This window comes from Panthera pardus, unplaced genomic scaffold (genome assembly GCF_024362965.1).
Source record: "Panthera pardus isolate Hobbes unplaced genomic scaffold, ASM2436296v1 HiC_scaffold_8, whole genome shotgun sequence".
In the NCBI taxonomy this organism is placed as follows: Eukaryota; Metazoa; Chordata; class Mammalia; order Carnivora; family Felidae; genus Panthera; species Panthera pardus.
Genome location: NW_026527013.1, coordinates 8,119,016 through 8,235,583, shown reverse-complemented (window position 1 = coordinate 8,235,583; position 116,568 = coordinate 8,119,016). Strand labels below are relative to the sequence as shown.

The 116,568-nt window shown below is 53.1% G+C and overlaps 6 protein-coding genes and 2 long non-coding RNA genes across 17 annotated transcripts; 4 read left to right on the top strand and 4 right to left on the bottom strand.

Moving 5' to 3' along the window:
* Positions 1–8,830: 8,830 nt before the first annotated feature.
* ILF3 (interleukin enhancer binding factor 3) lies at positions 8,831–37,307 on the bottom strand. 4 transcript variants are annotated; one of them, XM_019427724.2, is made up of 20 exons: positions 37,126–37,306; positions 25,194–25,292; positions 24,586–24,815; positions 24,250–24,427; positions 21,737–21,884; positions 20,208–20,299; positions 19,724–19,819; positions 18,937–19,048; positions 18,418–18,515; positions 17,738–17,849; positions 17,519–17,629; positions 17,006–17,205; positions 16,418–16,585; positions 15,836–15,973; positions 15,573–15,749; positions 15,321–15,474; positions 15,113–15,166; positions 11,348–11,713; positions 10,122–10,250; positions 8,831–9,508 (listed from the first exon to the last, which is right to left on the bottom strand). In XM_019427724.2, the coding sequence occupies exons 2-20, from the start codon at positions 25,194–25,196 to the stop codon at positions 9,372–9,374; spliced, it is 2,703 nt and encodes a 900-aa protein (XP_019283269.1). In that variant the 5' UTR covers positions 25,197–25,292; positions 37,126–37,306; the 3' UTR covers positions 8,831–9,371. The 4 variants fall into 4 exon arrangements, with proteins under 4 accessions (XP_019283269.1, XP_019283272.1, XP_053752728.1 ...); XM_019427727.2 differs by having other exon boundaries at positions 15,836–15,961; XM_053896753.1 differs by lacking the exons at positions 8,831–9,508; positions 10,122–10,250; positions 11,348–11,713 and adding an exon at positions 12,981–14,662 and having other exon boundaries at positions 37,126–37,307.
* Positions 37,308–48,956: 11,649 nt separating this feature from the next.
* SLC44A2 (solute carrier family 44 member 2) lies at positions 48,957–74,781 on the bottom strand. 3 transcript variants are annotated; one of them, XM_019427730.2, is made up of 22 exons: positions 60,810–60,986; positions 60,210–60,258; positions 58,328–58,401; positions 58,113–58,197; positions 57,476–57,560; positions 57,174–57,284; positions 57,031–57,091; positions 56,820–56,943; positions 56,616–56,699; positions 56,413–56,525; positions 54,667–54,798; positions 54,472–54,571; positions 54,296–54,388; positions 54,019–54,103; positions 53,151–53,413; positions 52,971–53,065; positions 52,234–52,337; positions 52,042–52,115; positions 51,882–51,952; positions 51,617–51,705; positions 50,453–50,537; positions 48,957–49,616 (listed from the first exon to the last, which is right to left on the bottom strand). In XM_019427730.2, the coding sequence occupies exons 1-22, from the start codon at positions 60,844–60,846 to the stop codon at positions 49,510–49,512; spliced, it is 2,121 nt and encodes a 706-aa protein (XP_019283275.1). In that variant the 5' UTR covers positions 60,847–60,986; the 3' UTR covers positions 48,957–49,509. The 3 variants fall into 3 exon arrangements, with proteins under 3 accessions (XP_019283275.1, XP_019283274.1, XP_019283273.1); XM_019427729.2 differs by lacking the exons at positions 48,957–49,616; positions 60,810–60,986 and adding exons at positions 49,639–50,013; positions 74,644–74,781; XM_019427728.2 differs by lacking the exon at positions 48,957–49,616 and adding an exon at positions 49,639–50,013 and having other exon boundaries at positions 60,810–60,991.
* On the top strand, positions 64,468–69,898 carry LOC128775500 (uncharacterized). The gene is made up of 2 exons (XR_008420206.1): positions 64,468–64,628; positions 69,733–69,898. It is a non-coding gene; the product is annotated as an uncharacterized LOC128775500 (long non-coding RNA).
* An 8,337-nt stretch (positions 74,782–83,118) lies between the features above and the next one.
* Positions 83,119–92,072, top strand: AP1M2 (adaptor related protein complex 1 subunit mu 2). Of its 3 annotated transcripts, none has more exons than XM_053896777.1 (12): positions 83,119–83,226; positions 84,393–84,549; positions 84,779–84,846; positions 86,284–86,414; positions 86,503–86,650; positions 86,753–86,879; positions 87,558–87,700; positions 87,782–87,853; positions 89,682–89,840; positions 90,639–90,764; positions 91,164–91,239; positions 91,665–92,072. In XM_053896777.1, the coding sequence occupies exons 1-12, from the start codon at positions 83,185–83,187 to the stop codon at positions 91,685–91,687; spliced, it is 1,272 nt and encodes a 423-aa protein (XP_053752752.1). In that variant the 5' UTR covers positions 83,119–83,184; the 3' UTR covers positions 91,688–92,072. The 3 variants fall into 3 exon arrangements, with proteins under 3 accessions (XP_053752752.1, XP_019283278.1, XP_053752753.1); XM_019427733.2 differs by having other exon boundaries at positions 87,552–87,700; XM_053896778.1 differs by lacking the exons at positions 84,393–84,549; positions 84,779–84,846 and having other exon boundaries at positions 83,143–83,226; positions 87,552–87,700.
* Positions 83,128–93,404, bottom strand: LOC109254102 (uncharacterized). The gene is made up of 3 exons (XR_002074649.2): positions 93,205–93,404; positions 92,622–92,744; positions 83,128–83,239 (listed from the first exon to the last, which is right to left on the bottom strand). It is a non-coding gene; the product is annotated as an uncharacterized LOC109254102 (long non-coding RNA).
* Positions 93,405–93,456: 52 nt separating this feature from the next.
* CDKN2D (cyclin dependent kinase inhibitor 2D) lies at positions 93,457–95,997 on the top strand. The gene is made up of 3 exons (XM_019427732.2): positions 93,457–93,584; positions 93,857–94,012; positions 95,045–95,997. The coding sequence occupies exons 2-3, from the start codon at positions 93,872–93,874 to the stop codon at positions 95,402–95,404; spliced, it is 501 nt and encodes a 166-aa protein (XP_019283277.1). The 5' UTR covers positions 93,457–93,584; positions 93,857–93,871; the 3' UTR covers positions 95,405–95,997.
* Positions 95,998–96,443: 446 nt separating this feature from the next.
* Positions 96,444–105,082, top strand: KRI1 (KRI1 homolog). 3 transcript variants are annotated; one of them, XM_019427735.2, is made up of 19 exons: positions 96,444–96,577; positions 96,690–96,763; positions 97,528–97,633; positions 98,000–98,108; positions 98,369–98,423; positions 98,503–98,549; positions 98,845–98,941; positions 99,030–99,107; positions 99,374–99,504; positions 100,052–100,178; positions 100,286–100,381; positions 100,471–100,641; positions 101,691–101,766; positions 101,886–101,977; positions 102,057–102,183; positions 102,270–102,400; positions 103,308–103,372; positions 103,497–103,595; positions 104,194–105,082. In XM_019427735.2, the coding sequence occupies exons 1-19, from the start codon at positions 96,484–96,486 to the stop codon at positions 104,531–104,533; spliced, it is 2,115 nt and encodes a 704-aa protein (XP_019283280.2). In that variant the 5' UTR covers positions 96,444–96,483; the 3' UTR covers positions 104,534–105,082. The 3 variants fall into 3 exon arrangements, with proteins under 3 accessions (XP_019283280.2, XP_019283279.2, XP_053752748.1); XM_019427734.2 differs by having other exon boundaries at positions 98,500–98,549; positions 101,889–101,977; XM_053896773.1 differs by having other exon boundaries at positions 98,500–98,549.
* ATG4D (autophagy related 4D cysteine peptidase) lies at positions 104,732–111,770 on the bottom strand. Its single transcript, XM_019427736.2, has 10 exons — positions 111,155–111,770; positions 110,526–110,609; positions 110,271–110,444; positions 109,698–109,974; positions 109,559–109,623; positions 107,278–107,408; positions 106,315–106,393; positions 106,162–106,238; positions 105,959–106,078; positions 104,732–105,291 (listed from the first exon to the last, which is right to left on the bottom strand). The coding sequence occupies exons 1-10, from the start codon at positions 111,384–111,386 to the stop codon at positions 105,109–105,111; spliced, it is 1,422 nt and encodes a 473-aa protein (XP_019283281.2). The 5' UTR covers positions 111,387–111,770; the 3' UTR covers positions 104,732–105,108.
* Positions 111,771–116,568: the final 4,798 nt, after the last annotated feature.

Genomic DNA, 116,568 nt, shown 5'->3' with positions numbered 1-116,568 from the left:
GGCTCAGAGCCTGGAGCCTGCTTCCGATTCTGTGTCTCCCTCTCTGTCTGCCCCACCCCCGTTCATGCTCTGTCTCTCTCCGTCTCAAAAATAAACGTAAAAAAAAAAATTAAAAAAAAAGACAGAGATTGGGTGTAGAGATTACTTTAAAAGAATAATTAATAACTAAATAAAATAGATAATATATAACCACATAGTTTAAAAAATATGGATAAAATGTGTACCGTGAATTACTACGTTTCCCACTCCTGTCCCCTGTCAAAACAGTTCTTATCCCTTAATATTAAGTAACGTTTGGTATTTATTCATTCTTGTCTATACTCACATTTATCAGCATATATTAGCAGATATGTATTTTCTTACTGTTGCTGTTGTTTTCATTGATTCACTTAGATATACTAATGGAGGGTTTTTTCTTAATCTTCTAGAAGCTTTAATACTTCAACACTTTTTCAAAGTTTATTTATTTTGAGAGACAGAGAGAGAGAGAGAGAGAGAGAGAGAAAGTGTGCAAGCTGGGTAGGGGAAGAGACAGACGGAGAGAGAATCCCAAGCAAGCTCCACGCTGTCAGTGCAGAGCCTGACACGGGACTCAAACTTCAAACAGTGAGATCATGACCTGAGTTGAAATCAAGAGTCAGACGCTTAATCGACTGAGACACCCAGGCACCCTGTGTTTTTGCTGTTATACATGGCCCTGCTGTGGGTGGCTCAGTCGGTTAAGCATCTGACTTTGGCTCAGGTCATGATCTCACCCTTCATGAGTTTGAGCCCCATATCGGGCTCTGTGCTGACAGCTCAGAGTCTGGAGCCTGCTTCAGATTCTGTGTCTCCCTCTCTCTCTGCCCCTCTCCCGCTCATGCTCTGTCTCTCTCGCTCTCAAAAATAAATAAAAAATTTTTTTTTTTAAATTTCAGAATGTGGGGCCCCCAGGTGGCTCAGTCGGTTAAGCATCTGACACTTGATTTCAACTCAGGTCATGATCTCTGTGCTGACACTGTGGAGCATGCTTGGGATTCTATGCCTCTCCCCTCCTCACGCTCTCTCTGTCTCAAAGTAAATACATAAACTTAAAATTTTTTTTCAGAAAGCATAAAAAGGCTTTATCAGATCCTTGTATCCTTTTAGTGTTTCTTCCTGCAAACTGAAGCAAATATAAAGTTAAATACTGGTAGGGCGCCTAGCTGGCTCAGTTGCTGGAGCATGAGACTTTTGATCTTGGGGTCAAGAGTTTGAGCCTCGCGTTGGGTGTGGTGCCTACTTAAGAACATAAATACGCTATTTTAAAAAATAAAGTTAAATGCATATATTTATCCCTTTTTACATGAAAGGAGACCCTTGGTAGTTACACTTGGGGGAGGCACCTTGCTTTTCGTCTACACCCTGGAGGCCATCCCATGTCAGTACATATTCTCCTTGTTCTTTTTTTTTTTTTTTTTAACTTTTTAAAATGTTTATTCTTGAGAGAGAGACACACAGAGCGTAAGTGGGGGAGGGCAGAGAGAGACAGAGAGAGAGAGAGAATCCAAAGTAGGCTCCAGGCTCTGAGCTGTCAGCACAGAGCCCAATGCGGGCTCGAACTCACGAACCACGAGATCATGGCCTGAGCCGAAGTTGGAGCTTACCCGACTGAGCCACCCAGGTGCCCCCCCCTTTTTTTAATGTTTATTTATTTTTGAGAGAAAGAGTGGGGGAGGGGCAGAGAGAGAGGGAGACAGAGGATCCAAAGTGGGGTCTGCCCTAACAGCACAGAGCCCGACGCGGGGCTCGAACTCACATACCGCAAGATCATGACCGACCACCAACGTCTTATGGAGTCTCCTGTTTCTTCTCACTTGAGTGATGAGTAATCTCCTGCTTCTACAAACAAGGCGGCAACAAATAATCTTGCATTTAAGTCATTTCACGTGGCAGCGGGTACAACTTCGGGAAGAATTTCCAGCATCCAGATGACGGGGCCGAAGAGTATAAGATCCTACCAGATGCCCTCCGTAGGCTTGTGACATGTGCTCCTGCACCAGCAGACAGTACCTGGGCGTGCCCGTTCCCCTACAGTTTTTCTGACACAATTCCACCTGCCCCCTCGTCAGGAGAATCCAGTGCTCAGGCCCTGACCGCGTACTTCTGCCGTGGGTACAGCTGCTCCTTCTGCTGCTTCCTGGTCTTCGGGTGTGATGTCATGTGTCTTCTGGGGCCCCAGACCCAGGGGCTTGTGCTTCTTACCCTTGTAGAATTCCCTGAGGTTCTCTTCCTGAGTCTGGCTGATGATGGCGAGAACACGGGCAATTGAGTTGCCAATAACTCTGGCAGCACGAGGCACCGCTGCCACTAAGGGAAAGAGCCATCCTCCTGATCTTTGTTTTAATTATTTTTTTTTAGTTCCCTCAAATAATAATAATATGATGATGATTTTTTAAGAGCCAACACTGTCAACACCGTTGGAGAAGGTTCTCATGGGTGCCAGTTTTCTGGTAAGCCCCATAATGTCATCACTTCTCACAGTGCGGTGAGGTGGGTACCATTATCATTCCCATTTTATGAATGAAGAAACCGAGGCAGAGACATTTACTGACTTGCTCATGGTCACATGAGTAGTAATCAAGGAACAGGAATTGAAACGGTAGTTTTGTCTGAGCTCTGTAAAGCCACCCTCTTAGACAGCTTCTCTTCCTGAAGGAGAAGGGAGTATTAGGGATTGGAGCATAGAGCAGGGGGGAAAAGGTTACAAATAGGAATCTTGGAGGGGGGATTCAGGCATCCCCACTCATTAGTCAGGTGGCTTTGGTAAGGTGATGCCACTCTCTAAGCACCACTTTCTTCCTTTTTAAATTGGGACAGAGGGCCATTATGATGGGATACAGGGGCCAGCACACTGTTAAGTGCTCAAATACACACATGAATATACATGTAATAAACATTATGAAGTGTCCACTCTGTGTCAGACTCTGTTTTCACTGCTGGCCAACACAACAGTGAACTAGGAGACAAAAATCCATGCCCCGGATATGCAAACAAGAAAAATAAGTAAAAGATGTATCTCAGATGGTGATAAGTGCTAGGAAATAGAGAAGAGGAGGAAAGGGTTGGGAGGTGACTATTTTTTTTTTTTTTTATGAGTCATCTCTGTGCCTAATGTGGGGCTCAAACTCAAGATCCCAAGATCAAAAGTCATATGTTCTACTGACTCAACCAGCCAGGAGCTCCTGGGAGGTGACTATTTTAAGTAGCCTGGTCAGGACCAGAATCACTGAGTGAGATGTGAGTTAATGCCTGGAGAGGAGGGAGGAGCCATGAAAAGATCATGAGGGGCGCCTGCTGGCTCAGTTGGTGGAGAGTGCTCTTGATCTCGGGGTTGTGATTTCAAGTCCCACGTTGGGTGTAGAAATTACTTAAAATCTAAAAAAAAAAAAAAAAAAGAAGAAGAAGAAGAAGAAAAGAAAAAGTCTCAGAGCATTTCAGGCAGTGGGAACAGTGAGGGCAAAGGCCCTGAGGTGGGGGAATGTGTCTGGATTGTTTGCAGTGCAGCGGTGAGGTCAGCGTGGCTGGAGGGAGTGAGGGTGGCTGGAGGGAGATGAAGGTGAGAGGGTCACAGCTCCAGGTTCTGCAAGGCCTCTGGTTTGCAATTAGCTTTCCTCTGAGGTAGATGGGAGGGTGGGCTTTTTCGGCGGAGGGTGGAGTGAAGCAAGCTCTATTACCAAGAGGTAAACTGGGGTGTGGAGGTGGGCGCTGCTTAGATTTATTTACATCTGCTTACAGGTTTCAGCGCGGCTCAGCAAGGAAGACTGGGGGGCGCCAGAAGGCCGCCACTATTTGAGAGGCGCTGGGAGCGCGGCTTCAGAACGCTGGACAGCGCCACGCGCGTTGCCGGGATACCAGGGAAGCTACGGCGGGCGCTCAGGGCGGAGCTTTGGGAAAGCGTCCTTTTTCCAGTCTCTAGCTGCGAGCGCCCGGCGGGAGACACCTCTGGGGCGTAGTCATGGGCCGAGCCTGCAACAGCGTCCAATTGGAAGTTTGCGGTCTCCCTCACAAGGGCGCGGTGTCTTAGGGCGGTGACTGCAGACTGTATAATACTTTTTGTTCCAAACGGGGCCTATTGAATGGGCATAAGAGGGGCGAGCGGTGTGCACCCGGCGGACCTAAGGGCAAATAAGCGGTTTGGTAAAGGACGTGCTCGCGGGGGCCAGAGTGGGCCGGCTTCTGCGCCCCTTGCCCAGGTTCGAGACGTGGCTGGCGGGGGTTCTCAGCAGATCTAACTTCCCCTTTCCTGGGATCGCCACAGCTGCCCAGGGGAGCCTCCAAAAACGGGAATTAGGTAGTTGGCCTTAAGAAGCTGGTACTGAGGAGCGCCTCGGTGGCTCAAGTCGGTTAAGCGCCCTACTCTTGATCTCACCTCAGGTCTGGATCTCAGGCTAGTGGGTTCAAGCCCCCAACTTTGGCTCCGCAGAAGGCGTGAAGGCTTCTTAAAACACGCCCCCCCCAAAACCTCAAACAGTGGTTACTTAAGTCTTGGGACCCTGAAGAGCAGGAGTCGTGAGATTTTGGGGCACAGAGTGGGGAATGCAGAGCCTCTGGAAAGAGGAGTAAGGGGGGGTTGAATACCTCTGTCGTTGAAATAGGCTACTTGGAGCCTGGTGTTGGTGGTTGTCCTAGGAGGACAGAGTTTGTTTTCTCTGGTTTATCCAGCCAGGGATGATGGCTATCTTTCCATGACATTCTCACTGCGACAGCCCGGTGCCAAGTAGGCTAAGCTTAGCTGCCAGCTTCTTGGGACATGCTGGGAAGGGCATGGGTCCAGGACGTACGACCCCCAGAGAACGACTTCCATGGTGGCACCTTAGACTTTTCTGTTTGTCTCCCAGTAACGGTAACAGAGTAGGGACCCTCGACTTCCTGTGGCCCGAGGCAACGCAATGCCCCTCTCTGGGCCAGTCTGCTCTGTCTGGAACTTGCAGTCATTACCCCTTGCGGGTCTAGAGAGCTTTCCTCACCTAGTCCAATAGACTCTATCACCTAAACCACCCTGAACCTCAGCCCCGACGTTCCAGAATTCAATCAAGCCTCTTTGCTGGTTACCTGACCTCCATTCTCACCTCTCCCACACACCTGTTCTTTGCCCAACAAAGGGCTGTTCTGAAGCATGACTGAGCCTGGGTTCTTCCCAGCTCAGAATCTTTCCATGCATGGTTCCCCCCTGCCCTCAGGATAAAGGTCTGAATTCCACTGCTTGGCTGTCGAGGCCTTGTACTGGTTGCCCCCCGCTGACATCTCCATCTTGCAACCCCACACTTCCCATCTTGCAACAAGAATGCTTCGCTCACCTGACTTCAGCTCTCTGAAGTCCTCTCTCACCACCCAGCTGAACTTCTGTGCACGGTGTTCCTCTGCATGGCATAAACTGTGCTCACCCGCCCTAATATACCTGGTTCCATTTAACTGTCCTGTCTCAAAACACAGGTCTTTCCCAGCACTCCCTGCACCAGCTAGGACAGGGCCCTCTTGGTACCAGGAGCCACAGGAGAGCAGGGTCCAGGTTCATATTCCCAGCACCTTGCAAAGGACTGATATCCAAGCAACTCTGCTATATTCTCAGCACCCATTACCGGACCCATACATAAGCAATACCCAATAAATACATGTGCAGTGAATGCAACAATGAACACATGAAGTTTGTTTATTCTGGGATGGGTTAGAATGAGCATCCAGGCCAAGGCTTGCTGGTGGGTGGCCCAAGATTGTGTCCAGAAGTCTCAGGAGAGGCCTGCAAAGGGCACAGACAGTGTGGGACGGAACAGGCCATGCTGACCACACAAGAATGGTCAGTGGTCAGAGGAACAGTGCATGTTTCCCTGCCAGAGTGGAGGCAGCTGGGTGTTGACTTCCAGGTGAGACTGGACCCCACTCCAGAGGGACAACCAGGACCCTAGTGATTCTGCTCAATGCAGAAAGGTGGAAATACTGGATGTGCCCCACTACTGCTTAGAGGGCCCCTTTGGTCCTAGGTCTCAACCACCCCACACCTCCCCGTGGGATCATCTGAAAATCCCTGCAAAGCTCTGCCCCGTGACGTCACCTCAGCCCACCACACACGGCCAGCTGTTCCCTCAGTAGAGGTCTTTCTCCTTTCCTCCCTCCAAAAGCATCCTGAGCCCTCTGGGGCGGTGTCCAGTCCCAGGTCCCTGACACTCATGGTCTATCCACCAAATAACCCTATCCTGATCAACTTGCTAAGCTTGTGGGCCCACTGGCTCTTCCTGCTGATGCTCCTGGTGACCTCCACTGGTGACTGAAAGACGCGTGTCACCATCCTCTCTGGCAGCATGCGGACCGAAGCATCTCTCTGTTGCCTACCGTGTCCCTGGCTGAGGAGGACCCAGAGAAGCATCTGAGAACCTCCTCCAGGCTGGCTTCCTGGGCTTGGAGGGCAGCAGGCTGGAAAGGATTCGATCAGCTTTCAATGGGGGACAGGCCAGCACCCAGGTCTTCTCCATGCTCATGGTGTCAGCCACACCTTCCTGAACCCAGCTCCCTGGGGTGGCAGTCCTGAGGGCTGAGATACTGTTCCTGATCGGCTGCACCACAATGCCATTAGCACCAATGAAGTCCCCAAGCAGTTGGGATGCCAAGGCACGTGTGCTCATGAGCTGTCGCTTCAGGACAGGCACTGGCCATGCTGACCGTGGCGATCCTGGCTGTGGTCAACAAACTCCCAGGGCTGTTCCAGCAGCATGGGATGAAGTCTTCACCCAACGCTTTTGCAGGCTGTTGAATACTGTTCTCCCAAAAACATACGTCCAACTCCTAAGTGCCAATACCTATGAATGTGAAAGATCTTGGGATGTGCTCACCCACGATTAGGGTGGACCTGAAATCCAATGATTGGTGTCCTTGTAAGAAGGAGATCTGAGACCTAAGAGGCTCTCAGGGAGGTCATGTGAAGGTGGAGGCAGAGACTGGAGGAATGCAGTCACAAGCCAAGGAATGCCCAGAAGTCACCAGAAGCTAGATGAAACAAGGAAAGATCCTGCTTCTCAGATACTGCTTTCTTCTTGGCAACGAAAGTCTCTCAGATCAGTAACACTTGTCCTGGCTTTGGGAGCACTCAGGCCAGGCCCAGGGACTCAGACGAGCATCCCTCAGCGACCAGCAACCTGGAGATCTGCCGTTTTTCACAAGAAGAACATGGCACCAAGTAACAGCTCCCTGAGGTCTCCACATCAAGGTGGCCTGGGAGTTTTCTCCAATGCCTTCGAGATTCTTACCCTTGTGAAGGGTCTACATTCAGAAACTTCAACGTGGTGGTGGTCACTGCTTGGGAAACTGATGGCGAGGAAACCTGAGCTGAGAATACAGGCCCATAGCTTGAAGGCATCTGGAGGTGGGGCGGGGGGACATTCTTCCCCGTGGGTTCCGGAGTGGTGCAGGTCCTAGGTCCTAGGTCTCCACCCACAGCCTGGATCTTCTCATTTCAACACAGGGTCCCAATGATCTCCTTTTCCCAGCCCCTGGAGGTGTCCAGGAGAGATGGGTCATGGACATATCATATCCCATCGAAGTCTGGGTTGGGACCCATCCCTAAGGCCTGTCTCTCGTCTCTATTAGTGCACATGCACACACACATCCAGTGTACTGCAGGCCACCTTGGTGCTTGCACTGTGGACTGCCTCTTGGGTGGGCATCACACCATCCCTCCCTCTCCCCACGCTGGACCACTGGTATCTGGGTCCTCCTCTGCTCCAGCAGAAGGCCAAATTCTTCCCATGTTTTTTTTCTTTTTAAGTGCACAACACCTTTCTTCCACCTCTTCAAGGCGAATCTTCATCCTTTGAAGGCACACTGGATTTTCTGCCTCAGCTGAGGAGTTCTGAATCGAGAATGGTTTGCTCTTCTCCCCAGGGCTATGGTTCATCAAGCACAGGAGGCCAAGGACTGCCTGCAGTTCAGAATTCGAATGATGCCTGGTCTGAGGGATAGCAGAGAGATGGGAAGAGGAGAAGGGTCCCTGCAGACGTGCAGCCCAGACTCACTGGAGAGGCTCTTCCCAGACAGAGTCGAAGCCTGGGCAAAGGCAAGGACAGCGCCGCCCCCGCCCACCCCCTGGGGCAGGGCCAGAGTGGGGAAGGGCTGCTCTCAGGGCAGGTTTCTCCACCTCCACGTGGCTGACCCTTAAGCAGAGTGGTCAGTAGCATCCTTGGCCCCCGCCCACTAGGTGACAAACATCCCCCAGTGCAAAACTGGTGTGATTGAGACGCACCACTGCACCACTCCAGGGAAACCCGTTAGAACAGGGCTGGGCGGCTAGAAAGAACCCCGCCTACACACTCGGAACCTCTGGGCGGGGGGCAGCACCACGAGGCTGCAGCTGTTGGGGACACAAAACCACACCATCCAGACAGAGAAGGTTCCAGGCTGGGCTTCCCAGATCTTGGGGTGCTTTAGCCAGATTCAACTGGCCTTTTGCAAGTTGGGTTACACGTACCAAACCTACGTAGGTTCCACTCCGCAGTGGCATGAAACTGTACTTAAAGCTACGCCAGAATTCGCGGGGCAAGAAAGCAGGCATCTGACTTGTGGGAGCAAACCCCTAACAGGAGCGTAGGCCACTCTGCAGACCACCTGGAGCCCCCCGGGACACTGACAAAACAAGATCCCGTGTTACCGGGTTGCTGGCCCTGGCCAACCTTGGAGTGAAGGCATCGAGAGGCCTGGAACTGGACCCTTGGGTGACGAGGGACTGTCCTGCCACCCCCGCCCCGCATTCCCATGCTGGGAACAGTGGGGGAACCTGCCCATCACACTGCTGGTGGGTCAGACACCCAGGCCTACGACGGGCGCAGAGTTTTCTTTTTCTTTATTTGTCTACATTCAGCTTAATTCAGATGTACTGCCTGAATGATCCAGACATACAAAAAAAACCCCACTCTTTCCCACTGGTTTTTAAAATAAAATCTTCACTTATAAAACTGAAACACTAAAGCATTAAAATACAGAAAGCTCGTTTAACTCACTTCACAAAAGCATTAACAGATGATGTATCCCTTCTGGAGCTATTTAAAGACAAACTGAGTTAACGCTAACACCAATTGTAAATAGACAGAGGGATACTTAACTGTAAGAACTCAAACTCTACTCAGACAAAGTTGTAATGGCAACTAACAAACCATCGAAGACACGGAAGTCCCAAACACAGCTAAATAAGGGTCACAGGACGGGTCACGGGAGTGACCAGCTGCACCGCACAACACAGCAATGTGGACAGGTTGGGGCGAGGGGGCCTGGAGGGGCCAGCTGACATGTTAACTGTGATGCATAAAACTGAATCTTACGACGAGGGGGAAGTGCAGAAGGTACAAATCTTCACCCCTCGGGGGGCTTTATCTATACTGGTAGTTCATGCTGTGGTCTGCGTTTCTGCCGTAGCCGCCCTGTGAGGACTGGTAGGAGCTGGGAGGGCCGCTGTAATTCTGGCCGGACCCGGGGGAGTTGTAGTTGGACTGTGACGAGTAGCCTCCTAGGGAAGAGAGGGGTGGGTTAGAGCCAAGGGGCGCGGGGCTTGCCCCGCAGTCAGAGCTCCGGACCACGGCCAACAAACACCCGAGCCGCGTGTGCCCACGTGGTGTCCGCGGGTGAGGCCACGGGGCGGGGGGAGGGGGTGTGCAGGCACTGCCTTTCCTGTGCTGTCTGGTCGTCACCACCACCCTGTGATGTGGACCCACGGACCCCGGTTTGTCAGGGGTGCGGGTGGGCCCGTATGGACAGCAGCAGTGGGAGCTGTATCTGGGGGCTGCCTGAACACAAGGCCGAGCCCAAAGCCCCTGGCCGGAGGGCACACACCAGACTGGGCCTCAGCCCTGTCAGCGTTTTTCCACACAGGTGCCGGCGTCTTAAGAGCGGGGCGGCATCTGGATGTCTGCTTCTGAAAAGCCGAGAAGCTGGAGGTGTGCCCGCAGCCATGTGCCCACATCTCCGTCTCCTTGTCCCCTCCCCACCCCACACGGAAGCCAGATGGCACGTGCCGCCGCAGCCCTGCCTACGGTGCCCGCCTGCCCACGCCGGGTGTACGATACCCCTCACCGCCGGACCTCCCCCGAGCCGTGCTGTGCCACCTGCCGATCCAGGCCCACCTTGTTTGCCTTGGTATGAGGAGCCGCCCCCAGAACCTCCGCCGTAGCCCCCGTGTGACCCTGGGTTGTAGGACGACCCGCCTGAGCCGTAGCTGTTCCCGCCGCTCCGGCCTCCACTACCACTGTAGTCTGGGGGAGAGAAGACAGTGCAGTTAAGGGGCCTCGGTGAAGACACAGCTGGGGTGGTCTGGGATCCTTGTGGCCCCGGAAGGGGCAGGCCCCAGGCTGAGACCACGGGCCTTTGCGTATCCCCCTCGTCCTGGCTGCTTAAATCTGGCACATGTCAGTTCAACTGAGGAGTGCTAGGGACTGGCCGGAGCACTGCAAGGTCCCCGTGCCCTGGGGCGGCCCGGTCACCAAGTTCTGAGGCCCGGTTCCACGCTGTCTTCCCACCCGCTCCTCCAACCCAAGCTTCCCCCCACCTCGGGAAGCACACAGCAGCTTCTCCTCCCACCCACCTGTCACCAGGCACCCAGTGCCCTCCGCCCACACACAGAACAGCTTCTTTAAAGTCCCTGCCCCACCCTGGGGGGGGTGCCTGGGAGGCTCACTCAGTTAAGCGTCCCACTCTTGATTTCAACTCAGGTCATGACCTCATGGTTCATGAGATCAAGCCCCACGTGGAGCTCTACGCTAACAGTATGGAGCCTGCTTGGGATTCTCGCTCTGTACCTCTCCCGCTTGCGCACTCTCTCGCTCTCTCAAAAAACACACATTTAAGGTCCCTGGCCTTCTCGCTGACCAACGTCCCTTTACAGGAAACAAGTGCACATCTACGCTTTCCTACTCCGCCGCCAGCGCAGCTGCAGCCTGCTGGGTTTGTGCATGAGGTGGAGGGAGAGGTGGAGTGGAGAAGTAGCTCACGCGCCCTCAGGGGCCTGATACAACACTGTCCCCCGAGCCCCGGAGGTCACTTCACGGCAGCCGGACCAGACCCAGACTCCACCCTTGTGCCCCAGCCTCAACCCACAGGCCTCCTTGGCATAGGAGCCTCCGCTAGGCCTGCCTTCGGAGGAGGAGATGGACGGGAAGGGAAAGGCACGGATCTGGGCCAAGGGAACCCTGCCTCCAGGGTTTCCCTACAGCCCACCCGACAGCCAGCACCGCCCGGCTTCCTTCCAGTCCCTCGGCAAGAGGTCAGGGCAATGCTGAGCTTCCGCCACTCCACGGGATGCGCCGCTGGCCTGGACCCCGGCCAGGCCTCGGGGCCCTGGAAGCCAACTCACTGAATTTGCTCTCGTAGCTGTAGTCTGATCCGCCCCCGCCCCCGGGGGAGCTGTAGGAGTTTGAGTAGGAGGAGTAGTTGCCTTGTCCATGATTATAGCCCTTCTGCTTTCCCTGTGGGGGGCCGTAGTTGCTGTACTGGCCCTGGTTGTAGGACTGCTGCTGGCCTTGGTGGGACTGGTAGCCTGAGCCGTACGAGGGCTTCTGCTGGCCCCCGTGGGGCTGCTTCTTCCCAGCGTGTTTCGGGGGCACTGGTGAGTTGTAGTTGTCGCCTTGGTAGTAGGAGCCGTAGCCAGAGGAGCCACCACCGCCCCCGCCGCCGCCACCACCGGCGTTCCCAGAATGCCCTCCGTTGCTGTAGAACTGACCTAAACAGGAAGGCAGCGGGTCAGGCAGAGGATGGGGGAGCCGGGGGAGGGGAAAGACAGGGAAGGTCGTGGCTGTGGGTCCTGAAGGCTGACCCGCAAGCCCACTGCCCAGGCCAGGGCAGAGGAATGGAGGTGGGAGGGCGAGGAGCAGTGGCTCCGGTCCTTAAAGCAGCCTGGTTTGGACTGGTCCAGCCTTCAGCTCCACTCACCCATCAGCTGATGACAACAATGGATCTTTGCCAAGCAGCGGCAGGACAGCACGCCAACAGCAGCTTTTGCAGCGGATGTCAACATTACAATGAGATGAGATCCGAGCGCGAGATGACATTCACGACTGTTACCCAGATGTCCCCAACGGTGACAGGGAAAAAAGCAAAGCCCCAGAGAAGCAGCCGGCCACCCCCACCTCCCCCCCGCTGTGCTGGGAAGAGGCTCTGCAGTCACAGGCCTGGGTGACCCCCAGACATTTAACGAGGCCCCTAAACCTGGTTTCATTCCTGGAAGAACTAGTCTGACATGGTTGTTGGGAGGAACAAACGGAGACTTGGCCAAATGACCTGGGGCGTCTCTCTGGTGTGACTCGTGCAAACGTGGGGGAAAGGAGACTGGCTACAAAGTCAGGATCAGAACATCCAGGCTGGGCCTCAAGCTACAGCCTCAGACGGCCCCCCCAGAGGGCCCCTCCTTGTTCCCAGCACAGCTGCCGGGGGCAGGCGGACCGAGCAGGATTGACAAGCGTGCAGGGAGGCCGCCACATTCTCAGACCCTGAAGCTGAGAATGTCACAGTAAGACTCTCCTTTGGTCACCAGGTGTAGATCCCACGAGACAGGTATGTCCACACCCCACCCCCACCAGACACTCGGGTGGGCCGATGGGGGATGGGTGGCCTAAAGTGCGGTGGGAGGAAGGGGAGGCCGGGGCGTGTGGGTGGCTCTTGAGCCCAGCAGGGCAATCCCCAGCGCTCACGTGGGGGCAGTGGAGCTCCTGGCTCCCGGGGCAGGGGTGCCTGCGGGCACACCTTTGTTGGTCGGTGCTGCCCACCTACAGACAGCCTGGTGCCCCTCCACCCCGCACCGTGCCCAGGGTGAGATGGAGGGGGAGGGACACTCCCACACAGCCTAGCCTTCCTTCCCACTTAACATCAAGGGTTCCCCGCCTTTTGGGTAGAGTTCTAATTTGGGAGTCATCACGTGCCTTCCACCCACTGGAGACGTGCACCCCACACTGCCATGTCTTGGATTGTTTGAACAAGAATTTGGATAAAACTGATCTGTGACATCAGTTTGTTTTCTTCAGGCGGCCTCCTCCACCCCTCCACCCGCCCCCATCACAAAGCCAAAACACCAAGAAGGACATGGCCCACGATGCAAGGGAACAAACATGCGGAGGCCTGGCCAGGAGGCTGGAGGACAGGAGGTCCTCTTCAGACTCCCTCTCAGAACCCCGCCACCCCGGCTGCCCCACAGCCTAAACTGAACACCTCCTCGTCCCTCCTCAAGCACAGGAATGAATGAAGACGCCAAGTACTGAGGACTTGTTACTTTAACATGTATTGATTAAAAAAAAAAAAAATAAAGGGGGGGGGGAGAGTAGTTTTCAACGTCATTTCAGGATAACTATTTCCTGGTATAAAAAGACATTATTCTCAAACAATAACTTTCTAAAAAAAAAAATACATCATGCAAAGTTTTAAAAAGTTTCACTGAATGTTTCAAACCTCTGGGAACAAATTGTATAGTAACCATTTTGACCAGTTTTTGCCGAAGAAACGCAAAATCTTGCAAGTCAACTCAAAGACAGGCTTTGCGGCAAAGGCCTGCTGACCAGAGCCCAACCATGCCCTTTCCAAGAAGGACTTCCACTGGGAAATGGGGGTCTCAGCAAAGAATCCCACTGCCTCCGTGTGCCTCTGCACACAGGGAGAAGTCAGAAACTCCAGCCTGCACCCTAAGGTGAGAGGGCAGAAGATTCCAGACCTTCTGGAATCCATCATGGCTGCACACCCAGCAGCACAGGCCCTGCTGAGGCCGGTTCTTCACTGGAGAATTGGGCTACGTATTAAGTCTTTCTGCTTAATTATTTTTAAAGCCCCGTTAAAACAAAACAAAAAACAAACTCTAGAATCCCATGCATTTGCAGCTGTGATTAGGACTTGCAAAATTCCACGTTCTCTCTCCCTCAGAGCCTGTCTGTTTCCTGCACTAATAATGGAAGCACAGTTTTGATACCTTTGAGAGTTCACCTCTAACTAAACCAGCCACGAAATACCGCATTCCCAAACAAGAACCCACCAGAGCATTTACAAAAGGCGGGAGAGGTTAACTTAGCACAATGTACAATTCCCGATGTTCCCCACGTTTTACAAGATTTAAAAAAAAAAAAAAAAAAAAGGAAAAAAAAAAGCCAGTTGCTCTGGATTCAGATGTGATAAAATCGTTTTCATTACTGTCAAAGGCATCAACCAGATTTGGGAATTTGTTAAAATGTTAAAAATTCATACAAAACCTGCTGTAAATTAAGACAAAGGTAGATTAAAATGCGTTATTATCTGTCTCTTAAATAAAGTAATGCTTTCCATAAAAAGCAAAGGTGGGCTTTTGCCTTGATGCTGACCAACGCTGGCTCTAGAATTCTGTGCAATTCTGCACAAAAATGCATTCTCTGAAAATTGTTTTCCACTTATTGTGAACTTCAATATGACCAAGTTCAAAGGCAAATCACGATAAAAACTGCCATTGTCTTAAATTCTGCAGGCTAAGAGTTTCAGACAAGCTGCGGTGACAAGCCACGGTTGAGAAACCCAGTGAAGCACAGGGGCACAGCACGGACACTTTGGGTTTTGGAGTTCGAGAAAATTGGAGTAAAAAGTTGATTTTGTGTGCAATACTTTTAGATGCTCTAGGAAGACCCAAAATCATGATAGCCGTAGCAGTCTGTGAAAAAGTCACCTACAAAAGGGGGAGACAGAGCAGAGAAAAAAAATTAGAATTCTTTTGAAAAATGGCACAGAGCGCCACATTTGAAATTCATGTTTTAGATTTCTCTGCTCCTGTAACCCCCCAGTGAAGGCTCCTTCTCAAGACAAGAGCTGTGCACTGTCAGGAAAAGCATAATCACAGGACTGGTGTTTCGCATGGCTTAAAGCAGAGAAATTTAAAATTCTGACTTTTAAGAAATTTTCAAGTCACACAAATACATGTGTTAACATTTAAAGAACACACTACACTCTTGCAGAATAGGGGCTTGAGGACCGTCTGCCCTAATCACTGGGAAAAGGTGCGAGCCGCTCTTAAATCTCAAGGAGGCTGCTGCTGGTGGGCCGCCCCGTCCTAACTCCGGCGTGGGAGCTCCGCTGTAGCTTCCCCCCAAACCGCAGACAAAGAGAAACACACACTTACTGTAGCCTGCCGTTGCCGAGCTGCCTCCGTACCCATAGCTGCCATATCCGGCGCCTGGAAAGGAACAGACAGGTTACGGGGTGGAAGGCGGGGCTGCCCTGCCCCCGCCTCTCCCAGAGTCTCCCGCCGGTCACCCGATCCCAGGGGACCCACACACTCCCAGGAGCAAGCAGGGCCCATGGGGACGACGCGGGATGAGAGTCCTTACCGGCGTTCATGTAGCCTCCATGGTTGGCGCCACCAAATCCTCTCCCTCTCCCTCGACCTCGGATGTTCCCTCCTCTGCCCCGCCCTCGGAGGTTGGGGGGCGGGGGCACTTCATTATGCATGGGGCCTCCCATGCCAAAGCCAGGGTTATGTGGCTGCACGGGGAAAGAACGGAGACCAGTTACGTTCACCTCACACCCCAACCACGGGTGAGCTCGTGCCACGGCCGGAGACCACAGGGGCAACCGCTTACCTTAGCAGCAAATTTCGGTCCACCTCTCACAGGCACGGGGGCTCTCTTCTTCTTGTTGGCTTCCAGGGCAAGAGGGGCATCGGGGAACAGCTTTTCTAGTGCAGCGAGAGCAGCGTATGCTTTTGCCACCTTTTTGTTTGAGCCAGCACCCTGAAACTTCTGTCCATCCACCTCGACCTGGGAAGAACAGATGTGTGTCGGTGTGGCCCGACGCCACCCTCTCCTGCGGCAGGGGGACTCTCCTGGGGGAGCTGGCCGCTCACCTCCATGACGAAGCGTTTGTCGTGGCTGCCCCCAGTCTCGGAGATGAGCTCGTACTTGAGGCCGCGCCTCTTCTCGTTGAGTTCCATAACAGGGTTCTTGCCGTGCTTGGTCAGGATCGGCCCCTGCTGTTTTACGTTCTCAGGGAAAACAGAAAAGAAAACCAAAAAACTCAGCTAAGGGCTTTCCAGCATGTATAGGAAGGCAGCCACCCCTGAATCATGAAAAGACGCCCTCCACGCTATCTCCCCTGCTATCTCTCACCACCCTCGCCCCCCCGGCCTCTGGGAGTCATCCGAGGGCCTCCCAGCAACGGGACTGCCTCCACCTACGTCCGACTTCTGGGGAATGACTTGACTTTGACCCAGGGCCGCCCCACTGCAGCCCTGGGCACTGGGTCAACATCAGCAGGGCCCTCTTGGTCGTGGCTCAAAGGCTCACGCCCAGCTCCCTGTATAGGCTCCTGGACTGGAAGTTACTCTTTTTGGGGAAAATGAGCAGGACCAGTAACCACCCTGGTTTCACAGGACACAGAACTGCCTGCTGCATCCTGTCGGGCACTCCGGCACCCACCACGTGCTCACCTCGGCAGTGGGATCTGAGGGGAAGGTGGCGCTGGGGGTCGAAGCGGCTTCCACCACAGGTGGAGGGGCCACCACGGCCGGCTTCGCTTCCGTTTCCTCGGCCGAGTCCTCCCCCTTGCTGGAGTCTCTGCCTTCAGCGCCGGTAGGGAGGCCCATGTCCTGTAACACCTGCAGGAGGGACACCCGCAGGGCCCCCAGTTAGGGAGGGCTTAGTACCAGGGCCAACCACGCAGCTCTCCCCCCACTCCCTGGATCCTGAATCAGAAGCTTCTAGGGTGGCATCCAGCAATCCAGAGGGTGTTTTCTCCACTAGCCATCCCGCTCCCTTTCCAGCACGAAACTCTGATGCCCAGCCACATCTGGGGACTCTCTGTCAGCCACAACGACAAAGCTATTCTTCCACGTATGATTTGGCACACATTCAAAAATCGACTCCTCTCAATTTTCACGCACCCTCTCTAAGCCTCACGCTGTCCACACTGGGGGTTTCGAGACCACGTAATGGTTCCGAAGGAGCCCGACACACAGAAGCGCTTCTGTTGTCCTCAGAACGAGCACATGGTGCACAACACTGCTCACCACACTTACCTTAACGGCCACATGAAGCTTGGCAGTCTTTTTGGACGGTCCAGAGGCCTCGAATGAGTTGCCATCTACCTCCACAGACATGGTAAAGATCGGGGCGTGGACTGGACCGGTCTGGGAAACCAGCTTATACTGCAGTCCTGGCTTCAGCTGGTTTAGTCTCATGAGAGCATTCATAGCCTGAGGCGGCTCTGCCTTCTCCTCTAGAGAGAGAACACCAACATCATTCTGGACTATTAGCCAACGCTCAACTGGGCAGGAGGAACCACTGCTGGTGGCCTCCGATGGCACGGCAGCACAGCGGCCCAGCCGCCTGCACAGGCCAAGGCCTCATCTGTGTCGTTCCCGAGTACGTTCACCCCACTTTGCGTTCTACGTCTACGTTACGGTTAGTCATTTCAGAAAAGATCACATCTGAGAAAACTAAAAGCCAAAGCGAGCATCTCGTCACTCTGGGATGACTCTTAATTGAGCCAGATGGAAGATACACTAAGGGCTAGAAGTGAATGCTGGTACCTTTCTTCTGAATCTTCTTCTTCTTTTTGCTGGGAGACTTTTCCTCCCCGTCTTCCTCCATCGGGCGTTTCATGGGTGTAATGGCATAGGTGGTGCTGGGGGGGATTTGAACTGAAGGAAGAGATCACGAGAGAAACAGCTGAGAATCCCTCCTGTGCTCTGCGAGGAGTCCGTGCTGCCGCCGCCCAGCCTGGGGCCCAGGCCCCACGGCACGCTTACCTGTGTAGTCCACTGGGTTTTCATTCTTTGGTTTCTTGGGCATCTTAGAAGGCAGAGGGTCCATACCCAGAACTTTATGGAGCTGGCCAAACGCAGCAAGCCGCAGAGCATGCTGGAGAAGGGGAAGAGGACCTGACTTAGCCGCCCTGTGCTCCTCGCCAAAGTGTGTGCGCTTGCTAATACCTCCTGGAAGGGGTGGGAGCTGAGGGGGTTGCTAAGGGTCTCCCCTACAACAGCAAGGGGTCCCCCAACAGCCAGGGGAAGTCCTGACTGCCAGGGCCCAGCCTTGCTGTGGGGGAAGGCCAGCCTGTGACCACCCCCCTCAACAGGAATACAGGAGACCCCAACCTGGGGACTGGTTGCCACACGGAGCCACGTGGTGGGCCTGCAAGGGAAGGACCCTGGAGCAGTCCACACAGCAAATACATCTCCCCGCTGAACTCGGTGTCCAAAAACAGCACTCGAGCAGGCCGAGGGGATAGGCGACAAGCACGCGTGGCGCCAGGGGAAAGAAGCAGCCCAGATTGGGGCGCCCTGTATCAGGCACGATCCCTTCACCTTCGATCCCCAACCTGAGCCTACGAGTCCAGTGGCTACCCTGAAAATACCCAGTAATGGAACTGGAAGCCAGTGATTACAGACTGGGTAAGGGCTCACGTTGGCAATGGCGATGACTATACCTGCGCACTCTGTGTGATATCTTCCCGTTGCTGTCTGTCTAGATGCCCAATAGCATCAGTGGCTTCTTTTTCACAAGGGTCATAAATGCCAGAACCATCTGAAGGCAGGAAACAAGGAAGATATGCAGAGGATTATCTTTTAGCATCTCGGAAGAGTTGTGTTGGCTGAGGGAACCAGGTGCGTTACCCCCCACGCCCCATCCACACCCAGCTCTGGAAAACACGCTGAGCTCGGTGACCCACTCGGCATCCAGCCCATGAGAGAAATAATCCACGTGTCTCAGAGCAAGGAGCTCGCGTGGGAGTGGGTCACCACTGCCCCGGATCCGCCCTGAGTCACAGCTGCGGAGCCGGCACAGGGCTGGATATGATGGTGCAAGAGGGTAGTCACATGCTTCAGCCCTAGGGGGGACACGGGGCTGCTGCTGCCCTAACCCGGTCAAGGGACCCGCCAGGAAGTGGCCTCAGGGCCTCAGTCCCTGTCCTTTCCCTGCAACTTGCAAAGCACAAGGCCCCAACCTGGCATCACGATGCCCGACGCCAGGCACTCCAGCACTCTCCGCAGGGCCTCGCCGGCACCCATGGGTCTGTTGGCTGTGCCGATGGACTTCTCACAAAGAAGCTCGAGGGGCTGAAAGGCAAGACGGACAGTTAACTCCACTGTCCAGAAGGTGGTCGGCCTGTATCGAGGAGCTGTCACTGTGTGTGTGTTTAGGGGGAGGGGGGGATATCAGAGCACTCCAAGTTCACAGGTTGAGGCTAAACCAAAGACAGGACAACTAGAGCCCAGCTGGGTAACTTTTCCTTAAAGAGATAACCGTTAAATCTTTCAGACTGTAGAAGCCAAGAAGCCAAGACGCGGCCTTTATGTAGGTGCTTGTATTTATTATGTAGCCACTTAAAAATATAAAACCCACTCTCAGCTATGGGCTGTAGACAAACAGGCAGCTGGCCAGACTGGCTTATGGGCCCCAGAGTTTGCTGACCCCTTTCCAAGAGCAGCTACAAAAACGCTTCTTCTTGGAGTAGAGCATATCACGGGAAGTGCTAGCTGGCCAGCCCTCTCCTTAGGCCAAGCTCTGTGCCCACCATGGGGTGGGGCGGGAGGGGGGGGGTTCTGGTCTAGCTCTCATCCCCCACCCAGGGTGTGGCACAAAGTGCCCGCTCAATATATGGCTGGTACAGGGGTGCCTCGGGCACACCCCGAAGCGCCACTCGGGCCCAGTTACCGTAACGTACTACTGGGATATGGGAGAAAGTCTCTGTGCACACGACCCCCAGATGGCCACGGCTACGAGGTCCTTACCCATCCTCTGAGGGGACCCCAGGTGGGCACGCGGGTACACAGGTCCCTCAGGACCCGGATGACAATGACACACGACTTCAGCCCGTTGGCTCTGGCCTAGAGAACAAAGTACAGGCTCTTTACACCAAGGAACCTCCCTCAACACAAGGCAAACATGAAAAACACGAGTCTCAAGGCGCTACTTTGTCAAGGGTAAACGGTGAACGTTCAAGACCATCAAGTGCGTGGTCAGTGGCAACTTCACCAGGTGGACGAGAACAAGGTTACTCTTGGCACAAAGCAGCAGCAGCCCACCTACTCAGTCACAAGCCTCCTCTGGGGGTGTCAAATTTGTCTGTGCGCGCTCCTTTAGCAACTGCACGCCTGCAGGTACTAAGTGCGGCACGGCGATCTTCAACGTTACCGAAACTTTATGGTGGAAGTTAGCCAAGCTAAAACTTAGGAATTCTCTACCAAAAGACAAATAGAAGAACAAAATGCAAACCTGGAACCACTTGGCGTGTCGGAGGGACGCCAAGGCAGCAAGGCATTTCTGCCTGTCCAGAACGTCCGGGGGATCGTTGACTGATAGCGTTTCTATTCATGGATGGAATAAGAAGACAAGGCACAGTTTGACCAAGGGGTTTCTGTCAGGTGGAAAGGGGATGTGGCAGCTTCCTAAAGGGCAGCTGAGGCTCCCAGAATCTCAAGTCCTCTCCACCCTAGACCAGGGAAGGAGAAGCTAGAGTGTGTTTAACTCTGCCCTGAGGAGATCATAAAAATCGGAGGCCCCTCCAAAAAAACAAAAACAAAAACAAAAAACAGTAACAAAAACAAAAGTGGGAAATTACTCTAAAAGGAATAATCCCATGGGGGAGGGGGACAGATAGGTGGATCCTATCTTCTAATAGACAATTACCTTGCTTCCTCCCCATGATCTCCCAATAGATTAGCTATGCTAAAAATTTCAATAGCAAAAAAACACAAAAGCAAAAAAAAAAGACACAAAAAAACCACCAAAAAACAAAAAAACAACAACCCTCCCTCCAAAAAAACAAAAACAAAAAAAGAACCCAAAAATAAAAACAACCAAAATAGGTGGGGGGAGTGGAAATGAACTCCCTCTCTGCTTCCCCCAACGGCCATCCCCTGAGGCATCTGCAGCAAAGGGGACCACCTCCGCCCACCAGGCGGGACTGCCCTAGCCCCAGCCCTTGACAGAGAGAGTCCTGTTGGTCAAAGGTCCAGCGTCCCTAAATCGATAATTGGAACCAGGTATCAGAACCAAAGGTAATCAAATAGCAACAAGGGCGCAGGGTGTGAGCCTCTGCTGCAGCAGAACCGGGGCACTGTCACTGCTGCCAGTTGCGTGTCAGGGATTTGGATAAGGCCTGTTACCTCCACTCTGCGGTGTGAGATCTGTGATTAAAAAACATCCGCACGGAAGAGACGCGTGAGGGGCCCTTGGTGGCCTTTGAACGGCGAGAGCGTTAGAAGTCTCTGAGGTTTTGGTTCGAAAAGCACACGATTGTTGAAAACTTTATCCAAAACTCTGTATCAACTCTTTGCATTTCCATCACGGCAGCTGATAAAAGCAGCCAATGGAAGAGGACAAACCAAGAAGCCCTCGGTTCTGCTGCAACACAAGCTGTTTGCACAACTCCATCGTGATGTTCATGCAGAAACCATCTGGTTGTCTTCCGTAATTTAAAAGCCATAGAATCACCAGGGACACCCTTTTTCAAGGCCAAAGAACGCTCGACAGAAAAACCAAGTTTAACACTGATGAGAACATTCAAGGATTAAGATAAAAATGGTGCAATCCTCTATGAAAAGTGCTACTCACTTTTAGTGCAACCGTTTTGTCAAACTCCCAAGCACTGAAACTGAACGGGAGGTGTGACCTCAGAGTAAAGGTGGTCAAAGCTACACCGATATCCTTTTATCAAAGCAGTCTAAAACTGAATAGCACATTTGGCTGGCGAGGGCACACCAAGTTTCCAAAGTCCTGCTGGCCTTTCTCAGCCTCCCTACCTCCGGCTAATACTTTCTCCATTTCTTCTCTGACAACAGGGGAGGTCAGGTGGATGGTCAGGGACAACGGAGGCTCTTTTGTGTTTTTTATCACAATCGCAGCATCATCGACAGACTGGAGTATTTCGTACTTGTCTTCTGTAACAGCCTACAAAAGAAAACGCAACTTTCAAAACATACTTCTTCCCCAAGGCTGGCAATCAACAGCTGTATCTGTCTCTGCTGGTCAGCACAGCACACATGTCAACTTCTTGGGGTGTGACATGAGAGCAGTGCCTTCACCTAGGGTATCAGGACCTCCCTCTTACTGACTGGGTCTTTAGCCGCTTTCTGTGTACTCCAGAGCGGAGGTCTCTACGCAGAGAAACTTTCACGGGGAGCTTTGCAAAACAAAGCTTTAGGTTCTGGGCCAAGGAGACCAAGGGTACGAATCTTTACTTTGTCGCCGGCTAGTTGTGTAACTTTGGGCACATCACTTAATCTCATTAAGATGTTGCTGTCTAATTTCGAACATGGACTTAGTGACACGACCCACACCAGGAGGCCGCAGGAGGCTTACACGGACACCACACGGAAAGCACAACACCCAGCAGAGCGGGCATCCACCACCCGTATTTCCATACTGAGATGAGCAGCCATCAGTGTGGAAAAAAAAAACTGTGTAGTAAGAGAATTTGTGTCACGTTATGCGTTAAAAAAAAAGCACATATTTGCTGCAAATGCACGTATCTACAAAAGGGTATTACAACACCCTGGCTTCCACTTTCTCCTTTATACTAGTTTATGAGCCCTGATGAAGAGAATTCAAACTTCTATGATTTCTGTTAGGGAAAACATAAAGGAGGAGGACAGATGCACTCTGGAAAACCTAAAATGGGGTTTCTCCACCTCAGCGCTACGGACGCTCTGGGCCAGAGCATTCTGGGCTGTGGGGCCATCCTGTGCACTGCAGGCCATTTGGGCAGACGTCTCCAGCCTCCTCCACCTGGCAGACGCCAGCAGCACCCCACGCCCCACTGCTGGGACAACCCAAATTGTCTCCAGCTCGCTCAATGTCCTCTGTGGGGACCAAACTGCCCCAGTCAGAAAACACTAATCTCAGTCAGTAAAAATACACTTTGTACCTTTCTTTAAAGATTGGCTTTTTACAAAAGGCGTCTTTCTTTTAGAAACATTCACAACAATGTAATTTTCATCAATGAATACGCTTTTTACAGACGCGAGTTAAAATTAACTTAAAAATGACCACTGGAACAGAAAAGTCTCGGGCTTCATTCCCTGAAACAGCCTTCCAGAAGTGTCTGCTGTACTGCACCAGCTCTACTTTTCAATTCTGACCACCATCCGAAACCCCAAATTATCAGTCACAGGCAAAGAAAATGCACGTTTACATATGAAAATGAACAGGGTGTTTCCCCAAAGAATGAGATTTCTTAGTTTTTTCACTTGCTTCTTTTGCTTATCCTGTTGCTAAGTGGGGTGAATGTGTCCCAGGGGGGCAGCATAGGGTGGCGGCACACGGAGGTTCTACAGCCCCAGAACTCACCAACCAGGGATGCTGAGGTCAACTACTCAGCTCCCTGCATCCCAGTCACATCTTCGAATATACTCAGATGATAAAGTCCTGTTTCAAAGGGTTGTTACGAGGACAAAGAAATAACATAAACAGCACATGTGGCCTAGGCTCTGGTGTAGTAAATGTTCCAGAAATGTCAGAAGCGATTATTTATGCAACACTTTTGTAACAAGATGAAGAAGCTGGTCTTATGTTTTCAGTAGGCTCCACACCCAGCGTGGAGCCCAATGTGGGGCTTGAACTCATCACTCTGAGCTGAGATCAAGACCTGAGGTGAGATCAAGAGTCAGAGGCTTGGGGCGCCTGGGTGGCTCAGTCGGTTAAGCGTCCGACTTCGCTCGGGTCATGATCTCACGGTCCGTGAGTTCGAGCCCCGCGTCGGGCTCTGTGCTGACGGCTCGGAGCCTGGAGCCTGTTTCAGATTCTGTGTCTCCCTCTCTGTCTGACCCTCCCCCGTTCATGCTCTGTCTCTCTCTGTCTCAAAAATAAATAAACATTAAAAAAAAAATTAAAAAAAAAAAAAAAAAAAAAAAGAGTCAGAGGCTTAACGGACCGAGCCACCTAGGTGCCCCCAAAAAATTGGTTTTTAAAAAGTTCTCGTGCCCAGTTTTGGATCAGTGGGGAAGAGTTAATAATTGCCCCTTCTATTCAACCATCGACACCCATCGACTCAATTGGCTCCGGACGTAAAGTTCCAGCCCAGCGCAGCCCGGAGCACAGCAGACACGGAGTCTTTCCTAGCTGAAAGAGCTCTGGGCCTATCACATGCAGCCAGGCACTGTCCGTAGAGCCTTAGAGTTCTGTGGCATCCACCCACACGTGCAAGGGTGGGTTTGGAGCCATCTCTTGGTGCACAGCACGAACGGGCCGCTCTTCCCTCGCCCTGCACCCGCAACATGCGCAGTCTGCCCCACCCAGTGGAGACGGTCACACTCACAGCGAGCTGGATGGCCAGGTTGTCGGCCACCTTGTCCAGGAGGGCAGTCGTGGGCTTCTCCTTACATAGCAGCACCAGCTCCAAATCCAAGTCCCCCTTGAGCAGCAGGCCCTTTGCCACGAGGCCAACACGCATCACGCCCCGCAGGGTTCTGGTCATGTGCTCCGTCTTCTGCTCCCTGAGGGACAGACCAAAGGATGCTCGGTGAGGGATTCAGCATAGCCAGAACCCAGAGGCCATGGAGAGGCTGGAGTTTCTTAGAAAAGGAGATGTGCACCCCTACGCTGGCCAGTCTCTCTACGAAAGATCCCCACCGCCCCAAAACCTCAAACTTACCCAGCCCCTTCTTTGGTCTCGTCCTCTGGGGGCACATCCACGTTCTCAGACTCGGCGTGCTCACCGCTTCCTTTCTCTTGCTCATCTATCCAGTCAGACACAGCTTTGAGAGCCCTCTCTGTGTGGGACACCATGTTCTGGACGGCCTCCAGTTCCTCTTGGGTTGGATAAACAGAAGAATGCTTTGCCATCACGTGGCGATCATCATTCACAAAAATTCGCATCGGACGCTGGAAATGTGGAAACTCAGTTAAAAACAATGCAGAGACCACACGAGCGTCCGCTTCTCTTCCAAGCCGCCCAACGCAGAATCAGGCTTCATCATTTGTGTGAAAGTAAACGTAGGGGGACACTCCTGAAGGTGTGGGGAGCAGGACAACTGAATGAAAACGGCTGTTCATTCTCGAGGCAGCTGAGAGGAAGGGGGCACTTCAGGCATTTATATATATATGTATACACACGTACGTATGTGTGTGAATTCAATTACACTGTGCAGCAGTATAATTCAAAAAAGCTAATGAAAAAATAGGAGAATCAAATGCTTTAGGGAAATGCTACATCTTCGAATATGAATAAAGAAATAGTATTTACACTTTTTAAAAACTTACCATTTTTACTTCTTTTTTCTGTAGTGTCTGGAAATCAAATGTTTGCTTATCTTTTCAAACTGTGACAGATTTCCTTGGTGTTATCAATACTTCAACTATCTATAAGATCAGAAAATCATTTTAGTTTCAAGTATTTCATACACGGATGAATTGTAGCAGTCAGATACTGAGTAGGATGAAAGACAGTGGTGCTGCCACGTGAGGGGCCCTGTTAACACAGCAGGACACATCCTTATTTCCAGGTAACCGCTAGTAAGCCGAGGCACAAACTAATTATAAAATGCCCTAAAAATGAAAACAGCTGGTTTCAGAATCCAACTCCACCCACATCTAGAGGGTTTCTATTTCATCTTCCTTCATCTTTTACTTTTTTTAATTTTTTAATGTAAAGTATGCTAGATTTTGTCAAAGTTCATTTATTTATTTTGAAAGAGAGAGAAAGGGAGCACACGTGCACAAGCGGGGGTGGGGGTGGGGGTGGTGGGCAGAGAGATAGGGGGACTGAGGATCCGAACCTGGCTCCTTGCTGACAGCAGAGAGCCCACTGCGGGGCTCAAATCCACAAACTGCAAGATCACAACCCAATCCGAGCTGTACTCAGACACTTAACCAACTGAGCCATCTAGGTGCCCCAGTATGCCCGATTTTTTTAAAGTGTTTATTTATTTTGAAAGGGGGGGGGCAGTCAGTTAAGCACCCGATTTTGGCTCAGGTCATGATCTTGCAGAGTTCATGGGTTCGAGCCCCGCAACAGGCTCTCTGGTGTCAGCATGGCACCTGCTTCAGATCCTCGGTCTCCCTCTCCCTCTGTCTCTCCCTGGCTTGCGGGCAGCACACTCTCCTCCCTCGAAAAATAAATATTACAAAAATATTAAAAAGAGCGAGATCATGAGCGGGATGGGGGGGCAAACAGAGAGGGAATCCCAAGCTGGCTACATGCTGTCGGCGAGGAGCCCAACATAGGACTCGATCCCGCAAACCGCAAGATCACGACCTGAACCAAAATCAAGAGTCAGATGCTCACCTGACTGAGCCACCCAGGCACCCCTAAAGTATGTCACTTTTCACAAATATAAAAAATAAAAGCTTAACACGCCTCCAATAAATGGTAACAATATAAATACTCAGCAAAATCCTGGTGTTCGGAGAAGGAAAAGAGAGGGAAGGAGCTCTGGTCTTTGAGGGTCATGAAGAAATGGAAGGAAAGCAGGGGACTAAGAGCCCCAAAAGGTGTCTGTCAACCAGAAAGGCAAGAACCTTCTGAAACATCAGGTGGATGTGACCACTGCACCACGTGCCCCCCTCCGTGGGTTAAATTTTGAAGAGACCAAGAGAACTCAAGTGCACAACAGGAGTCTTTAGAACAGGCGTAGCTGTAATTACCATTTGGGGCTCTAAATAACATGCTGACGACAACCTACTCATTCCTACTCTGTGCAAACAGTCTGGTCCACACTGACATCTTCCAAGTGAGTGAACAACACAGAAAATCCATCACAGTGATACACAACAGATGAATCCACCCATCCCATCCAACCACAAAACAGCCAGCCCCTTCGATCGAAGCCAGTTACCAGTCAGGGCAGCAGTCTCCACCTTGTGGAAAGGCACACGCTTCAAGGATAAACTTGGACATGACTGGCCAAAACAAGAATTTCCCACAACACTTCAGGACTACCTAACGATCTAATTGCAAATTTGTAGGTTTCCAAGTGGAACTATAAAATCGAAGGGTGGAACGAGAGCTATGCAAGAGGACAAGTGGGGGTCAAGGGCTTCTTTGGGGGGCAGGGGAGGAGCGGAGGCCAGTCTCCACGATGCCCTTGGTAAATCACTCGGTCACCACCAAGTGGGAGCTCCCACACAGACCTGGACTTGAAACCCTGTCCGCCCAGCCGCTAGCCGTGGGCCCTGAAGTTTCCCCTGGACCTGGATGCGGCCCCTGCACCTCCGAAGGGGGGTAAACATGCAACAAGTCAACCTACGGAAAACATGCAGCACAAACGCCACGGACCCTTCAAAATGGCGCCAACTTTCTCTACCAACAGGATCTCTGTTTGCCAGGCTGCTGTGGGGCTAAGTGATGAGTGACGTACAGTAGGAAGTGCCTCCTACATGAAGGAATTATCATTCGTTCAGTGAGGAACGAATGGTATCAAGGTCGCGCTCAAAAAGAATGCTTTACTAATGTTAGATACGTATTTAAGACAAATTGATGGCTGAAAGCACAGGCCTGATATTCGCCCTAAAATACTCCAGTAAGGCAGACAGTGGTGATGGGGAGAAAAATAAAACAAGACGGCAAAATGCTGATAGCTGTCGAAGCTGGGGGATGGGTATGCCTGGATTCATTCACCTCCGAGGTCTGAAAACTTCCGTAACAGTTTTCTTTAACTGCGGAATGTACTTAAGTCCTCCCACAAAAGTACAGCCATGGAAGGTCATCTAAAAATTCAACCGGAGCGCCTGGGTGGCTCAGTCAGCTGAGCGTCCTACTTCAGCTCAGGTCATGATCTCATGGCTCAGTGAGTTCGAGCCCCACGTCAGGCTGTGCTGACAGCTCAGAGCCTGGAGCCTGCTTCAGATTCTGTCTCTTCCTCTTTCTCTCTGCCCCTCCCTCGCTCCCACTCTCTCTCTCTCTCTCTCAAAAATAAACATTAAAAAAAATTTTTTTAACACAAAAATTCAACCAAAGCTCTAGAAACCTAGTTCTTTTTAATTTTTTTATTATTTATTGGTTTAAAAAAATTTTATTTTTGAGAGAGAGACAGAGAGAGACAGAGACAGAGCATGAGCAGGGGAGGGGCAGAGAAAGAGGGAGACACAGAATCTAAAGCAGGCTCCAGGCTCTGAGCTGTCAGCACAGAGCCCGACGTGGGGCTCAACCCCACAAACTGCGAGATCATGACCTGAGCTGAAGTCGGATGCTTAACCGACTAAGCCACCCAGGCACCGTTATTGATTTCTGAGAGAGAGAGAAAGAGAACATGAGCAGGGGAGGGGCAGAGAGAGAATCAGAATCGGAATCGGAATCGGAAGCAGGTTCCCGGCTCTGAGCTGTTGGCACAGAACCCGACACAGGGCCTGAACTCAGGAACCTCGAGATCGTGACCTGAGCCAAAGTCAAACACTTAACCAACTGAGCCACCCAGGCGCTCCCAGAAACTCAGTTCTAAACCAAGAAGCAGACCATTAGAGAGCTCACAGCCTGATGGTAAAATGGCCATGTCGAACGGCCCCCACTCCTGGCCATACCTATGCTGGAACCTCATTGACCTCACAATGACGGCTGGTAGGTTTAAAACCTGATTTATTTACTCAACAAGTACTCAGTGTGCACCTCCATGCTAGAATGGTGACAGGCATGGCAGAAAAATGCCTTGCCCCTCTGGGCCCAGTGGGCGATGCAAGGTAAAGAATCGCCTTCCTTCCAAGCCCAGCCAGGTGCCAGGAGCCGAGGCTTCACTCCACACGGACTATCTCTTCATGCTACACTCCTCCTCCATCACAAAAACATCAAATGCAGAAAACTTACGGTTTCAGGTGGCTGTGACCCTTTTATTTAGGGTTTTGTAGGACCGACAGTGTCTACCTTACTAAAAAGAGCTCCCCAGAGAAATGGTTGGCCTGCACCTAACACAGAAACTGCGTGAGCTGGGGTCATTTGCAGCATCAGAAAGCAAAGAGGCACTCAGACACTAATGCAGGTCATCCAAAGAACAAGGAGCTGACCTGTGAAGGCTCCCACTGGCCACATCTGGGGCAATGGATTACAAAAAACAAAACAAACATAAAATGCTTCCACCTGCACAAAGTTCTAGAACAGGCAAAACCATTCAGCAGCTACATTAGGCAGATGGTGGCAGGCACACCTGGGATGGGCGCTTTCGGGGTGATGATCACGGTCTATATCTTGGTAGGAGTTGGTATATTCAGTGGTCAAAACTACTTGAATGGTAGTCTCAAGACGTGTACGTTACTTCAAAAGAAAAAAAAGGGGGCTGTAAATAAATACTGGACTCTAGTTAATATTCAGATGGAGGACTGTAATTTTTTGCTACTTTGAAATGCATCATAAAAGTAAAGTGGATTAGACGTCAAAGAAACTCGATAAATGCATAAATAAATGTGGACTGAAGGATGACCAGAACAAAGGAAGAGATGTGTGAAACAAAAGTATAGTCAAATGTCAACGGCAGAACCTGAGCTTTATATACAGGTGGCTGTTCACTGTAAAACCATGTCACCTTCGGTATATGTTTGAGAATTTTCATAATGAGATGTTAAAAATAAACAACCTAAGGGGCGCCTGGATGGCTCAGTTGGTTAAGCATCCGACTTTGGCTCAGGTCATGATCTCGCGGTTCGTGAGTTCGGGCTCTGTGCTGACAGCTCAGATCCTGGAGCCTGCCTCGGATTCTGTGTCTCCCTCTCTCTCTCTCAAAAATAAACAAACTTTGAAAAAAATTAAAAAAAAAAAAAAAAAAACTAAAAAAAAAAAAAGAAAAAAACCCTAAATTGATTCAGCACATTAAATGCATGGAAAAGCTTGAGTCTGTAATGATACTTAAAAAAAAAAACAAAAAACCAAAACCTGGGGCGCCTGGGTGGCTCAGTCGGTTAAGCATCCGACTTCAGCTCAGGTCACGATCTCGCAATCTGTGAGTTTGAGCCCCGCGTCGGGCTCTGGGCTGACGGCTCAGAGCCTGGAGCCTGCTTCCGATTCTGTGTCTCCCTCTCTCTCTGCCCCTCCCCCGTTCATGCTCTGTCTCTCTCTGTCTCAAAATGCTCTCTCTCTGTCTCAAAAATAAATAAACATTAAAAAAAAATTAAAAAAAAAAAAAAAAAAAAAAAAAACACCCCAAACCCTACTTTGCCACTAGTGCAGAGGTGTATATCCCAACTTCCTACTCTGAAAATGGTGATTTTCCACAGTGGATGTAGGCAATCGCTGTAAGAACAAATGCCACCTGATAGACACTGGGAGTAGAGAAATCATTCTTGCACCCCTGGGTAAAAAGATGTTGTGACAAAAAACAGAAAAAAACAAACGAAAAATCCAGCCCGTCAAAAGTACCTCAAGGACACGCGTACGCCCCCAAATGCACCCGCTTTCATCGACTGTCCCGCATGTAGGTCTCCATCCGCTGCCTTCACTGTTAAAACTAAGAACGTGGGTGTGCCTCTGTCACAAGTGGCTGCATCTCTTGGTCTTCCTCTGCTCCAAGAGGCAGGCCCCAGAATGAATCCCTGAAGAGACTCACTGGGCTGTGTGGCTGGCCCTGAGCACCCCACCTGGCCCATCTGTGGAACACTCACCCCCAGGCCCTCCTCCCTTAGACCAGACCTTGGTGGTGATGCCTCCTGATTCAGGGGGACAAAGAAAGTAAGAGCACTAATTATGTGAACTAAAACAAATGCTGAAAAACTGGAGACAATGTTCCTTTGCAGGCCAACAAATCTGGCCTCCCTGGTCTCTATGCGAACCCAGACCTGTCATCCAAGCCAGCTTTTCAGAAGCTAACCGCTCTAGTCTTGAATACCAGGGAATCCCTCTCTTTAACAGACAGAGAGGTCTTCTGGGTGAACAGAAACCTCCTTTTCAAGATTTTTAGCAAAGAACACTGTTGGCAAGAGGTCCACAACACCCACCTGCTTGCCTACAGCCAACACTCCACTGGCCCCTGACAACCAAACTTTAAACAGAAGCTGCTCCTGCAACCACCTTTATGATTCAACAGCAAGGCACAAGGAAGCCTGGCTTTTTACCAGTCCAGCTCCTCTGAAAAGAAACCCAAGCGAGGAACAGGTGGAGTGGAGAATCAGGATTTTAAACATGAACTCTGGGTAGCTGGGGATGTTCTAACACGAAGGGATCAGGGTTTTTTTCCTTCTCAAATCCAGCCCACTCACAGCATGCAGAGTTACAGAAGTTTAAACCACAAAACCTTTGGCTTGCAACGTGCTGACCTCTTGCTAATTAGAACTCAACACACGGCACTTGCTGCTGAAAAAGACACATGCCCAAGTTAGTCTGTAAAATGAACGAACAGGTGCAGTGGCAACACCGCAACAGGTATAGCCCCAACTATCTATTTCACAAAGTGCTACAGCTATTCCAGCAACTCCGGGGAATTGTCCTGAAGCGGATGCTCATCTAAAAGACTGAATGGATTAAGCTTTGAAAGGATCCCAACCCCAGCTCCTGGTTTCCCCATCTCCAGAGCTATCCTATCCTGGAGCATGAAGTGAAATGACACATGCTACTCTTTAGTGACTCTGCAAACCTTTACAGATTGACATCATCAAGGACACGTGAAAAATAATTTTAACAAAGCAACCCAGCCAAAAGATGCCAACCTAAAATCTGGTTATGGATGCCACTCGGAGAAATCTGAAAATCCAACACAGATCCGAACGCTGGTGCAGTGATTCCCAATTCTGTCTGCAACAGTGTTTTTTACTGGTCCACAGGGAGGTGTAAAGTCAGGGATAATGATTTCCACAAATAGTTTCAATTTTTAAAAAATGTCCTTTTCTCTGATGAAAAAAAGGAGATGTTGTATGCTAATTAAAAACATATTTTCTGGGTGCCTGGGTAGCTTAGTCAGTTGAGCATCTGACTCTTGATTTCGGCTCAGGTCATGATCTTGCAGTTCATGAGATCGAGGGCAGAGCCTGCTTAGGATTCTCTCTCTGCCCCCCCACCCCCCCCACCCCTCCCGCTCACGCTCTCTCTCAAACAGAAACAAAAAGAAAGGGAAAAAAAGATACTTTCCTTGACTAAATATAAAGTTGACAAACACAAATTTTTCTCCAAAATGTTTCTGAAACTCCACTGGCCTCCCACGAGACCCAGGAGTCCAGGCTCACTGGTACTGTAGAGCATTCACGGGTCTTGGGAGACAGAAGCCCCACGTTTGCATCCAACTGGGCTCCCCAACCTCGCAGCTGTGGGATCCTCCGGTAAATTATCTACCTGTTCAGAGCTGTTATCAAAAAGGAAATGGCAACACTAGCTATGCCCAAGAGCTGCAAACAGTAAGGATAAAAGGTGACTTTGTGGGAAGATGCTTCATCAACTGAAAAACCGCAAATGTAATATATTAAAGGAGGAATTTCACCAACTCTCGGATGAACCGATAGAAAGGTTTTAAAATCTGCCTGTGAGAGGACATAACAGTTAAGCGTGTATCATGACTCCAGGTGGGAATTACCAAACCCTTTTCCCAACATGCTCTTCAGGCAACAAGCAGGAGAGAAGTAAGCTTAGGAAATCTTCCACACCTGGTTGGGGCAGGGGCAGGAGGGGCGACCCTCCCATGTATCCCCATGGGGAAGCCCTGGATTTTTTTCTTAACTTAGCGTGCAATATGTTTCCTTCTCCCAAAAGCATTCTTTTCCCCTCCCCAGTTACAAAGAAAAAAAGATGATCTCTCAAAGGATGTGAATCCACAGACATGTGCATTATTTTGGTGGGTAAGGGTGGCACTCTTTTCAATAAAACTACTGCAAGATAACTACAGCTTCACATGCAGTATACAAGAAATAACAGAGATCACGTGTACTCTTTAAAGCAGTTTCCCACAATGGCAACATCTTGCAAACTACAGTACAATTCATAACCACAACACTCATGGTGATACAATCAGACAGACCACTGCCATCCCAAGGATCCCTCCTGTTGCCCTTGATTGGTCATACTCACCCTTCCACCACTCCTCATATGCCTAACCCTACCAACCACTAATCCATTCACCATCCCTACAGTTCTGCCACTCCAAGAATGTTATATATATGGAATTCCAGAGTATGTAACCTTTCAGCACTGGCTTGTTTCATGCAATGTAACTGCCTCAAGATTCATCCAAGGTGTTATCAACAGCTTGCTTCTTTTGATCGCTAAGCAGTACTCCGTGGTATGGACGTATCTTGGTTTAACCATTCACCTACTGAAGGACATCTACGTGGCTTCCAGTTCTTGGCTATCAAGGATAAAGCTGCTATGAGCATTTGTGTATAGATTTTTATGTAAACATAAATGTTCCTTTCTTTGGGAGAAATGCCCAAGGGTGAAATTGCTGGGTCATTTGGCAGTTGCCTATTTACTTTCTAAGAACCCACCAAAGAGTTTTTCCAGAGCTGATTAAAAAAAGAAAAAAAAAAAAAAAGCTCTAAATAAATAAATTACGTTGAATACAAACTCAAGTAACTTCATCAAAATTGACTCAGTTCATCTTCCCTCCACTCGTCAGTTCACACACCTGCTCTGTGGGATGCGAGAAGCCCACAGACCTCCATTTACTGGACAGCTATTACTCCCCCCTGCTAGGACTCTGCACAGGTCACCCACAGGACAAATGTTTATTAAGCGCCACTATGTGCCATGGGGCCGGGCTGGTTATTTCCACATTGTTGACATCTGGACTGTTTTCTTGAATTATGAATGCGTAGCAAGGATTATTAACCTGCAAAAAATCTAGAAGTACCACTGAGAAGCAACCTAACCCGCAACATCTTATTCTTTAAACACACACAGATTCAGGTAAGAGGAAAAAAGCAGTCCAAAGGAAGCAGCAGCAAAGCAGGTGGCCTGCAAAATTATCCCAGTAAGACTGAGCTCAAACCACAATCCTAATGAAAATAAGAAGAAAGAGGACTGTTTGGAATGTCAAGGAAAATTACAATGGATCTCAAGTTGTCCATAGCACCAATTCTCACTAACTGCCCAAGATTATAAAAATAATTTGGAGCAAATGTACATACTCTAATAAAAGTTACTTCGTAACTAAATGGTCCTTAGTGTTCATATATAGCACACAAGAAAATGGTCCTTGGACAATAAACTCATCTTCCTGCTAAAAACTAGTGGCTACATGGGCGCCTGGGTGGCTCAGTTGGTTGAGCGTCCGACTCTGGATTTCGGCTGGGGTCATAATCTCATGGTTCATGGGATTGAGCCCCATGTCCAGCTCTGTGACTACATTTTTCTTCATTCCATAAGCACTCAATGAGAAAAAAAATTAAATTTCAACTGGACATCGTTTTCCCAAGACATCTGAAAACAGTAGATGTTAAAAGTCATTCTGAACTTCCAATCACAATTTATAATGGGATCACCTATAAAGTGCAACCTTGGAAAAATCTCACAGGGATTCAACAAAGCATAAAATGGCAAGGAACAATTTTTAAAAGTCAGTACACTGACAAGGCTCCGTAACAAACACCTGTCCACCATGCTCTCACTATCATTTCGATAACAATGCTAGCACCACAAAGAATCAGCACTGACTTACCCTAAACAACAGAGCAGAGAGGGAAGCTAGTGGTTTCAGACAAAACCGCCAAGTGCTGCAGCTGGAATCTGAAGGAATCTCATCCCTTCAGGGCCCCAACCTGCTTCACTGTATGTAGATTCTTGTCAAACCAATGTCTGCCTTTAACCTGAAACCCCTTCGCTAAAAACAGAAATCAAATCCTTTTTTCCCCAGGACTTGGGTGAGATAGAAAGCATCCAATATATACAGCCTAGAAAATCGTAATTCTCATGAAAGTTCAATCAAAGCAACATTCAGATAAAATGGCATGCAGATACGTGCATGTAACGTTAGATGGTGTGATTTACACATCCTTCAAAACTGCACAAAGTTAACCAACTTACTGACAGGAGGGCAAGTCCAAGGAGGTATAAACCCAAGTTTCTTGGGGAAAGGAATTATTCCTCTGAGCCATGAAAGGTGAAATCAGGAGAAACTGGGAAGGAGGGTGAGAGAGGTAAATAAGAGGGACCTGATCCAGCCCAAAGAAAACTTCTAAAGCCTTGTTTCAGAGGAACATTTCCAAGCCCCACAACTTGCTGAGGCCTACAGACAAGATGCTGCCTACTGTTTACCCAAAGAGAAGAGGCTTATAGACTTACAGAAAGCTCTTTCCTCATCACGGACTCCACCTGTTCCTACCTGGAGACGTGAAGCAGGGGGAACATGGAAAAGAGCTACCATGAAAGTGACATCAATGTATCAGCAGCGGCTCTTGCCAATGTAGTTTTTTAACAAGAATTAAAAAAAACTAAGAAACAGCCTTAGATTCTTCACTCCCGGTAATACGGACCTCGGGGAAAAAAAAAAAAAAAGCCCTCTTAAATATACTAGAAGAAGCTAAAGAATTTTTGCCTATAGACACTAGACAAGTTCAATCAGGAAAAAACAAACAAAAACTGCAATTACCCACCAGTGTTCCAAAAAGAGTATGATTCCCAGACTTGTCCAAGCTCTAGGAGTAGGGAAACTGATGAACCCACACTCGGTGCCGGCAAGGCCACGTCTGGCAGTAACTGCCAGCCTCCAATCAACTCCAAACACCAGGGCCTGCAGAGATTCCATTCACAAATCCCAGGGACCACGATCAACTCACGCGGTCAACCAAGAGCTCAGGGGCAAAGACTGCAGGACTAGGGACAGGGATAGTAACGCCTGTACCCAGGGGCCTTTTATTTATTTATTTCCCTTTTCTAGCTGTTAATGAGCTTCTGGTTCCCACACTTCATTCACAATCTGAGTGGCTGCTGTTACCTACCTACATCCCACGAGACCACACACAAAGCATCACACACAAAGCACAGTGGCAGCAGGGTGAGCAATCCAAGGAGACTCCCAGCCACAAACACCTGCGAAAGAGTCTGAAGCCCTCAATTTGAGTCCCAACTCTGAGTGGCACCTTGGGTTTCCCCCTGGAACCCAAATATGCCAAAGGCCACCCACTTTAAAGAGGAGATCATCCTAACCAATCAGAAAAAGATTCAAAACCACTGAAATACCGGAGTCCAGAAAAGAAAGGCTTATCAGGGAAACCGGTACTCCCTTATTGATCCATCACGTCCCCTGAGCAGAATCCCAAGCAACAATCAATCAACTCTGGAAATACTAAGAAATGGTTTAGCTCCCCAAGTCTAGACAATGAACTGGGGGAGAGCATGCTGATCACTGTACAACCCAGATAATTCATCCAGGCTCAGGATTAACTGTGGCAGAACTTCAACTCAGTCACTCAACTATTTAATACGGTAGAAAACTGTTTTAAACTCTCATGTTTGGGTCACAATCTTGCAAGTTTCAGTGTACCCAAATATCGCACCACATCACCATTTTGAGGGAGGATGCAAATCCTAAGCAATCCGGATAAAATTCAACATCAATGGAACACCTAAACTAATGAAAGGGAAAGCTTAAACCCTACGCCAATTTTGGGTCCTAATCTGAGGCAGGCCTGGCTGATCACAGATTGGGGAACCCCATACAACCGACAGAGACCTCCTCTGCAATCAGCGTGGGAACAGGGTCCCAAGGAGGAGGTCCGCATCTCCACGCCATGTAAGGACAAAGGCGGCGACATTTCCCGCCTCGGGAACCTGGGACTCTCCTGGAACCCGGGACGGGACAGGGACAAAGACTAAGAAGGAATGAGGAGGGGGTCGCCCCTGCTGCGCCGGCCAGGACTCTACCGGCCAAGGGGGGTGTGTGCTCCCGGCACGTGCGCGCGTGCGCGCGGGACGCAGCAACAGACAAAGCCGGGCCCGGGGGACTCGGCGGCCGGGGGCCCGGTGCGCGCGCACCCCCCGTGCGAGGCGCCGCCGCCGGCCGAGGGGCCGCGAAGGGGGGGGGCGGATGCGCGCGCACCGGGCCCTCGCCGCCGCCGCCGCCATTTTGTTTCCTCGGCACAATGGGGGAGAGTAACGGCCGAGCGCGGGAGCGAGACTGGAGAGGGAGGAATGAGCCCGGCCCTGGGGGGAGAGAACCGGGCGTAGGAGAAGAGCGCGGGGCGCCTCAGGCCTTGTCACCGCGACCCCTCAGCCGGGCCCGCGCTGAGTGGGAGGACTGGCGGGGGGAGGGGCAGAGGCGGGAGCGGGCCCAGCCGCCGCCACATTGACGCTTACCTTGTCGGCGTTCCCTTCCCCGACCGCAGCCGCCGCCGCCGCCCTCCTACCACAGCCCGCCGGGGTCTCCCCCCAAAAGCCACGCGGTGCGCACCGGGCTGCTGAGTCCAACTGCAATGGCGAGAAGAGGAGGAGGAGGAGCCGGGGCCGGGGGCGAGCGGGCGGGCGGGCGCGCGCCGGGGAGGTGCGGGCCACGTGATCGGCTGGAGCCCCGCCCCCTGCCGCCGCGTTGCCGCTTGACGCAGGCCCAGCCCGGGAGGGAGGGAGCAACGAAAAGAGATAAGGAGGTGGGCTTTAGTCACGTGGCAAGAGCGTAGCCGTTGCGTTCTGGTCACGTGGAGTCGAAACGTTTACCTCCCTTTTCGAGTCCTTGGTCATGTGACAGTGGCCAATACAGAGTCTTGGCCACGTGACAAGGACTTTGGCGCTTTCCTTTGGTATTGGTAGGTCTCCATCATGTGATATGGTCGCCGTTCTTTTTTTCAATGGCGGTTTTAAGCGGCATCACCACGTGGTTCAGGGCGAGAGGCGGAGTCTCCCCCTGCTGCTAGTTTATGCGCCTGCGTGGCTGCCATCTTACACCCGTCTGTCGCGTGTACGTTGGCGGAAACCTCTTTGAGAGGCTGTCACAAGAGTATACCTGTAGTGGCCGAATCTTGGTCCGGGAGCTTCAACCTCCATCCGAGGCTACCTGGCGGAGCTTCCTCCCATCTCCCTGTGTCTCTCGCTAGAGACCTAGAAGACCCGAGATGCAGGTGTCGGGAACGGCCGGACAGATCTTGCTGCCCCGGGACCGGCGTCGGCGAGCGCTCCAGTTCTTAAGTCCTGCAATCAAACCCCCAATGTAGTGTCCGGCTGCCCTGCCGGGCCCAGGCCTCCGCAGGGCAGAGCCGAACTACTCGAGATCTTCCAGTCGCCCTTTGACAAATGGAGAAACTGAGGCCCGACTAGAGGATTCACAGACTGCTCGTGGGAGAGCCGGGTCTGCAAGTCAGACGCTCGGCCAACCACAGCTCGGGGTTCATAAGTAAAGGCCTCAGAGCGTCTTCTGTTTTAAAGGCTAATGTTGAATTCTCCGGGGCGCTTCGTGAGATCCCCGATGTACAAACAGTATGTACAGTAAGCCCGGCGCCGCTTCAGTGTCAGAATCAAGCTAGCGCTTGACAGGCGTTACTAGGCATGTTGTCCGGTGCGATGCTGTTCAGAAGCTGCTGGGATTCGGAACAAGGAATCATTGGAAAGGTTTCCTACCTGAAAGAAGTCGTTCAAGACTTAAGGCATAACGTGGGACACGTGGGTGTCTCAGTTGGATTTTGGCTCAGGTCGTGATCTCATGGTTCGTGAGAACGAACCTGGTTGGGATTCGCTCTCTCTGCCCCTCCCCTACTCGCACCCGTGCTCTCTCTTACTCAAAATCCATAAATAAACTTAAAAAGATTTAAGGCATAATAACGATTTTCCTAGCAAAGATGTAGGGACGGTGCAGCTCCTTTGTTAATGACACAAGACCCATCGTCTGTTCCAGATTTGAGTCCCCTGTGTGACCAAAAACTACCTCTCTGAGCCTTCATTTCCTTTCTACAAAACGTTGGTTAAAAAAAATTAATGTTTATTTCTGAGAGAGATAGAGTGCAAGCGGGGGAGGGGCAGAGAAAGAGAGAGGGAGACACGGAGTCTGAAGCAGGCTCCAGGCCCTGAGCTGTCAGCACAGAGCCAGACGTGGGGCTTGAACCCTCGAGCGAACCGTGAGATCATGATGACCTGAGCCGAAAGTCGGGTGCTTAACTGACTGAGCCACCCAGGCGCCCTAATGGTGATTTTTTTTTTAATTTTTTTTTAACATTTATTTATTTTTGAGACAGAGAGAGACAGAGCATGAACGGGGATGGGGCAGAGAGAGAGGGAGACACAGAATCGGAAGCAGGCTCCAGGCTCTGAGCCGTCAGCCCAGAGCCCGACGCGGGGCTCGAACTCACGGACCGCGAGATGGTGACCTGAGCCGAAGTCGGACGCTCAACCGACTGAGCCACCCAGGCGCCCCATGGTGATTTTTTTTTAAAGCACTTGGCACATTTCTGTGTCTCGAATAAATGTCTCAGTTATTTAAAAGGTAAGGTGTAAAAAATGTTACTAAAATGGATGCACACTGTACCTACTGCCTCTCTGTTTACACTTTACTGAGGGTTTTGAACGGATAATGTATTCGCCTGATGCAAGCTATCAAATATGCAAGAGTGTGAAAGGACAAAACCCATCCGCCTCCTCCCTACTTCTTGGCAGCCATTGTGAAGTTTTTTGTTTTACTCCCAGAGAGGCTTAATTATGTGTGTGTATTTTTTTTTTCTGTTTTTCACGCAAATACTCAGCATCTTGCCCACCCCCCCCCCCACACACACACACTTGAAGAGCTTTCCTAAATAGAGCTTAAGAGTGAAGAAAGGTACGGTAAATTTAATGGTCCATGTATTCAGGTAAAATTGGTTAAAGGAAGTTTAGATTGTGTAAGGTCACCCTGACAAGGTGATAACCGGCTGTAACAAGTTAGAGACCGGCAATTACGGACACCAGGGAACTGGCTCCGAGGGGTGCGACTCCACTGAGCTAACAGCGCTACCAAGTGGCAAAACAGGGAAGGTGTCTGGTTTTCTGACTCCCAAGTCCATGGCTGGGTAGATTTCTGAAGAACTTGCTTTTGAGGCTCTCAAGGCAGCCCCTGTGAAAGGGGCTCCATACGCATAAAGGGGTAGGTAGGATCGTGGTTACAAGCAAAGCCTTTAGATCAAACTACAATCTCCGCAGAGTAGCCCAGGACAGGTTTGGAGAGTTCTTTGAATCTCAAGAGTCTGCTGAGGCTCTGTGAAGTGAGTGCTAGGGAACCTGTTATGGTTCCGATTGTCACCTGCTGGGACTGGTGCCTCGCACAACCTGGGTTTTGTAGGAAGAGATGCTGGGCTGCAGTTGAAGCCCTTAACAAACAAGTGCATTCTGTTGGGGCCACTCACCAGGAGCTGCGGGATAAGAGGTTTTCAGCGCAATCTTTGTAATTTTCCTTCATGTTTATATATTTTTGAGAGAGACAGTGCAAGAGTGGGAGGGGCAGAAAGAGAGAGGGAGACGCAGAATCTGAAGCAGGCTCCAGGCTCAGAGCTGCCAGCACAGCCCAACGCGGTGCTCAGACTCGCGAACCGCGAGATCATGACCTGAGCCGTGACCTGACCCGAAGTCAGACGTTTAACCGACTGAGCCACCCAGGCACCCCTCAGCCCGATCTTTGGACAAGCTACATCCATCCTGCTCCTTGTCTGTGTTCTCTCCTTGGTCATCATGTGCAAGACTGAAGCCCCAAGGCGCCAGCTGCCCTCTCTTGCCCCTTCTTCTCCACCCTGACCCAGCCTTCCACTACCACCCTTGCCTTTCCACTGCTTCCTGTTTAACAACCCCAGTATGCACCGTCTCTCACCTCCCTGCCCTGACCGATGGGCGCTGTCATCTGGCTGTGCACCCCCTCTCCCCGTTACAGCCTCTTTCTCAGTGGCTGAAGAGTACGGTCTGTCCCCTCCCCTCGCATTCCCTCTGTCTAGACAGGCTCTGTCATCATCGGGGACTGAAGTGTTCTCACGGACGTGCTCTCCTTTCTTTGCCTTCCTCCTCATCAGAGATTTCTCCTACTCCAGCCTCCTACCCCCAGTCCCACTGAGGAACTTTTCCTCCTGAAACCTTTTGGACCCGTGTCTCCTCCCTTCCTCCCCCTTCAGTGGGGTGGACGTGGGTTCACCACAGTGCTGTGGGGAACTTCATTTGATGAGTCCCTGGTGTCACATTCTGAAACTAAGCCCATGGCTTGACTGCAGTGATTGGCTTAGGAGTGAGTGACCGAAATCCAGCCAGTCAGAGCCCGTGAGCACCAGGCTGGGGACTTTAGAGGCAGGAGAAGCCCTTGTTTCTCTGATCTTGAAGCCAGGGAAATACAAGGTGTGGCGGGGGTGGGGGGGGTGGGGGGGGGGGCAGGGAGTGTACTTTGATGAAAGAGAATGAAACCAACAAGGAAGAAAACTCAGTTAAAAGATGGAGCAAGAAAACAACTTGATGTTTGCTCCCAAAATTAAGCAAAATGAACGTTTCCAGCACTTCCATTTCTGAGTATATGCCCACAAGAAATGAAAGCGGGTACTCCAGATACTTCCTTCCACACCCCTGTTCACAGCCTGATTCACAATAGCCAAAATGTGGAATTAACCCAAGTGTCCGTCGATGGATGAATGCATCAACAGACCGTGATGTATGCAGACAGTGGAATGTTAAATATTATTCCGCCTTAAAAGAGAAGGAGGAGCGCCTGGGTGGCTCAGTCGGTTAAGCATCCAACGTCAGCTCGGGTCATGATCTCGTGGTTCATGAGTTCAGGCCCCACATCGGGCTCTGCGCTGACAGCTCAGAGCCTGGAGCCTGCTTCCGATTCTGTGTCTCCCTCTCTCTGCCCGCCCCCTCAAAAATAAATAAACATTTTTAAAAATTAGAAAAAAAGAAACTGTGACATATTCCACAACGTGGATGAACCTAGAGGATGTTATGTTAAATGAAATAAGCCAGACCCAAAAGGCTAAATACTGTACGATTCCATTCATATGCAGTGTCTAGATCCATAGAGGCAGAAAGTAGAACGGTGGGTGCCTGCAGGAGGGGGAGTTTGTGTTTAATGGGGACGGAGTTTTCGTTTGGGAAGAAGAAAAAGTTCTGGACATGGAGGTGGTGATGCTTTTGCACCAAACTGTGAATGTGCTCAATGTCACCGAGCTGCACACTTAAAAACGGTTTGGGGGGTAATTTTTATGTGTGTTTTACGGCAATATTTGAAAGATTTTATTTTGGCTCCGTGCCCAACGTGGCTTGAACTCACGGCCCTGAGATCGAGAGTTGCATGCTGTATGGACTGAGCCAGCAAGGCGCCCCGGCAATGCTTCAAAAGCAAAAGATGCGGTGAAAGTGGAGTCAAGTCAGGGCCACATCGGTTGGAGCCCCAGGATGCTGAGACTTGGGGGGAAACATTGGCGTGGCCACACAGTGACGCCGTCATACGGGCCAAGCGGATGCAGGACCCCAACCAGGTGGAGTTCGTCGTCTTCACCCTCCAGGACCCGCTTGGCCATCCTGAAGTTGCTGCCGTTCTAGTTCTTGCTCTCGCTGCCGTGTCACAGAGCAGCCGGCTACCCGGGACCTTGGCCTGCTGGGTCTCCGTTTCCCACTTTGTTCTTCTGAGAACCAAGATTTCCCTTAGGGAACCACCCCTCTGCCATTTTGTTCTCCCACCGCCCAGCCTCTGCCCTGGATCTGGCTGATCAGAGCCCCACTTCTTACCTGGCCCAAGAATGGTTCAGACGTGGTGTTTTCGGCAAAACCGGCCAGGGCATAGGCAGTTCTGGGACTTGCCTCCAGTCTTCTGAGAAAGAAAAGGTCTGGGGCACCTGGGTGGCTCAGTTGGTTGAGCATCAACTTCGGCTCAGGTCATGATCTCACGGTTTGTGAGTTCGAGCCCCGCGTCGGGCTCTGCTGACAGCTTGGAGCCTGGAACCTGCTTTGGATTCTGTGTCTCCCTCTCTGCCCCTCCTCCGTTTTCTCTCTCTCTCTCTCCCTCTCTCTCTCAAGAATAAATAAACATGGAAGGAAGGAAGAAAAAGAAAGAGAAAGAGAGAAAGGAAGGGAGGGAGGGAGAAAGAAAGAAAGAGAAAAAGGAAAGAAGGAAGGAAGGAAGGAAGGAAGGAAGGAAGGAAGGAAGGAAGGAAGGAAGAGGCCTTTCTGACCTGGCAGCTGGGCTGGGAGGGTGTGAGCCTGGAATACAGTGTGATGAGCCTTTCCACACCTTCCTCCAAGCATCCTGTCGCCTCAGGGCCTTTGCTCTGCTACACACTCTGCCTGAAATACTCTCTTCCCTCGGGCATTCAGAGCCCTCTCCCTCTCTTCCCTGAGTCTCTGCTCCAGTGTCCCACCTCAGAGACGCCCAGCTGCCCTAACCACCATTTCTTAAACAGCACTGCCAGATTATCCTGCTTTGTGTTACTTCAAAGTGTTTATCATCACCCGTTATACAGTTATTATCTGTTTCTCTTTAGCTAGAGAGGAAACTCTTGAGACCAGGGAACATGGTCCTTGTTCACCCTGGCTTAGAACAGTCGAAACAGGGAAGAAGTGAGTGAGTGGGTCACCCACCATGCCTGGCCCCCACTGCACCCAAGTCAGCCCAACCTCATGGACAGGAGCCAAATAGGAAACTCCCATTTCCCTTAAGCCACTTTTTTTTATTTTTATTTTAAACTGCACTATTATTTTTTTAAGTTTGTTTATTTTGAGAGAGAGAGAGAATTCCAAGCAGGTTCCACACTGTTAGTGCAGAGCCCGATGTGGGGCTCGAACCCATGAACCGTGGGGTCGTGACCTGAGCTGAAACCAAGAGTCAGATGCCCAACCAGCCGAGACACCCAGGCACCCTAAGCCACTTTTTTTTTTTTTCAGTGAAGGTGTAATATACACAATCATTTAAGTGTACGTCTTGGTAAATGTTTACATACACACGCCTGTGTAAGCACCACCCCGATCAAAATAAGGGACATTGGCACCCACCCTCCCCCAGGAAGTTCCCTCCTGCTGTCCTAGCCAATCCCTGTCCCTATTACATCACCAGATTAGTTTTACCTGTTCCAGAATGTTATAGGACTGGGAGACATCTTTGTATCTGTTAGTTGCCTGAGCCACTTTTGAGATTTCTGCCACCCTGTAACTGGCCAGCACACCTGTGCCTGTGTGCCTCGCTTCTAACAGGGCAGTGGTCTCCGTCCCCCTGGCCCGGCCTCATCGCTCCAAGAATTCCGAATCTCTACCTCTCAGAGTTGCAAACCACAGAAATGAACGCTGGCCAACCCGAGCAGAAAGGAGCTTGAGTCTAGCCTGCTGGTAACAGACCATCTGAGAGGGTCGGAGAAGCAGGCATTGAGGCTGTGCAGCCAGGAGCTGCTGCTGGGGACACAGTAAACGAACCACCCCATGGCCCTCCCGTCGCGGAGCAGACTGCGATGGGGAGGCAGGTGCTACACAATAGGCAAAGTATGTAATATGTCCCACGGTGGCAAGTGCAGTGGGCCAAATACAGCCGGGGGGTGGGGGGGTGGGGTGCGGGACTGGGGCAGGTGCAATTGTAAGTTAGGCATTGCACAAGAAAGTCCTTATGGGGAGCTGAGGGACTGAGACCAAGTAGATTGCCGGGAGGTGAATGTTCCGGGCAGAGGGAACGGCCGGTACAAAGTCCCGGAGGTTGGTAGCGCTTGTGGAAGGAGCAGCAGAGGCCTGAGGGGCTGGAATGGGGCCAGTGTGGGAGGAGTTGGGGAGGGCCGTCCAAGAAAGGGTGGATAGGTCCTGCAGGTCCCCGGAGACCCACACGGAGACCTCGGCTTTCACCCCAAGTGCTTTGAAAGCGGTGGGTGGAGAGCTAGCATCCGTCCCTCCCGTGTCTGCCCCTGCACATACCCACAAGCCCCTGCTCCTCCGACGAAATGCACTCTGTTCCTACACCTCACACCTCGGCAAGTCTGCGAAAGAAAAAGAAGACACTCACAATGCTCACAATGCTCATTCACGCAGTGCTCTCCCAATTTTTCACACCTAGTTATGGCTTCCAGCATCTCCCTGCGCTCTGCTCTCAGCTGATGACCTTCCTCCTTCCTGCACTAGAAAATAGTCGCTCCCGTTCATTTGCACCCACACTAAAGCCAGGAGCGCTTGTGCCGCCACTCTCTGGCTCTCCCCCGAGTCCGAGTCCATCCGCTTTTGCTTTTTCCCTCTCCCCAGAGCTCCGCCTCGCCTCTCTCTACACTCACTCCCCAGGTGATCTCAGCCAGCCCCTGACTTGAAAGACAAACGCCGAGCGTTCCGCTTAAATGCCTCCGGCCTAGAATTCCTTTGTGAGGTCCTGACACACACATCCAACCATCTATGTGCAAATCCAAAACGAACCTACCTGCCCAGATCCCTTCAGCTCTGCTTTCTTTTCTCTTTGTCCGGGCTCTGTGTGCTTTTGCACGACTGCCTGGACACCAACTCTTCCCCAGAGAACTGCTCCGGGTTCTGGACAACATTGCCAACACACTCAAGAGGATCAGACCAGGGGCCCCCGGGTGGCTCAGTCGGTTAAGTGTCTGACTCTTGATTTTGGCTCAGGTCATGATCTCATGGTTTGTGAGTTCGAACCCTGTGTCGGGCTCTGCGCTGTGTGGAGCCTGCTTGGCATTCTCTCTCTCTCCCTCTCTCTCTGCCCTTCCCCCACTTGCTCACACATGCTCTCCCTCCCTCTCTCTCTCTCAAAATAAATAAACATTTTTTAAAAATTAAAAAAAAATAGAGGATCGACTGGGTCACACTGGACACTTTGCCTGCACACTCAAGAGAACCAGAAGTGCCTGGGATTGTAGGTGCCCGGGGCCACCTTTAGTCAGTGACCTACCAGTTCAGGACAGCCCCGGGATGTGACCTCCTCCCAAGCTCCCTGCGGGATCAGGCCACAAGTGCCCTCCCAGGACTCTTGTCTGAGCTTGCCCCCTCTCAGCCCTGCTTCCTCCTGCTTCTTTGACTCCTCTCTTTCTTGCACATGCAATCAAACAGGTGAGCTCTGTCTTCAAATTACATCCAAAATCTGCAGGCTTTTCATCACCTTCACCAAGACCACCTGAGTCCAGTCCCGCCATCAGCACGTGCCCAGATTAGTGCAGGTTACTCCTTTTTTTAATCTTTTTTTTTTTTTTTTTTTTTATAAGTAGGCTCCACATCCAGCATGGGGCTCAAACTCATGACCCTGAGACCAAGAATTGCATGGTCCACCCGCTGAGCCAGCCAGGCACCCCCGCAGTAATGTAACTTCACTGGTTTTCCTGTTTCTGCTTCTGTGTGATACAGTCTCAGAACACAGCAGCCAGGGAGTTTGGAGCATGTGTAAGAGACTGGGAACTTACATGCTGACGTGTACTGATATACTAATAACAACGGGTAACGCTGTGTACTTCCCCCAGACCAGGCACTATGCTAAGCCCCTTGTAGTCACTCAGCTGTTCTGTGCCTGTATAGTGAGTACCTGCTGTATACCACACACCCTGCCTGGCTCTAGTTTAAGGTGGTAAAAAAGGGGCAAGATCGGTGTCCCCTTACAGCTGACATTCTGGGTGGGGAGGCTAACAATTATTAAGTGAAAATACAAATAGATAATTGCAGATTGTGACAAATGCCATGAAAAAGAAAGAGAAAGAGGGTGATGTGTGGTCACCAAGATAAGCCAACCTCAGACAAGCACAGAAGGCTTCCTGGAGGAGGTGACCCCTGAGCTGAAAGCCAAAGGATGAGGAGCTAGCCACACAAAGGGCCAAGTGGGGAGCATTTCAGGCACAAGCCCTGGGGCCAGGGTGTCTGGAAGGGTCAGCAAGGCAGGGGTGATGGGGAAGGTGGGGCAGCGCCTCGTGGGCTGGAGGGAAGACTCGGGCTTTTCACTTTTATTTTTATTTGTGAACATTTATTTATTTTTGAGAGACAGAGCGTGAGCTGGGGAGGTGCAGAGAGAGGGAGATACAGAATCCGAAGCAGGCTCCAGGCTCTGAGCTGTCAGCACAGAGCCCGACGTGGGGCTTGAACCCACAAACCACGAGATCATGACCCGAGCTGAAGTTGGATGCTAAACCGACTGAACCACCCAGGCGCTCCTTTGACTTTTCACTCTGAATAAGGAGGAAGCCATGCGGGGTTCTTAAGCAAAGAAGGGGTGTGAACTCACTAGGGTGTTCACAAGCATCCTTCTGCACCTGTGTGGGGAACTGTGGAGAAGGGGGGGGGGATGGCAGGAATCAGGGACCAGGGCAGGGGACAGCATTGGTTCAGGTGATGATAACAGGGGCTGGGAGCTGAAGATAATGGATAGAAGTGAGCAGATTTAGGGGATATTTTGGAGGCGGGGCTAACAGGAACTGGGGACAGGGAAAAGACCAAACTCAGACAATCCAGGTGAACAGGGGACCCCAGAAAGTGTCCGTATGGAGTAGCGGGAAGGTCTGGGGTCAAGGAGACCAGGGTTGAATTGCCTTCTAAGCCACTTTCCCACTGTGCCACCTTTAGAAATGTAGCCCATCCACCTGGGTGGCTCAGTTGGTTAAGCGTCCGACTTCAGCTCAGGTCATGATCTCGTGGTTTGTGAGTTCAAGCCCCGCGTCGGGCTCTGTGCTGACAGCTCAGAGCCCGGAGCCTGCTTTGGATTCTGTGTCTCCCTCTCTCTCTGCCCTTGCCGTGTTTGCACTCTGTCTCTGTTTCTCAAAAAGTGAAGAAACATTAAAAACAAGTATTAAAAAAAAAACGTAGCCCATTCTCCAGGTCTTAATTATTGAGGAGAGTGATAAAAGTGGTCCATGGGGACGCCCCGGTGGCTCAGTCGATTAAGCGTCTTACTCTTGAGTTCGGCTCAGGTCATGATCTCATAGTCCGGTTTTTGAGTTTGAGCCCCTCCTCAGGCTCTGTGGTGATGCAGAACCCGCTTAGAATTTTCTCTCCCTCTCTCTGCCCCTCTCCCACTTACGGAAGTTCCCTCTCTCAAAATAAATCAACTTTAAGAAAAAAACATGGTATACGGTATGCAGGTAGGAAGTACTCAAAAAATGGTGGCTGTTTAAGAAAAAATTACAAGGGCAGGGATATAGAGAAAGGCGGCAAAGCGGGACAGTGTGGGACAGAGGGCCCAGAGGTGGGCAGATAGCTTGCACCAGGGGGCAGCAGTGAGCCCCTAGGCAGCAGGACAGGGTTCAGTTCTTTGCAGTTCTGCGGGCCCAAAGGGGCTGGACTAGACTGTGGGTGCCTCAGGTGCCTGGGCCTGGGGACAAAGGCCATGTGACTGAGGAGGTGGGGGGGAAGACAGGCCATCGTCGCCTTCTGGAGTGTAGGGATGAGAACCTAATAAGGGCTATTTGTTCAGAAGAAACCTGAGCTACCCGCAGGGTACCAGGGTACCATTCGGGCTGACTCGGGGCCAGCAGACAGAAGGCTCCCTGCCCTCCCTCCTTCCCCTGAGAGCCTCGCCCCAGCTCAGAGAATGAATCCCAGGACAGTCAAAGCTGGGGTTCCCCCTACCAGCCTCCTACTCACTCCACAAACACTCCAGGCCCGGGCTCTGTACAATAGGCACTTTATTAGTGGTTGGAATGCAGTTGTGCAGACAGAACGAGGGGGCCTGAGGGATGGCGGGCAGACACAAGAGCCTGGGACCCCAGGCCTGGGTTTCTCCCTCTTCCGGACCCTAACACGGTGCTGATGAAGTCAGGGGCCGGGGACGTGGCGAAGGGGGAACCAGGAGACCAGGTCCATGGAGTTCCACCAATTTGGCAAAAGAATCCTCAAGGCGAGGTGACTGCGCAGAGGCGGCCCGGTTTGCTCACGGCATCTGCCCCCACCCACCCCTTCCCCTGAAATCGCCCCTTGGGGGATTCAGGTTCTTTCTCTCTTACAAAGAGAGCTGTGTCAGTAGCTGGCAGGAGAAGGGGGGAAATCGGGCCCAACTCCTCCAGCCAGCCAGCCAGCCAGCAGGTTCCCATCAAACAGCCATTAGCGGCCTCCTCCCTCCTGCACCGGCTCTGCTCCCAGCTGCCCTCCCCCAACAGACTAGCTCCCTCTCCTTCCGTGACACCCCTGCTGTGGCCTCCCATGCCAGGAGACACCCCCACCTGGCCACCCCACTCCCACCCCAGCCACATTCGGCGGGGAGGGGACAACAGAAGGCACTCCTCAGCTGGCCCCGGCTCAGCCGTTGAGACAGACAGGAAAAAGCTAACAGACCCTTTAATGCACGTCCAGGTTAAAAAAAAAAAAGAAAGAAACGCATGTGGCAGCCTGTGAGTCAGCCGTTCGGCCATGGAGAAGGGGCTTGGTCCTGGCCGGAGCAGACACGAGAGAACGGGCGCCTGAGGAACCGCAGCCCGCTTCGGCCACCACAGTCGCAGACGCAAACACTGCCCCGTTGGAAGGCAGCGACAGGAAGCGGGCGGCGGCCCACAGAGGTCGGGCCCCACTGCAGGTCGGACATCAGAGGCCTCAACGGACTTCTCCCCGTCCAGGCCAGCGAGAGCTGGAGTGACTCGTGGCGTCTCGGGGCGCCGCCAGGAAAACTCCGAAGGCCCCTCGGCACAAGGGAGGAGACGCCCCGAATCCTTCAGGTCCCTGGGGTCCAGTGGTGACCGGACAGGTGGGGGCGGGGCGGGGGGGGCGGCAGTGACAGGACTTCACGTGAGCCCAGCGGGCCAAGGGTTCTGGCCCAGCTGCCGAGCACCCGGTGTGAGATTTCTGGAGAGGTGTGTGGGGCGCGGGGGAGCGGGGCCTTTAGGACTCGGCCAGCTTCTTGTTGGTCTTGTTCAAGAGCCTCTTGAGGTTGGGAGACATGAAGTAAGGCCTCTCGGCTGAGCCATCATTCCTCTCCAGGTCCTCCACTGCGGAGAGAGGCCCCAGAGACCGTGGCATGAGGGGAGCCCCCGGGCAGGGGCCTCCGGGGACGGGGGTGGGGTGGCGGGGACGGGACGAGGGCCACAGAGAAGCCTCAGAGGATTAGGAAGCAAGACACAGGAGAGGGGCGAGCCGTGCAAGGCTCGGGAACGGGACACACACACGCTCCCCACGCTCCCGGGCAGGGGAAGTCCCGCATGCACCCCCAGTCTACAGGGAGGAAAGGAGGAGGCCTGTGTGGCCCCCACGCCTCCCTCCCTCTCTACTCCTCGACTTCTGCCCGCTTCCCCTCCTCCGCACTCCCCTTCAACAGGATGTCTCTCAGCTCGGGCGACATGAAGTAGGGTCGCTCCTGAGAGCCGTCATTTCTTTCCAGGTCCTCACCTGGGCTCCCCCCAGGAACCGGCAGGGGGAAAATGGGGTGGTCAGGAAGGGAGGGAAAGAGGGAGGCAGGGAAGAACAGGGAAGCCAGCAGGCATGGAGTAGAGGAAGAGAAGAGAAAAAACAAAAAACAAAACAAAAAACAGACAGATGGAGAGACCAAAGTTAGTAGCAGCCACAGATCCCCCCCCAACAAAGCCAGAAACCCCAAAGCCGAGGGCCCAGGGGCAGAGCGTTCTAGCTGCAGGCCGGACCAGGGCACAACGGGATGGAGCAGCTCCGAGCGCAGGGAGGAAGCCGAGAAGGCATGCCAGGGCCCTCGGACGCCCGGGGAAGCTGGGGGCACCTGGCCGTTGGATGCATAGCCCCATCAGAAGATGTTATGCCCAGAGGGGAGAAGGCAGTCAAGGCCTGGCAAGGGTTTGGGTGAGGGGTCACTCACAGAAGCAGAGGAACAACGTGTCCACACACATGCCGTAGACACTGAAGAAGCCATGGGCAATCAGGTAGGAGCCGATGATCACCGTCTAGGCAAGGGGAGCCAAGATGTTTCCACCCCAGCTCCCAGGGCAACTCCCACCCGCCACACCCTCCCAGGCTGGGATCAGGTCATTTCCCTGCTGATAAGCCCTCCTTAGAGTAATATCCAAAGTACTGCCATTCACTCCTTGCTCTCTTCAACCCCAGGGCCTTTGCACATGCTGTTGTCCCAACTTAATCTAGTCTAAGGTCTCCTTATCTTTCTGCTTCCAGCTCATACGTGGAGTCCTCAGATACCACTTCCTCTACGAAGCTGCTTCTGACAGCTAGACCCTGGCTGCAATTTTATGCATGTTTAGGGTACTACAGACATAACGCCCTCATCCCCATCAGACTGTATCTGTCCCACTTACTGCTATACCCCCAGCAATCTGGAGGCTCACAGGGCCTTGGCAGGTATCTGATAAACATTTATGGATTGAAGGAAGTGGGCCATGGAGAGATTAAATACCTTGCTCAAAGTTACCATCTTAGAACGAGCAAAGAGAGAGTCAGATAAAATTCTAGGTCACTGGGCTCCAAGGCCTGCACTGCTCTTAGGGTGCATGACATTACCTCCACGGCCCCATCACCTCCCTGCCCCTATCTCCACCTCCTTCCCCCCACACCGGTTTCTTCATTTCCTGGCACAGTCCCAGCTCACGGCCCCCGATCTTGTTCCCTCTGCCTGGATGTGGCCTGTTATCTCCTTCAGATCTTAGATCTGACATCACTTCCACAGTGAAGACACCGGGCCTCCCAGACCTGCCCAAATCCTCCCGCACAGGCTCTAACGGTTCCCCATAAGCCCCCCCACAGGTGGCACGAGTCAGTGTGCAATCATGCAGCCACCCGTATCGTTACTGACTGATGTCTACTTGCCTCTGAACTGGAAGGCCCCCTGGAGGGAAGCCCTTCCTCCCCCTGTGTCTGGTACACAGTAGGTATTTACTACGTGTTTGTAGACTGAATACATAATCAATCCCCCACCTCTGACCTCCATCCACATCTGTCTAGTTAAAAGAGACCAGGAGGACCCCAGCGCCTCCTTCTCCCTGGATCCCCACCCGTCCCCAAAGGTCCGTACCAGTATAGGGACCCAGTAATAATTGAGGGGCGGTGCTGTGTCCTGCACAATCCTGATACGGTGGGTGAAGAAAAAGAATGCCAGGATCCCTGGAGAGAGGGAGGTAACGAGACGGTTGAGGGTTCTGACTAAAGGAAGCGGCCCCTCCCCCCAAGAAGACCTCAGACACCATGGCAGGCGTCACAAAAGAAGATGTGGGGCCCGACAGCACTTCACAAGTCACCCCAACCACAGCCCCCCCAGTAGGCTGACCAGCGGCACTCACCCACACTACCCACGATCAGAAGTTTGCCCAACAGGAAAAGGAAGTCGGTAACTTTGTCTAAGACAGCCACTCTGCAGGGGACAGTGAGGAGCAGGCATGAATAGGGGCTCAGGGACCGGGGGGAGGAGGGAGGCAGCCAGAGGATGGTGCTTTCCCTGACCTGATGATGTTTCTCATGAGCAGGAAGAAGGCATTCCTGGCCGAGGTGCAAAAGTTGGTACCGTAGATGGCAATCTGGAAGGAGGAGGAAGAGGAGGAGGAGGAGGAGGGATCAGGCCCACCGGCTGGGAATGAGGGCTGCTCTCACCCAGCAGGAGTTGGCAGGTTGGTTCAGGGTCCCAGGTCTACTCACCATGATGTAGGCATTCCTGTTGAGGAATCTGATGAACTTCTCCAGGCACCAGAAGCAGCATTTGAGACAGGTCATGAGAAACTTGGCAAACCTGTTCTCTGCAGCTAAGAGAGAAGAGAAGGACGCAGAGGTGAGGGGAGACAACCCCCCCCCCCCACCCCGGTAGGGACCACCCTCCACCCTCATAACACGCACACAATCCAGATTTCTGGAGCCTGCCTTCTCAAAGAGACAGGGAAAGGAAATTTGATCCAGAACCCTCGGGGGGCCTGGCCCTCACCCAAGTAAGAACCAACCGGGCCCGGGGCTCCGGCCCCTAGGAGGGGCCCAATCTTGAAGCCTTTCAACCCAGCTTCTAGGATAGGGACCAATCACAACCCACACACCTGCCCCAGCCCCGCCTCCCAAGCAGAAGCCAATCCTTGCCGCCTCATCGGCCCCACCCCAAAGAATAACCAATCCAAGCTCCACCGCAGCAAAAAAAAATGTCTTAGCCCCGCTCTTCTCCTCACACACAAATCCTAGTCTCTTCAGAAACCAATGGTGCCCCAGGCCTCCGGGTCCGCATCCGCTACCCCAGGGTTAAGAACTCCACCCACTGGACTCCCTCAGCCATTCTTCCACCTTAGGAACTAACCAAGCTCCCTACCAGCAGAAACCAATCACAGTCCCATTGCCTTAACCCCGCCCCCCGCCCCCCCTCCCACTGGCCCTCGTGAGCCACTGGTGGGCCGCACCTTTGAGGCGCTGATCCAAGTATTCGAGCATCACTCGGATGATCTGCACAATGGCCAGAATGAGGGCGCCAAAGGCCAGGGAGCCTGTGTGGTACCTGAGGGCCAAGGGGGTGGTCAGCGGCCAGGCCAAGGCTCCTCCAGCCCATCTCGCCCCCAGCCCCAGACCACCCGGCGTCCCACCTGAGCGCCCGGCCGAAGGCAGAGAAGAGTGGGAAGGCAGGCAGGTCGTCTGGCTTGTGCAGGGCCCAGTAGTAGGAGGCGAAGGCCCCAGCCAGCGTGACCTGGCCCAGGGCCAGCACGAAGTTGGCCAGCCAGAAGAACATGAAGGCATTGAAAATCTGCAGGCCCAGCAGGGCCCGGTGGTAGCCGGATTCACCGCCATAGAAGGCGAACTGGCAGTGGGCACCGGGGCACAGGCGAGACTCATTGGAGGAGGCGAAGGTCTGCGGGGAAGGATGGGGAGCCGGGTCACAACATAGGGGCCAGGGGCTCAGAGGGGGTTCTGGGCATCAGGCCCGGGTCAGGTAGCCCATGGAGTGGGACAGGAGTCATGGGAGTCAGAGTTAAGTCAAGGGATTGGGAGTTCCGTATAGGGGCTTTTAATAGGGGTTCTAGAAGCCAGATGGGATTGTTGACTCCACAGGTGTCGATGAGGCAGGATAACCCATCCTGGGGATCAGAGTGGGGTCATGCATCAGTTGAGTGGTCACGTGGACAGGACAAGAGTGGTAGAGATCAGTATGAGGACCACAGGGGTCAGGACAGGGGCTTACGAAAGGCAAGGAAGGGGTTCTAGAAACAAGAACTGGCTATCATTGGATTAAGGGCGGGGTGTGGGGCAGGAAATGAAGTCAAGGGGAGAAAGGTGGGTGTGGTCCAGCATTTAGGGTGGGGTGGGGCTGCCCAGTTGGAGCTCTTCCCCTCCACGCTCCCCACATCCAGCACAGGGCATACAGCAGGCACTGAATGTTTGCTGAATGGTCCCCAAGCGGGGAGATGACAGGTTTCAGATAGCCTGTGGGCTGCTGGGGAAATAGCCGACCCCCACCTCAGGGTTGCAGGTTTTCCCGGCAACTTGGCAGGTGCCATCATCAAAGATCTTATAGACAGCTTCGTTGGAAGTGGACAGGAAGCTGGAGGTTCATTAAGGAGCCCAACATTTGGGACGAGGGACCCCAGAAAGGCTCCATTCCCCCCACCCCCTGCCACCAGGTTCCGGCCCTGCCCCCAAGCTGCAGGTCACTTCCAGGCAAGTTTGGCCCTTAGCCACCCGCCCCACCCCGGGGGGGGGGGGGGGTCAGGGATCTGGGTCTGACGGTGGATACACAGCAGTGCTGGCCCAGTAGGCGATGCAAAGACACAGCAGGAGGAAGGTGACCAGTGGGTAGAGCAGAGAGCACATCACGTATCCCACGGCCCTGGGGAGGAGCAGACACAGGCATCAGGGCCCCAGCACCCCCGGGGCAAACCCCAGCCCAACCCCGGGCACCCTGGCACCCACCTGCTGGCTTCTTTGATGAGTGCGATGGCGATGAGAATTCTCTTCCGCAGAAAGATGAGCAGTAAGATGATAACAGCCTCAAGGATGCTCAGAATGATCACTGCGGGAGGCAGAGGGTGGCAGAGGCTGCCAGCTGCCTGTCCCCGCTCCCTCCCAGGCCTCACCGGAGGGCAGGATGGGGGGGCTGGGACTCACTGAAGGCCATCCAGGTCTGCCGCAAGTGCAGGTACACGCGGAGGTCTGTCTGGAAGCCGAGGTCCACCAGGGAGATGTCGGAGCCGGCCTCGCCACGCAGTCGCGTGTACTCCATGTAGCAGTGAAATATTCCTGCACAGGGGACCGACCTCAGCCCACGGAATGCTCCCCCGACGTTGCAAAGCAGGGGGAAACACCCCCATTGAGCAGAAGCAGAAACCAGAGCGGACAGAGGCTGCCGGTGCTTCCTCCTGCCTCAGAGCCTTTGCACTTGCTATGCCCACTGCCTGGTACCAGACTCCTCACACCCTCCTTGTCTCTATTCCAATGGCACCTTCTAACGAGACCTTCCCGAACCCCTTCTCCTGTTTCAAATCACACACCCTCACACTCGACTTCTTGTCCCCTCTCTCTGCTTGGACCTGCTAGAGAGTTTTCTAGTTTATTAGTACTATTCTTTTTTAAGATTATATTTTTATGTAATCTCCACACCCAGCCTGGAGCTCAAACTCACGACTCCGAGATCAGGAGTTGCACACACCTGGTTTATTATTTCTGGTCCATCTTCCCCGCATCCCCCAGGACCTAGAAAACTTCCTAGGACACATAGGCGCTCAATACGTGTTTGACGCACGCCTGCCTATAGGAACGAGTGAGTGACTGAATAGGTATCCGGCTGCTGTGTGACTTGAGGTTTTCCTTGCCACCTTATAACAATGATTCATGGGTGGGGAGGAAGGATATGGGTGTTAACATTCAGTGGGGCCGTATTAGGGACTTTTAATGTTCCCCTTTGCTCTTTGAAGAATAAAATTGTAAAATCCAGATAAAGTTAAAAAAAAAAAAAAATGGGGGCGCCTGGGTGACTAGGTTAAGCGTCCAACTTCGGCCCAGGTCATGATCTCACGGTCTGTGAGTTCGAGCCCCGTGTCGGGCTCTGTGCTGACAGCTCGGAGCCCGGAGCCTGTTTCGGATTCTTTGTCTCCCTCTCTCTCTCTGCCCCTCCCCTGCTCATGCTCTGTCTCTCTCTGTCTCAAAAATAAATTTAAAAAATTAAAAAAACAATTTGCCTAAGATGCCAGCACCCAGCCAGAAACCAGTGATTAACGTGAGTGTTTTAATATCTGTATCCTCACATTGGATTGCCTATCAGGCATCTTTCCCCTGGAAAGTTTGTCTAAATAATCAAAATACAAACCACTGAATTCTGAGCATGACCCCTGGGTTCCATGGGCCTGAAATCTACGCCCCCCCCACCCCCCCGCATCTCATCTGCACACTTTTTCTCATTAAGCCTCCTAACTAGTAAATACTAATTATCCCCACTTTATAGAGGAAGAAATTGAGGCACAGGGAGGGTGAGTCACTTGCCCACGGTCACGGAGGAAGGAATTGGCAAGGCCAGCATTTAATGCCCAGCTGTCTGGTGCCAGAGCTCGCATCTTTAATCACTGTGTTAAGTGGTCTGCTTGAGAATGCTTTTTGATGTAGATAAAATACAGCTCCAGGTCCCAGCCTGGGAGGCTACGAGTTAACCCATCCCCCATCGATAAACACTGAGGTTGTTTCCAAGCGCCTGCTCCCATAAACAACACCGAGATGAACATCTTTCACAAACACACCAAGTAGAAGAATGGAGAATGTCTCACGGCTTAGGTCAAGATTCTTGCCGGCCACTGTCGGGTCAAAGGGTACAGGCATTTTGCAGACTGGGGGGTGGGGAGGGTGCCGGGAGGGGGGACGCACCGTAGCCCAGCACCAGAATCACCATGATGATCATCACCCAGACCATAATGCCAGCCAGGAAGCGGAGCAGGACAATGAACAGGAGGCTCATCACCATGGCGATGACCAGGCCTCTGGGGATAAAATGGGGGCATGAGCACAGCGATCGTCTCAGCAGCCCCAGGACACACAGACAGGAAGGGCCACCTTCCCTCCCGACTTACATGACGATCCAGTACCAGGAAACTGTGTAATCTTCAAATATCCGCATGGCCAGCTGCCGCGCCTCCAGGACCCCATTGGCCTTCCTGGGGAAGGGCAAACAAGGCTGGTGTCAGAGCCCCTCCCTGATCGGGCCAGCCCCAGGGGATGCCCTGTCCCACCCAGGAAAGGGGGACACCGCTGTGATGGGCGGCGGCGGTCCTCACTTGGCACCCTCCACCAGCTCTGTGATGTTTTTTCGAGAGCCGTGCCCGTCCTCATAGGTTGTCTCGTTGCCCACCATGAGGACCCCCTTGTGGGCGTGGATGGCTGGGAAGCATCGCCGGGCCACTGCATGGAGCAGGGAAAGGGACCAGTCAGGCTGAGTCCCCGAAACCTCTCCCCGGCCCACCCAAGCTTACGGAACCCCAGACTCACAGGGCTTGCTGGGGATGAGGACAGCAGGGCAGTCGCCATCCCGAAGCACTTCAGCCACACCCTGACAAGAAAGGGTGGGGGGGGGGGGGTTAAAGCCCCAGGCCAGCACTCTGCCCCCCTGCCCCCACCTGGGCTCCCCTCACCTTGTTGCCCTGGAAGCCAGGCACGCAGAACTGCTTGTAGTATTCAAAGTCCTGGGATCTGTGAGCGTTCAGGTAGGTGAGGTAACGGTCGGGGCATTTCTCCACGCAGATCTTGGGGGGGCAGGAGGCAGGGGTTGGGTGGGATCAAGACAGACACCCGATCCCCACTCAGGACAGAGGTCCCACTTCCCATTCACCAGGGAAAAGAAGGGGCTGAGAGAGAGAAGCTGTCGCTATAGGGAGAAGAGGCCCCGGTGACAGAAAGCAGGGACAGCAAAGAAGATGGGGAGAGGCCACATTACCTGGGGGGTGGGGCACTGGAATTCCAGCAGGACCAGGGGGCTGGCACACTTTACAATGTTGAAATAAAACAGGTAGGGTTTGTTCCTGGGGTTGGGGAAGGGAGATGGAAACTGTCATGATGGCATATAAAATGCCTCATGAAAACCACAACCTTAGCAACGACCACTCCACACCAGGCGCCGTTCTAAGCTCTGCCTTTTGGCTCATCTAACCATCACAACAGCCTGTTATTGTCCCCATTTCAGAGCTGAGGAAAATGAGGCCCAGAGAGGTTGAGACACTCGCCCTGGGTGACACAGCCAGGGAGTGCCACAGCCTGGATTGAACTCGCTTTTGGCTCATCTGTTCATCACCATGTGATGACACCAGATCCAGGACTGTCTCCTCTCTGTCCCTCGCCTAAAGTGTGAGCGACCACACAAGACTCTTAATGTCTCACTTAGTGCTGTGTCCTCCAGGCCTAGAATAGTAGCTGGAGAAAGTGGGAGCTTTATAAATACTTGTTGACTAAACTAATGGATGGATGGAGGTGGGGGAAGCCTAGAACCTTCTCTCCCGTGCTCACGAAGCCTTCCCGCCGAAGCCTTCCCGCCCATGCCTCCCCAGTCCCACCAGGCCCCAAGGAACCAGACTCACGCATTTTTTGTGCCCTTCTGCCCGCAGAACTCGCCTCGGCTATCGGTGGGGTAGATCACCTTTCGAGGGTCCCCATGGGTCCAGGCTGTGGAGGGATCCAGGGACACTGAGGCACGGCCATCCCCGAGCATCATCCCCGTTCCTGCCCTAGAGGCTGTGGCTTGCCCCCCCCCCCCACACTTTGGAACCCCGACTCTGTGCCCTCCTCCACTCACCTATGATGCCTACAGCCACATAGCCCACAATGGCCAGGAGGAGGAACACACAGCAAATGATGTCTGTGCAGCCCCTGGGGAACAAAGAACAGCATCTTTGTTGTGGGAACCTTGGGGACTGTGTATCATGGACCCTATGCTGCCCGGAACACATAACGCACAGCCACGTATTCCTTACTGGTGTGAATGCTGTACCAAAGAGCATGTACATTTCGCCTTTTTTTTTTTTTTAAAGCAACCTCTACGCCCAACAAGGAGCTGGAACTCACGTCCTAAAATCAGAAGTCCCATGCTCTACCCAGACAACCCGGCACCCTTACATTTTGATACCTAATGCTACACTGTTCTTGAAGCAGTGGGCCACAGTGTTCAGCTCTCTTCTGATTCAGAGTGCCCACGTCCCCACACCTCTAATAGCAATTGGCAGTAATGTTTTTTAAAATGTAAACTATTTTGGGGCGCCTGGGTGGCTCAGTCGGTTAAGTGTCTGACTTCGGCTCAGGTCATGATCTCATGGCTCATGAGTCCCAGCCCCGGGTCAGGCTCTGTGCTGACAGCTCAGAGCCTGGAGCCTGCTTCCAATGATGTCTCTGTCTCTCTCTGCCCCTCCCCCGCTCACACACTGTCTCTCTCTCTCTCTCTCTCTCAAATATAAATAAACATTAAATTATGCAGGAATGCATGCAATGAAAAAATAAGTCACCCACACGGCCCCTCTCCCTGTAAGTAAACTTTGTTAATGATTTTTCTTATTTTCAATTTATTTATTTACTTTTTTAGTAATCTTCACGCCCAACGTGGGGCTGGAACTCCAGACCCTGAGATGGAGAATCACATGCTCTTCTGACTGAGCCAGCCAGGTGCCCCTCTCCTGAGTCTTTTGGGTTATTTATTGGATACAAATGTTCAAAAACCATTTTTTGTTGTTAACTCAAGTGATTGTGATACACCCACTGTTCTGTGTCTTGCTGTTTTTCACTTAATATTTTGTCAGTGATCCACGTCACCACTTACAAGGGTTTTTGTACGTTTTAACAGTTGCGGAACAGTAGGACCCAAAGATCCACTGTAACTTATCAAACCAGTTCCAGTTCTCAAAGATGCACATTCAGATTGCTGGGTCTTGTCATTTTCAAAAAAGCAGCTACATCATCCCTTTTTGTCCAGGTGTACAAGGTTGATGGAGAATTTTTTTTCCCTAGAATTTTACTCTTTGGAACAAAGAGCTGCATAATTATTACTTTTTTTTATTAAAAAAACTTTTTTTTAACATTTATTTATTATTGAGAGACAGAGAGACACAGAGCATGAGCAGGGGAGGGGCCAAGAGATGGAGAGACACAGAATCGGAAGCAGGCTCCAGGCTCCCAGCTGTCAGCACAGCTCGAACTCACGGACCGTGAGATCCTGACCTGAGCGGAAGTCGGAACCTTGACGGACTGAGCCACCCAGGCGCCCTTAGAGCTGCACACTTAAAAATTCGTATTTCCGAATTCCCTCCAAGAAGACACTGTGTGGGTTAGATTCACAACAGCCTAAATGCCAATCTTTTTCATCTTTGCTAATCCATGGTGGCGAAATTCTGTTTGGTTATTGTTTTATCCATTCCTTTACCTATCAGTGAGTTTGAGTACTTTCCCATAACTTCACTGCCTATGGTACTTCTTGTTCTAGAAATTATCTCTTCCAGTCTTTTGCCTGAGCTTAAAAATGCATTTGTAAAGACTCTTTGTATATTAAGGAAATTAGCTCTTTAATTGTCAAGTTGCAAATATCTATCACCAGTTTGTTGGAGAGCAGATGGGGGGGGGGGGAGGTGAAGAAATGGGTAGAGGCAATACCAGCAGAGACCCCACCCCTCCCAGGAACCCAGGGCCCTTACCTGTGGTAAATGGGTCCTTTGAAGGTAGGGTCATACTTCTGCGGTGTTCCTGAAAATCAGGAAGATCGAGCAGGGTGACCGAGAAGGGGATGGGAGCCCCCCCATCCAGAAGCCCCTAGGGGTACCCTCTGGCCCAGGGAAGAGTAACTTCCAGAGAGCCAGCGAGTTTTTTTCTGCCTCACCCCAGTTCCAGGCGACCACGCCCGAGCCCCCAGGGCTGGCAGGGCAAGGCAGGGGGAGCAGTCGCCCACCGAGAACAGCCCCGAGTTATCCCCTGGCGGCTACCCACTGGGGAGGGCGCTGGACTGGGCGGTTGGGAGCCAGGTAGGGAGGGGAGGGTCCAAGGTGGGATCTGGAGAAGGTTCCGGCAGGAGTACCGGAGAGGGGGCTACGAAGACAGGCTCTTCAGGTGAGGGGGGCTGGAGGGACCCCTGAGAGGCAGCTTCCGGGCAGGAACAGGGCGAGGGGTGCAGGCACGTGAGCATGAGGCGCTACAGGCAGAGATCGGCACGTCTGCTCCCCACTCTCGCTCCCCGCGGGGTCCTCCCGCTGCCCCCTCCAACAGGCCAGGCCCGGGTGCGCAAGAGGGGCGCTGCCTACCGTGCTTCCCGTAGTAATGCGGCCGCTCGCCCCCCATCCCCGCGGGCGCCCAGCACCGGCGCCGCCCGCCTGCTCCGAGCCCCCTCGGCACTGGGTCCGGACGCGCGGGCGTCCCGAAGGCGGGACCGATGGACCCACTGGCGGCGGCTCCTCCCAGCGGAGAGCCAGGCGGGGCGGCCCAAACCGGTCTGACCGGCCCTAACGGAGCAGTTGCCTCGGGACGGACTGGCCGACGGACGGAGGGAGGGGGGAGAGGCCCGGGCGGGGCCGCAGCTGCTCCCGCCACTCACCCTCCACCCCCGATTTAGCCCACTCCGCCCCCCCCCACCCCCGCCGCTCCTCCTCCTGCCCAGCCCCCACCCGGGGGACTCTGGCTTCACCCAGCGGCCTCGGCGCGCCCCCCGCGTCCCAACCGGACGCCGCCGCCTGGAACACCTCTCAACCCTGGAAGGGCGCCTGAGATTGCCCCATTCTCCAGGTACGGAAACTGAGGCGTAGGGAGGTAACTCGAGATACGCGCCGCAAAGCAGGCAGATGGCTGCACCCAAACTCCCAAATATAGAGTATTTGAGCTGAAAATTCTCAAACCAGTTTTTATTTTGGTCTGCATAAAAAAAAGAAAAAAAGAAAAAAGAAATGCCAACAGTTAAACGTTTGGGAAACTCCATATAAAAATCCACATCGCCGGTCTTCTGAAGACTGGCAAAATGGGACCTGCAGCCCAGATGCCACATCCCTGCCTGGCACTGCCCTTTGTGGCCCCCAGGGCTTATACACCTGAGCTCACCATCCCAGCACACATCCTGACTGTGCATCCTGAAGCCGGTGTTCGGTAGAACAAGTATTTATTGAGCGCCTACTGGGTGCAGGCCCAGGGCTGGGCGCTGAGTATATACAATAGCAAATGGGAGCCCAGTCTTGTGCATCCGTTCTTGTGAAACTCCCCTTCTAACCCCATGGCCCTAGATTCAAATGCTCCTTCTGCCCCGTCCAAGCTGCAGGGCAGTTCAGCCAGTATCTTGCCTGCCCTGTGCAGCCTCAACTGTGAATTGGGGCTGAAAGTATAAAACCAAAACCGGTCAAAGACCAATCACAGGATACCAGGAGGTATACAGTTGGCATGGACGTACTACAGTTAGCGTAAGGGTGTTTAACTGATACGGAGATATACAGTAGGTATGGAGGGACGCCAGTAGGGGCATACAGCCTGGCGTTATACAGTTGGTGTGGAAGCATACAGCCAACAAAGAGGTATACAGTTGCCATGGGGGTATTTGATCAGTGTGGGGTACACAGCAGGGGTGGGGGTATACAGCTGGTGCAAGGAATATAGTCAGCAAAGGGCTGTGCAGCCAGTATGGGGTATACAGTCAGCTGACTATATTATACACCCCCACACCAACCATCCACTCCCCAAGCCAACTGTATACTCCCTCAGTCATGTGCCTGTTCTCTCTGTACCCGCCCCCCCCACCCTGCCCAATAGCTCTCTTTGAGGCCAGCTGCACACTTTACAGTACAGTGGATTATACGTTTGGTGCAGTAGATTAGCAGGAACACACATTCAGTATGAGGCATACAGTCAGCAACGGGGTTATATAGTGTGGTCATATACAGTTGGTGCTCGATAATTGTAGCTGCTACCTCAGAGCCAAGCATTCCCTGGCAGGGCTCTGGTCACTAACTCAGCTTGTCCCTAAAGGAATGTACCTTCCCCCCAGGGGCCTCCAGCTGTGGAAGCCCCACCTGACCCCTGGCCCACAGGCTTCAGCAAACAGGAGAGGTTCAAGGCTCCAAGCCATGCCCTTGGGTGACCAGGCCTCCCAGAGAAATGCTGTGGTTCCTGTGGTTCCTGCCAACCCCAAGGCTGGCTGGTCCCACCCACCCAGTCCAAGCAGTGGACAAAAAAAGGCTCCAGCCTCTTCCCAGCTATGCTAGGTCCCTTGGGGACACTCCTGCAGACGCAGGACTTCAACCACCAGCTCCACCCTGATGATTCCCAAATGTCGGTCCCCTGAACTGCACGCCCCTGTGACACCTGTCTCTTGGGGGGTCTCACGGGCGTCTCACACTCAGCACAGTCACATCCAAGCCCCTGATGGTCCCCGACCAGCCCCGGCTCAGAAAAGGCAGCTTCATCTTCCCAAGTGCTCAGACCAGAAGCCTGGGACGCCTCTCTTTCCTTCACACCAGCTCTGCCATCAGAATCTTCAGAATCCAACCACTTCTTACCCCCACCCTTGTCACCAGTGCAGGCATCTCCACCCGGCTCTCCCAGCTCCCAGCCTTCCCCTCACCCTCCTGTCTGTTCCGCCCATAGCAACCAGAGGAGTCTGTGAACATCTGAGTCAGGGTATGTCTCTCTCTCTGTCCAGAACCTTCCATGGCTCCTGCCTCACTCGGAGGAAAACCCCAACTCTTCACCATCATCTAAAAGGCCCTCTGTGCTCAGCCCCGCCCCCTTGTTCTCTCCCCTCCACTTATTTGTTTCAGCCTCCCTGGCCTCACTAGCTATACACAAACTCACCAGGCATGGTCTCATCTCAGGACCTTTGCACTGGCTGTTCCCTCTGCCTAGAAATCTCTTCCCAGAGATGTCCATGTGGCTCTACTTCACGCAGGCCTCTGCTCAGTCATCGCCTCCTCAGAGAGGCTTTCTCTGACCATCCTATCCAAAACAGCATCCTTTTTCCCTCTGTCCCGTCACCCTGTTTTATTTTGTTTTTTATCACCACTTGGCACATCGCACATTTACATATTGCTTGTTTATTGTCTGCCCCCTTGCTGTTCACAGCACAAGGGCAGGGGTTTGTATCTGTTCTGTTCATAACTGTATCTAGGGCCCAAAATAGCACCTGGCACTCAGCTAGTGTTTGTTGAATGAACAAACCATGTATAGGTAGCTAAGACTGAAAGTAGAAATGTAGCTTAGAGTTTTCTAGTATTTAAAAAGTTAACTTGCAGGGGCGCCTGGGTGGTTCAGTTGGTTGAGTGTCCAACTTCAGCTCAGGTCATGATCTCGTGGTTCGTGAGTTTGAGCCCCGCGTCGGGCTCTGTGCTGACAGCTCGGAGCCTGGAGCCTGCTTCAGATTCTGGGTCGCCCTCTCTCTCTGCCCCTCCCCTGCTCATGTTCTGTCTCTCAAAAATGAATAAACATTAAAAAATTTTTAAGTTGATTTGTGAATTTTATACATCAAGAATTTAATACTTGGTAAATGTGGAATTTTCAGTGGGCAGGGAGAGGACAAATCAGGTCGTGGCCTCAATTGCATTCGGAAGAAAAAAGTTAACTCCACTCCCAACACATAGCAAAACAAATTCCACATGGATTAATCATGCAAGAGAGATAAAAACTCAAAACGATTGGGGCCTCTGGCTGGCGTGTGACTCTTGATCTCGGGGTCATGAGTTCGAGCCCCACATTGGGTGCAGAGATTACTCAAATAAGTAAAAGTGCTTAAAAGAGAAAAAGAAAACACCTCAAAACTGTTACAAGTATGAAGGGAAAAACACAGGAACATATTTCTACATCTGATAAAAGGTGAGACTGGTAAGGGTGGAGAAGGGATAAGGGGAGCGCTGGAAGTTTCTCCATGTTAGCTGAATGGCAGCCAGACTGGCAGAGTGGAAGGAACCATATAAGAGTGGGTGGTGCTGACTACGGAGTATCTTTCTGACTCGAGCTCTGTCCTCATTATAGTGGGGGTCCTATCATCAACCCATTTTACAGTGGAGAAAACCAAGGCCCAAGGAGGAGAAGTGGCTCGCCCAGTCATCTACCAACCAGTAGGAGATCCTTACTCCAGGTCCGATGGGTGAGTGGGAGCCACTGAGAGTGTCTGAGCAGGAGCATAACCCGGCCAGGCTGGGCAGGGGAAGACACACAGAGAGGTTTCAGCTCTCAGAGAAGTTGGTGGCTGTGGATGAGACAGTAGGGCCATGACCTTGCTGTGTGAACTTGAGTTATCTCTGTAAGATGGAACTAAAGATGCACGGCGGCGCCTGGCATTGGCTTGGCCTAGGGCCTGGCCTTGTTGGTTCTTGAGAAATACAGGAGGGAAGCTTGGTGTGAGCATGTTACGGGTTCCATTAGCTCTCATTAACTTTAGCAGGTGGGAATAGGGGGAGGGGCAAGTTGGATACTCCCGGATTCCTTTTTTTTTTTTTGAAGTGTATTTATTTATTTTGAGAGAGGGAGTTAGAGAGAGAGAGAGAGAGAGAGCAGGTGGGGGAGAGGCAGAGAGAGAGGGGAACAGAGGATCTGAAGTGGGTTCTGTGCTGACAGCTGACAGTCCCAACACAGGGCTGGAACTGATGAACTGAGAGATCATGACCTGAGCTCAAGTCAGATGCTTAACCCACTGAGCCACCCAGGTGCCCCAAATACTCCTGGATTCTGATCATCGAGCCTGATCCAAACCCTGCAGGATGAGAACTCGCTGAATCTTTGCAACAATCCTGCAAAACGGTAACAGTGCAAATGCCCCAATGCCTCCATTTTACCGACCGCTTCACCATGTGCCAGGCGCTTTTCCAACACGGTGCATGCTTCTCCCTCAGTTCATCCTTACAACAGGTTTGTGAGATTGATCCCATCGTGACCTCCGCTTGAAAGATGCGGAAACTGAGGCCCAGAGAGAAATGACATACTTGTGGTGAGCAGGAGAGCCGGGGGGCTGCCCAGCTCATGAGTTAGGACCTGTATGAATTTCCTGTGCCTGCTGTATCAAAGTGCCACCGAATGGGTGGCTTAAAATGGCACAAATGCATTATCTTACAGTTCTAGAGGTCAGACATCCCCAGAGCATCTCCCTAGGCTAAAATCAAGGCACTGGCAGGGCTGTGTTCTTTCGGCTGGTTCTGTGGGAGAATCTGTTTCCTTACCTGTTCCAGCTTCTAAAGGGTGCCAGCGCCCCCACATTCCTTGGCCTATGGCCCCTTCTCCATCCTCAAAGCCAACACACCCGTCAAGCCCACGTCCACCACATCTCCCTCTCTGACTTGTTACTGCCTCCCTCTTCCCTTTATAAGGGTCCTCCCTTGTCCTTGGGTCCACCTGGATAATCCAGGATAATCTCTCCATCATAAGATCCCAAATTTAGGGGTGTCTGGGTAGCTCAGTCAATTAAGCATCCGACCTCAGCTCAGGTCATGATCTCACGGTTCATGAGTTTGAACCCCGCGTCAGGCTCTGTGCTGACAGCTTGGAGCCGGGAGCTTGCTTCGGATTCTGTGTCTCCCTCTCTCTCTGCCCCTCTCCCGGTCGCACTATCTCTCTCTCTCTCAAAACAAAATAAACATTAAAAAATGGAAAAAAAAAAAAAAAAAACAACCCTAAATTTAATCTCATCTGCTAATTCCCTTTTGGCCTGTAAACTAACATAGTCACAGGTTCCAGGAATTAGGATGTGGGTATGTTTGCGGGGGTGGGGGGAACCATGATTCTGCCGATCACAGTGTGTAACCATCTAGGCCAGGGGTTGACAAACTGTCATGGGGCGGGGGTGGGGTGAGGGGGCAGGGTGGAAGAAATCACCCACAGCCGGTTCTCACATGATCTAGAACAAAGAATGGTCTTTTTTTTTTTCTTTTTAAGTTTTATTTATTTATTTTGAGAGGAGGCAGAGGCAGAGAGAGGCAGAGAGAGAATCCCAAGCAGGCTCTATGCTGCCAGTGCAGAGACCGACTAGGGGGCTCGAACCCACAAACGGTGAGATCGTGACAGCCGAAACCAAAAGTCGGATGCTCAACCGACTGAGCCACCCAGGTGCCCCTGGTCTTTACATTTGTAAATGGCTGGAAAACGTCAAAAGAGGAAGACTATTTTGTCATGTGAAAATTACGTGAAATTGAAATGTCAGTGGCTGTAAGTCAAGTTTTCTTGGTACATAGCTATGTTCGTTCCTGTTCACGTTGTTTGTGACTTGCTCTCGGGCCACAACAGCAGAGCTGGGTTCGCGAGATTGACTATACGTGGCCCGCAGAGCTGATAATACTTACTCTCTGGCCTCTCTGTAGAAAAAGTTTGCCACCCCTTGGTCTCTAGGCCATGAACCAGCAAGTGTTGAGCCGGGTTCTGTGCCAGCAGGTTTCATGTGCTCTCTTTGTAACAATCAGGAGTGGTATTATTGCCCACAAAAGGGCTGGGTGAATGGACAAGCCCTTTCCCTCTCCAGGCTGCCATTTTCCTGCCTGGAGAATGGAATTGATAGCTGTATTTGCTTCGTGGGTGTTGTCAGGATTCAATGCTCAAAAAGCACTTAGCAAAGTCTGGGGTTCAACAAACACTAACTAGGAGCATGGTCCCACTTGATAGAGAGGGCCAAATGAGGCTCAGACCGCACAGCTGGTGAGGGATAGAGCTATGTGAATCAAACCAAGGCCCCTCTGGCTCCAACCCAGGCCTTTTCTGTGGCAGATACGGACAGAGGCAGAACTAAAGATGTAACAGTATGGGGGGAAGGTGTGGAAAAGCTGGGCCAATAGACCAGGCTGGGTGGGGGACCCTTGGGTCCTGGCCTTGCTGGGCACAAAGGCCGTCCCAGCCGGTGCAGTGGGTGTAGGAGATAAGGAAACTGATACAGGCTGCCCAGTCACAATGCTAGAGCCAGGACATCAAGTGCCACCCAGCCCCTGTGGCTTCCAGATAATTGGCCAAGTCCCCAAGGCCTGCAGCAGCCCAGGGCCTCACCCACACAGCCAGGCTGGCTCACTCAGCCTTCCCAGAAATCTGTGCCTGCCTGGGCAATGGGATCCCAGCCACCCAGATGAGTCCCTTTGACCAAGAGTTTGGGGAGGAAAGAGTCTGAATAGGAAAGGTGAGAGTCACAGTCCTGGTCACAATGCTAAGAGCAAAAAACAAAACAAACAAACAAAAAAAAAAACAGAGCACCTACTGTGTGCTGGGCCTGTGCTGGGCACCAAGCCAGACATTTATTTCTAGAAGCTCATGCCATCCTCGCAAGGCTCTCAGTGTACAGGACCCAATACAGAAACCAAGGCACGCAGATGCTTCCTGACTTGCCCCAAATCACACAGCCAGTTGGAGCTGGGATTTGAACTCTGCCCCTGACAACCATGCCCTTGAACTCTATGCCCTGTGAATAACCCCCACAGATTGAGCATTTACCATGGACCAAGCGCTCGGCTAAGTGCTGAACCCGCATCAGTTCACTGAACCCTGAAGACAGCCCCAAGAAGGAGCCAATGCTGTTGTTAACCCCATTTCATGGATGGAAACACTGAGGTTCAGGTATATGAAAGGTTCAGGGACACAAAAGGTACAGGTGCTAAAGGGCTAGGAAGAAGGCGGCCGGACTGGAGCAGAGGCGATGCTGGATTCTGGGACCTGGCAGAGTCAGAACTCTGTGCTTAGCTCTTCTGTAGATGTGCTCATTTACTTAGCACCTTGGTACCAGGTGATTCATGCCTCTGGATAAGTGCTGTCGCCTCTGTCCTGGTCTGGCTTCTGCCATTGCGCCTCACAGGGGCCGGAGGGTGCCTGTGGGCACCCGAGTCAGGCCGGTTCCCTCTTCTGCTCAGAATTCTCAATGGCTCCCACCTCTCTCAGAACAAAAGCCCAAGTCCTCTCCATGGCCCACAGACCCTGTACCCTGTGCCCAGGCCACGCCCTCTCCCTGAAACATTCTACACAGCTCCCTCCTTCCTGCCTCTGATCACCTTAGCATGGTCTTAAAATTTTTAACTCCGCCTCAAGGCCCTAGAGATTACTCCCACTCCTCTTCCCTGCATGATTTTTCTCCTGAGCCCGTCTCTGACATTCCAAGAATTTCCCTCATTTATCTCAGCATCTCGCCTGTTTCCCCCTCTTAGCATGTCCGCTCCGCCACGGCAGCACCTGCTGCCGCACCGCACCTGCCCAAAAAGTGACTTCGTTTATATTAAGTAAAGCGGTGTGCTTATCGAGGTAAAACGCCGCAACCAGAAACAACCCTTCAGACTAAGAAGAATCACTCTCCCTCTCACCCTTGGCCCAGAGCCCAAACTTCCTCTCCCTGGTTTCCCTTTCCTCCTTCCAGACAGTCTAAGTACACATGCAGAAGCAAATTTGTAGCTGTTGATCCCCCCACGCCCTGTTTTGCTACACATATTCTTTCCTACTTTGCTATTTCACATGCTAACATAAGGAGGTTAGATCTACTTCAGCTGTTTACAGGACAACATAGTATCTCACCCTGGGAACAGGACCATTTTTCATTAAGCCGGCCAGAGGAGCCTTAAAAAAATACCGTAAAGAAGCCACATACACACACAGAAACAGGCTAAGCTTGTGCAAAAGATTTCTTGGTTCTGCTACCTCTGCTATGAGGGCAATTAGTCGAGGGTATGTAAAGGGCTCTTTCACTAGGAAGACTAAAATATTCTGTGTGGTTGAGGGCTTATTTTTAATTTTTAGCCCCTCCCCTCTGCCCCCATGAGAATATGTTTATTTTATTATGTAAGAGATTAAAATCCTATTTAAAATGAGGGGGGCGCCTGGGCGGCTCACTCGGCTAAGTGTCCGACTTCGGCTCAGGTCATGATCCCGCAGTCGGTGAGTTCAAGCCCCGTGTCAGGCTCTGTGCTGACCGCTCGGAGCCTGGAGCCTGCTTAGATTCCGTGTCTCTCTTTCTTTCTGTTCCTCCCCCTCTCATGCTCTGTGTCTCTGTCTCTCAAAAATAAATAAATGTTTAAAAAAAAATTTAAATCCTATTTAAAAACAACTCTCCCTTTGGGGATTGACCGGGAAGGAGCATAAGAGAACTTTCTGGGGTAATGGGAAGGTCCTTACTGGAGATGTGCAAATTTTCTTCTGTTAAAGGGGAGATAGTTAAGATTTGAAGCTTTGGGTTTCACGTATCATCTCTGTCGCATATTCCTTTTTATTTTTTTAATTTAAATTTATTTATTTATTTTTTTAGAGAGAGGGAGAGAGGAAGGATCCTGAACAGGCTCTGTGCTGTCATCATGAGGCAGGAACTGGATGCAGGGATCGATCTCACTGAGATTTGTGACCTGAGCGGAAATCAAGAGTCCGAGGCCCAACTGACTGAGCCACAGAGGCGCTCCTTTTTTTTTTTTTTTAACAACAATTTACAAACAATGGAGCCATTCTTAGTCCATTGGCCTTACAAAAACAGGCCACAGCACAACAATGTGAATATACTTAACACTATTGAAACATACAAGAAAAATGATGGTAAATTTTAGTGTTTTTTTTTTGTTTTTTTGTTTTTTTGTTTTTTACCACAAAAGATTAAAATAATAATAGGGATTGGCCCTCCTTAGGCATGAGGGGCTTGTGGGGTGCTGGGAATTTTTTTTTTTTCCCTCCAGATCTGGGCACTGATTCCATGGGTGTGTTCACCATGTGAAAACTTCTGGAGCCTGATGCATTTAGGATTTGTTTCCTTTTACGTATGAACTGTCTGCTTCAATAAAAAGTCTCAAATATTCTTCTGGAGGAGCGCCTGGGTGGCTCAGTCGGTTAAGCTTCCGACTTCGGCTTGGGTCTGATCTCACCATTCATGAGTTCGAGTCCCGCATCGGGCTCTGTGCTGATAGTTCGGAGCCTGGAGCCTGCTTCAGATTCTGTGTCTCCCTCCCTCTCTGACTCTCTACCGCTCACACTCTGTGTGTGTCTCTCTCTCCCTCAAAAATAAACGTTAAAAAAAAATTTTTTTTTAATATTCCTCTTGATTGGTTAAATATAAGATTGGGTAAATATAAACTATTCCATCCATACATACATTACTTTATGCAACTGTCAGAAAAACACCGAGGAAGATTTCCAGGCATGGACATGAGAGATGTCTCCAAGATACATTAAACAAAGAAACAAAAAGCGACAAACAAACAAACAAACAAAAAGCAACATGTGAGGGGCCCCTGAGTGGCTCAGTCGGTGGAGTTCCCAACTCTTGGTTTTGGCTCAAGTCATGATCTCACAGTTGGTGTGTTTGAGCCCATTGTCGGGCTCTGCACTGACGGTGCGGAGCCTGCTTGGGATTCTCCCTCTCCCTCTCTCTCTGCCACTCCCCTGCTTGCCCTCGCACATTCTCTCTCAAAATAAATAAACTTTGAAGAAAAAAAAAAAAAAAAGCAACATGTGAAACAAACACCTTTTCATTCGGTAAATAGCTGTTGAGTACCTACTATGTGCCAGGCACTGCGGATACACCTTCGAACTGAACACACACAATCTTGCCTCAGAGTTCGCACACTAGGGATTTGCTGACATTTTTGCAAAAGGGGGAAAAAACAGCGACTAGGTAAGAAATATGTATATAATTGCACGCGAAGTTCTAAGGCCTAGACTCCATTTGGAAGAAAGCACTAGATGCTGGAACACTGACACACTTTGCCAAGAAGGTTGTGTCATGCTGAGAGACGGAGCGCAAGGGAGACTTTCATGATAAAGCCACACAGTCTTTGTATCTTTTGGATTTTGAAGCATGTGAATGTATCACCTCTTTTTGAAAAAAATAAACTTTCAATTAACAAGCAAATGTCCTCTCCCAACAATATATTTTAATGTTTGTTTATTTTTGACAGACAGAGAGAGAGAGAAACAGAGCATGAGCAGGGGAGGGGCAGAGAGAGAGGGAGGCACAGAATCCAAAACAGGCTCCAGGCTCTGAGCCATCAGTACAGAGACTGACGCGGGGCTTGAACTCACAAACCATGAGATCATGACCTGAGCCGAAGTCGGACCCTCAACCGACTGAGCCATCCAGGCACCCCTCCCAACAATATATTTTAAAAATCAAATGCCAGATCCTTGCTGTCAGCTGAGTTGGACTCTAGCAAATGGGGCCAGGGAATCTGTTGTTGTTTTAAATGTTTATTTTTGAGAGAGAGAGAATGGGGGAGGGGCAGAGAGAGAGAGAGAGAGAAAGAGAGAGAGAGAGGATCTGAAGCAGGCTCCGCGCTGACAGCAGAGAGCCCAACGCGGGGCTGGAACTCATGAGCCATGAGATCATGACCTGAGCCGAAGTCAGATGCTTAACTGACTGAGTCACCCAGGTGCCCCTGGAATCTGCTTTTTACACAAGCACCATTACTTTTTTCCCACCTTCCCCCCGCCCCCTATCAGAGTGTATTGTCTTAAGTTCTAGAATCTTTTTCCATGCTCATGCCCGGGTGGGTGGGAAGGATGGCGGTACCCATTGATGTCATCCGTCAGGGCCAGGAGCCATTTCCCAGTTTCCTCATATCATCTAAATATGGTGTCTGCAGAGGAGGGAGCTTCCTGCCCTGCCCAGTCCCGCCAAGTCTATGCCTAGACAGAGAGGGCTGCTTTTCCATCAGCTCTGGAAAATCCATGTCTCCGACATTATGGGCCCCAGAGGCCTCTTGGCATGTAGAGAGCCTACCAGCCACTGTGCAAAATGCGGCCCAGCAGTGAGTATGGTCTGCCTAGCCCTGCAGACAAGGATAGAGTCTCAGAGAGGTCGCCAACTCTCCCATGGTCACACAGCTCCTAAGTGTCAGAATCAGGACTTGAACCTGAGTCTGTCTGACTTCACCCCCTGAGGTCATGAAAGCTGATGGATGGGAAGGCATGGGGATACAAGGGCTGTGTGAGGGCTGGGATGTGGTTTTTTAATGTTCTTTAATGTCGATTTATTTTTGAGAGAGAGACAGACAGCGTGCAAGTGGGGGAGGGGCAGAGAGCGACGGAGACAGAGAAGCCAAAGGAGGCTTCAGGCTCCGAGGGGACGGCACAGAGCTCTGACGCGGGGCTCGAACCCATAAACCGTGAGATCATGACCTGAGCCGAAGTTGGACGCTTAACCCACTGAGCCACCCGGGCGTGCCCCTATGAGCACTGGGATCTGTGAGCAACCCTTGCAACACTGTTCCCAAAGGAAAGCCCCTCATTTCCTGGCAGAGACTTCATGGGGCAGCCTGAGGGCTCCAGGTTTTTGGTTCTGATGAGAATGAACTATTATTTACAAACTACGTGAGATCCCCCACTTCAAGGAGTCAAGCCAGGGGGGCCCTCTGGAGGAGGTGATGGCCTGGCTTGCAAGGCATAGCTGCAGTCTCCACCTCAGGCTTCCTTGGGCGTCATAGAGAAAAATAATTAAGCAACTGGCTGGTTTATTTGCTGTTCCTTCTGCCTAGAACACACTTCTCCCAAATCTTCCCATGGCTATTGGCTCAAACTCCAGCCCTGGGTCACCTAAAATAATCCTAGATGATTCTCCCACACACATGCTGTCCTGTTCTCTGCTCCACAACACTTAACACAACCTAAAATCATACATTTATTCAAGAATTTTTCTGCTTTGTTCACTGCTGTGTTCTCAGTGTCTAGACCCTGCCTGTAAGATGCTCAAAAAATACTTGTTGATGGAATGGGCTCCCGGCGCCCAGCGTAACCTCCGTTGGGCACAGAGGTCCCCTGTCTGGAGTGCGGGTCTGGCAGGGCCTGGGAGGGTTTGCTCAGGCCCATCTATGGCTGGTTCCCTTTGGCCAAATTCAAGGCTTGATGAATCACATCCTTGTCCACTCTGACTGCCATCCCCCACCCCAGCTCCTTAAAGACATCAAAGATCCCTCAGGTGCTGCCCACAGGCAGGCAGGGCCTGACCAGGGCTCCAATCTGAGATTCCCAGTTCAGAGACAGCCAGCCACACCCAAGGGACGCACAGCACCCACAGATACAGGGTCTGGGGTTTGAGCCAAACCCAAGAGCAAGGAGGCCCCTCAGGACATTGGCTGGCAGGGAGGGGAGTGGCTGGGTGGTGGCCAGGTCCCTGTGTTTCCCTCTTGGCTGGGCTGGACAGGGAGGGTCCCAGCCTCCCCCATCTGTTTCTCTCTACAACCTGCTGAGGCCACTGTGGAGGCAGTGGGGAGGGAGGTACGTCTCCAGTCAGCTTGTTTTTCTTGATTATTTTTGAGTGGTTTCCTGCCCCCTCCCCAAAGCCTCTGTCTCACAGTTTCCAGGAAGTTCCTGTCACACAAGGAGGGGCAGCAGCGCCCCTTTGCCCCAGGGGAGAGCTGCGTGGGACATGTGCCCAGCTCAGCCCTGGGACCCAAAATGGAGAAGAGAAAGGAGAAACTGAGGATGCCAACCCCCCTCCGTGGGAACCCTGGGAAAGGAGGCACTGCAGGGCGTGGGTAGGGAGGGGCCTCATCTTGGCCCCAACCTCGGGGCCCAGAGGCGAAGGCCACCCACCCCGGAAGGGGGGGTCCGCGTCGCAGGGACTTTGCGAAACGGTAGCGGGCACCCCCCAGCCCCTTGTACACGGCCAGGAAAGTTTCTCAATGGTTTCCTCTTCCTTACAGCGACCTCACCGAGGGCGCCCTTCTTTCTGTCCTTCCAGGCCGCTAGCAAGAACCGATGGCCTTCCACCCCAGCATTCGGTCTGCCCAGGCTTGCCTCAGTTTCCCCATCTGGCCAGAAGCCCGAGATGGCTACTTCCAGGGGGGTGGGAGCAGCAGAAAGAAACGGACTAAGGCGACCAGAAGAGGAGGGGGATTTGGGGAAGTCGGGGCCCTGTCCCTTTTCCGAGCCCCGGTCGCCAAGCCTCCCCTCCCCCGCCTGGCATCTGAGCCGCCCAGATAACGGGACCTCCCCGGGTGGAGCATGCGCCGTGCGTCCTGGCCCATCAGCCGGAGGGGGTGCGGGGGCTCGCGGGAGAGGGGACGCAGGGCGACCCGGCGGGAGCAGGGGGGCGTGGGGCCGGCGCAGAGAGGAATGCTGGGCGGAGAAGCCGGAGGGGGGCCCCCAGCTGCAGCGCGGGTGTTTGAGATCTCCGATGTCCCCCTCCCCCAAAGCCCCCCAACTCAGCAGAGGCGGTCGCGGGCCAGAGGCGGCTCCTACCGTAGGCTCCGTCCTTCCGCTCGTCCTCCATGGCCGCGTCGGGCGAGGAGGGGAGTCCGAGCCGGAGCGACCCCAGCCCGCGCGGGCGGGAGGCTCCGCGGGCTGCAGCGCCCCGCCCCGGCCCGGTCCGGCTCCGCCCCGCCCGCCAGGCCAGCCCCGCACGCTGCCTCCAATGGGAGCCCGGAGCGGGCCGGGGCGGGGCGGGAGGCGGGGCCGGGCTCGGGAGAGGGTGGGGCCCCAACCTTTGTTTCCCATCTGGGCTCTCGGGAGACTCTCTAGCTTGGCGTGTTTGGTGGGCGAGGAGCAGTGGTCACCCATTCATTCGTCCGCCCACCCATTCACTCATCAAATAGGTATTGAGCGCTGACTGTGTACCAGTGAAACAGACAGAAAGATGCCTTTTTTTTTAATTCATCAGATCGGCAAGAATTTTAGTCTGGTAACAACCAGCGGGGTGAGCACAGGCTGTGGGACAAAATGTTACCTGGCAAAAAAAGATTAAATCCAACCGTGTTCACCCTGTGCGATTCATCTCTGCCATCGACCCTGGAGAAGCCATCGGCGGCGCGTGTGCATGGGGAGCACCTGTCAAAGGTTGCTACCTGCTGCTTTGATCGTCATTGTAAAAAACGGGGGAGGCTTGCACGCGCGCGGACAAAGGCGCGCACGCAACTCGCTGAGAGGGAGGGAATACTATGCAGTGAACAAAAAGAATGACGCCGTCAAGGAGATGCAAATTAAAATTCAGAGATATGCCACCACACACCCACCAGAAAAGCTACAAGTAAGAAGGTGAAGGGTACCAAGTATTGCTTAAAGAACTGGAGCAAATGAGACTCTCCTACACTGCTGGTGGGAATGCAGACTGACACAACCACTTGGGGGAAGGGTCTCTTGGGGCGCCGGGGTGGCTCTCCTCTTTCTCTCTCTCTTTCTGTCACCTCTCAGTCTCAAAAATAAATAAACAGGGGCGCCTGGGTGGCGCAGTCGGTTAAGCGTCCGACTTCAGCCAGGTCACGATCTCGCGGTCCGTGAGTTCGAGCCCCGCGTCAGGCTCTGGGCCGATGGCTCGGAGCCTGGAGCCTGTTTCCGATTCTGTGTCTCCCTCTCTCTCTGCCCCTCCCCCGTTCATGCTCTGTCTCTCTCTGTCCCAAAAATAAATAAAAAAAAAACGTTGAAAAAAAAAATAAACAAAAATAAATAAATAAATGTTATAAAAAAGAAAAAGTTTTTTCAGTTTCTTATAAAGTTTAACAGGTGCCTTATGATCCAACCATTTTACTCGTAGGTGTTTATCACAGAAAAATAAAACCATAAGATTAGAAAGAAAGAAAGAAAGAAAGAAAGAAAGAAAGAAAGAAAGAAAGAAAATACAAAGTCTTGTATACGAATGTTCACAGCAACTTTATACAGCTTTGTTCATAACGGCCAGAAATTGGTAGGAACCCAAATGTCCATAAATGGGTGAAGTCACACTTCAACAGCTGTGAATTCACAGTTCAACACACTGTGGTCCCATCCATACCACAGAATAGTCCTCAGCAATCAAAAGGCACCAATTACCGGTAAGTTCAATAGCGTGGATGAGTAGCAAAGAAAGTATTGTGTCAAGTGACAAAGACCAGGTACTTTTGAATGAAATTCTAAGACAGACATAGTTCATCAACCTATGGTAACTAAGCATGGGTTCAGTTGCCTTTGTGGGTGGTAGCACCTCTGAGGCAGCTTCCGGGGTGACAGGAACCAGGGCTGTGGTCACACAGGTGGGTTCAGTTTGTGGCAAGTATTTGACATCTGCCCCTTCCTAACACGTTTCGTTTTAAAAGTGGAAAAATTTTAAATACCCTAAGAAGGAAGGAGGTGGCCCTGCAGGTTATAACAAGAGTGAATGTTTATAGGGAGCTTAGTCAGCATCAGAAGAGGTATTAAATGCTTTATATTAAATCTTTACAAGCATTTTCCAGTGGGGGAAAGTGACACAAAGAGGCTAAGCCACTCATTAAGTGCTTTGTCTTAAATCCTTGCAACCATTTTCCAGTTGGAGAGAGGGGTTAACTAATTTCTCCACAGTCACCCAGTTAGTGAATGTGGGGCTCTACAAGGATTTGAACTCATGGAGCCTGACTTCACCATTCACAGATAATCCATAACCCTGCCAGAGTAGCCCAGTTAGATTGTCAGGTCCTGTTGGTGAGTAGAAATCATAAGTTGTATTTAGTCGGTAGTTGTGGATGGTATGGGGGAATAGAGAGATATGACCACACACACACACACACACACACACACACACACACACACACACACACCTGCCTGTACCTTAATAGAAAAAGATCTGAACGAATCAGTGGTTGTCAGAAAGACCAAGATGGGGGGTGGGCACAGGGGACCTTTTCCCAATCTACAATGTTCTCTCTTTCTTCCTCTTTCTTTAATAGGAGAAAATATTCATGCGTTTGTTGGGTGATTAAAATTTTGTTTTAAAAAAGACTGAATGTGGAGGAAAAAGGGCCCCTGGTGCCCTGTTGGTAAAAAATAGATTTAGGGGCACCTGGGTGTCTCAGTTGGTTGAGTGTCTGACTGGATTTCGGCTCAGGTCATGATCTCGAGGTTGGTGAGACGGAGCCCTGTATCCGACTCTACAGTGACAGTGTAGACCCCGGTTTGGGATTCTCTCTCTCTCTCTCTCTCTCTGCCCCTCCCCTGCTGTCTCTCTCTCAAAATAAATAAATAAACATTAGAAATTTTTAAAAATGGATTTAAACAGGCCAGTCACAAAAGGATAAATGCTGTATGATTCCATTTATTTGAGGTCCCCAAAGGAGTCAAATTCATGGAGAAAGAAAGGAGACGGTGGGCACCAGGGGCTAGGGAGGGGCCCAAGGGGCTGGGAGGTTAGGGTTTCATGGGACAGAGTCTCAGTTTTGCAAGGTGAAAGGAGTTTTGTTTTGTTTTTTAATTTATTTTTGAGAGAGAGAGAGACAAAGCGTGAGTGCGGGAGGGGCAGAGAAAGAGACAGACAGACAGACAGAACTGGAAGCAGGCTCCAGGCTCTGAGCTGTGAGCACAGAGCCTGACAAGGGCCTCTCAAACCGCGAGGTCATGACCTGAATCAAGTCGGATGTGCAACCGACTGAGCCCCAGGCGCCCCGCAAGGTGAAAGGAGTCCTGGAGATAGATGGTGAGGGTTGTTACATAATGGTGTGAATCTGCTTGATGTTCCTGGACTGTACATTTGAAATGGATAAAATGGTAGTTTATGCCATATGTATAAATACAGCGATGATAATAAAAGGGTTTTTTTTAAAAAATAGATTTTTAAAGGGGCGCCTGGGTGGCTCAGTCGGTTGAGCGTCCGGCTTCGGCTCAGGTCACGATCTCGCGGTCCGTGAGTTCGAGCCCCGCGTCCGGCTCTGTGCTGATGGCTCAGAGCCTGGAGCCTGTTTCAGATTCTTTGTCTCCCTCTCTCTCTGCCCCTCCCCTGTTCATGCTCTGTCTCTGTCTCAAAAATAAACGGTAAAAAAAAAAAAATTAAAAAAAAAATAGATTTTTAAAAACACAGTGCAACACAGCTGTGACAGGGAAGCATGGGACATTTGAGAGAGCCCAGAGAACAGACGTGACCTAGACGTGGATCGGAAGATCAGAGAGGACTCCTTGAAGAGGAGACCTTGTTGCTTGAGAAAGAGGCCAAGAAAGCACAAAGGGGCAGGCGTTGTATCCCGCGCGGTTAGGTGTCTGAGGAAAGAGAGAAAGGGAGAGAGGAACTGAAATTAAGGAAGTCAATTTCATCTGGGGTAGTGGGTTCAAGCAGTGGCTCGTGGGAGAGGTCAGCAGGGGTTGATCCTGACTGTACCAGGTCAGGCAACTCGAGGGCAATGGGAGCCATGGGGGATGTGAGAGTGAGGGAGTTTTGAGTTTCAGATGGATCCCTTTAGTAAAGTGTGGAGAAGGGATTGAAGGGGGAGCCTAGAGGCAGAGTCCCAGAGGGGAGGCTGGGGCAGACGGTAGGCATCTCGGAGGAACTGGGACAAGGCCACAGCCCCTGGGGATAGGAGAGGTTGCAGCTGAGGCGGGGCGGCTGGGCACACAGAGCTGCTCTGTTCTCTGACCCCACAGAAGCTTTTGGGTTCATGAATTTTTCAGCCAAACGGGCCTTGAGTTTCAGATTCCAGGGCTCTGGGCCCAGGCTTTTGGGTTCTATTTACTGCCTGAAAACATCTCAGGGACCCAGGAGAAGGGCTCTTGAGAGGTTCGGTGGTGATGGGCTGGGGCAAGGGCCCAACAGTGTCTGCAACCCCCCGGGCCACCTTCTGAGCAGGGGACAGGTAGGAGAGGGGCAGGAATCCCCCTCTTTTGAGCAAAGACATCATAAAACCTTGGGTTTTCCATTGCTGACTGGATGACTTTGTCCAAGTCAGCAGATGTTCTCCTCACCTCAGCTTTCCCATCTGTGGAATGGAATAGGCCTCCAGAACTCAAGGCATTGTTTCTAATTGTTGCTAGGAGGATTCCCACATGGAGGACATGGAGGGCAGGGCCTGGGTATAATGAGCACCACACAAACGAGAGCTGTTATTAGTAGTGGCAATATCTGTTTGTTTGTTTTAAGTTTATTTACTTATTTTGAGAGAGCGTGGGGGAGAGGCAGAGAGAGAGAGAGAGAGAGAGAGAGAGAGAGAGAGAATCCCAAACAGGCTCCTAGAGGTCAGCACAGAGCGGAATGCGGGGCTTGAACTCACGAACCGTGAGATCATGACTGGAGCCAGGATCAAGAGTCGAACACTCAACCGACTGAGCCACACAGGCGCCCCATTTAGTAGCAATACTTGTATCTGGCAATATGGCGGAGCAGTTGGGAGTGGGTTGGGATTGGGCTCTTGAATGCCAGGACTCAGGTTCAAATTCTGGTTCAGCTGCTTCACAGCTGTGTGACGTTGGGCAAGTGGCTTCACCTCTCTGTGCCTCTGCTTCTTCCAATGTGAGAAGACAGGAAATGTTTTCCCCCTCAGGTCCTGAATTTTCAGGAAGACCAAAGATGGGAAGGCCAAAGTCAAACAGCGAAAAAATAACAAACTTGAAAAAATAATTGAGGAAGACACAAAGAAGTGTCAGGAGTGGGGCCTGGGTGGCTCAGTCGGTTCAACGTCTGACTCTTAGTTTTGGCTCACATCGTGATCTTGTGCTTTGTGGGTTCGAGCCCCACATCAGGCTCTGCACTGACAGCGCGCAGCCTGCTTGGGATTCTCTCGCTCTCGTTCTCTCTCTGCCCCTCTCCTGCTCGCTCTCTCTTGCAAAATAAATAAACTTAAAAAAAGCGTTAGGAGTGTTCAATGAACGTGCACATCAGCTCTCGGTGCCGTGATATTATCCACGTTAGACACCAGCAGAGAGGAGAGTGGTGGTTCTCATATCTGCTGCTCTCACCACCCAGCCTCAAGTCCCCTTATGGGGATACCCACCCCACCCCACCCCCAGCAGCTGATAAAGGTGTGGGGCTGGGTTTGCAGAAGGATGAAGCCTGGGAGAGCTGAGTGCCCTCTCCCCTCCACCAGGCCCTTCGGGACCCTCCCCACCGCTCCCAGCAGGATCAGTTCCAGCCAGGCTGAAAGTGAGTTTTCCCTTTCCTGCCCCAGCTCGTCCCGCTAGGAGGGCAGACAGTATGGGGTCCACAACAGTTAATGGGCAGATATCGAGGTATGCCTGGCAGGCCAGTGAGCGAAGCACCAAGACTCTTACTCCCATTTAACAGAAGGAGAGACTGAGGCCCAAGAGGGACCATCCCCACTACACAGTAAATAATAGTAATAATAAGAATAATAATAACAACAACAGCAACAATAATAGCACCAATAATAGCTAATACTAATAATTTACTGGGGGCTGGCTCCGTCCCAGGCCTGCTCCAAGAGTCCCATTGGGGGTGATAACCCATGCCTGTGCACAATAGCCTAATGAGGAGAGTGTAGTTAACTCTATCTCACAGATGTGCAGACAGGAATCCAGGGAGGGGAGGGCAGGTGCCCAAGGCCAGCCAGCTGGCTGGTGGCAGGGCCAGGACTTGAGCTCAAGCAGCTGGTTCCAGTTGCCTTGCCGGGCTCTGCACGGGGACTCTTTCTGCTGGCTTATTCCTACTCATAAGGTCATGGTAGGGAATTTCCAAATGTCAGTCCCTTCCCTGATCCGTCTCACAGCCCGGCATTCCTTCTCTAACAGCCCCCAACCTCGCCACCACTCTACTGGCCTTCAGGGCTCCTGTCATGATCAGAGATCGTCTTATGTTATGTGCCTCTCACCCTCCCTTCAAGAGAGCAGCGGAGTGGCTTTGTCCATTTGCCACCTATAGTGCCACAGAGGCTACCCAATAAATATTTACTCACTCTGCGAATCATCATCAACAGCATCAGCAGCATCACCATAACGAAAGCGGCTTCTGTATGTTCAGTCCAGCACCCAGTAGGTGCTCAATAAATGTTCGTTGAGTGAATAATTTTCTAATATACTCACAATAATACTGATCATTTACCTTGTCTACATTATTTTTTCCAAAAAATGTTTATTTATATATTTTGAGAGATAGAGAGAGTGGGGGAGGGACAGAAAGAGAGAGAGAGGGAGAGAGTGAATCCCAAGTAGGCTGCACTCTGTTAGTGCAGATCCTGATGCGGGGCTTGAACTCATGAACTGTGAGATCATGACTTGGGCAGAAATCAAGAGTCGGATGCTGAACCGACTGAGCCACCCAGGCACCCCTATCTTTTCAACATTCTATCAACATCTTTCTAAAAAAATTTAAAAAAAATTGTTTTTAATGTTTATTTATTATTGAGAGACAGAGAGAGACAGAGCATGAGCATGGGACGGGCAGAGAGAGGGGGAGACACAGGATCTGAAGCAGGGTCCAGGCTCTGTGCACAGAGCCTGAGGTGGGATTCAAACCCAGAAACCAAGAGATCATGATCTGAGCCAAAGTCGGATGCCCAACCAACTGAGCCACCCAGGTGCCCCTCTAAAAAACTTTTTAAGTTTATTTATTGAGAGAGAGAGAGAGAGAGATTGAGAATGGGGTAGGGGCAGAGAGAGAAAGAGAGAGAATCCCAAGCAGGCTCTGCACCGTCAATGCAGAGCCTTACTCAGGGCTCAAACCCATGAACAGCGAGATAACGACCTGAGCCAAAGTCAAGAGTCAGACGCTTAACCAGCTAAGCCACCCAGGCACCCCTCTATCAACATCTTCGTGTCACACAGTAGGAGCATGAATATTTTTGGTATCAGTAAGACTAACTTTAAGAATAATAATAAAGGCAGCTACATTTCTTCTGCTCACAGTGCTACCCACAGTTCCTCAGTGAAGGAATTTACTAGTCGGTAAATATTTGAGTGAAAGAATAAATTAATTAGTCAATAGTTATTGTACGAATGAATGAATGATCTGGACAAATAATATTGAGTACCCAGTATGGGGCACTGGGGACACAGAGATGAACAGGACAAAATCTCTGCCCTAATGGGGCTGATATGCATGGGGGTGATAACAAGATGGAGGAGAAACAAGATGAATGAATGAATGAATGGGTGGATGAATGGGTGGGTGGATGGGTGGGTGGATGGATAGATGGGTGGGCGGGTGAATGGGTGGATGAGTAGGTGGGTAGATGGATGGGTGGATGAGGATGCATGTGTGGGTTGAGTGAAGGGATGTGTGAGTAGGTGGATGGATGGAGATGGATGGATGGATGGATGGGTGGGTGGGTGGGTGAATGTGTGGGTGAGTGGAGGGATGGGTGAGTAGGTGGATGGATGGGTGGGTGGTGGGTGGGATTGGTGAATAGATGGATAGGTGGGTGGATGGATGGGCGGATGGTGAGTGGGGGGTGGATGGATGGGTGGGTTGAGTGGAGGGATGGATGGGTGGGTGGGTGGGGGGTGGATGGGTGGGTGGGTGGGATTGGTGAATAGATGGATAGGTGGGTGGATGGATGGGCAGATGGTGGGTGGGGGGTGGATGGATGGGTGGGTTGAGTGGAGGGATGGATGGGTGGGTGGGTGGGGGGTGGATGGGTGGGTGGGTAGATGGATGGGTGGGTGGGTGGGTGGGTGGATGGATGGGTGGGTGGGTGGGTGGATGGATGGAGGTGAATGGGTGGATGGATGGGTGGGTTGAGTGGAGGGATGTGTGAGTAGGTGGATGGACGGGTGGGTGGGTGAATGAGTAGGGGGGTAGATGGATAGGTGAGTGGGCGGATGGCTGGCTGGCTTGCTGGCTGGGTGGACGAATGGATGGGTGGTTGGTCTGGAGACTCCTCCCATCAGCACTCCTGGGTGCAGAGGGACAGTGAGGCGGGGCAGCGCTCCCCTCCAAAGCTCCGCCCTGCAGCAGTCTTCGCGTCGGCCAACCGCGCCGCTCACCTGGAGGCCTCCCCTTTAAGACGCACTCACCTGGGCTCTCACCTGCGCGCCGGCGCTTCCGCAGGAAGAAGGAAGCGGCGCCGCCGTCGCCTCCCGGCGCTCCCTCCCCGCCTCCCAGGTCCGCCGGCCGCCACAATGTCCGCCTCGGCTGTCTTCATCCTCGACGTCAAGGGCAAGGTAAGGCCGGGAGCTGGGGATACGGGGGAAGGACAGGTGAGGCTGCGCTCCCCTGGAGCCAGGGGCGGCCCCTCCTCGCAGGCCGGGAGGCTCCAGAAAGCTCCGGGAGAGCGGGTACACCCCTCCCCCAATCCCTGGAAGTCGCGGGTCGAATCCCACCTCCACTGTTTCCCAACCAGGTGCCGGGGCTAGGGGCTTTGCCTCTCCGAGCCTCAGTCTCCCTACCCGTAAAGATGGGAATAACAGGTCCCCACCCAATAGGAATTAATATAACCCGATGAATGTAAACTACTTAGCACAGTAGCCCTGCTCCAAACATTAGGCGTTCAGTCGATTGAAGTTATTTCTGTCACCTTCATCATCCACATTATTAATATTTGGGGAAGATGGCAGGGGCAGGAGACCCTCATTCCCTTTTGGGGCTCTCCCTTTCTGGAGCCCCCTCTCATTCGTCTTGTCATTTAATATCAACAAAAACGGTGGTGGTGAAGCCTAGGGTGTTTGAGGACCAGCCCTGTGCCATCCTGGTTCTAAACACTGGACTAAACCACCTTAGGAAGTAGGTACTATTATCATTGACTGCTTATTTCCTGCCAGACAGAGGTATATGAGCTAACAGGAGCTATATAATCTATCTTTCTTCCTATAAGCTTCCTTCCTTCCTTCCTGCCTTCCTGCCTTCCCGCTTTCCTTCCCGCCTTCCTTCCCGCCTTCCCTTCCTCCTTCCCCCTTCCCTCCTGTCATCCCTACCTCACCAATTTGGTGCCTCTGAAGCCCTGGGCAAGAGCGGGAATTCTGGATCCAGGGTGTGTTGGTTCAATTCCCAGTCTCCCCAGCTGTTATACACGTGGGTCACACCTCAGTTTCCCCATCCTTCAAATGAAGAGGGTGATGGCACACCCCCCGCAGATTGTAGTGAGAACAAAATCAGTTAGCAAACATCCAGTCTTTAGTAGGACACGGCCTGGTCTTCCTGGAGGACTCCAGACATGTTTGCTGTTGTTATTGTGCACCCATTTTACAGAAGAGGAAACTGAGGCACAGAGCGGCAGAGTCTTGTCCCTGCCCTTCACTCAGGAATTAGGGTCAGAACCAGACACTCTGATGCCCCCGGATGAAGGGTCCCAGATCCCAGCAGTGACCGGGCCTTCTCTGTTCACGCTTAGCCCCTGATCAGCCGCAACTACAAGGGCGATGTGGCCATGAGTGAGATTGAGAACTTCATGCCTCTGCTCATGCAGCGGGAGGAGGAGGGCGCCTTGGCCCCGCTGCTGAGCCATGGCCGGGTCCACTTTTTGTGGATCAAACACAGCAACCTCTATTGTATCCAGACTCTGGCTGGGTCCCTGGAGGCCTGGGGTGTTGGCAGCTCAGGTCCAGAGAGGCTGGACTGAGGACAGAAGTTGCACAGCACATCAGTGGTTCAGGTTGGGGGCAGGGGGTGGGTGGACAGAGGTGAGATGAGGGTGGGAGGACAGGGTGAGGTTTTAGGGTCCGTGCTCCATTTGAGACCTCCAAAATGGCACCTTTTCCTTAACCTTGCTGCCCATAGTGGTGGCCACCACGCTGAAGAACGCCAACGCCTCCCTCGTGTACTCCTTCCTCTACAAGACGGTGGAGGTAAGTTCTGGCTTCCCATCGGCCGGCTGGTCTGTGTGTCTACCTGTCTCGCCCTTGTCTTTCAGGATCCATCTTTCCTAGGAAGCTTTCCCTGACCTCGCCCCATGGAAGCCGCATCTATCTCTGTGTTCTCATTAGCTGCTGTGGGATCATCTCTCCCTATAGGGCAAGGACCAAAGAGGTCCCAAGAGGGTATACTACTCAAATCTGAGCCAGAGAAAACCGGGTTCCAATCCCAGTGCCCCCTTTTCCTAAAAAAAAATTTTGTTAATGTTTATTCATTTTTGAGAGAGACAGAGACAGAGCATGAATGGGGGAGGGGCAGAGGGAGGGAGACACCGAATCTGAAGCAGGCTCCAGGCTCTGAGCTGTCAGCACAGCCCCAGATGTGGGGCTTGAACCCATGAACTGGGAGATCATGACCTGAGCCGAAGTTGGAAGCTCAACCAACTGAGCCACCCAGGCACCCCCATGCCATTTTCAATGACTGAGAAGGTGCTTGGTAAATACTTTCCAACCAACAAGAAATATGTATTGACTTGCCTCCTGCCAGGCAGAGAGGGGAGCAGCTCTGCATAAGAGAGGCACAGTCCCTGCCTGTCCTGAGGAGTTAAAGGACATGAAGGTGATTCAACAGGACATTAGGAGAACCAGTGACGAGGGTGCTAGACTCACCTTGATACTCAAGGGGGCAGGAGGGATGGTGGTGGCTTCACTGAGGAGGTGATATTGGAGCTGAGGCCTGAATGGCAAGAATGTCCCGGGCAGAGGGGACAGCATATGCTAAGGCTCTGAGGTGAGAACAGAAAGAAGGCCAATGGGGCTGGAACAGAGTGAGACACGGAGGGTTTTTCAAATGTCAGATGACTGACAGGCTCTCTGCTGAGGTCATGCCTCCTAATCCCCAGAGGCTCTGGACTTGGGGTCCCCAAACCCCTAAAGCCCTGTGGATAGAATTCAGGGAATCCACGAGCTTAGCTGTATTTCTATATAATGGGTTTCCTTTGTCATCTTGTATATTTTATGTACTGGAAACCTTACTCCATAAATAGCACCAGATACACAGCATTTCATGGTACACACACACACACACACACACACACACACAAAATAGTTCTGAGCCCTTCCGATCCCTCCTCCAGGAAGGCTTCCTGGACCTCCATGCCTCAGGGTTCCCACTTTGTGGTTTCCTCATTTTTTGCACTCAGCACGTTGTATCGTGTTGGTTCTGTTACCAGTCCATTTCCCTCGCTAGACTGTTCCACGGAGGCACGGACATTGTTGACTCCGCTCACCATTAATGTTCCAGCACTGGTATATGGCAGACACCCATCAGCTGCTTGTTGAATTGATGGCTGGATGAGTGGGGCCACGGCCCACGGCCCCAGCTACACCACAGCCACGCCTCTGTTGGTGTCTGTTTCCCCACACCCCCAGGTATTCTCTGAATACTTCAAGGAGCTGGAGGAGGAGAGCATCCGAGACAACTTCGTCATCGTCTACGAGCTGCTGGACGAGCTCATGGACTTCGGCTTCCCACAGACCACCGACAGCAAGATCCTGCAGGAGTGAGTGGGCCACTAATGGAAGGAAGTCGGGGAGGGTCAGGGAAGTGTCCCTGGGTCCAGCTGCTTGTCGCCCCTGCCTTCCTGACAGGTACATCACACAGCAGGGCAACAAGCTGGAGACCGGCAAATCTCGAGTGCCACCCACTGTCACCAATGCTGTGTCCTGGCGCTCTGAGGGCATCAAGTACAAGAAGAATGAGGTGTTCATTGATGTCATAGAGTCTGTCAACCTGCTGGTGAGCCCCCCACACCTCTACCCCTCTCCTTCCATGGCCTGGGGGCAGGAGAGGAGGCTCTATGCCCGTTGACACCCCGTCCTGTGTCATGTGCACCCTCAGGTCAATGCCAATGGCAGCGTCCTGCTGAGCGAGATCGTGGGCACCATCAAGCTCAAGGTGTTTCTGTCGGGAATGCCAGAGCTGCGGCTTGGCCTCAACGACCGTGTGCTCTTTGAGCTCACTGGCCGTAAGCATCTGGAGGGGGGCGCGCGAGGGAGCTGACCCTACCCCATCTGGGGACCCAGAGAATCGCAACCGGCTCTGAAATAAGCACTCGCGTGCCCTCTGCTGGTCACAGCCGGTGCTGCGGCTGCTGGTTCACTGGTGCCAAAAGTGGATACCGCCTGGCACAAATACAATGGAGAAAAAGACCAATCCCTGCCCTTGGCGCTGACATTTCAGTGGGAGTAGGAGACAGAAGAACATCATATTGAAAAACCTGATAGCAGGGCGCCTGGGTGGCTCAGTTGGTTGAGTGTCTGACTCTTGGTTTTGGCTCAGGTCATGATCTCACGGTATGTGAGTTCAAGCCCCACATCGGGCTCCACGTTGACAGTTTAGCCTGCTGGGGATTCTCTCTCCCTCTCTCTGCCCCTCCCCTTCTCTCTCTCTCTCTCTCTCTCAAAATAAACTTAAATTAAAAAAAAAAAGAAAACCTGACAGCAAGAGCCAGATTCCCTGGGTTCAGATCCTAGCTGTGCCCCTGGCCAGCTCGGTGACCCTGGGCAAATTCCTTGTCCTCTCTGGGCCTCAGTTTCCTTATCTCTAAAACAGAAGTAATGATAAGTGGTAGGCAGGGAAGACAGGGCTAAAGACCCTGTCCCAGACCCCCAGGGTCACCTTCCTGCTTGGCTCCGAGTTTCAGGAAGCAAGAACAAGTCTGTGGAACTGGAAGACGTCAAATTCCACCAGTGCGTGCGGCTGTCTCGCTTTGACAATGACCGCACTATCTCCTTCATCCCACCCGACGGCGACTTTGAGCTCATGTCCTACCGCCTCAGCACCCAGGTGAAGCAGGGGAGAGGCCCCCTGGAGGGGGTGAGAGGTGACCCCAGAACCTCCAACAGCCCCCTCTTCTGCCACCTGTAGGTCAAGCCGTTGATCTGGATTGAGTCCGTCATTGAGAAGTTCTCCCACAGCCGTGTGGAGATCATGGTCAAGGTAGGCCCAGGGGAACAATGACTTACTTACGGTGTTTGATCTGCCCCTCCCCACAGTCTCCACCCTAACCTTCTCTCTCACCCTCCCTGGCTCCTCACTCCCCTCCTGCCACACGGGTCTCCCGGCTGGTTCTCAGACGTGTCAGGCACAGTTCCCTGTGGGGGTTTTGCATTGGCTGTTGCTCCTACTTGGGCTGGCCCAAGGTTTCGGCTCCCCACCCTCTCACCTCCTCTGGCCTCTGCTCTATTGACCTGCGTCGGTACTGCATCTACTCCTGTGTGGATTTCTTTTCCCCAGTAAGAACATAGTAAGTTCCCAATAATGTCTAAATGGCGCACAAATCGCAACTATTCACATTGTGGTTTTAACTGAGCCTCTACTTTGTAAGGGAACTGAGGGACAAGAGGGAAGAAATAAAAGATATGCTGCCCTCAGGGAGCTTGCTACCTGGGGGACACAGACAAACCATCAGCAAATACTGTCAGAATAGATCCCTCATCTGCCCGCTTTGCACTCCCTCCACCACATCTACCCTGGTCCCCCATCTCCTGCCCTCGTCCCCCCACTGTTCCTCTAAAGGACACCCGTGAGCACTTGAGTCTGGCTGCGTGTCTCTCTTCTGCCCAGAACCTTCCATGGCTCCCACTTCACTGAGAGGAAAAGCCAAAGTCCTGGCAGCCCACTAGACCCTATGACCATCTGCTGTCACCTTTGTGTCCTTCCACGGTCTCCCTCTCTCACTCCATTCCAGCTATATCGGCTTCCTCTTTGTTCACACCAAGCAAGGTCCTACCTCAGGGCCTTTACACTGGTTGTTCCCTTTCCTTGGATCACACCCCCTCCCCGCCCCAGATGTCCACGTGGCTCCTTCCCTGATCTCCCTCGATTTTTTGCTAAATGTCACCTCTTCAGAGGCTTTTCCTGATTTCCTTATTTAAAATTTCAACTCCTTGGGACACCTGGCTGCCTCAGTTGGTGGAGACTAGGACTCTCGATCTCAGGGTTGTGGGTTCTAACTCCTTCTTGGGTGTAGAGATTACTTAAAAATAAAATCTTTGGGGCACCTGGGTGGCTCAGTTAAGTGTCCGATTCTCGATGTCGGCTCAGGTCATGGCCTCACAGTTCGTGAGATGGGGCCCCGCCTCAGGCTCTGTGCTGACAGTGCTGAGCCCGCTTGGGGTTCTCTCTCTCTGCCTCTCTCTCTGCCCCTCCTCAGCTTGCAGGTGAGCTCTCAGGTGTCCATGCACACAGATGCTCTGTCTCTCTCAAATAAATTAAAAAAAAAATTATTTTAAAAATAAAAATAAATAGGAGCGCCTGGGTGGCTCAGTCGGTTAAGCGTCTGACTTCGGCTCAGGTCACGATCTCGCGGTTCGTGAGTTCGAGCCCCGCGTCAGGCTCTGTGCTGACGGCTCAGAGCCCGGAGCCTGCTTCGGATTCTGTGTCTCCCTCTTTCTCTCTCAAAAATAAATAAACATTAAACAATTAAAAAAAATAAATGCTAGCTATCAAATGAAAACTCCTGTGTGATGGGCTAAGAGGCAGCATTTTAGACCAGCGAAAGGTCTAAACGGAAGGCGCCAAGAACGGGGTTTCTGGAGTCTCGTGTGGGTGTGAATCCCGGCTCTGCCACTTGTTGGCCGTGTGTCTTCAAGCAACTGCCGCAGCTGCCCCGCGTCTCCATTTCCTCGCCTGTGAAATGGGCAGGATGGTCGTACGCACCTCGGGGCTGGGGAGGCTCTCTGTGAGGTACTGTGGGGAAAGGGCTTGCTGAACATGGGCAGAATGCAGGAGTGAGTTCTTCACGCCCCGTCCTCTCCCCTGACAGGCCAAGGGGCAGTTTAAGAAGCAGTCGGTGGCCAACGGCGTGGAGATATCCGTGCCCGTGCCCAGTGATGCCGACTCCCCGCGCTTCAAGACCAGTGTAGGCAGTGCCAAGTACGTGCCCGAAAAGAATGTCGTTATTTGGAGTATTAAGTCCTTCCCGGTGAGTACTGGGTACTGAGTACGGGGTGGGGCCTGAGGCGCCTGCCCCTGCTGCTCGCGAGAGGCGGAGAATAAAATGGAGACCCATGTTTGCATGCACATGGTTATCCTTTAGGGGTAATAAAGCCGGAAACCAGGCCGGCAGGTCCCTGCCTCCCAGGTCTTGAGGACACCAGCCCTGGGTTCAAGTTCTCCACCCTTGCCTCCCTGAGCTAGACAGCCTTTGGAAACCCACTTCCCTCCACGGAACCTCTGTTTGCTCATCTGTGAAATAGACAGGATCACGATACCCCATCCTGGGGCTGCCGGAGGATTCGATCAGTCCCTGGGGATCGGGTAGGGGGGGTGGGGGGGGTGGCGAGGGCTCATCAGGGGACTGGAAAATGGGAGATGGTCATGAGAAGCACTCTGACCAGGCTGTGTCGTTAGAAACTTCAGCTGTGAGGGGCACCTGGCCGGCTAAGTCGGTTAAGCGTCCAACTCTTGATTTCAGCTCGGGGCATGATCTCACGGCCTGTGGGTTCAAGCTCTGAGCTGACCTTGGAGCCTGGTTGGGATTCTCTGTCTCTCCCTGCCCCTCCCCTGTTCCTGCGTCCTCTCTCTCTCCTCCCCCCCCCCCGCCAAAATAAATAAACATTAAAAAAACAAACAAAAACCTTCGGCTGTGAATCTCGGCCAGGAGCTTTTACTGTCTTGTCAGAAATGGACCGAGAGCAGAGCCTGCTTGGGGGCCACTGTGAGGATAGCGTGGGGCGTGTAGAGGCCTCTTGGTGTATCTGACGCCCCCATGTGCCCTCAGGGGGGCAAGGAGTACCTGATGCGCGCCCACTTTGGCCTCCCCAGCGTGGAGAAGGAGGAGGTGGAGGGCCGGCCCCCTATTGGGGTCAAGTTTGAGATCCCCTACTTCACTGTCTCCGGGATCCAGGTGAGTGCAGTGGGCTCCCCATTCTCCTACCCCTTGGCTCCTTCCCTAGCCGGTATCACCTCCCCTCTGCAGCCGGCCTGTGCCATCTTGTTCCCCACCAGTACGTTCACTGTGTCTTCACCCACCCTCAAACCATGCGCTGTTCCCTTGGCCTGTGTCGCCTCGTCCCCCAAAACCACATTGTGTCTATTCCCTTACACCGTGCTCTTTCCCACTCTCCTGTGCCGCCTCCCCCTTCCCCTACTCCCGCTGCATGTGCCAAACCTTTGACGCGAGCCAGGTCTCCTCATCACTCCCCAACCGCGCCAGCATAATCCCCCGAGTTGCGTTCCACGCGGTACCCTCGCCACAGCCAGCCTGCCCCCACCACCTGGGCCGCCTCTTTCTATTCCGTTTCAGGTCCGATACATGAAGATCATTGAGAAAAGCGGTTACCAGGCCCTGCCGTGGGTTCGCTACATCACCCAGAGTGGCGGTAAGGCAGCCGGGCTCCCTGGGACGCTGGGGTCAAGGAGATCAGAAGGATGGTCTCGGGGCTTTGACTACGCTCTGGCTTGGAGGGCACCAAAATTCAACAGGCCTGGCCCCAGGCCTATCCTGTCTTTATCCCTGTGCCACCCTGGGCCTCAGTTTGGCCCATCTTTAAAATGGGGGCAGCTGCAGTTCTAGGGTACTGATCAGGTTTGGGCAAGGGAGTGAACGCATAGTACCCCCATCTGCACCTGGAAACGAGCTTGTTGCTATGGTTACTATCCCTGTGTTACAACCCCATTCTTGTCCTTGTTACATATCCATGGGTTGATCATGAGCACTGGGGTGGGGGATAGGTTGGGGGGAGGGCTTTCTGTCTGTTCCCTTTCCCCAATTCTGAGATGGTCTCTGCTCATTGTTTCCCTGCAGATTATCAACTTCGTACCAGCTAGGAGAGAGAAGAGGTGGGGCCTAGACATGGGGCCTTCCCTCTCCCCAGGCTGGGACTGTAGACTTCCTGGGAGGAAGATGGGGGATGTGTGTGAGGGAAGGCCCCTGACTTAGCCGTTTCTTGCTCCCGGCACCCGGCATCCTCCCTGCCTTTCTCTCTACCCACAGGCTAGGAGGAACAGTCTCCCCACCTCCCTCTGCCTCCGGGCTCCCCACTCCTCCAATTTTATATGAAGAATAGAGGAGGGTCTTGAAGCCCCCCTCATGAGTGCCTTCTTGCAGTGACCTGCCTTAGGGGTGTCGGGGCCCCTCCTTCACAGCTGCTGAGCCCAGAGGCCACCCTGGCCCACCCTGAGTTTTAGGATGGTATTAAAAAGAATGAATCTGGCTGCTGTGTATATTACTGACTGGGGACTGGGAATGCCAGGGACACCCCCCCCCCGCCCCGAAGTGCCGGGATGGGGATGGGCAACACACATCCACTCCCCAGCCCCTCTCATGGCATCTGCCCAACTCTCTCCTTGGGCCCAGGCTCCAACCGGGCTCCCACACCACCGTCAGTTCCTCTTGCGGCCGCCAGAGGGCGCCTGTTAACTTCGAAGTCAGCTCGTGGGTCTCAGAACCTTCCCACAAGTTTCCCGTGTTAAAAGTAAAAGTCAAGCGCTCGCCGCAGTACCCAAGCCTGATCTGCGCTACCCCTCCTCCTCACTTAGCTGCCTTCACCTTCTCCCACTCTCCTCCTCTAGACCTCACGCTTCCTGTGCACAAGTGCGCTCCCACCTAGGCCTTTGTGGTTCTAATGCCCTTCACCTGGCATGCCTTTCCCCAGATAGTCACATGGCTCCTTCCCTTTCAGGTCGCACACGTCACCTCAGGGAGGCCCTCCCTGACCTCTCTATTTCAACGGCCTTCTTTTCCCAAGAGACTATAACTTACCCGTTTTATCACCTCCACAGAGTTTACCATTCTGAAAAGATTTAATTCCTGTCTTCTCCCAGCCTAAATGGTGGGGGTCCCGCAGCAGGAACCACCTGGCTGGCTCGCTCTCCAGTTGGGCGCCTAGTACACAGAGGGTGCTCAGTAAATGTTTCAACGCAAGCATTTGCAAGAGTCGCCTCCGACCTCAGCTCTCTCGCCTCCCTGGCTCGTCCACGTGGCGGCCGCGGCTGCAGCGTGAACTTGCCCTCGCCCCGGCCCTTGCTGTGCCGGGTTTGGCTCACTCTGAGCCAGAACGTGAATCCTTCTCACCCACCCCATTTCCCCGTTTTATTTTCTTGGCGGTGCTTAACGGTCTTTAAAATTATGTAGTTGCCAGAATGTACGCTCCCCAGCGCCGAAAACGGTACCGGCACACACTGGGTGAGTGAATGAAATAAAACACTCTGAACATAGTAAGGGCTAATAAATGCTTATCCCGTGACTGAACGGTGGAACCCCGAACTGGGCTGCCCCAGCCTTGCCTCCCTTCCTCCCAGAGGTGCCGAGGTCCCGAAGCAACCCGCGCTACCCTGCCCCTGACCTTTCTCCCGCGGGTCAGTTAAACCGGCTTGTCTTTCCCGCCCGCCTGGCGAGTTTGAAAACCGAAAACCCCGCCATTGCCGGCGGTCCACCGGTCGCCGAGGCTCAGCCAATCAGGATAGGCACCGCCCAGGCCGGAGCGTAAATCTCCCCCCGGCGACGCGTTGCCATTGGTTGCCCTGGCCGCAGGGGCGGGGCGCTGCCGGGTCGCGCGCCGGGCAACGCGGCTGGGCTACAGTGTAGCGAGTTCGTAAGAAAACAAATCCGCAGCGTTCGGGGCGGGGCCTCAAGCGCGCTATCTCCGCCCCCTGGCGGCCAGCTCAGCGGCGGCAGCGGCGGCGGCTCAGAACAGACCCCGCCCGTCGAGGAGGAGGAGGGAGGGTGAGTTGGGGGGAGACCCGGCCCCCAAGGGGCGGGCGCCGGGCCGGGCCCTGCGAGCCGCGGAGGGTTGGGCCCGGCTCCCAGCCCCTGGCGACCCGCTGGCCGACAGGGGGAGGAGCCCGCCGGCAGGGCGGGGGTCGCGCAGAGGGCCGACTAGTGTGCTGGGCTGGGAGCGTCGCGCAGGCCAGGTGCACCTCGGGGGAGATCTTAGGGCCAGCGCCAGTGGATTTCCCCACACTGACCGCGCCGGCGTGGGGCGGGGGGCTTCGCAGGCTGCCAGCGTCGACATGCTGCTGGAGGAGGTCCGCGCAGGCGACAGGCTAAGCGGGGCCGCGGCCCGAGGCGACGTGCAGGAGGTGCGCCGCCTTCTGCACCGTGAGCTGGTGCACCCCGATGCCCTGAACCGCTTCGGCAAGACGGCGCTGCAGGTGAGGCCCGGCTGGCCGGGAGCGACGGCGAGGCTGGAACCCCAGACCCTTTCCCTCAAGTCTCCTTGACCGCGGTGGTGGCTCACGGGGGGGGGGGGGGGGGGGGGCTCGGTCCTTTCCCCCTGGGGCGCTGTTGCTCCTTGATGTCTACTTTCGTGGGTGGGTGGTGGATGGAGTTAGGTGGGGGGAGGGGAGGACTTTCCATCTTCTCTGGAGGATTTCTTGTTTTCTGGGTGCAGAAGATTAATTTTCCCTGGGGAGGTTCTTATTCCGCGATGTGAGAGCAGCTTCTTTGGATCCCGGCTTCATAGGACTGGCTCTTGTTTCTTGGAACTTCTGTGGGGGGATCCAATCACTGGAAGGAGGGATTCATGTTTCCAGGTGTTCCCTATTTTCTGGAGGGTTCTCTGAGATGTATCCAGTTATTTGGGTAACTCTCCATTCCTGTTTTGGGGTGTGTGTGTGTGTGTGTGTTTCCAGATTCCTAGTATATTAAGGGAAGTCCTAAGTGGGGCACAGTTACACGTTGCATGGGTATCCTTATTCCCTGGGGGGCATTTTACAGGGGGAACCCTATTTCTTCAGGGCAAGTACCCTGGGGTTTCAAATTCCCTGGGCATCTCCTTTCCCTTGAGGTTGCTCTCCAAGTTCTTTGGAGCAGTTCTCATTCTATGAGGCCTATTTCTGGGGGTGGGGGAGGGGTCATATTTCCTAGCAATTTCCCATATGGGATGGGGCATATCTCTGCTTCCTTGGGGAGGGTCTTAGGTTTCTTGAACGTTTCCTTGGAGGCTATTCCCTACGTGGTTTTCTTATCCTTAGTGGGGTGACCACTTTCTTCGGGGTCCCTATTCCAAGGAGACGTCTTTCTCTGGGGTATCAAACAACCGCCTGAGAGCTTGTGTTCCCTGGTGTGTCCCCATTCTTTAGAAGAGCTCTAGTGTTCCCTATTCTTGAATGATCCCTCTCTACAGTGACCCCTTTTCCTGGAACCTCTCCCTTGAGGACCCCTCACTCTCTGCCCCCACACAGGTCATGATGTTTGGAAGCTCCACCATTGCGTTGGAACTTCTCAAGCAAGGTGCCAGCCCCAATGTCCAGGACACCTCCGGCACCACTCCAGCCCATGATGCGGCACGCACTGGATTCCTGGACACCCTGAAGGTTTTGGTAGAGCATGGTGCTGATGTCAACGTGCCTGACAGCACCGGGGCACTCCCCATCCATCTGGCGGTGCGAGAGGGCCACACCGCTGTGGTCAGCTTCCTGGCTTCTGAGTCTGATCTCCATCACAGGGACGCCAGGGGGCTCACACCCCTGGAGCTGGCCCAGGGGATAGGGGCCCAGGATCTCATGGACATACTGCAGGGGCACTCGGTGGTACTGCTGTGACCCGGGGCGCCCACTGCAGCAACCAGACCCAACAGGGTTCTGTGTCAAAAGAGGAGGAAAGAAACACTTTCTCCCCTCACTCCTTCTGCCCCCTGTCAAAAGGGGAGGGGCACCAGTTTGTGGCTTGTTGGTGTTGATTTGTGGGGTGTGTGTGTTTGAGGGACATTTCTCATTTGTTTTTCTCACCCCTTTTGATGTGTTGGGCAGAGAAGGGCTCCTGCAGGCAACAGCCGTCTAAACGGTTCAGTTTTCTCTGCGCCTCAGATTGCTGGGGCTGCAGACGCCCAAGGGCAGAGCGTTTAAAGCCCCAGCCCGAGTGAGGTCATCGCTTCCAGGGCTCCTGGAACCTGGCGACCTTGGCTAGCTGTACCCAGAGACAGACCTCAAATGTGCACACTGCTTTCAAGCATGGGGGGAGGGGGGAGTGTTTAAAATCAATAGAAGGGTAGTATGAGTTCATATTTTGTTGGAAACTTGTTTTTCAGTCTCTTGTACAGCGTTAAAAAAAAGATTCTATTTATTAAGCTTTATGGAAAAATATTGTTGTGTGATAATTTAATGTTTTTACCCATTAAATTAAGACTTGTGCATGATCACAGAGCTGGTGGCTTCTGATTTTTGAGTCTGCGATGGAGAGTCGCACGTCCAGTATGTTTGTGGGGGGTGGGCACGGGGGTCGCAAATCGTGGATACTTTGGGGGAGGGGAGAGAGTGGTAATTCCCAGGGTGACAGAGGTGAGTGTGCTGGGTGGGGCAGCGGTTTACGCTGTCGGAACGGAAGGGAGGCAGGAAACCGCGAGTGGAGAAAGGGCCCCCAGATGTCAGCTGGGTGCCGGGAGCCCCGGAGTGGTGGTGGGGGGGGAGGGGGGGCGATGGCTGTAGTCTGACCCACAGAGGCGTGACCCGCGGGCGGGGACTGCGGTCGGGTGGCGTAAGGGATCCCGGAAAGACTGGGGGAGGGATTAGGGGCGGCCTGCGAGGCTCCGCCTCCTTTAAGGCCTGCCGAGGCTGGGGCTGAGGGTAGCCCCACCCCCTTGGGACACTCGCCACACGCGTGCGCAGTGGGTCGCAGAGCCGCCATGCCGGAACCGCGCGGGTCGTCACCCCTTCGGGTAAACGCGGCGTTTGCCGCGCGGTACGGCCGCTACCGGGAGCGCGAGGAGCTGCAGCGGCGTGAGTGCGGGGCGCATGCGCGCGGGGCGGCGGCGCGGACTGGGTCGTCGGGAAGCGGGGGTTGATCTGGTCTTCCAAGCTCATCTGTGAGGGGCTCTCATCTGCCCCGCAGTTAAAGATCGCTACGGGGACCGAGACAGCGGCGGCGACTCCAGCTCTGAGTCCGACTCTGGCGACGAGCGCGTGGTGAGCTTTCTCACTCCGGCCCCGTACTTTCGGGAAGCATCCAAGCTCCCCACCGCACCCCTATCCTGATATGCAGAGGGTGGCTAGTCTCCAGCCCCCTTCCACCCTACGGGAGCGTCCAACCTCCTTTTTCTAATCCCATGGACGACACACAGCGCCCTCCCCATCCCCACGGGGTGGCCCAATGCCCCCCTACTTCCTCTCTCTCGCCACGCACGATCCACCTGCCCATCCTGATGTGAGGGGCAACGGCTGTGTCCATTTCCTCATCCCCAAGAATTTAACCATTTGTCAGTCCCCGAAGTGGGACATCTCTTTGCCACATGGGACGCTCGGCCTCTCACATCAGCCCTGATCTTCGGGGTCTCGCTGTGCAATCCAGCCCCTGCTTGCTGTCCCACACATGCTCCCTGTCTGCTCACCTGCCCCGCTGTCAATCCTTTGTCCTCCCCCTTGCCCACCCCCTTCCCCTGTTTCAGATCCTGTACCTGTGTGGCCTGCCCCTCCCCACCCCCAAAAGGCGCCCTCTTCCTCCTCCACCTCTTTGCTGTCTTCGGACCTCCCCTCATACCACCCTGGAGCCCCCTACCTGCCTCTGTCCAGCTGGATCCCTTCTCCAGCCTCCTAATGTATACCCCTCCCTCCACCCTAATTTCCACAGGCTCACAACCCACCTGCCCCTCTTACTTAGTGTCCCCTAACCTCCACCAAGGCTCTCCCCATCTCCTTTCTGAAGTCTGTTCCTGATCCTTTTCATGCCTTAGGAATTTGATCCCCAGCAAGAACGTGACTTTTACAGGACTCTCTCCCTGTTGAAGAAGAAGGACCCCCGCATTTACCAGAAAGATGCCACCTTCTATCAGAGAACAGGTCTGGGGCTGCTCATCCCTATGGCCCAGGCTCCCCACTGCCTTACTGGCTTTTGTGACTACTTAATGAACCCTTGCTTATATGTTATATGTTCTAGGTTTACAGTGCATAGCAGTGTTTTAGGTTATCGCTTGCTGTTAATAACAACTGTGTGCTTAGCACTGTTCAGAGCATGAATTACTCGCTGAATGAGCGTAGCCAGCTACTACTGATGTAGTATAAGTGTGATACCTGTCTCACAGCTGGGAACTGGTGGCTCGGGGATTTGAAACCTTGGGGGTGTCCTGGCCCAAGCCCTGTGGGATTCTCTGCCTGGGAAAGGAAGGGGGCTGTGAGTGATGGCAGGTGTCTCTGGCAACCCGATAGTATCCTCCTCGGAGAGTGAGGAAGTGCCAGCAGCCAAGGAGAAGCAAAAGAAGATGCGGCCCATGTACCTGAAGGACTACGAAAGGAAGGTTATCTTGGAGAAAGAAGGGTGAGGAGAGACCTTGACTCCCCACCGTCCCCCCACAGTCTTCCCAGGGCAGGCAGACAGGCACATGGGAGTCTTAGAAGCAAGGGTGGAAAGAAGCTGGTGGAGACTCGCCAGAATTGAGGGAACCCCAGAGAACAGCATCGTCAGTGACTCACCTGTACCGCACTGCCCCCCAACTGCTGCTCTAACAGCTGCCCACCCCATCGGGACAGACGAGCCATGGGGAGTCTGTTCTGAGAGCCCCATTCTTCCTTGCGCAGCAAATATATCGATGAGGAAAATTCAGATGAGGAGACCTCCAATCAGAGATTCCAGGTAGGTGGGGTGGAGGCCTGGTCAGGGGCTGAGGGGCTTGGGGCTGGGCCTGAGGCCTGTGTCGCTCTCTCTGCAGCAGATCTCGTCAAAAAGTTACGTAGAAGAGCAGAAACAGCTCAAGGAAAGGTGAGCCTGGGAGGATTGAATGGCCAAATGGATAGGACTGAGGCCACAGGGTCGGACAGGCCTGGGTTCAAATCCAGCTGTGGTACTTCATGGCTGTGTGCCCTTAGGCACGTCACTTAGTCTTTCCGTGCCTCAGTTTCTCCATCTGTTAAATGGGGTTGACGATGCTCTCTGGGTCACAGTACTGCTCTGAGCTTGTTGTGGAGGGCTCAGGACTCCGTAAATGGGGTTAATGCTGGGACTGTGGGCAGAGACCAGCCTGCATATCCTGAGGCTTATTCTCTCACGTGGGCAGCTTCCGGGCTTTTGTGGAAGACAGCGAGAGCGAGGACAGTGCCGGGGAGGGCGGCTCCGGGTTGCTGCAGAAACGCGCTAAAACCAGGGAGGAGAAGGTAAGTGCTGGGGCCTGGATGGACCGAGGTGGGGGGGTGCTGCTGACAGGAAGGGGTCCCCAGACCCTCAGTGCTGGCCTACCCTCAGGCCCAGGAGGATGCGGACTACGTGGAATGGCTGAAGGGGCAGAAGGAGATTCGCAACACCGATACCCTGCAAGAACTGGTGAGTTCTCGTGTCTATACCGTTTCCAGCCTTTTTCTGGAAATGAATCCTTGAGGGAGTAGTCAAGAGCACCTAGTCTGAAGGTGGGGCGTGCCCCTCTCTGGGCGCCAGTTTCTATTTCTATAAGATGGGGGTTATCCCCTCTAGTTTATAGGCTGGCCGTGAAGTGTCAGTTACTTAGATCTACATGGTGTCCGTGCCTACCTCCTTCCCGGCCCACAAGTCCCTGACCTGTGTCCTGTCTGCCCCCCCCCCCCCCACCCCAGACCCACCTCAAAGAATATTGGAACGACCCAGAGCTGGATGAAGGCGAGCGGTTCCTGCGAGATTATATCCTTAACAAACACTATGAGGAAGAGGAGGAGGGCGAGGAGGAGGAAGAGGAGGAGGAGGAAGCGTGAGTAACCACGTCCCCCAGGGGCCTGGAGCCAAGCCAGCCAGACAGCAAAGGGCACCGGCTGTTTACTTTTTTGCACAGATGGTAGCAGAGGTCTTGTTCTGTGAGGAAGAGCGGTGGGGCGAGGGGCATGGGGTCTGGAGCTAGGTGGCCTTGTCGTTAGACATTGTCCCCGGGTTCCCCATCTGTCAAATGGGGGTGCCTCGGAAGTAGGGATCTTTTTTTAATCTGGTTTATTTATTTTGAGAGAGGAGAGGGAGAGGGAGAGGGAGAGAGTGTGCACACAGGCAGCAGAGGGGCAGACAGAGGGATTGAGAGAGGTGCCTAAGCCGGTTCTGAGCTGTCAGCACAGAGCCCGATGTGGGGCTCGAACTCACGAACCGTAAGATCATGACCTGAGCCGAAATCAAGAGTCGGACGCTTAACCAACCAAACCCCCCTGGTGCCCCAAAAGTAGGATTCTTAGGAGGCAATGAGTTCACACAGCTGGTACACAGGAGTGCAGGGGCTCGGCTGACCCCCAGCCCTGCCCCGTCTCGTCCCTCAGGGGCCCCAGCCTCCCCGTCCAGCTGGCCGTGGATGATTCCTCGGATGAGGGGGAGCTGTTTCTGAAGAAGCAGGAGGACTTTGAGCACAAGTACAACTTCCGCTTCGAGGAGCCGGACTCGGCCTTGGTGCGTGGCCAGGGCGGGCGCCGAGCAGGACCCGGACCTTGGGGCCCGGGCCGGGAGAGCCCAGAATCATCTCTGTGGCCCTTTCTGGGCTCCCTTGCTGCCCACAGGTCAAGACCTACCCTCGAAGCATCGCGTCCTCTGTGCGCCGCAAGGACGAGCGCAGGAAGGAGCGGAGAGAGGAGACGAGGGAGCGAAAGAAGAGGGTGAGTGTGGGGGTGTCAGGCCGGGGAGGGCTGTCAGCCCTGCGGGGAGAGCCCACGTCCTCCCTCTCTCCCTGGCCTGTCACCCGCAGGAGAAAGCGAAGAAGCAGGAAGAGCTCAAGCAGCTGAAGAACCTGAAAAGGAAGGAGATCCTGGCCAAGCTGGAGAGGCTGCGGCAGGTCACAGGCAATGAGACACTGGGCTTCGAGGAGAAGGACCTGGAGGACGACTTTGATCCTACCCAGCATGACCAGCTCATGCAGGTGCGGCCCCTGCACCCCACCCCCGCCACGCAGTGCTTGGGACAGGGCTCTGGAATCAGTGGTGGTTTCCCGGCTGTGTGACCTCTGAGAAGTGACTCGATCTGAGCATGTGTCCCTGTCTGCAAAGTGAGCTCAGCCATACTGTCTACCTCAGGGCTGTTGTAAGGACGGCCTAAGAGGAGTACGTGTAAACACTGGTAATGCTCAAGGAACGGGGTAGCTGTGTTTCCTTTCGTCTTGTTGCTGTTGATGTTTATTGTTGGGTCAGAGGGGACATAGTGTCAGGCCATGGAAACAGGCGATAGGGCCTTATGAGGAAAGCAGTGGGGACCCCGGGAGCCCCAAAGAGGCCCCCGACCAAGCCTCGGAGGCCAGGGAAGGAGACTGAGGACGCGTAGGCTTCAGTTTCCTCAGTAGAACGGAGGTAGTTTCTGTCCCTTGGGGTGTTTGTGAGAACGCAGCAAGATGCAGCCCAGCATTGGGCATACAGTAGGGGCTTAATAAGTGACACCGTGAGCAATATCTGCCTTTGCCAGGTGCCCACTGGGTGCCGGGGTTCCAGCAAGGGCCCAACGGCCTCGGAGCTCATGTAACGGCGAGAGCCAGTCTGGTGGTCACTGAGCATCAGGCGACATAGTGGTCGCTGCTCTCCCAGAGCTCCCAGTCTGATGGCAGGCACTTAACTGTACAGTGAGTGCCCCCAGGGATCAGAGTGGTGATGGGCGGTGTGCAGGGGGAGGTGGGGTATTCAGGGAGTCCCTGATCGGCTTTGGCAGGTGTGGTGGTGAGCGGGTTGAGGGCAGGCAGCGGAGACCGGAGGCCTGAGCCGCAGTTAGGCAGCCGGGGAGGGGGTACTGCAGGCGCAAAGGCCTGTGGGAGGGAAAGAACCGCGGCTCGTTGGAACAGAATCAGGGGGATTGGGGCCTGGAGGGGCCTGGGCACACAGGCAGCAGCTAGGCCTTGAGGGTGCTGGGAGCCATGTAAGGTGCAGGAATGAAACTGTCTGGGGGGAGAGGCCTTGCTGATCCCTCCTGGCTCTGACCCCATAGAGATGTTTTGGGGACGAGTACTATGGCACCACGGAGGAGGAGAAGCCGCAATTTGAGGAAGAGGAAGGGCTTGAAGGTGAGGTCACGGCGGGGCGGGGGGGGGGGCGGGGGACGGCGGCGGGCACCAGCTGGGGGAGTGGCTGGGTCTCAAGTCCAAAGTCCCACCCTGACCCCCTACCCTGTCTCCTTTGGAAGCAGATGACTGGAACTGGGACACATGGGCTGGGCCCAAGCAGGATGGAGCTTGGAGCCGGCAGGAACCGCACTGCGAGGACCCCGACTTCAATGTGGGTGCCCAGGGTGGAGGGGGACCTGGGGGTGTGTGGGGTCCCCCCGGGGGCTGGCCTGACTTTTGCATCTTGGCAGATGGATGCTGACTACAACCCCAGCCAGCCGCGGAAAAAGCGGCGCGAGGCCCCCTTGACAGGCAAGAAGAAGCGCAAGTCGCCCTTCGCCACGGCGGTGGGGCAGGAAAAGCCCGTGTTCAACCCTGGTGAGGCCCGGGCTGCTGGCGGGGGGGCGGGCAGGGGCTCCGCGGGGCCCGGCACACCCTGGCAGCCTGGCTCCCTCCCCTCACAGGAGACCAGACGTTCGAGGAGTACCTGGATGAGTATTACCGGCTGGACTACGAGGACATCGTTGACGATCTGCCCTGTCGCTTTAAGTACCGCACTGTGGTTCCCTGCGACTTCGGGCTGAGCACCGAGGAGGTGAGGCCCCAGAGGGGTGCCCGGCACAGGGGCAGGGGGTGCCCCGGGGGCAAGAGGGAGTGTGGACCCCGCAGGGGTTGCAACACCCCTGCTCCCTCACCTTGAAAACAAGAGGAGTGTTAGCGCTAACAACATGAGTAATGTCACCTGCCTCCAGCGGCTGTGCCCACAGACACCCCTGTAAATAGTACTTTCCATTCTGTCACCGTACGTCTGCGGTTGGGTGGCCCTGGAAACAGATGGCCTGGATTCAAATCTTGCTTTGGTCACTCACCAGCTGCGTGACCTAGAACGCCGTGCCTGTTTCCCCACTTAAAATGGGCCTAATAACAGCCCCCCCTTGTGGCTACGGAGGTGCGATGAACGTGTATGGCTCTCGGAATGGCATTTGTCCCTCAGCCATGTGGCTGTGGGTGCTTGACTGTGCATGGCCCGCAAAGCCAACGTTTATGGAGCTCATATCATCTGCATTTACTCAATCTGAATAGTTTCTAAGGGGCTTGCCCACCTTATAGATGAGGAAACCGAGGCCTGGAGCTGGGAGGCTGGGCCTCATCTGTAATTTGCACACCCGGTCATTAGCAGAGACCCTTGCCCTGTTCTGAGGCTGCTGGGACCCCTGGACCCCCAAACTGGGATCTTAAATCAGCCACTCCGTGGCCGTGTGACTACGGCAAGGATCTCCTTGATGGGCCTCAGTTTCCCCATCTGATGTCCCCTGCCAAAGACCTCTAGTGGCCTCCGCAGAAATCAGTCCTCTCCCGCTATGGTGACATCCTGCTGAACTTGGGAGGAGCGTTACCCTGCTTTGAACAGTGAGGTGGCTAAGGCTCCGAGAGAGCCAGGCCGCCTACACCCCCGACCCAGGGCTCAAACAAGCAGGATCCCACCCTCCCTCCCTGTGTAGATCCTCGCTGCTGATGACAAAGAGCTGAACCGGTGGTGCTCCCTGAAGAAGACCTGCATGTACAGGTGACAGGTTGGGACTGGGCCGGGTGTCCGGGGGGGGGCGGGGGGGGCGGCAGGCAGGCAGGTGAGCAGGCACGGGTCCCTCCCAGAGCGTCGGGCAATAGGCCTGTCTGCTGGGCATCTGCAGGTCAGAGCAAGAGGAGTTGCAGGACAAGAGGGCATACAGCCAGAAGGCCCAGAACTCCTGGAAGAAGAGGCAGATCTTCAAGTCACTTTGCCCAGAGGGGTGAGTGTCACTGGCTGGAGGAGGGCGGGCTCAGGAGCCAGCTGGGCCCGGGTTCGAGTCTTGCTCGGTCAGCCATTTTGCTGCATGGCCCTGGGAATGGGGCTTCCTTTCTCTGATACCGGGGTTCAAATTCTGACTGGGCCACAGCTGTGTGACCTTGGGCAAGGCACTTGCCTTTTCTGGGCCTGTTTCCTCATTTTTAAAATGGGGGTAAAGATGGCTCATTTCTTACTGGGTTTTTGAGGATTAAGTGAATTCATTCATTTGAAGCGTTTAAAACAGAGTAAATGCTATGTAGGTAGTAATAGTATTAAGACCGTTATTTCCTGATCTATAAAGCAGGGGTGATAGAAGCTCACAGAGTTGATTTAAAGCTGAAATAAGCCCAGGTACCAGAATTATCAGCAATACAGTCCAGCCTCCGACTTCAGTAGAAAAGCCCCAGTTTTGGTGTCAGACTTGGGTTTGAATCTGAGGCAGGCCTCTGATCTTCTGCCTTGCTTCTCTGAACCTCTCCTTTCCTCATCTGTAAAATGGGAGATGTGTGCTCAGGAACAGGCCTGCCAGGCTTGGGCTGAGCCCCTGCTTTTCTCCTCAGGACGGAGACGCTCACGGAAGCCACAGGGAAGCCACAGAGAGACAAAGCCGACCCTCCGGGGCAGCTGCTGGCGCCTGATGGGGCCTGTGGGCAGCGGCCCCAGCCTGGGAGCCCCCCGGCACAGGAAGAGGCGGGTCCTGTGTCTCCCACCCAGAAGTCAGTCCCCCACAGGCGGAGGAGGGGCAAGAAGGCGCGTCTCCTGGGCCCCACCGTGACCCTGGGTGGCCGTGAGTTTAGCCGCCAGAGACTGCAGGCCTTTGGCCTCAACCCCAAACGGCTGCACTTCCGGCAGCTGGGCCGGCAGCGGAGGAAGCAACAGGGTCCCAAGAGCGGCCCCTGAGCTCCGGGGAGCAGGCAGGGGCCCTGGGGCTCCTCCCCTCCAATCGAGCTTGGGGACTGTGTAGACCCTGGTGTCTGCCTGTGGCCGAAGAAGTTGTGGAAGTGAGGCCTACCTAACACGCTTCCCCCAGCGTCTCACCTTGAGACACGCCTTGGACCCCTTGGACCCCATCCCTTAAATGCTGGGCCCAGCCATAGCCACAGTCAAATTAAACGGCTTTATTAGCCCCCAGTGGCCACAGTTCCCCTCCCTCCCGTACCCCCCGTCCTTAGCAGGGTAGGGGCTTTGGGACCAGTGAGGGGCATGGGTGGTCCAGTGCAAACTACAGTACTTGAGTCAGGCCCTGAGTGGGTGTCCGGAAGCTCTCCCTCCCTGCCCTGTGAGGAGGGCCCAGCTGGCGGGAGGCCCATTGTCCGAATGGCCCCAGTTCAGAGCTTTCCTGGACTGGTCTCAGCTGCGCTTGTCAAGGGAGTGAGAAGGGGAAGACCCATCACCTCCCGATGTCAAGCTCCCACACCCAGCATGACATAAATAAAAAAATAAATAGTGCGCATCTTCTCCCCCAACGCCACCCGTCATAAAAACACAAAGTCGTCAGAACTTGGGCGTTTGGCTTTGAGGAGCCGCCCCGGGCGAGGGAGCCGCAGCGTCGGCTGGGAGAGCTGGGAGCAGAGGGCATCCAGGCTGTGGTCCTGAGCATGGCCCTCGGCCAGGGTGAACATGGGGTACCGCTCTGTGGCTGAGGAGCAGCTGAGGACCTGGAGGGAAGAGAGAGAGAGAGTGGCTTAGCTCCAAACCATGTTAATTATCCTATAATTATCCCAATTGGTATCCCAATAGGTATATCCCAATAGGTATTACCCAGTAGGTAAATATCCCAATAGGTATATTTATCAGGTGCTTCCTGAGCTCAGCTCCCATCCCTCTGGGCGATGACCCAGGCCAGCCAGTCAGCACCGTCCATTCCCTGGCCCGAGTGATTGGCCCAGTGATGGACATATGGCCCAGTGTAACCAATGAACAGCAACCCTGTGGTTTTTGCTGCATCTGCTGGGAAAGTGAGGCTTCCTTTCCACTGAACTGGGAGGTGGGTGCCCAGGAAGGCTGGTGGCTACCTTTTGACACTATTATAAGGGTAAGGCCCTGATGGGGCTGTAGAGCCAGGGGATGGGGAGAGGCCCCACCACTTGAGCTCATGGGGGCAGCTCAAGCAACAATGCTCCTCACTTCTCCTTTTATGCCCTTCTTTTGTCTAATTGGTCATAGCTGGGCGTTAGTAGCTTGGGGACAGGATAACAATCTTGACAACACAGCCTGCAAGTAGCACCCCCCTGCCCCGCCCGTGTCTGCTAGACTCAAGATCTCTGTTCCTCTTCCACTCCCTCCTTGCCCCTTGCCCTCCACCCTCCACCCCTCCTTGCTCACCCTGGTCAGCTCTGAGCAGAGCGTCTCAAACTCCTTCCGGTCTCCAGCATAGAACCCCACCGTACAGCTTGGGTCCATCTTGGCAAAGGCCATCTTTCGGGGTGAGGTGCAGTGGAAGGACTGGGGCATAAGACGTGGGAAGCTTAGGGCCCCGGCTCCCTCCACGTTCCCCAGCCCCACCCCAGGGATCCCAGCCAGCTCACCTCCAGGGGGAAGTCAGCCTGACTGACATCCACAGTGGGCTGGCAGTAGTGGGGGTCCAGGTAGAGCAGGAAGTCATCTGCAAGGGTGGAGGCATGAGAGGGGCTGGGGAGGGGTAAGGTGGGACAGGATGGAGTGGGAAGGGGTGGGCCTACCCTGGTAGCCGATGAAGTACAGTGAATGCCGTGGCTTGCCCCCCATGATGCCCAGGCACAGCTCTGAACGCAGGAGCTCCTGCAGGGAGGAAAGGGGGTGAAGGAGTGTGCTTTGGGCAGGTGCTGTCAGAGACAGTCCCTTGAGAAACACTTAGCAAAAGCCCCAGCCTGTTCTCATGGAGCAGACATTCTACCGTAGGAGACGAACAAGGAACAAGATGAGTAAGTTCTGTCGCATCAGCGGGCAGTAACACTGGGAGAATAAAGGATGAAAGAGGGCTTTGCAATTTGAAATAAGGGGAATCAGAATGGCCTCACTAAAAGGTGCCACTTCAGCAAAGACCTGAATGAAGTAAGAGAGGGAGTTAGGAGTGTATCTCTGCACAAAGAGCACTCCAAGCAGATGGAAGTGAGGGCAAAGGCCCTGGGGCAGGTGTGTTCTGAGAACAGTGGGGAGGCCTGTGTGGTTGGGGCAGAGTGAACTGAGAAAGGAGAGTGGGGGCAGATGAGGTCAAGGAACAGGGACACAGTGCAAAGCCTTGCAGGCTGTAGGGACAATTCTGGCCTTCATTCTGAGTAAAAACACCAGGGTTTTTCCAGCCTTGCCATTCCTTTTACCTAGAGCACGCTTCTGCCTCCTCTCCTGCTCTGCTGGAGAGGGGCTTTCCTAGGCTGCAGCCACCCCCATCTGCCCTTCAGTGTTAGTTTTAGTCCCTCTAGAATCTACGGCGTAATGCCACAGCTGTCAGTGTGGTTTCAGATCCACTGTCTGACCTTCCCCACTCCCAGAGGGCACGAACGTTTGCCTGTTGGCCTCCAAGCCCCCAGCAGCTGGGACGGTGCTCGGCACATAATAGGTGCTCGGAACCACTGAAGCAACAGATAGAGACGGGGGAAGCAGAAACACCCAAGCCGAGCTAACGAAGCCGGGGCAGTTCCCAGGGGAGGCTCGGCGGAACCTACCTTCACGCAGGGCACATACACAGGGTTGAGCGTCTCGCCACCCAGCCGCACCGGCACCAAGATGACCACAGACTTCCACTCAGCTGTGGGGTCCGGCCTGGCCACCAGGCGTGCCACATCTGCCTTGTACACTGGAAGGACAGCGCGGCAAGTCACGTTCTCGCCCACCCTTCAAGCCTCAGAGCGCGGCCCTCCCGAAGCCTATGCAGCCTCTCAGGGTCCTACTCCTGTCACCGGCGGAAAAGGATGTCTTTCTGGTGCCCCACCCGCCCCAAATTCCCCCAGACAATTCCAGGGCCTCCAGGTAGGTGTCAACATCCCCATTTTACAGACAGGGCAATTGAGGCCCCGAGGTTTCGATGAAGAACAGAAAACCAGGAGGAGGCAGAGCACCTCCCCAGTTCCAGGCCTGGTTAGTCTTTACTTACTCAGAGCATGGGTTTGCCCATATAGAAATGGCAACACCAAGCAGACTGCCCCTCAGCTGAATGTCCCTGTGTGTCCCTCCTCCTCGAGTCCAAAACGCTGGTCTCCATTCTCCCACCTCCTGCCTTACTGCTAAGTAAGCCCCTGCCTGGCTCCCAGAAAAGTGGATTCGACCCTTCTGGAAACGCAGCTGCTATGGTCTGAATGCTTGTGTCTCCCCCCTCCAAAATTCAGATGTTGAAATTCTAATCCCCAGAGCGCCTGGGTGGCTCAGTCGGTTGAGCGTCCAGCTCTTGATTTCAGCTCAGGTCATGATCTTGCAGTCATGGGATAGAGTCACGCATCAGGTTCCGTGCTGACACGGTGAGCCTGCTTGGGATTCTCTCTCTAGTCTCTCTGCCCCTCCCCCACTCGCACACACACATGCATTCTCTGTCAAAAATAAACATTAAAAAAAGTTGGGGGGGGGTGCCTGGGTGGCTCAGGGGGTTAGGCGTCTGACTTCAACCCGGGTCATGATCTTATGGCTCCTGGGTTTGAGCCCCGCGTCGGGCTTTGTGCTGTCAGCTCAGAGCCTGGAGCCTGCTTTGGATTCTGTCTCCCTCTCTCTCTGCCCCTCCCCTGCTTGCACTCTGTCTCTCTCTCTTAAAAAATAAAATAAACATTAAAAAAAAGAAGAAGAAGACAAAGACGGAGAAGAAATTCTTTTTTTTTTTTTTTTTTATTTTTGGGACAGAGAGAGACAGAGCATGAACGGGGGAGGGGCAGAGAGAGAGGGAGACACAGAATCGGAAACAGGCTCCAGGCTCCGAGCCATCAGCCCAGAGCCTGACGCGGGGCTCGAACTCACGGGGCTCGAACTCACGGACCGCGAGATCGTGACCTGGCTGAAGTCGGACGCTTAACCGACTGCGCCACCCAGGCGCCCCCGGAGAAGAAATTCTAATCCCTAAGGCGATGGTATTAAGAGGTGGGGCCTTTGGGAGGCAACTAGGTCATGAAGGTGGAATCCTCATGAATGGGATTAGTGCCTTTATAAAAAAGACCTGAGAGAGCCCCTTCCACCATGTGGACACAGCAAAATGAACCAGGAAGTGGGTGCCCACCAGACACTGAATCTGCTGATGTCCTGATCTTGGACTTCTCAGCCCCCAGAACTACAAAAATAAATTCCCGTTATTTAGAAGCCTCTATAGTCTGTGGCACTTCTGTTCTAACAGCCCAAACAGAGTAAGATCGGGTTGTCCGTGAAAATCAAACGTTGCCCAAATCTCTACAATTCTGCATAAAAACGTATAGGTTTTGTAGATTCCCTGATACCAATCCACCGCGGCTCCTATTAATAAAAACCCTATCTAGACTGATTTGGAGGAGGGCGCCTGGGTGGCTCAGTCAATTAAGTGGCTAACTTCGGCTCAGGTCAGGTTGGTGAGTTAGAGCCCCACGTCAGGCTGTGTGCTGACAGCTCAGAGCCTGGAGCCTGCTCAGATTCTGTGTCTGCCTCTCTCTCTGCCCCTCTCCCGTTTGCACTCTGTCTCTCAAAAATAAATAAACATTAAAAAATTAATTAAAAAAAAAGAATTCTTTAAGAATTATTTACAGAGTAGGAGTAAATTGGACCTGATGGAGGGAAGTCCTTATGTCCTTTATTCTATCACTTGTAGAGAAGCCCCTAAAGTTTCCTCTCCTGGTTCCAGAGGGAGTGGAGGGATCCTGAGGCCCTTCCACTGTGTGGGCCTTGAATCCTTTCCAAGGGTCCCTCTGCCCCAGAACTGGTTTCAGCCTCTGAGGCAGGTTAAGTCCTAGCGACTGGCTCAGGGTGAGAACTCTGTGACCGTGGTTTCCGGTCTCTTACCTGTGCAGTCCTGAGAAACATACACCACCAGGCGGGTGACCTCTGAGCAGCTCTCCACAGCTTTCCTGGGGGTGAGAGGGAAGGCCTGAGTTCCTGGGGGAAACCCAGTGGTTCCCGTGTCCCCTGCAGCGGCCCTCACCTGAGTATGTGTGCCACCAGAGATGGCCCATACCAGTCACCCGCCTTCTTGCCTGAGCTCTGCCCAAGCTCCACCAGCCGGTGTAGACCAAAGGGGGCCTGGGGGTGGTCGGCGAACCAGGACACTATCTGCCGGTGCCGACGTTCCTGCTCCAGCTCGGGGGTGCCCTGGGCCCAGCGGGGGGGCATCCAGCGTGCAGGCCCGCGGTAACGGTTGGGAGAGGCCAACCCTGATGGCTCAGAGGGGCCCAGGCCTGAGGCCTCGGACCACGTCCAGTCTGGTGGGGATGGAGTACACAGTCAGACAGTGCCAGTGGGGGCCGGAGGGGGGCACGCTTCCCATCAGCTCATGCTTTACGTACAATTCTAAGGCTCCCGAGACGCCACGTTTCCCAACAATTTTCCCATTCCTGCAACTTATTTGATAAACTCTCACGCCCCCCTCAAAACTTACTTGGCACACAATCTAACTTAACTGTAAACTTAGTTTACAAACAAGCCCAACACCGCTGCCCTGTGCTGCCCTGTGCCCTTGGTGCTGCACTCTGAGGGGGCCCTTCCCTCCCCCACTCACCTCTGGGCAGGAAGTGCAGCAGCAGGCCCTGTGCCAGCATCATCTGCCCGCTGCGAAGCATGCATCCCCAGCCACAGTCCGAGGTCAGGCAGCCTCCAGCGAGGGGCGGGAAGTCCCGGCGGTAGGTGAGCCACAGCCGGGAGACGAAATCCCGCTGGAAACGCTGGATGTCACCTGCGAGACCAGGCTTGTCAGCTGCCGTCAGGAACAGCCTTGGGGGCCTCCCTCAACCGCGGACCGGGGCCACCAGCTCACCCTCGCTCTCGAAGCGGTAGCGGCGGCCACAGAGGTGGACGCTGGAGATCTTGCTAAAGCTGGTCCGGCTTTTGACTGCCCAGCCTGGGGGGAGACGTGGGTGGGGCAGCACCCAGCGACTTGAAGCACCTGCTTCACAGCAACAGCGCTTCTACTCCCCGGTCTGTGAAACGGAGACCATCCTAGGTCCTATCTCAGGGCTGGCACGGGGAAATCCATGCCACAGTCCTCTCGGAGGGAGGCAGGGACCGTAGTAACGGCCACGTGAGTGTTTGCCATTAATTCGGGACGAATAAAGCAGTTCTGATTATTGTATCCGTTTTACAGAGGGGAAAAATGAAGGCACAGCAGAGCAAAGAGACCTTGCCCAAGGTCACACGGGAATGGAGACTTGAAAACACATTCCTTTTGGACCTGCTGCAGGTCCGCCCGGGGCAGGGCAGGACAGGACAGGGCGGGGGACCCACAGGTGACTCACAAGAGGCGAGCAAAGGGTGGAACACTCGGAGGGCCAGCGTCTGGTTCTCCTGGACTCCTACCGACCTCGAGCACCCCCCCTCCCCCGCCAAGCCCAACCCCCGGCTGGCTCCTATCTCAGAACACAACCCCCGGGCCCGCCCCCTCCTCACCGTACTTGACGTTGTTCCAGGCCGTCAGGAACTTCGCCTTAAACTTGTCCACCTCGTCCGGCTCCCCAGGGGCGGTCCCGGGCGAGCCAAGAGCCGGGCCGCTGGCTCCAGAGGGCCCCAGGCCGTTGGGGTCCGGGACTCGGGGGCCCCGCGGCCTGCGGCCCTCGGGGCGGCGCGCGTCCTCCGGGCTCCCGCTCCGGTATTGCGCGGCGGCGGGCGACACGGAGTTCATGGGCGCGCCGGGAGGGCGGACGGAGGGCCCAGGTGGGGGCCGCGCGCGAGCGCCCGGGGTGGGGGCCGGGCCGCGGCGCCCAGGAAGGCGCTAGTCGGCCCCCGACGCGGCGGCCAGGCCCCCGGGCCCGGCGCGGGACGCTGTCACCTCCGCCGCCGCCGCCGCCATTTTAGCGGCCCTGGCCCCGGGAGCCGGGCGGGCGCGACACGGCCGGACGCCCCGCCCCGCCCGGCCCCGGTTCCGGGTGGCCGCACCGGGACCTCGGGCCGCGGCGCCTCCCCGCGGCGCCCCACGAGCACGCCCCGCCACCCTATCGCAGCGCCCAGGCGCGTCCGAGCCCCCCGCAGGCCCTTATCGGAGGCTCCAGAGTCGGGAAGCCCCGCCCCGGGCCCGCCCCGGCCCCGCCCCCGACGGCGCGCCGGCAAAGGCGGTCCAGGCGCGGCCGCCGCGCGTGTGTGCACCTGCCCGCGTCCCACCCGCCAGAGCGCCCCTCCGCGGCCTGCGCATCCGAGACCCGCCTTGCTATGGGGCCAAACCCGTGTGACGCCCCCTCCTCACTCCCCCAAACTACACCTCTGTGTGCTCAGTTTCCTTAGGAGCCAAAAAGGGCCTCAAATACACACAACAACATTGAGGAATCTTCGTGATAATCCTGCGGAGGGAAAGAAGCCAGATAAAAAAAGAAGAGTATATACTCTCTGGTCCCGTGTATATAAAACTCCAGAAAATGCAACTTCGTCTCTAGTAACCGAAAGCAGATCGGTTTCGGGGTGTCTGGGGGTGGGCTGGGGTGGCGAGAGGCTAGAGGGAGGGACCAAAAAGGGCTAGAATATACTTCTTGAGGTGGTGGATGTGTTTAGTATCTTGATCCCGGTGCTGTTTTTCAGGATGTGAAACTCATCGGATTGAACACTTGAAAGGTGTGTGGTATGATGTATGTCAGTTATACCTCAATAAAGTTGTAAAAAAAATTTCAATGCGTCTGACTCAGGAGTGTTAGGAGGATCAGCTGAGTTCATCCGTGTAAAGCACTTTAGCATGACATTTGAGGCACAGTCAGGGCTCAGGGAAAACCGATCGCGACCTCAAAGGCAGATGACAGCGGAGTGACCCTGTAAACCGCAGGGAGGGTGGCCTCTAGTGGCCAATCCAAGGGCCCTGTCCCCAGCAGGCTGAAGGAAGTACGATGAAGATTTGGCCGAGGGCGTGGGTCATAAACAGCACGAAAAAAGACAGTCCCCTCCCTGACTTTCCCTCCCCTCTTCCGTAACTACACCTGCCTTCAGTCACACCTGCCTCCTTTCTCATCAAACATGTGCAATCCCACCCCAGGACCTTTGCTCTTGCCATTCCCCCTGCCCGCCTAGTTCTCTCATCCTGGGTATCTGCATGGCTCCTCCTGGACCTCTTTCAGGAATTTATTCAGATGTCATCCCAGCAGGCTGACTGTGCTCAAAATCTACCCCACGCCCACCTTTAGGCTCTTTTCCCATTCTCCATTCTATTTTTTTCCAGAGCAGCTACCACAACCTGACTGAGTCAGCTCAGGCTGCTGTAAAAAAAATACTGCAGACTGGGTGGCTTAAACAATAAACATTCCTTTCTCACGATTCTGGAGGATGGAAATGTGAGATCATGGTGCTGTGCAGAGAGACAGAGAGACAGAGAGACAGAGAGACAGAGAGACAGAGAGACAGAGAGAGAGAGAGAGAGAGAGATCTTGTCTCTTCTACGTTTTTATAAGAGTATTAATCCCATCATGGAGTCTCCACCCTCAAGACCTCATCTAACCCCTGATCACCTCCCAAAGGCCCCACCTCCTAATGCCATCCCACTGGGGGTTAGAGTTTCAATCTATGCATTGGGTGGAGGGGCACAAACATTCAGCCCATAGCACTGATCATAGATATAGATATAGATATAGATATAGATATAGATATAGATATAGTATATTTATGACCTCCGTCCCCACCGTGCCACAAGGCCATGGGTCTCTGTCCATCTTGTTCACTGTTCGCCCCTCAACACTCAGCATGTGGCCTGGTACACAACAGGGGGGACAGCTGGGCTGTGGGGCTACAGGTGACCCCCTTCCGTTTGATCTGGTGCCTGACCACCCCCAAGCCGGTTCCTTGGAGGAGGGGGGTGTTTTATGGTGTGGCCCTCGATTCCTTGCCCTTCATCCCCCTTCCCAATGAGTACCACCACATCATCTCCCAGCCTGGGTCTCTGTCCCCATCCTGGGGGCCAGCCTCCACATCTGTGCCCCTTGGAATGTCTCTCAGGCTCCCCAGGTTCTGTGTGTCCCTAATTGACCCTGCATTTCGCTCGCACTGGCTTTTCCTCCCATACCCTTGCCCCACCCCCACCCGCAGCCTCCATCACCTCCCTTACCAGGATCCGTCAGTCCACCTCATAATCTGTCTTCAGTTGTCTTCATACTCCCAAAGCAGCACAATAGTCATGGCCACCTAGGCAGATGCTGCAGTGTGACCTCACCTCTCAACACCTCAGTTTCCTCATCTGCCAAACGGGCTAGTAATAGTCCCTAATTCCTAGGGTATTGGAGAAGGATGAAATGAATATGCAGAATGCTAGGAACTGGCTCACAGCAGGAGCACCTGGGTGGCTCACTGAACTTAAGCATCTGAGTTCAGCCCAGGTTATGAAACCCCCCTTTGTGGGTTCAAGCCCCGCGTCTGGCTCTGTGCTGACAGCTCGGAGCCTGGAGCCTGCTTCCAATTCTCTCTCTCCCTCTGCCCCTCCCCTGCTTGCACTCTGTCTCTCTGTCTCCCCCAAATAAATAAATATTAAAAAAAAAAAAAGAAAAGAAAAGAACTGGCTCACAGCAGCCACCACTTCAGTGTGAACTGTTGCTATTGTCCTTTTTTTTTTTTTTTTTTTTTTTTTTTTTTTTTTTTTTTAGCAGGGAAAGGGCAGGGGAAAAAGAGGAAATCTCAAGCAGGCTCCACACTCAGCGCACTCAGGGCTGGGTCACGCGGCCCTGGGATCATGACCAGAGCTGAAATCAAGAGTCAGACACTCAACCAACCGAGCCACCCAGGGGCCTCCGCTATTGTCATTCTTATTCATCACTGCCCTCCCACGTCTGGCCCCCATCACCAAGTGTCCACAGGCCAATTCTGACTCCTCTAGTATCCACAACAGCTAGAAGAACCTATCTATTTATCAAGTCATTTTGTAAATGTTTTGTTTATTTTTTGACCGAGAGCAAGCAGGGGAGGGGCAGAGAGAAAGGGGGACAGAGGATCCGAAGCAGGCTCCAGGCTGACAGCGGTGAGCGCATGTGGGGCTCGAACTCACACACCAGGAGATCATGACTTTGGCCGAAGTTGGACACTCATCTGATTGAACCACTCAGGTGTCCCAAGATATTTTTCTTAAGTTTATTTATTTATTTTGAGAGAGAGACAGATCACAAGCAGGGGAAGGGCAGAGAGAGAGAGAGAGAGAGAGAGAATCCCAAGCAGGCTGTGCTGTCAGTGTAGAGCCCGACACAGGGCTCCATCTGATGAACCTTGAGATCATGATCTGAGCCAAAATCAAGAGTTGGATGCTTGGGGCATCTGGGTAGCTAGTCGGTTAAGCAGCCAACTTCAACTCAGGTCATGATCTCATGTTTCTCGTGAGTTCAAGCCCCACATCCGGCTCTGCTGACAGCTCAGAGCCTGGAGCCTGCTTTGGATTCTGTGTCTCCCTCTCTCTCTTCCCCTCTCCCACTCCCACTCTCTCTCTTAAAATAATAAATAAACATTTAAAAAAATAATAAAAATGGACACAGGATCTCAATAGATATTTTTCCAAAGAAGACATACAAATGGCCAACAGGTACATGAAAAGGCACCCAACACCATTAATCGTAAGGGAAACGCAAATCAAAACCACAATGAGATATCACCTCACACTTGTTAGAATGGCTATTATAGGGGCACCCGACTGGCTCAGTCAGTAGAGCACGCGACTCTTGATCTCAGGGCTGTGAGTTCGAGCCCCACATTGGGTGTAGACATTACATAAAGTATAAAATCTTATTAAAAACAATAATGGCTATTATAAAAAAGATAACAAGGGGCACTCGGATGGCTCAGTCAGTTAAGCGGCCGACTTTGGCTCAGGTCATGGTCTCGCGGTTCATGAGTTCAAGCCCCTCATCAGGCTCTGTGCTGACAGCTCAGATTCTGTGTCTCCCTCTCTCTGCCCCTCCCCTGCTCACACTCTGTCTCTGTCTCTCTGTCTTTCTGTCTCTCTCAAAAATAAACATTAAAAAAAAAAAAAAAAGGTAACAAGGGTTGGTGAGGTTGTAGATAAAAGGGAACCCTCACGCACTGTGGGTGGGAATGTTATGTTCGGGCAGCCGCTCTGGAAAACAGTATTGAGGATCCTCACAAAATTCAGACGTAAGCTACCAGCTGACCCAGCAATCCCGCTTCTGGGTATTTATCCAAAGGAAATGCGAACAAGGTCTCGAAGAGATCTCTGCACTCCCTGTCACTGCGGGATTATTTATAGTAGTCAAGACCTGGAAACAATCTAACTGTCCCTTCGTGGTTGAAGAGAGAAGAAAAATGTGTTTCTACACAAATAATGGAACATTACTGAGCCTTAATCCTGCCTTTTTTTTTTTATTAAAAAATTTTTTTTAATGTTTATTTATTTTTGAGACAGAGAGAGACAGAGCATGAACGGGGGAGGGTCAGAGACAGAGGGAGACACAGAATCTGAAACAGGCTCCAGGCTCTGAGCTGTCAGCACAGAGCCCGACGCGGGGCTCGAACTCACGGACCGTGAGATCATGACCTGAGCGGAAGTCGGACGCTTAAACGACCAAGCCACCCAGGCGCCCCTAATCCTGCCTTTTGAAACAACATGGATAGACCCTGAGGGCATTATGCTAAGTGAACTAAATCAGACGGAGAAAAACCAATACTGCATATGATCTCCCTTATATGGGGAATCTGAAAAAAAGACCAAACATCGGGCACCTGGTGGGCTCAGTCAGTGGAGCATGAGACCCTTGATCTCGGGGTTGTAAGTTTGAGCCCCATGCGGGTATACAGATTGCTTAAAAATAAAAAAAATTCTTAAAAAAAAAAAAAAAAAGCCTTAAGGGGTGGCTGGGTGGCTCAGTCAGTTGAGCGTTCGATTCTTGTTGATTGTGGCT

What these genes read in the sequence shown, in the direction of transcription:
- ATG4D (XM_019427736.2), bottom strand. Translation starts at nt 111,386, where the DNA reads ATGAACTCCGTGTCGCCCGCCGCCGCGCAATACCGGAGCGGGAGCCCG. An exon ending in CTACCGCTTCGAGAGCGAGG is followed by an intron (nt 110,445 to 110,525) that starts GTGAGCTGGTGG and finishes CTGGTCTCGCAG; the next exon opens with GTGACATCCAGCGTTTCCAG. An exon ending in GCTGCACTTCCTGCCCAGAG is followed by an intron (nt 109,975 to 110,270) that starts GTGAGTGGGGGA and finishes CATCCCCACCAG; the next exon opens with ACTGGACGTGGTCCGAGGCC.
- ILF3 (XM_019427724.2), bottom strand. An exon ending in ACAAACGCTTCGTCATGGAG is followed by an intron (nt 15,750 to 15,835) that starts GTGAGCGGCCAG and finishes TGTTCTTCCCAG; the next exon opens with GTCGAGGTGGATGGACAGAA. An exon ending in TGGAGGCTACATGAACGCCG is followed by an intron (nt 15,167 to 15,320) that starts GTAAGGACTCTC and finishes GTTCCTTTCCAG; the next exon opens with GCGCCGGATATGGCAGCTAT.
- SLC44A2 (XM_019427728.2), bottom strand. Translation starts at nt 60,846, where the DNA reads ATGGGGGGCGAGCGGCCGCATTACTACGGGAAGCACG. An exon ending in GCATTACTACGGGAAGCACG is followed by an intron (nt 60,259 to 60,809) that starts GTAGGCAGCGCC and finishes CCTGATTTTCAG; the next exon opens with GAACACCGCAGAAGTATGAC. An exon ending in TCCTGGTACTGGATCGTCAT is followed by an intron (nt 56,526 to 56,615) that starts GTAAGTCGGGAG and finishes TTTTATCCCCAG; the next exon opens with AGGCCTGGTCATCGCCATGG.
- AP1M2 (XM_019427733.2), top strand. Translation starts at nt 83,185, where the DNA reads ATGTCCGCCTCGGCTGTCTTCATCCTCGACGTCAAGGGCAAG. An exon ending in TCCTCTACAAGACGGTGGAG is followed by an intron (nt 84,847 to 86,283) that starts GTAAGTTCTGGC and finishes CCACACCCCCAG; the next exon opens with GTATTCTCTGAATACTTCAA. An exon ending in GACAGCAAGATCCTGCAGGA is followed by an intron (nt 86,415 to 86,502) that starts GTGAGTGGGCCA and finishes CCTTCCTGACAG; the next exon opens with GTACATCACACAGCAGGGCA.
- KRI1 (XM_053896773.1), top strand. Translation starts at nt 96,484, where the DNA reads ATGCCGGAACCGCGCGGGTCGTCACCCCTTCGGGTAAACGCGGCGTTT. An exon ending in ACTCTGGCGACGAGCGCGTG is followed by an intron (nt 96,764 to 97,527) that starts GTGAGCTTTCTC and finishes TTCATGCCTTAG; the next exon opens with GAATTTGATCCCCAGCAAGA. An exon ending in TCGGGCTGAGCACCGAGGAG is followed by an intron (nt 102,401 to 103,307) that starts GTGAGGCCCCAG and finishes CTCCCTGTGTAG; the next exon opens with ATCCTCGCTGCTGATGACAA.
- CDKN2D (XM_019427732.2), top strand. Translation starts at nt 93,872, where the DNA reads ATGCTGCTGGAGGAGGTCCGCGCAGGCGACAGGCTAAGCGGGGCCGCG. An exon ending in TCGGCAAGACGGCGCTGCAG is followed by an intron (nt 94,013 to 95,044) that starts GTGAGGCCCGGC and finishes GCCCCCACACAG; the next exon opens with GTCATGATGTTTGGAAGCTC.